Source organism: Cervus canadensis, chromosome 13 (assembly GCF_019320065.1).
Source record: "Cervus canadensis isolate Bull #8, Minnesota chromosome 13, ASM1932006v1, whole genome shotgun sequence".
NCBI lineage: Eukaryota > Metazoa > Chordata > Mammalia > Artiodactyla > Cervidae > Cervus > Cervus canadensis.
Window position 1 is genome coordinate 7,014,550 of NC_057398.1, and position 131,121 is coordinate 7,145,670.

At 45.7% G+C, this 131,121-nt stretch overlaps 4 protein-coding genes and 2 long non-coding RNA genes across 15 annotated transcripts; 3 read left to right on the plus strand and 3 right to left on the minus strand.

Moving 5' to 3' along the window:
• Window positions 1–9,989: 9,989 nt before the first annotated feature.
• Window positions 9,990–47,648, plus strand: LOC122452545 (corticosteroid 11-beta-dehydrogenase isozyme 1). The gene is made up of 6 exons (XM_043486247.1): window positions 9,990–10,171; window positions 10,934–11,064; window positions 11,765–11,876; window positions 12,007–12,192; window positions 45,318–45,461; window positions 47,029–47,648. The coding sequence occupies exons 1-6, from the start codon at window positions 10,084–10,086 to the stop codon at window positions 47,244–47,246; spliced, it is 879 nt and encodes a 292-aa protein (XP_043342182.1). The 5' UTR covers window positions 9,990–10,083; the 3' UTR covers window positions 47,247–47,648.
• LOC122452548 lies at window positions 36,719–55,802 on the minus strand. The gene is made up of 3 exons (XR_006272742.1): window positions 54,878–55,802; window positions 53,044–53,167; window positions 36,719–38,527 (listed from the first exon to the last, which is right to left on the minus strand). It is a non-coding gene; the product is annotated as an uncharacterized LOC122452548 (long non-coding RNA).
• An 8,090-nt stretch (window positions 55,803–63,892) lies between these two features.
• TRAF3IP3 (TRAF3 interacting protein 3) lies at window positions 63,893–87,149 on the plus strand. 5 transcript variants are annotated; one of them, XM_043486240.1, is made up of 16 exons: window positions 63,893–64,057; window positions 67,771–68,175; window positions 70,103–70,250; window positions 70,395–70,458; window positions 70,717–70,741; window positions 70,997–71,026; window positions 71,114–71,209; window positions 77,688–77,759; window positions 80,002–80,142; window positions 80,264–80,401; window positions 81,556–81,691; window positions 82,507–82,569; window positions 84,083–84,142; window positions 85,249–85,385; window positions 86,152–86,265; window positions 86,870–87,149. In XM_043486240.1, the coding sequence occupies exons 2-16, from the start codon at window positions 67,831–67,833 to the stop codon at window positions 86,960–86,962; spliced, it is 1,662 nt and encodes a 553-aa protein (XP_043342175.1). In that variant the 5' UTR covers window positions 63,893–64,057; window positions 67,771–67,830; the 3' UTR covers window positions 86,963–87,149. The 5 variants fall into 5 exon arrangements, with proteins under 5 accessions (XP_043342175.1, XP_043342174.1, XP_043342176.1 ...); XM_043486241.1 differs by having other exon boundaries at window positions 63,909–64,057; window positions 67,505–68,175; XM_043486239.1 differs by lacking the exon at window positions 84,083–84,142 and having other exon boundaries at window positions 63,899–64,057.
• Window positions 87,138–89,332, minus strand: C13H1orf74 (chromosome 13 C1orf74 homolog). 4 transcript variants are annotated; one of them, XM_043486252.1, is made up of 3 exons: window positions 89,117–89,332; window positions 88,508–88,652; window positions 87,138–88,232 (listed from the first exon to the last, which is right to left on the minus strand). In XM_043486252.1, exon 3 carries the CDS (start codon window positions 88,135–88,137, stop codon window positions 87,346–87,348), a length of 792 nt encoding a protein of 263 aa, XP_043342187.1. In that variant the 5' UTR covers window positions 88,138–88,232; window positions 88,508–88,652; window positions 89,117–89,332; the 3' UTR covers window positions 87,138–87,345. The 4 variants fall into 4 exon arrangements, with proteins under 4 accessions (XP_043342187.1, XP_043342185.1, XP_043342184.1 ...); XM_043486250.1 differs by lacking the exon at window positions 88,508–88,652 and having other exon boundaries at window positions 89,033–89,332; XM_043486249.1 differs by having other exon boundaries at window positions 87,138–88,652; window positions 89,033–89,332.
• A 3,746-nt stretch (window positions 89,333–93,078) lies between these two features.
• On the minus strand, window positions 93,079–109,437 carry IRF6 (interferon regulatory factor 6). 3 transcript variants are annotated; one of them, XM_043486246.1, is made up of 9 exons: window positions 109,415–109,437; window positions 105,050–105,132; window positions 104,350–104,526; window positions 100,444–100,648; window positions 99,299–99,427; window positions 96,794–96,952; window positions 95,312–95,704; window positions 94,479–94,597; window positions 93,079–93,816 (listed from the first exon to the last, which is right to left on the minus strand). In XM_043486246.1, the coding sequence occupies exons 3-9, from the start codon at window positions 104,521–104,523 to the stop codon at window positions 93,592–93,594; spliced, it is 1,404 nt and encodes a 467-aa protein (XP_043342181.1). In that variant the 5' UTR covers window positions 104,524–104,526; window positions 105,050–105,132; window positions 109,415–109,437; the 3' UTR covers window positions 93,079–93,591. The 3 variants fall into 3 exon arrangements, with proteins under 3 accessions (XP_043342181.1, XP_043342179.1, XP_043342180.1); XM_043486244.1 differs by lacking the exon at window positions 109,415–109,437 and adding an exon at window positions 109,253–109,391; XM_043486245.1 differs by lacking the exon at window positions 109,415–109,437 and adding an exon at window positions 108,854–108,930.
• LOC122452549 lies at window positions 104,533–109,303 on the plus strand. Its single transcript, XR_006272743.1, has 4 exons — window positions 104,533–104,763; window positions 105,593–105,668; window positions 107,381–107,447; window positions 109,178–109,303. It is a non-coding gene; the product is annotated as an uncharacterized LOC122452549 (long non-coding RNA).
• Window positions 109,438–131,121: the final 21,684 nt, after the last annotated feature.

Below are 131,121 nucleotides of genomic sequence, written 5' to 3' on the forward strand. Positions count from 1 at the left end.
AACCAAGAGAAAACACGGGGTCCGAAACCGTGTGGCAGCTTTGCTGGTCGGTCCTCTCCACTGTGTGGGCCTCTCCCCCCGAGCCTTAGTGCTACCCATGTCTCACCAAACTTTCTGGGGAGTGATTTTTACAGTTACTCTGTGAGGCAACTGAGAGCTCCAGTGCGAGTTCGCATGCCGTGGGCCAGGGGAAAACTTGAAAAACTGCAAGTAAGACTTGTTTAGAATTGTCTCTGCCCTGCCCTCCCCGCCCCCCGCCCCCCAGCCAAGGGGAGGGAATCAAGCCAAACTCTGGGCCTCATCAGGGTTCCTGCTCTTTCCCAAGAGGCTCTCAGCTCTCCTAGGCAAACAGACATCAGTTACTCTGCCTCGCCAGTCCCCCTGCCACCCGATGACGTGTGACCAGCAGGGTCAAGACAGCACATGCAGGGCAGGTTATCCCATCTCTAGTTCATTTTCCTGCATCTGAGCTTCCATTAGTTGGAAAATATGAGTAAACCTGTCTGTTAGGAATAGTGTCCTGCAGAAGGGCTGACAAACAGAACTCTCCCTCTTGTTAGGTAGACTGGAGAGGGAGAAGAAGGGGATTGGGGGTGGGGAGGGCAGGAAGTCCATGTTATTAGACAAAATAATGTAAAATGATAGTTGTGCCGACAAAAAAATAATCAGCTGGCCTAAGAAAGAAAAGGAAAATTTTATTTGAGCCAAATTTGAGGATTATAAGCTGGGAAGAGCATCTCGAAAAGCTCTGAGAATTGTTCCACCTGTTAGAATTCAAGGCACAGTTATGTAAGTTTTCTGAGAGAGAGGCATTATATTGATGTACAGTGAATGATGCATTATTGATAGTTTACGTAAACCACATCTAAGCGCCATGAAAAAATGTTATCTTTAAGGAATTGTCCTCCTGACGCTGGGAGACTATGGCTCTTTGTGGCTAAGCAGGTATGTCTGTCGATGGGGGCGTTTTGGTCGATGCACAATGCAGATACACAATGCCTAGTGGGAGGAAAGAGGAAGCCAGAGGATGGAGAAGATTTTTTTTGTTTAAATTTTTCTCATCTTGCCATAAAAGATTAATTTCATTTCTCAGCTGCTTCCCTGGCTAGGAACAGATTTTGGCGGCCATGGCACGGACTTGCTGGGCTAAGTCGCTCCAGTCGTGTCCGGCTCTTGCGACCCCACGGACTGGAGCCTGCCAGGCTCCTCAGTCCATGGGATTTCTCCGGCAAGCATACTGGAGTGGGGTTGCCATTTCCTGATGGCACAGACCTAGCAGTTCTTAACAACAACAACAACAAAATGAGACCTGAGGAACCAGATCGGGGTGGGGAGCAGCGTGGGAGGACCGAGGGAAGGGGAGAAGTTTATGCGTCCTACAAGATTATGCTAAGATCCTTTCCTGTCTCAACCTGTTGGTGCTATTTTCCCAGGGAAGGCAGAACCTCCAAACAGAGAGGGTTCACCCACCTTTTACTCCAAGGTCTGCCCACTCACAGTTCCACTGGCAGGATGAGTTTTCAGAGGGAAGAGACTTCTTCCTTGACAAAGCTACCAAACAGTTCCAAAGGGTACTCCGTCCACGGCTGCCTCAGAAATGACAGGTGCTCCATTTGTGATCTTCATGTTATACCAGATGCTCAGGAATTGCCCTGTGGCTGCTCCTGACCTCTTTTCCCCTCCGTGTTTTTCTTGACCTCATTCATTTAGATGGGGGTAAGCAAGTCAGAGAGAATTCCTGGCTGGGCTCAGCCATGCACCTTCAGCTGAAAGCGACTCATTCTACGTGGGTTTTTGACCATGCGCGGGTCATGCCGAGGGCATTTCACTGAAAGCCTGCTCTGAAATGTAGGTGGTCAATGCCTTACAAAGGAGGAGCAGCGTGAAGGAATGAACAGTTCAGGTTTGTTGCTATGGCAGTGAAAGAAACTTTACTTGATTTGTGAAAATCTAGTCCAAACAAGTGCTAGGTGAAACATTCGTATTTCCTTTTATCTTTTTTATTATTATTATCTGTTAGTTTTCAAATTGTTGAGCACCACAAAAGAGGATTATGGGGCAGGGGGTTGATCAGTTCTGGACAAAATGCTAAATCTCAGTGACTTTCCTAGATTAAATCAGGCTCCAGAAAGAGAGCAATGTTCTCTTTGCTGCAGTGCCTTGCAAACACTAAAACAGCAAAATTTTGCTGAATGCCTATTTTGGAGCAAAGTTAGAAGGAGATGAAGAGAGACAAAGATGAAAAAGACATAGTCCATGGCCTCCAGGAGTTAACAAGCTAATGAGAGAACCAGCCATGTAACTATAAACATACAGTGGATCCAAGTAATGGGATCATGTAATGGGATCCAAGTGTGGTCCCCATGGGTCCCTGAGACCCTCTTGGAAGTTTGAAAGGCCAAAACTGTTTTCATAATCATATTAAAACCTTATTCCTCCTCTTTCCTTCTTTTTCTCAGTTGAGTTTCCCTAGCCTACAAGATGTGTAATAATACAAAGCTTAACATATGGATGCTTCTGTATTCTTGAGTTAAAACAAGAAATTCTCAGTTTTAATTTCTAATACATCTATATCAATAGATAAACCCACATATGTAAAAATTCTTTGAGAGCCTTGATGATTTTTAAGATTGTTAAGAGGATCCTTAGAAGATGGAGTCAAGATGGCGGAACAGAAGGAAGCGGAGTCCGTGTCTCCTCACAACGGGGACACCTACTAGGCACTGGGACCACGGATACCTAAGGGGATGGGAGGGACCCCCATGTGAACTAGTGGGACGAGAGGGGTTGGGAAGAAAAGAAGTAGAGGTGGGGTGGGACCGGGGCCTCTGAGGAGTGGCGGAGGGAGATGAGAAGTCCCCACAATCGGAGTGGCCCCCTGACAACAAGGGGCTCGGTGTTGGTAGGGAAAGGACCTTCAGGGGGTGGGAGGAGCAGAAGGCAACTTGACCAGCACGTTCCCTGCCTCCTTGGGCCCCAAGGAGCCCACTGGGGTCCCAGCCTGAACCGCTCTTCTCCAAGGCCCTCTCCAGCGGTGCTGAGCCTAAAGCCCATCCCCCCGCCCCAGGAGCTTTCCTAACAGTGCTGGCCCCGAGCCCAGCCCTCACCCCACCTAAGACCCGCCCCCACCTAAGACCCGCCCCCCCAACCCCCACAGCCAAGGCCTTCTCCTTTGGGGTATTTTTAAATTTATAGCTGTCGTGGTGGTGGTCGTGGTGTTTCACCTTATTGTTGTTTCATTTATATTTTTATTTTTCTCTAAAGAATGTATTTTTTTTATTTTTCTAATTTTATTTTTTCTTCTTTGTTATTGTTTTGTGTCTGTGTGTGTGTGTGTGTTTCTGCAATGCTGAGCAGCTTGCAGAATCTTGGTTCCCAGGCCAGGGACCAGGCCTGATCTCCTATGGTGGGAGTGTCAAGTCCAAATTGTTAGACTAACAGGGAACCTCAGATCCCAGGAAATATTCATCAGTGTGAGGTATCCCAGAAGTCCTCATCTCAACACCAAGACCTGGCTCTGTCCAACTGCATGCAACTCCAGGGCTGGATGCCTCAGACCAGACCACCAGTACAAGAGGAACACCCTGTCCCCCCCATCAAAAAAAATGAGATGACAAAAATCTGTGTTACAGACAAAGGAACAAGGTAAAAACCTATAAAACCAAGTAAATGAAAAGGAAATAGGCAACATACCTGAAAAAGAATTTAGAGTAATGATAGTAAAGATGATTCAAAATCTCAGAATGGAGGCACTGAGAAAATACGAGAAGTATTTAACAAGGACCTAGAAGATCTAAAGAACAAACAATGATGAATAACACAGTAACTGAAATTTAAAAATACACTAAAAGTAATCAATAGCAAAATAACTGAAGCAGAAGAACAGATAAGTGAGCTGGAAATGAGAGGATGGAAAGATACTCCATGCAAATAGAAATCAAAAGAAAGCTGGAGTAGCAATACTCATATCAAATAAAATAGACTTCAAAAGAAAGACTGCTACAAGAGGTATGGAAAGACACTACATAATGATCAAGGCGTTCATCTGTTGACTTTTTTAACAAATGCACAATTTGAGAGTTGGGAGTCAAGTTTTATTTGGGGCAAAATGAGGACCATAACCCAGGAGACAGCACCTCAGATAGCTCTGAGAAACTGCTCCAAAAAATTAGGGTGAAAGGTGAGTACATATGTGATTTTGAGGAAGGGGGAGTGCATGCAATCTCATGAAGGTCACTGCTAGTCACAAGCAGCAGATATCACCATGAAGAATTTCCATGCTTTTCTAGATAATGAGGAGATATGAGAATTGGAGTACCTGTTTCTGCTCCCCAACCTGAACTCTTTTCAGGAGGTGTTGAAAATCAGGTGTTCAGCTGAAGCATCTTGTATAGAGGTAGATGGCAAGTGCCAATTTGTAGTTGACACATCCAAGAAGAAATTAACAATTATAAATATTTAAGCACTCACATAGGAGCACCTCAATACATAAGGTGAATATTAACAGCTATAAAAGGGGAGATCAACACTAACACAGTAATAGTGGGCTAAAAGTGCATTTTAACACTGCACTTACACTAATGGACAGATCATCCAGACAGAAATAAATAAGGAAACCCAAGCTTTAAAGGACACAGTAGACCAGCCAGACTTAATTGATATTTATAAGACATTTCACCCGAAAGCAGAAGAATACACTTTCTTCTGAAGTGCACACAGAAAATTTTCCAGGATAGATCACATCTTGGATCACAAATCAAACTTTGGAAAATTTTTAAAAATTGAAATAATAACAAGCATCTTTTCCAACCACAATGCTATTAGATTAGAAAGCAATCACGGGGTGGGGTGGGGGGTGGGAAGTGTGAAAAAACACAAACATGTGGAAACTAAGCAGTGCACTGATGAATAATCAAGAGATTATTGAAGAAATCAAAAGGAGTTTTTAAAAATACACAGAAATAAATGACAACAAAAACACAATGATCCAAAACCTATGAGACAGCAAAAGCAGTTATAGCAGGGAAGTATATAGCAATTCAATCTCACCTCAAGAAACAAACAAAAAAAACTCTCAAATACACAATCTAACCTTACACATAAAGCAACTAGAAAAAGAAGAAAAACCAAAACCCAAAGTCAGTAGAAGAATTCATAAAGATCAGAGAGGAAATAAATGAGATAGAAATAAATAAAACAATAGCAAAGATCAATAAAACTAAAAGTTGGTTCTCTTAAGAAGATAAACAAAATTGATAAGCCTTAACCAGAAGTATCAAGGAAAAAAGAGAGAGGACTCAAATCAGTAAAATTAGAAATGAAAAAGGAGAAATTACAACTGACACTAGAGAAATACAAGGGATCATAAGAGACTACAATAAGTACCCATATGACAATGAAATGGACAATCTGGAAAAAAATGGGCAAATTCTTGGAAAGCTACAACTTTCAAAGACTGAACCAGGAAAAATTAGAAAATATAAATGAATCAAAAGTAATGAAATTAAAACTGTAATTTAAAATCTTTCAACAAACAAAAGTCCAGGACCCAGTGGTTTCTCAGGTGAATTCTATCAAACATTTAGAGAAGAGTAAATACTTCTCAAACGCTTCCAAAAAATTGCAGAGGGAGGAACACTCCCAAACTGGTTCTACAAGGCCACTATCACTCTGATATTAAAACCAGACAAAGATATCACTCAAAAAAAGTATAGATCAATATCACTGATGAATACAGATGCAAAATTCCTCAACAAAATATTAGCAATCCTAATCCAATAATACAGTAGAAGAATCATACATCATGATCAAATGGAATTTATCCCATGGATTCAAGAATTTTTCAATATATTCAGATCAATCAGTGTGATACACCATATTAACAAATTGAAGAATAAAAACCTATGATCATCTCAATAGATGCAGAAAAAGCTTTTGACAAAACTCAACACCCATTTATAATTTAAAAAAGAAAAAAAGAAAAAGCTCTCCAGAAAGTAGGCATAGAGGGAAATTATTTCAACATAATAAAGATCATACATAACAAACCCACAGCAAACATCATTCTCAATGGTGAAAAACTGAAAGCATTTTCTCTAAGATCAGGAACAAGAAAACAATGACCACTCTCATCACTATTTTTCAACATAGTTTTAGAAGTCCTAGCCATGGTGATCAGAGAAGAAAAAGAATAAAAGAAATCCAAATTGGAAAAGAAGTAAAACTGTCACTGTTTGCAGATGACATGATTCCGTACATAGAAAAATCTTAAAGATGCCACCAGAAAACTACTAAAGCTAGTTAATGAATTTAGTAAAGTTTCAGGATACAAATTAATGCACAGAAATCTCTTGCATTCTTATACACTAAAATAATGAAAGATCAGAAAGAGAAATTAAGGAAACAATCCCATTTACCATCTCAACAAAAAGAATAAAATACCTAGGAATTAACCTACCTAAAGAGGCAAAAGACCTGTACTCATAAAACTATAAAACACTGATGAAAGAAATCAAAGATAACACAAACAGATGGGGAGATACACCAAGTTCTTAGATGGGAAGAACCAGTATTGTCAAAATGACTATACTACCCAAAGCAATCTACAGACTCAATGCAATCTCTATCAAATTACCAATGGCATTTTTCACAGAATCACAGCAAAAAATTTTACAATTTATATGGAAACACAAAAGACCCCAAATTGCCCAAGCAACCTTGAGAAATAAAAATGAAGCTGGAGGCATCAGTATCCCCAACTTCAGACTATACTACAAAGCTACAGTAATCAAGACAGTGTGGTATTGGCACAAAAACAGAAATATAGATCCATGGGACAGGATAGAAATCCCAGAGATAAACCCAAACACCTCTGGTCACCTAATCTAGGACAAAGGAACCAAGAATATACAGTGGAGAAAAGACACTCTCTTCATAAGTGGTGCTGGGAAAAGTGGACAACTAAATGTAAAAGAGTGAAATTAGAATGCTCCTTAACACCATACACAAAAATAAACTCAAAACGGATTAAAGACCCACATATAAGGCTGGACACTATAAAACTCTTAGAGGAAACATGGGCAGAACACTGTTTGACACAAACCACAGCAAGATCTTTTTTAATCCACCTCCTAGAGTAATGAAAATAAAAACAAAAATAAACAAATAGGACCTAATTATATTGAAAAGCCTTTTCACAGCAAAGGAAACCATAAACAAGATGAAAAGACAACCCTCAGAATGGGAGAAAACATTTGCAAATGAATCAACAGATAAAGGATTAATCTCCAAAATACACAAACAACTCAAGCAGTTCAATATCAAAAAAATGAACAATCCAATCAAAAAATGGGGGGGAGATCTAAATAGATATTTCTCCAAAGAAGACATACAGATGGCCAAGAGGCACATGAAAAGATGCTCAGTGTTACTAATTATTAGAGAAATACAAATCAAAACTACAATGAGCTACCACCTCACACCAGTCAGAATGACCACCATCAAAATTATGTACAAACAATAAATGCTGGAGAGGGTGTGAAGAAAAGGAACCCTCTTATACTGTCGGTAGGAATGTAAACTGATATCGCCACTATGGGGAACAGTATGGAGGTTCCTTAAAAAACTAAAAATGCAGCTACCATATTACCCAGCAATACCATTACTGGGCATATACCCTGAGAAAACCATAATTCAAAAAGACACATATACCCCAGTGTTCATAGAAGCACTATTTACAATAGCCAGGACATGGAAACGATGTTAAGTGTCCATCCACAGAGGAATGGATAGAGAAGATGCATTACGTATATATTGTGGAATATTACTCTATCATAAAAAGGAACAAAACTGGTAGAGATGTGGATGGACATAGAGTCTGTCATACAGAGTGAAGTAAATCAGAGAAAAAAGAATAAATGTATATTAATACATGTATGTGGAATCTAGAAAAATAGTACAGATGAACCTCATTCCAGGGAAGGAATAGAGTTGCAAGCACAGAGAATGTATATGTGCACGCAGAGGGAGAAGGGGAGGATGAGATGTGTTGGGAGATTAGGTGTGACATAAATACACCAGCATGTGTAAAAGAGATGGCTGGTGGGAACCGGCGGTATAGACAGGGAGCTCAGCTCAGGGCTCTGTGATGACCTGAAAGGGTGCAGAGGAGGTGGTGGGAGGCAGGTCCAAGAGGGAGGGGATGTATGTATACATAGAGTCGATTCACTTCATTGTACAGCATCAACTAACAAAATATTGTAAAGCAACTGTACTACGATAAAAAAAAAAAAGATCCTTAGACCAAAACTTTTAAAAACTGCTAAGACTTAAAGTCATCAACCATTATGTAGTGTCCTCATTTTCATCAATGCATTTTACTGATGAGAAATTATTTCATCAGGGACTTTCCTGGCAGTCCAGAGGTTAAGATTCCACACTTCATTGGTTCCATCTTTGGTCGGGGAACTAAGATTCCACATGCCACGGGCTGTGACCAAGAAAAGAAATATGTATATGTATACATATGTGTGTGTATATATATACATATATATATATACACACACATATATGTGTGTGTGTATCTTATAGTTCTGACACTATGTAATGTAATTTTCCAGTTGAATTTTTAAAATATTTTTTCTATTTTGTTCTCCATGAACTATCTGACCCTCAACTGTTCTCAGATCTGTACTGTTTCCTGGAAAGCAGGTGTGGGCCTTTGTTGACAAATTATTTCATCTCCTCTGGGTCTTAAATTATTTTTCCTTGCTCTGAAGTGAAAATTCAGTGAGTGTTTCCAGATACTATACTTGGGGGTCATAATTCTATTTCTCTTAATCTTATGTGAATCCTTCACCCTCAACCTACATTCCTCCTTCAAAGCACTGGTACCCATCCTTACTGCCATATTAAATTTGTTTCCTTGGCTCCACTGGCAACTTGCAAAATTCTGGATTTTCTCTGTGATAGGGTAATGGGTAAGGTTTCAATAGTGGGTTTTAAATCGAAAAACTTAACAATTACAATATCCTAAATTCTTTGAGGATTGATCCTCGTGACAGACACACCAACATGGCTATTTCTATATTTCTGTGATAAATTCTAAATTACTAGGGGTTTCTCCCCCTAGTCCTTTGATTGTTAACTAGATCAATTTTTAACAGATCCATTTTTAACTGGATGTGGGCTTTTCAAGCTAGCTTTGTGTCAACGATGCTCATTCTTTTTTCTTCTACATCAGGTTCCCCTCTTCCTATTGTCCTCCCCACACTTTTTTTGGAACTCTATAGTGTTTAAAAGACCTACTTTAATAGCTTAGTGCCTTTTTTTCCTTGACACTCATCATTTCTTCTTGATTCGCTGTTAAAGTAATAAGTGCACATTCCGTTGCACTTGCCTGAGAGTCTTGACGGGTCATGGGTTTCCCGCCATCTGGGTTCTAGCTGGCGTGCATTCTCCTTTGATGTTGTAATAATTGTTCATTGAATTTGAATGTGGGGTTTATAAGGCTTGTTTGCTTTTTTTTCCCCCCTCCAAGATGTGCACCTTTTTTTCCCTTAAGCTTATTTTTCTGTTTTGTGCTGTTATTTTTAATTGCTTCCGACTGGGAGGTGGGGCTGAGAGTGAGATTTGCTTGACTCTGGCTCTCTTTGCTATTAGTCACACTTCCCTCAGAAAGCCCCGCTTTCTCTCTAGCCTTTGATATACCACTTTTGAAAGGCCGTTGATTCCTGGCGTAAATGGCGTTACGAGGAAGACGGGCTCGGGGTAGGGATGCTCAGGAATCCAGTTCTGTACAGTCATGAGCCTGGCCATCTGGAAGTCTCTTCTTGCTCAATGAAATGGAGTAAACATTGTCCATTATGAAATCGACCACGCAGGCTGCCAGGGACGAATGGGATCCCACCCAAAGCCAATCGCGGCTCTGACAGGGAAATTGGCTAGCACTGCCTGAGACTACTCCAGCCTCCCCCGTCCCTGATGTCACAATTCAGAGGCTGCTGCCTGCCTAGGAGGTTGTAGAAAGCTCTGTAGGTTCTCTCTGTGTGTCCCACAGGGCTCCTCGGGCCAGATCCCTGTCTGATGGCTTTTATGAAAAAATACCTCCTCCCCATTCTGGGGATCTTCTTGGCCTACTACTACTATTCTGCGAATGAGGAATTCAGACCAGGTAAGTACCAATGTGTTTAATTTTGGAGGAAAAGATTTTAAAACCCAGGGATGGCTGGAGGAATAGATTTTAACACCCAGGGATGGCTGGAGTGTTTCTGAGGCTCAGAAGGAGTTCTTGATCCCCAGAGTTGCTGGACAAGAGGGGACTCTGAGGTAAGACTGTTCTTCTGTTTATGGGGTGTGAGGAAGTTAAAAGATTGCTAAATAATCCATGTTTTATTTGGCACATTAAATTGAAAGCAATTTCAGATCTCCTGCAAAAAAAAAAAAAGGGGGGGCGGGAAATGAGGGTAATTCCAAAATTCACAACTTCGCCAGATAATTGAGCTCTGTGAAGGAGTGGAGAAGTGGGAAATAAGAAAGAATTCTGGAGTTGATGACTAAATAGAAGTGAGAGAAAATCCCTGGAATCTCTATGAGCACATGTGTTTTGATGACTTTTTGAATTTTATTTCAATTGAGCAATCGGATGAGTCCAGAAATGTCTGGAACGCCAGTGTTTTAGCTAAACTCTCTGTCCATAGGGGTTTTCAAAAAGGGCAGCTAGGAGACTTGCTTTTGAGCCACCAAAGCAAACTCCCATTTCAGAAAATGTTTACGAAAGACGGGTCTGTCCCTTCACTGATTTATGTAGCTTGACATGAGCTGATACGGGCTCATAACCTTCAGACACTGAGATAAGGCTCTCCACCTAAGCAGAGAATGGGAAGAGGAATGTTGCTGCCATGTATGGTCCTCACTTCCTTTTGGGGTTTCCCAGAGATGCTTCGAGGAAAGAGAGTGATTGTCACGGGGGCCAGCAAGGGAATCGGAAGAGAAATGGCCTATCATCTGGCGAGGATGGGAGCCCATGTGGTAGTGACAGCGAGGTCAGAAGAAAGTCTCAAGAAGGTGAGGGTCCTGTGCCCACACCCATATGCACCTCATGTGCCCAGATGCATTCCTATATATGCTCACATGTACATGTCAACGCACAGAACTGGCACACTCAGACACAGATACACACACACACACGGATTCAAACACCCGCAGGAATACCAAAGTATGCTTTAAGGTTCCTTCTCATGCATATATACCTAGACACAAAGTGCTTGGGCTCCGTATGGTCACAGACATGCCCATTCACACACACTGACACATGGAGTTACAGATATATAGCCATGTACTCAGACACCACTGTTCCAGTACCTACTCAAGAATTCACAACTTGTCACCATGCAGACACACGCCCTCTTATATACTCAGACGCACAAACCCAAGGACACACAAATATGCACAAACCTAAGGCTACCCACATGGAAACGAGCATCCATATCAATCATGTGTTCAGAAACATCTGTTCAAAGAGACTCATGAGCACAAATCATGGACTAAAACTCCAGCAACACGATTTATCCATCTATAACCCGACCTTGTTCCAGACAGTATTTTAAACAGGACAAATGCTGTGTCAGTTGCCTCTAATGACACACACGTACACACACTTTTCAGGGCTGTGAGCAACCTCTCATTTAAGCCCCCATTATGCCAGAGACTGTCCCCCCAAAGGTCTGCAGCCAAGACCGACGCCAGTTGCCACTGTGCCCTGCAGGTGGTATCCCGCTGCCTGGAGCTGGGGGCGGCCTCAGCGCACTACGTGGCGGGCACCATGGAGAACATGACCTTCGCAGAACAATTTGTTGCCAAAGCTGGAAAGCTCGTGGGTGAGACGGCATCTCCTCTCCCCCCTTCTGGACTTTGCCCTAGGGGTCACCAGGGAGCTTTTGAGATGGGGGAGGGAGAGGGGAGGTATCAACCTCAGATGGTTTCTCTCACCACAGCCGTCTCTTGCAGGGGGACTTGACATGCTCATTCTCAACCACATCAACTACACACCTATGGGTGTGTTTAGCAATGACATCCACCTCTTGCGCAGAAGCCTGGAAGTCAACCTCCTGAGTTATGTGGTCCTGAGCACAGCCGCCTTGCCCATGCTGAAGCAGACCAACGGGAGCATTGTGGTCGTCTCCTCCATAGCTGGTGAGTGGGCCAGGGGCTGGTGCGCAGGGCAGGAGCGGCCCGAGTGCCAGGGATGGTGGCGTTGAGGGTTCTGTAGTGAACATGCATTTTGCCCGTTTCCATGCCAAGAAGTAACACAATAGAAACCAGAAGTTGAAATGCTTAGGCTGATACTAAACAAAAGCTGATTAACAGCTCGCCCATATGTGTGGACCGGCAGATATATGAATAAGAGCCTTGGGTCAGGAAACTCACTGAGGAGTGTGCATGCTGAGAAAAAGAGACAGTGTTTGGAACAAGGGAGATGAGAGAGATGAGGACTTGTTCAGAGTGGGTAGACTACAGAGATCCTGGAAGTAAGAGAGAGGGAGCAGCAGTTCAGAGAGCTTCCCTGAACTCGCCAGGTGGTTTGTAATCAACAAGCCAGAGTCCAAAGGGTCATCGAAAGGCTGCCGCCTGTCCTGAGTCTCAGAGAGAGACTTGCTCATCACAAAGAAGATTTTGCTTCTTCCATGACCCAGAGCTGTAGGTTAGTGAAGTTAGTTGATGCAAAGGGAGGACTGAGAGGTGAAATATTTTAACAACACACAGTTGACTGGTAAGTGGGTTAAGCCAAGGCAAAATGAACAACAAAAACAAATAAACCATATTATAACAGACCTGCCTATATCGGGGGTGTCCTCCAAAATCTGAACTTGCTATATCAAAAGTTCATTTTAATCCACCAATAGGGTAGGGAGCAAGTGTGTCCAGAGAAATATTCAGAAAGAGAACGCTGCAAAATCAAGAGAGGCCCCCTGTGCTTTTGATGGTGACCGCATTTGAAGGGATCACCAGGGAAAAGCCAGAGAGTTTCCAACTTTGGGGATTCCTAGGCCCATTTCATTATGGGTCCAGTAGAGAATTGCCACATATATTTGTTGATTAATCAGTTAGAGGCCCATTTCATTATGGGTCCAGTAGAGAATTGCCACACATATTTGTTGCATTAGTCAGTTAGAGGGACGCAAACACCGGGATTGAAATTAGCCATCTGCATGTGGCTCCCAGCAATGTGAAAACAAATCACCTAGAAGCTTTGTAATTTCTTGAGTAGTTCACAAACATGCGTTATTACTGTAACTCAGAACAGCATCTATATTGTAAAGAGTCCTACTTCCCGGACGGACGGGAAAGGAAGGCCTGCACAGTGATCGGATAAAAGGGCAGTGTGTCTGTACCACCCGCCAAACAGAGTGATTGATATGCATCCCTGTGCTTCCTGGACAACACAGACTCCCCCACCCCTCCCCAGACACAGCCTCTCTCTGCGCTGAAAGGAAGGGAGAGCATCTGGATGCATACTGAGTGAGAGGGTGCTGGGCGCATCCCCAACCCCTCCTCGGGCATCGGCCAAAACCCACGGGTCGGTCATGGTGTAGGTGGCTTTTATGATCTCGGTTGATTGATACAGCCACTCTGGACGAAGGGTGTGCTCTATCTGGTGAGTTTAACTCTCTGTAAGATGCACGCGGCCGAAATATTCTCGGAAGGAACAGAATTAGTACAGAAGACTGGGGACATGATGAAATTCTGATAACCTCTCTTTCTACACGTCTTCTCTGATGACTAATGTCACCTCGTGGTTTCTGTGGACTCTGGGAGGTAGAAACCTAGCTGGACTGCTGTTCTTCGTGTCTGTTGTTTGTGTAGCCAAGAATCCAGCCTGTTTGTTTTGAAAAATGTCTGAATCTGCAAAGTACAAGCACTTTCCTTTCGCACCCTAATTGAAGAATTTCTCTGCTCTAGACTATAGTCTTTTTTTTTAAATTGAAGTATTGTTGATTTACATAGGCTATGTTCTTTCAGACAGTCAGCAAATGCGTTCCTTAATCCTTCCTCCTTAAAATCTGAATCCCACAAACAGGGGGATGCTAAACCTCAGATTAAACCTAAGGTCAGCCAAAGAGCATTGGGATGGCTTTTTAATAATTCTTTCCAGGGACTGCAGTAAGTGGTTTATTGAATTGCAGTAATCAGCAATTGTTTTTATCCCCAATGCATTTCCATGTATTGCATTACATAGAAATCCTACACTTTTAATATGTTCTCTAAAACCTTGGCTACTTCTTTAGCATCATCAGAGACACAACAATTGTCTCTGGGAAAGTCCTTACTGTCCACATCCATCTACCACTCAACACCGTTTCTAGCACCTACTGCTCAAGTTTCTATGTAAGTGTAACGTCTAGTTACATTGCATAGTCTCCCTCTTTTCACCACGTGCTAGTTTGGGTATATGTTGAGCTAGTATCACAAAAACCCAAATTTACAATGGCTTAAACATATCTAAATTTATTTTTCTAACATGGAACGGCCTGAGGAAGAGTTCAGAGCTGAAATAGAAGTTCTGTCCATGGAATCGTCTGGGCACTTTCTATCCCAAAACCAGCATCCCTGGGCATTATTATCCTCACCTGTGTGTCCAAAATGGCCCATTATCATGTCAGAATTCTAGCTAGAGAAAATGGAGAAAGAAGAACACTTTCAAGGAAGAAGAACTTGAATGTCAAACACTTCTGCTACAGCTAATTGCAGTTATGGTCTTTATTCAGGATGGACTTTGTGTCCAGCTGAAAATCAGGGGCAACCCACTCCAGTATTATTGCCTGGAGAATCCCATGGACAGAGGAGCCTGGTGGTCTACAGTCCACGGGGTTGCAAAGAGTCGGACACGACTGAGTGACTTAACTAACTATTTGTATAAAAGACACTGGTGTCGGCAAACAACAGTCTCCCCTACATCACCCATGCATATAAGTCTAGAGGCAGTGTTCCCTCTAGGACACCCCACACGTGTACTTCACACTATACACACACATTCTGGACCCAATCTCTGTCACATCCAAGGTCCATCATGAAGTCAGAAACATCAGGCAGTGAAGCAGGGGACAGTGGGGTAGGATAAAGAATGGAAAGAAAATACCTGGATAGTATTTGTGAAACAAACTGAGACAGGGAGATTAATACTCCAATATGACAGGAAAAACAAAAATCACTGAATTAGGCAGAGAACATTTGAAAACATCTGGAGAAAGCTTATCGGCCATGAGTCAAAAAGGTTATCTTAGGTTCCATTTTAGAAAAGTAAGTCATTCCACTTCCGAATTCCCTGATTCTGTGGACCTCATAACTATGTCACCTACACACACAACAGCTGAAACCCAGCATCTGATACTGCTTCTCTGCCCTTCCTTTATGCCCCATCAAGGGAATCATGGACAAACCACACACCCCCTCCCCCCCAGCCCTGGCTTTCCTCTATGAGGATCCATTTAACATCACCTCCTGTAAAGGCTTTTCAGTCTTCACCAGATTCCTTTCAATGTTTCCTCTTTATTCTTACCTACTTCATTTTGCTAAGTTACCTTTAGAAACCCTACTTCTTCTCTATTTTTTGGCTTCATTGGTGATACAAATATTAGCAATAATTAGAGTACAAATGTTAACTGCACTGGGTCAGTATAAGGGTAGGGATCGTGATTCTTCTGTAGCAAGAAAAATCTAAGGCCCATTCTGAAATGAAACTGGACAAAATAAAACACTGGGCTTCTTCAAATATTCAAAATGAAAAACACATCAAAAGGCGTAAAATAACCTTGTCAATAACCTCTGAGTGCTCAGATCTCTCTTCGGAAGCTCCATGAAATGTCTCCAGTTACCTATTCATTATTCTCCAAGTAAATCTTTTAAAAAGATCAGCTTCCTATATATTTTCTAAGTATTATTCAAGTGTATTCCTTTCCCTGTTTACTCATTCCCAGCATTGTTTCCTACTATTTTTTATACATATGTGTAGTATTTCAATGACATTATAGCTGACTAGCCAGAGGCAAATAGCCTGTAAGACAATGTTTTCCTGGGAAAACTCAAACCAGTGCATGAAGTCATTTGTTGGACTTTAACCCATTTGTTGGTTGTGGCCTGGCTGTGTGGTCTAAACCTATTTCAAGAACTCTACATTACAAAGAAGAAAAAGAAACAGGTTTCTCAACTGATCAGCTAACAGGATTTGGATTCGCAAAATTCTGCTTTGCATAAAGACAAGAATGTACAGCTGTTAATCTCAGAGCCTTCAGCTCTGACATCCATTTTTTCCTGAAATATAGGCTCATTCTTAATGTAAGGATATGACTTAAGGGGAAGCAGGGAGGGTGGCAACCAAGATCTAGGATGCAAAGGAGCCTAGCAAATACAGTAAAATGAGGTAATTTATCCCTCATCCACGTGTCCTAATTTTTCTAAGAAAGATGAATCTTTAACCCTTAAATCTGATTATCTCAGAAATAATTTTCAGGGCACACAATTGCCAAGGTGAGTGGAAGTATTTCTGCATACAGATGTAGGTATTTACGTGATGAGGGGAGTGCTGCAGGTTTGGACAGTGTCGAGGGGCGTGGGGAGAAACACCAGAAGGTGAGGTGCGTGTGTGTGTAGACTTGTCCTCTATCGGGCCTGGGAGAAGACCGAAAGGAGTTCAGAGTAAGAACCAACAACCTGCACTTAAAAATTGCAGGGGTCATTATTGCCTAAGTTCAGAGACTATGCTCAGACAGAATCCAGAGGATTGAAGCAACCTGACACAGTGGACATTAGAGTTCTGTGTTTTATCCTATCTGCTGCCCGAGAGGGGTGCGGGGAGATTTTAACGTGGGGGAGAGGGCTCCCTGCTGATGACCGTGACAATTTAGTGCAGGTTGAAAACACTACCATGCTATTCATGTGACCATTACTCCTTGGTTACTCCCTGGAAAGGGGTGGGTTGGAAAAACTTACGTAGTCATGGCTCCTTAACCCTGCTAGACCATTATTTTCATTCAAGTACTGTTCCTGACGAAAATAGCAGAGTTCTACCATCATCCATGCTTTTATGTCCACTCACCAAAGAGTTTGAAAAGGCTTATAACAAATACACTTTATTTGGAAATACCCAAGTAAAAAATGAGGTTTTAAGAGAAGAATATAAAAATGCCAAAATTAGACTCAACATAGATGCTGTGCTTAAGTTTCTAAATTGACTCTTGAGTTTCTTGACAAAAAAGGAATAAAACAGAATCAATGATAGACAAGATTATATTCAAAAGAAGGAAGCATCATAGGAAGCAAATTCTGAAATAAACCTCTCATAAAAGATCATAAGTTGAAGACACAAAATAATGGAACAAATAATGGCCCTAACACTTTTTAAAAATGTTTCTGTGATTATAAAAGCTACACATACACACACAGAGAGTATGAAAATTGGAAAAAATGAAGAGAAGCACAAAGCTGAGAATAAAACTCCTCCATAATGATGCCAATATTTTGAAGAATTTACTTCTAGGTACATATAAATATAGAACAATTATTCTTATGGAATCAAACTCAGGTAGGAGATCAAACCAGTCAATCCAAAAGGAAATCAACTCTGAATATTCATTGGAAGGACTGATGCTGAAGCTGACGCTCCAATACTTTGGCCACCTGATTCAAAGAGCTGACTCATTGGAAAAGACCCTGATGCTGGGAAGGATTGAAGGCAGGAGAAGAAGGAGATGACAGAGGATGAGATGGTTGGATGGCAACATCAATTCAATGGACATGAATCTGAGCAAGTTCCAGGAGACGGTGAAGGAAGGGAAGCCTGGCATGCTGCAGTCCATGGGGTCGCAAAGAGTCAGACATGATTGAGCGACTGAACAAGAACAGCAAACTCAGGTCTGCTCACTGTCTCGCAGCAAAACCAATCTACCGACACCAGGTTATGGAGAAGGAACGTACAGCGTTTATTGCTGGGCACCAAGCAAGGAGAACTAGCAGCCCATGCTCAAAAGACTCAAACTCTTCATTGACTTTTAGACAAGGGTTTTTTAAGACAGTGTTGGGGAAACTGTCATAAGATTAGCTTGAGGACCTTCTTCTGACTGGTTGATGGTGAGGTAACAGGGTGATGTTTCTGGGATCTCAATCATCAACCTTCTAGCTTTAACAGTCTGGGTCTATATGCTTGTGATCAGCATGTAGTCATCATCCTCTACCTGAGTCGGGGATGGGGGGAGGATCATAGTTTCTGCAGAACAAATCAAAGATAAGCATCAGATTATAACTTATATCCCTTTAGGAGGATATAGGAGTCCTGTGACTCTTGTCCTAAGCATTAGCTACTTGAGTTTGTTCTTTGAAACTTGGAGAAGGCCTAAGAGACAAAAGCCTTTTTTTCTACAGATAAGAAATAGAGGACATGGAAGGCCCATAGTGCCCAGGAATGCCCCACAGGGTCCTACTTGGTTTCAATCTCCCCTTTTCTTTGATACTCCTCAATCCTGAGGGCAACTAAGGTGGGACAAGAAAGGGAATAAAGGTTTGAATAGAAAGATTAATCATAAGCTCAGCAGGGGAACTCCGTTTTAGGAGGACTTGGATGTGGTTACTCTCAATGTATTTTTAAAACCCTAAAACAAGAATCTTGCACATAAATCTGTGACTTGGTTGATGAGTATTTCCTTGATAAATTCTTAGTACTAGATTTACTGCGTGAAATGATGGAACTGATTCTAAGGCTATTGGTATGTATTTCCAAATTGCTTTATATAAAAGTGAAAAATAAAAGATCTGACTTTTTAAATACACAAAAATAAAAACCCATTTAAATGAATATGAACATCATGCTCCATTCCCACCTTGAGTATATATATGAGTGTTCATCTCACACCTGCTTTGGAGAGTTAACCAAGTTTTCATTAATTGACAGTTCTGTAAGTAAAGGAACAAGGCATTCAGTGGTTACAATTTGAATTTCTGTGTTTACTCATGGAATGGAATGTGAGGTCCCTGTCCCCTTGAAAGCAGTAGCATTCTATTTTTGGTTATACTTATTTCCTTATTTCCTACAACAGCACCTGGCCTGTGGTGGATATTTCATAAAAGTCAGGTAATTAATGAGTGAATTTCATGTTCATGTGTTTACAGGTCATCTATATTTTCTATTCTGTGAACTGTTCTTCTATGTCATTGCCTATTAAGATATTTTAAAAAACTCTTCTAAAAGTAAATACAGTGAATCAATGTCGCATGCAGCTTCATACTGCAAAGTCTGACAAAGGTATATCACTGAAACAGCTGAATTTAAAGTTATACAGTGAAAAGTGAATTTGACCTGGTGACATTAGATAGCTTTAGATGGTTGAGCTTGACCCAGGGAGGTTTCTTCTTGAAAAAAGCTTTAATTTTAAAAAGAAGAAATCTACTCAAAGGTATTTCAAAATGAGGAATGGCTGGGGAGAGAAATATTAATGCTACACCTGACAAATTTATGCTACAGGTAAACTTGCATAAGTACTTCCCAAGTGTGTCAATTCAGTTATCAAAAAATATGAATGGTGGGTCCACACTAAGCCAGGCATAGCTGCAGATGCTGGGACTGCAGCCATGAGCAGGAGAGGAAGGCAAGGCACCTACGCTCTGAAGCCCACATCCCGGTTGCAAGCGATCCTCACTGCATTCTTCATGGTCATAAAGACGCCAAAAGAAATCCGAATACTTACCACTAGGGGCAGGTTCCTAAATGGAAGTGAAATACCATGTACATTTTTATGAGTATTGACTATAAGAGTCATATGTTCACGGAACAGTATATGTAGTGTGAGTTGACCTATATTTAAAGAAAGGGGCTTTTACCTTTCATTTTATTCACTTTGGAGCTGCTTATTGTACAACAAGCTGGGTATGAATTTTGTTAGAATAATTTTTTTTAAAGAAAAGTAAGGGAGAGGATTCTGTACAGCAAGCAAAAGCAAAATGTTTCACCTCTCAGGATGGCGAACTTCAGGAGGACAGAGATTGTACTCAATCTCACAAGTTAACAAATAAATTCAAATGACTGAAACACCAAATACCATGGAGAGGTGAAGGTGTCTTTCTTGTTTAGTTGGTTTTTTGTTTGCCTACAACACTGTCAACTCTTACGGACTATATGTAACTCTACAAAGTGGGTGTGAGATGGGCACTCTTACCCTCCTGGTGGGAAAGGATATAGTTCTTCTATTTATTTTAACTGGTTTTCACTATTGATCTTTAAAAGTCTTGTCCTTCAGTTTTCATTGTACCTAAAGCAATTTGGCAATGTGTATTCCACATGAGGAATATGAACATTCTATAGTCAGTATATAGCCTTGAATTTTCCCATCATTTTGTTAATGAGCTCGGGTTCGGCTAGCTTGCCACTCAAAAGCCAATAATTTAAGAGACAAGTGTCAGTAGAAAGGAAAGTTACTTCCATGAGAAAAGCCAACAATCTTGGGAGAAAGTGGACCCGTGTCCTGAGACCAACTCCAGAGATTCTGCTCAGCCATGACAGTTTCTGAAGGGAAAAGGAGGGAAAGAATCTGAGTGAATCATCAAGGCAGGAGGCTGAGTTCTGCATCCTTCTCCATTGTATGCAGACTGGTTGACTCTCTCTCCCTTCAGAGGTTATCTCGCCCCCATAATCTGCCTGCAGGATAGCTAAGGGGACTACTGGGGGTACAGAGCTAGTTATCCTTCAAATACATAATTCTTCATTCTTACTTCTTTTAATCTAGGAAAAAATCAACAAGTTAGGCGGGCATGGTATGCATTCAGGATAGCATAACTCAGAAGTTAGTTTAAATTGCCAAGTGACCTCATCCCTATAGTTAGGTTCTTTTGAGGCCAGAGGGGAACAGAAATGGGCAAACAGGAAAGGAGCAAAAGAGCTGTTTCAATTACTCACTGTCAAACATCATTCCATTTCTATGGGTTTAGGAGTGAAGGTCTGTCTTCTCTAATTTCTTTATGCTGACAAAGGACTCCATATTTTCTGAGTTCAAGATGCCATCATGGATCTGTAGCATCTCTCTGCTGACAGTTTTAAATGTCTGCTTATGTGAATGCGGGCAGAGCAAGCTATAATTATTTTGATGCCCAAAAAGATGTAGATCATGATGAGTAATAATGTTAATCTCATTCTCTTGAGACCAGTTCTTAGAATTGTATTAGTCATAGATTCAGTGCTGCTCAAGATGGAACAGCTTTATGTCATGTCCTCTTGTGGCAGTTAGAGTATCTGAGACACAGCCCAGGAATATGCGTCAGACACTGAGACTATTAGGACTCTACTGTCCTAATCATTAACTGCTCGAGCCTACTCTTTCGTAACTCTGGGAGTCCTGGGAGACTTCAACTTTTCTAAAATCAAGAAGTGGGGTACATTGAGGGGCTTTTGTATCTGGGGTAGGGGGAGCCTTCAGGGTTCTGGTGGGTCCCAAATTCACCCAACAAATAAAATGCTAAGAGTCTATCAAGGAATAATCATCAATCCAATCATAGATATATAAACAAGAACATTTTTTGTAGAATTTTTTTCAACCTGTCTATACACCTATAAGCAAAACTACCAACACCTACCTGAAAACAGCCAATGGACATGTGCCTGAAGTCAGATTCCAATTAACATGTGACTGAGCTGAGTGTATTCTATGGGTTTTAAATCATCTAACATTTTTCCCATGAACTTGTCTTGTTCAGGAACTTCCATATAATAAGTGCATATCATAAATTCTTTATTTCTAGCATTAGAAAACTAGTCTTTTCTAGTACTCACTAAATAATTAAATGTAATGAATGATATTTAAAGAATATTATTTTGAAGAGGCGCCAAATCACTGGCCCACATTGGGCACACATCTGTCTCAATCCTTCCCTTGGGAGACAGCTGGCCTCAAGGGAATTGCAGCTAGGATCTCCCAGAGCTAGCATGGTTAAGTCATACCTGCTTCCCTCAATGCATCTGCTCCTAACTCCTGCTCTCCCCATTAAGCTCCGCTTCACTTGGGACAGAGTCAATCTGGCCATCACAGCCCCTTCTCAGCCCGCAGTGTACCCGTGACTTCAGCCCCATTGCCTATTCTCTTGGTCTCTCCATTTTCCAACTCTAAATTCCCTCCAAAGAAGAGGTATCTAACTGGCTCAGCTGAATTTTATAAGTCAAGCCCCCAAATCACTTATGATGACCAGCCTAGAGAGGTACAGTCATTGACTCAGGTCAAATCAGTGAGGCCATGCTAAGGGCAGACAGAGCTAGACTAGAAGCAAGGTAGGCAATGGTATAGACATGTCTGAGTTCCTCGAACAGCCTTTGATGTGCGCAGTGTGTGTGCTCAGCAATGTCCAACTCTTTGCAACCCCATAAACTGCAGTCCATCAGGCTCCTCTGTCCATGGAATTTTCCAGGCAAGAATACTGGAGCAGGTTGCCATTTCCTACTTCAAAGGACCTTCCCAACCCAGGAATCAAGTTCATGTCTCTTGGGTCTCCTGCATTGGCAGGCGGATTTTTTATAACTGTGCAACCTAAGAAGTTAGCCTTTGCATGATTTTCCTTAAATACTGCTTCTGTCGAGAAGTAGTGGTTGTCTAACTTGAGATACTGAGGCTGAGATAAGGAGGGTGTCCACACAGGGGCAGCAGAGGTGGTCTGGTGTAAAGTTTCAGAGCTCAAGCGGGCAGCAGAGGATGTCCACACGGAACCTGGCATGGGGCTTCAGAACTAAGAGAGACAGAGAAGGTATGTGCAAGGGGGCTGCGATGGGGCAGCCCAGTGCAGACTGAGGAGGGCATCCTTGTGGCCTGGCATGGGGTGTCAGAGCCCAGGTACACTGGAAAGACATCCACGTAAAGGGCACAGAAGCAACTGCAGATTAATCACCTTAATCAAATAAGTGGTATATGTTGAGGATAACAAAAGCTACGTTCTCATTTCTGGAGTTATAAATATGAAAGGGAAGAAAATTAGAATGAATCATGTGATGTTGATTGGAATTGGAGGTGTTGGTATGAATCAATAACTTTTAATCTACATAGATAGATATAGAAATATAGATACATGTGTCTATATGTGTGTGCATATATTCTCTAGTTCTGTCATCTGAGAGGCCTTGGGAGCACATTTAGCACCCAGATCTTAGTTTCTAAATATCATCCTGTACTAAAAGAAACCAAGACTTCTCAGAGAAATGGTGTTGTGCCTATAAGGAAAAAACTGCTCAAAGAATAATGACATGTTATTAACACACAGAAACTTTTCAAGGGCTCCCACGAGACAAATCTAGGACCATCTAGGACCATTGGGACTTTCAAATAAATAGTAATGATAAAAACAGATTATAAGCTATTACAGACAATAAGAATTCATAATGACATAAATAAATACATGAGTAAATAAGCAGGGAGAGAATAAGGTTTTCCCATACAATAAAAAGCCAAATGATAAATACAGAAGGAATAAAGAAGTTAGGCAACCATTTGGCAACCATCACAGTAGTCATTAGGTGGCAAGAATACACAGAAGAACTGTACAAAAAAGATCTTCTTGACCCAGATAATCATGATGGTGTGTACACTCACCTAGAGCCAGAATGTGTACACTCACCTAGAGCCTGACTTCACATCCTGGAATGTGAAGTCAGGTGGGCCTTAGAAAGCATCACTATGAACAAAGCTAGCGGAAGTGATGGAATTCCAACTGAGCTATTTCAAATCCTAAAAGATGATGCTGCAAAAGTACTGCACTCAATATGCCAGCAAATTTGGAAAACTCAGCAGTGGCCACGGGACTAGAAAAGGTCAGTTTTCATTCCAATCCCTAAGAAAGGCAATCCCAAAGAATGCTCAAACTACCACACAATTGCACTCATCTCACACGCTAGTAAAGTAATGCTAAAAATTCTCCAAGCCAGGCTTCAGCAATACGTGAACCGAGAACTTCCAGATGTTCAAGCTGGTTTTAGAAAAGGCATAGGAACCAGACATCAAATTGCCAACATCCGTTGGATCATTGAAAAAGCAAGAGAGTTCCAGAAAAATATCTATTTCTGCTTTACTGACTATGCCAAAGCCTTTGACTGTGTGGATCAAAATAAACTGTGGAAAATTCTGAAAGATATGGGAATACCAGATCACCTGACCCGCCTCTTGAGAAATCTCTACGCAGGTCAGGAAGCAACAATTAGAACTGGACATGGAACAATAGACTGGTTCCAAATAGAAAAAGGAGTACATCAAGGTTGTATATTGTCACCCTGCTTATTTAACTTATATGCAGAGTACATCATGAGAAATGCTGGGCTGGAAGAAGCACAAGCTGGAATCAAGATTGCCGGGAGAAATAACAATAACCACAGATATGCAGATGACACCACCCTTTTGGCAGAAAGTGAAGAAGAACTAAAGAGCCTCTTGATGAAAGTGAAAGAGGAGAGTGAAAAAGTTGTCTTAAAGCTCAACATTCAGAAAACTAAGATCAAGGCATCTGGTCCCATCAGTTCATGGGAAATAGATGGGGAAGACAGTGGAAACAGTGTCAGACTTTATTTTAGGGGGCTCCAAAATCACTGCAGATGGTGATTGCAGCCATGAAATTAAGAGACACTTACTCCTTGGGAGGAAAGTTATGACCAACCTGGATAGCATATTAAAAAGCAGAGACATTACTTTGCCAACAAAGGTCCGTCTGGTCAAGGCTATGGTTTTTCAAGTGGTCATGTATGGATGTGAAAGTTGGACTGTGAAGAAAGCTGAGCGCTGAAGAATTGATGCTTTTGAACTGTGGTATTAGAGAAGACTCTTGAGAGTCCCTTGGACTGCAAGGAGATCCAACCAGTCCATCCTAAAGGAGATCAATCCTGGGTGTTCACTGGAAGGACTGATGCTGAAGCTGAGACTCCAGTACTTTGGCCACCTCATGCGAAGAGTTGACTCATTGGGAAAGACCCTGATGCTGGGAGGGATTGGGGGCAGGAGGAGAAGGGGTCAACAGAGGATGAGATGGCTGGATGGCATCATCGACTCGATGGACATGAGTTTGAGTAAACTCTGGGAGTTGGGGATGGACAGGGAGGCCTGGCATGCTGCAGTCTATGGGGTCACAAAGAGTTGGATATGACTGAGTGACTGAACTAACTAACTGACTGACAGTAGTCTTTTTCCAAGAAGCACCAATCAATGCTAAACCTAGTGGGTAAAATTTAATAAGAAATACAGTATTTATATAGTCTCAAAATACGACCCTACTCAACAACAACAACAACAACAAAACAGCCTGATTCAAAGATGGGCAAGGACTTTAATAGACACTTCCCCAGAGAAGACATACAAATAGCCAAGAGTTACATAATAAATGCTCAACATCACTAATTACCAGAGAAAGGCAAATTGAAACCATAAGATGTCACCTCATAACTGTTAGGATGGCCAAAATCAAAAACAGAAATAAAAAATAACAACTGTTGACAAGGATGTGAAGAAATCAGAACTCTTGTGCACTGTTGGTGAGAATGTAGAATGGTACAGCTACTGTGGGAAACAGATGGAGGTTCCTTCAAAAATTAAAAACAGCATTACCGCATGATGCAGAAATTCCACTTCTGGTTATATACTCAAAAGAACTGAAAGTAGTGTCTTTCTTTTCTTTCCTTCCTTTTTTAAATTGAAGTATAGTTGACTTACAATGTTATATTAGTTTCAGGTGTACAACACAGTGATTCCGTATTTTCAGAAAGCAGAGTCTTGAAGGGATATCTGTACGCTCAGGGAAGCATTATTCACAACAGCTAAAACCCTGAAGCCACCCAAATGTCCGTGGACAGATAACAGATAAGCAAACTGAATTACGGAGCTGTGACATACATACAATTTCATCTTAAAAAGAAAGGAAATTTTGATACATGCTACAACAAGAATAAACCTTGAGAACATTGTTCTAAGTGAAGTAAGTCAGTCACAAAAGACAAATACTGCATAATCAAATTTATATGAGGTACGGAGAGTAGTCAAGATCGCAGAGAAAAGTAAAATGGTGGCTGCCAGAGACCCAGAGGAGGCAGAAGAGGGAGTTAGTGTTTAATAGGTACAGAGATTCAGGTTTGCAAGATGCAAAGCGTTCTGCAGACAAAAGATGGTGATAGTTGCACAACACCATGAATGTATTAGTACTTAGTACCACTGAACTGTAGGCTTTAAAATGCTTGAGATCATTTGAAAAAGTGGGAAAGTGAAAAAATGAAACAAAAAGTGTGATCCTACAAAATATTTATTGATTACAGTCATGGGTGTGTGTGTGAAATGAGTAATTTTACAGTGGAGAGACCTGACAGACACCACCTGAACCAAATGAACAAAGTTACTTAATATCCCTAGTACTGGGAAAAACTGAAATCATGCATCATCTGATGGGATACAGTGTGAAGGGGAGAAATTTATTTGTAATGATCCTGTCAAAAATACATGCCTGAATCAAATCATAAGGAAACAAAAATCCGAACTAAGGAACATTCATCAGTAGTGTGCTGGTAAATGGTTACCAACTAGCTCTCTATAAGGGGAACATTCAGAACCCTGATTTATAGCATTTCCATGGTATAAATAATCTCTTGATAGCCAAATCAACAGGAGATCAACCTGCTTGCAAAATTCATGAACACTGCACAACCAGCACTCATCATCCAGGATAAGCCAGCTCTGGTACAAAATGACTGGCAATACTCTTTGATAATGTCAAAGTCATGAAAGTCAAGGAAAAATTAGAGAATTTTGCAGCCTAAAGAAAGCTAAAGAGTTATAACAACTAAAATGCAAAATATGACCCCTGATTGAATCCTTTGCTGTAAAAAATATCACTGGGACAAACTTGAATGGCACCAGTGGATTAGATGAAAGGGATAAATCAATGTTGATGGAGGAGGTTGAATAGTGGCCCTCAGAACACACATCTACATCCAAACTCCTTGAACCTGTGTAGGTGACCTTATTTGGAGAAAAAAAAAAAGAGGTCTTTTCAGTTGTGATTAAGTTAAGCATCTTTCAGTATATCATCCAAGATTACCTGGGTGGGACCTAAACCCAATGACAGTTTTCAGTTTCAGTTCAGTCACTCAGTCGTGTCCGACTCTTTGTGACCCCATGGACTGCAGCACACCAGGCTTCCCTGACCATCACCAACTCCTGGAGTTTACTCAAACTCATATCCATTGAGTCGGTGGTGCCATCCAACCATCTCATCCTCTGTCATCCCCCTCTCCTCCTACCTTCAATCTTTCCCAGCATCAGGATCTTTTCCAATGAGTCAGTTCTTCACATCAGGTGGCAAAGTATTGGAGTTTCAGCTTCAGCATCAGTCATTCCAATGAATATTCAGGACTGATTTCCTTTAGGATGGACTGGTTGGATCTCCTTGCATTCCAAGGGACTCTCACGAGTCTTCTCCAACACCACAGTTCAAAAGCATCAGTTCTTTGGTGCTCAGCTTTGTTTATAGTCCAACTCTCACATCCATACATGACTACTGGGAAAACCATAGATTTGACTAGACGGACCTTTGTTGGCAAAGTAATGTCTCTGCTTTTTAATATGCTGTCTAGGTTTTCTTCCAAGGAGATGGCAAGAAAATCAGAGTTTGCTGATTTTAGGAATCAGCGAACTAAAATGGACTGGAAGGGGTGAATTTAACTCAGATGACCATTATATCTACTACTCTGGGCAAGAATTCCTTAAAAGAAATGGAGTAGCCATGAAATTAAAATATGCTTGGTCCTTGGAAGAAAAGCTATGACCAACCTAGACAGCACATTAAAAAGCAGAGACATTACTTTGCCAACAAAGGTCCATCTAGTCAAAGATGTGGTTTTTCCAGTAGTCATGTATGGATGTGAGAGTTGGACCATAAGAAAGCTGAGCACCAAAGAATTGATGCTTTTGAACTGTGGTGTTGGAGAAGACTCATGAGAGTCCCTTGGAATGCAAGGAGGTCCAACCAGTCCATCCTAAAGGAAATCAGTCCTGAATATTCATTGGAGTGACTAGCTGAAACCAATAAGAGAGAACTGACACGGGCAGTCAAAGTTGCGGAGGACACTCAGGGGAGGGTTTTGGCTGAAGAGGAGGCAGCGCATGGTGTTGAATCAGCCCAAAATTCTTTGAAGATAAGATAAAGCCTGTTGCTTAATTTCACGAGGTGACTTTGGCAAGAGCACTTCTGTGCAGGTACAGGAGGGCCTGGGAAATGTAGCTCCTCCGATTGCCTTAGAGCCTCAGCACTTCTCCCACGACAAGAATAAAAAAAGAGATTTTAAGAATCCCCACAGTTGAAGGGTGGGCCCAAACCAATTCCACCGACATCACCAAATCTCCCACATGCAGCCTAAATAGTTGTGCTTAGAGAGACTTGTCAGTGTCCTGTGTGTTCATCCGGGCTTCCCTAGTAACTCAGCTGGTAAAGAATCTGCCTGCAATGCAGGAGACCCAGTTTGGTTCCTGGGTAGGGAAGATCCCCCAGTAAAAGGGATAGGCTACCCACTGTAGTATTCATAGGCTTCCAAGGTGGCTCAGACCGTAAAGAGTCTGCCTGCGATGAGGGAGACCCAGGTTTGATCCCTGGGTCAGAAAGATCTGCTGCAGAAGAGAATGACTACCCACTCCAGTATTCTGGCCTGGAGAATCCCCATGGACAGAGGAGCCTGGCAGGCTATACAGTCCATGGGGTCGGGCAGAGTCAGACACGACTGAGTGACTAAGCAGACACATGTGTTTATCCAGCAGGGGTCAGGTTCATCCACGAAGGTTTCAGGGTAGGCATTTGCGTCACCTTCACTTTATGTCACATGAGAGGGGCTTCAAGAGGATTATTTGGAGACTTTTACAAGTGTCCCTGGAGTTTGGGGATTGGTATTTGACTCACACTTGCAAGTCTACAGGCAAGAGGCAGGGCTGAAACTGTTTTCACTTGAGAGTGAAGCTGCGTGCATCATTGGATCAAACACATCCACACATAGCAGGCTTCCCAGAGACCTGGGAGGGGTGAAGAGGAACTGGCCTGGGGTCACCTGCTCAGGGATGGTGGATGGACTGGGTCAGGAAGACTGGACTGACTGGAGCCCTGGAATGAGGAGGGTGCTTAGTGAAGTGAGCTAGAGGAACCATTGCTCATGCCAAGGAAGTCTCTGGGGACCTCTGAGGAACCCATAAAAAGCCCCACAAAATCCACTATCACTTCTTCCAAGTCACTAGAACCCTAAGATAGGGATTTATTTGTCTTTTGAAATAATTTCAGACCTATGGAGGAGTTGCAAGAATAGGACAAATGACTTCCCCATCGCCCTGTAACTGAACTATTTGAAAGTAATTGCTATTTTAATTGAGGCAGTTGCTGACCTGATATCCCATCATTCCTGAATATGTCAGCATGCATTTCCTACAAGCAAGGACATTCTCCTACATAACCGTACAAGTGAGGAATGCAGTTTATTGGTTCCTTACACCTGCTGTAATACATTACCATAAGCCGGGTCTGAGGTCAACAGAAATGTATTTTCTCACAGTTCTGAAGACCAAGAGTCTGAAATCAAGCACGGAGGCCTGCTTTTGACCTCTTCCGCTCAGCTAACAAGCTCCAGCACACAGCTAGTCTGCCAGGTCCCTGGCTCTTGCTGTTTCTACAGTGGCTAAGTCCTTGCGTTTCTGGGACAGAGCTAATTGCAAACAGTCTGGCCCATTTATCACCAAGTCTGCACCCTTACTTGTCAGACACCATGTCCTATATTTTGCTTTAGAAAATATGGTCACCACAGTTCTGTTTCTTTGTGGTCTAAAACTTCCCAGAAGATAAATCTAATTGCCGGCTCCGTTCTCCCCACATAAACCAAAACTGAACCCTGAGCAAAAGCACTCAGACTTCTAATCCCTTCACTTTCTGACTGCTCAGTGCATATTAAAACAGTGGTGGTTTAGGCACTCAGCCCTGTCCGACTTTTTGTGACCCCGTGGACTGTGGCCCGCCAGGCTCCTCTGTCCGTGGGCTTCTCCAGGCAAGAACACTGGAGTGGGTTGCCGTTTCCTTCTCCAGGGGATCTGCCCCACCCAGGGATCAAACCCATGTCTCCAGCTTGGCAGGCAGGTTCTTTACCACTGAACCACCTGGGAAGCCCATGTTAGAACAGTAATTTATTTATTTATCCATTTGATATAATTAGTTTCATATTCCAGCCTATTGTTTATGAACAATAGTTGAGCAAGTGGATCCCATAGGGTGCAATCAGAAAACAAATTTATTCCTTCCTTGAGACCTGTTCTTTGGGTGAGTTCTTCTCTGAACCTGGACACGATCAAGGGCAGATGGCACACTCTAGAATAATAAAGGATCTTTTGGCTGCTTCCAGTTTCAGGAAAGGTCTCACTTCAGTAATTAAAACATCCACCCGTTTGTAACTTACCTCTAAGCAAATCTTCTCCCAGGACTTCCCTGGTGGTCCAGGGGTTAAGACTCTGCATTCCCAATGCAGGGGGCCCCCGGTTAGGGAACTAGATCCCACATGCTGCAACTAAGAGTTTGCAAGCTGCAACTAAAAATCTCGAGTGCCTCAACTAAGACATGGCACAGACTAAATAAATAAATAATATTTTTTTAAAAGGGGAAAAAAAAAGCTTCCCCCCTCATCAAGCTTGAACCTGTTGTCTTAGGAAATCTGGGATAGAAAAGAGATATGTTCAGCCTGTCCTCCTGCCCCGGTCTCCTCCTCCTCACCAGGCTCCCTCTGGTCGCCCCTAAAGAATCAAAGGGACGATGCAGGGTGGAGAAGGTCTTCCTTGGCTGGTGCCCGGATATTACAGCCTCGGTGTCCTCTGGGCACTTTGGTCCAGGTCGAAATCTCATGTTCTCTGGACTGGGAGGGGGACCACACCTACCTCGGGCACTGGGTGCTTTCGTGGGTTTTTGGAGGTTCGTGCACATTCCCCGGAGGACCCTGCTGGGATATTGAATTCTTCCAGTGAGCTGGACAGCAGTAGCTTGTGTCATTTCCGTCAGACTCTGAAAATACAGTGGGAGTGCAAGGGGATACACTCACCACGTACTGCTGGGCTTTCGGGCAGGAACTGGAAATGACTCCAGGGGAGAAGGGATGAGCCCTGGGCCAAGGCCCATAGGGAGGTGAGCAGAGTGTGGGCAGGATTTCGGGCCCCCTACAGGGAGAGTGCCCTTTCGTATGACAGTTTGTCCTAGCTCTGCAGGGGCCTTGCCCGTAACCAGCGCCTCCCAGCCTGGGTCAAACCCCAGCCCTGAGTGCCCCCCAAACTGCTGGGGACAAGGTCTCCATGAGGTGCCCTTGAAGCTCCTCTCATAAGGATCAACCCCTTCTTCTAGGAAGCTCAGCGAGACACTGTTCATTTCTTTGCCCTAATACCTGTCCTCTCTGACCTCTTCACCTTCGGCCCTTCTCATTCCCTCAGCATAGTTGAGGGTCTACATGTTGCAAACTTGATTTTGTTTTTTAGGGTTTGCAGGGGGTGGGGTTTGTTTATGTTACCACATCCTAAATAAGTTGCCCAGGTAGTCTGGAACCTTCTTCAGAAGATGGAGGCCTTTGAAGTTTACTACAATCTCAATCTTTGAACCTCAGCTGAAACTAGAGCAGGAAAAGTCAAATTTTAACATCCTCTTACGTATTATTTATTCCACCTTGACCAGTTCCCCTTAGCTCAAAGATCCTTTCTGAAAAATAGAAGCCTGTGTTTTTTAAAAGGGACTCTGCCCTTTTCAGCTCTCTGAAACTTCGAATGCAAGGGCCTCCTCACACAGCTAAGTGGCATTGTGTGGGGAAGTGAGTGAGAACAGTGCTTTGAAGAGAAAACAGACTTTAGTGACATGCACCCAGATTGTTTTAGAATACTGAGAACCTAGGAGGCTTTTTCCTCTTTATTCTATTTTTTGATACATTTCTGCTTTCCTTTAGTGAGCCTACACTGTTTTACAATCCTTTATCTGCAATTTCAAAATGCAAAAACTGGTGGCAGGGCGGGGAGGGGTAAAGAAAAAGGCTCTGAAAAACAAGAATTTTTTAAAAAATAAGTAATTATATAAAATTAATTTAACTTGAACTGAAGTGAGGCTATTTAAAGCCTTTATCTCAGCGTGAACTTTTAAATATCTCAGTGCAGAAATTATGTATTTCCTTACAGGCTACCTCCCGAGGTCCTACTAGAAGTGTTGTATACAGTGTATACAATACTGCATATTGTATATGGGATTCCCTGGTAACTCAGCTGGTAAAGAATCCACCTGCAATGCAGGAGACCCTGGTTTAATTTGGGATAAGGGATAGGCTTATCCTGAAGGGATAAGAAGGGATAGGCTACCCACTCCAGTATTCTTGGGCTTCCCTTGTGGCTCAGATGGTAAAGAATCTGCCAGCAATGTGGAAGACCTGGGTTCGATCCCTGGGTTGGGAAGGTCCTCTGGAGAACGGCTACCCACTCCAGTATTCTGGCCTGGAGAATTCCATGGGCTGTGTAGTCCATGGGGTTGCAGAGTCAGAAATGACTGAATGACTTTCACTTTCATATTGTATACAACAATAAACATTATTGGAGAAGAAATGGCAACCGACTCCAGTATTCTTGCCTGGGAAATGCCATGGACAGAGGACCCTGGTGGGCTGAGTCCATGGGGTTTCAAAAGAGTCCAACACGACTTAGTGACTAAACCACCACCACTACCAACACCACCATATACAGTATAAGCTTTGCACCATCTTCTAAATTTCAAAAATAATTCTATAACACATCAGGCCCTAAGGGTTTTGGGTAAGTGCTTATAAGCCTATACTTTACAGAGGAGAAAATATAACAAACTTTGTTATTATTTTTCCTGCTCTATTGGCTTTTCATTGTAACTAACCCAATTCTCATCTCTAGTTTTTGTACAAGCCTTTTCCCCACCACCCTGGCTCTTCCTGAATTTTTTTTCATCAAGTCTTTTACCACCTGCAGCTGAAGTTTCCTAATTAGCTCAACATCTTTCTTCACCTGAATATTCACTTTAAATTTTGGACACATGTTTTCCCTGATCACACTAGTTTGAGCCTTAAAGAGATACAACAACTGATAGTTTACTGACAGCCCGTCCAACTGTCATTGTGAGAGACTGCTCCTCCTTCCAAAGACCTTCCGCCTCCATTTCTCCTGCGAGGTCTTAGATCAGGTTCAGTAAGCTTATGTCACCATGCCTCTCCTTCTGCCATAACCACCCTTAAAACCATCCTAGATATGGTTTATGGATAAAGACCCTCTTTCCCATTGAACCCTTCAGCACAGCCCTCCAACCCAGACCACCAACTAGAAGAATCTGAGGAGGAGGTGGGCTCCAGTTTGCAGGTTCTTACCACATAGTCCTTGTGGGAATTAAATCTGAGAACTACTGGCTTAAAGGTTGGCAGGTCAATGGCAGGCCACGGAATTTGACAGATGAAATATGGTTATAATGAACGTTAGTGACAGCTGCAGCCTTCTGAAAAACTGACAGCCCCCATAAGTAATTAGGTTGCAGTGTACCTCGTGCATAATTTTTCATGATAAAGATGAATATCTTTCAGTAGTCAGTTCAATCTTGACTCTTATCTAATAATTCAGTATTCTTCATGTATGTGTGTGTGTTAGTTTCAGGAGTACACCAAAGTGATTCAGTTATACATACATATCTATTCTTTTTCAGATTCTTTTCCATTACAGGTTACTACAAAATATCCAGTATAGTTCCTGATGCTAATACAGTAGGTCCTTGTTGGTTATCTATTTTATACATAGTAGTGTATCTGTTAATCCCAAATTCCTAATTTATCCCTCCCTCTCTTTCCCTTTTGGTAACCATAAGTTTGTTTTCTTTGTCTGTGGGTCTATTCCTTTTTCTCGGGCAATATATGCTCAGAAGTGGGGTTGTAGGATCGTATGGTAACTCTGTTCTCAGTTTTTAGGGGAACTTCATAATGGTTGTACCAACTTACATTCCTACCAGGAGCATAGAAGGGCTCCCTTTTCTCCACACCCTCTCCAGAATTTATTGTTTCTAAATTTTTTGGTGATGGCCATTCTGACCAGCGTGCAATGATACCTCATTGTAGTTTTGATGTGCATGTCTCTAAAAATTAGCAATGTTGGGCATTTTTCATGTGCCTATTGGTCATCTGTATGTCAGTTCAGTATTTTGCTTCACCTCTTATATTGTATTTTGAAACCATACATCTATTTGATGAATTTTTCAAAACTCTTCTGCCAGGTCTGGCTCCTTTCCTATCCCTCTCCTTTTTTCTTCTTTCCCTTTAGGAACAACAACAATAAAAAAAAAAAAAATCTGTCTCCCTTTCTCCTGCAAAACAGTTTAGAATCCTTTTCTGTACTTTGAGCATTACCTAAGTCATAATCAAGAATAGAAAGTGGGGACTTCCCTGGTGGTCAAGTGGTTAAGAATCCCCCTGCCAGTACAGGAGACACAGGTTCAATCCTTGGTCCGGGAAGGTCCCACACGCCACGGAGCAACTAAGCCTGTGCATCGCAACTACTGAGTCGAACTCTCCGGCCCATGCTCTGCCCACAGGCACTGCAAGAGTAGTTCCCGCGGGCTGCCACCTAAAGAAAGCCCGTGCAGAGCAATGAACATCCAACACAGCCAAAAACTAATTTATTAACTAATTTTGTAGAAAAAGACTAGAAAATGGGATACACTAAGCTCCATTAGTGGGACAAATATCACTGCTACAAGAATGCAGACTATAGGTTCACATGGTCCCTTGCTTCTGCATTTCTGTTGCTACCCAGACAGATACATTAAGAAATGCCAGAGGCAATATCTTTATCATCAACTAGAAGAGGATAAGGACCAAATGGTAACCACCAACCCCCCTCCGCAAACATTGTCCACCTGAGACCTGTGAATGTGAGCTTATATGAAAAAAAGATCTTTGCAGATGTAATTTAGGATCTCAAGATGAGATCATCCCAAATTATCCAGATGAATCTAAATCCAATGAAAAGTGCCTTAATAAAATGAGCAAAAGACATACCCAAATTTGTGAAGATGGAGGCAGAGACTGGAGTGATGTATCTACAAGCCAAGGAACACCAAAGATGAGGAGCAGACATTAGAAGTTTGATGAGATAAGAAAGGATTCTTCACGAAAGCCTTTGGAGGCAATGTGGCCCTGCTGACACCTTGGTTTTAGACAGCTAACCTCCAGAGCTGTGAGAGAATAAATTGTTGTCTCAGCCTCCAAGTTTCTGTAAATTTGTTATGGCAGCACCGGGAAACTAATACAAAAGGACCAGGGGTAACTAGCCCTATCTATTTATGGGTACCCTCACCTGTCAGCTTTGCTGGTGTTGTTCGGTTGCTCAGTCCTGTCCAACTCTTTGCAACCCCGTGACTGCAGCACACCAGGCTTCCCTGTCCTTCACCATCTCCCAGAGCTTGCTCAAACTCATGTCCATTGAGTCAGTGATGGCATCCAACCATCTCATCCTCTGTTGTCCCCTTCTCCTCCTGCCTTCTTTCCCAGCATCAGGGTCTTTCCCAATGAGTCAGTTCTTCCCATCAGGTGGCCAAAGTATTGGGGTTTCAGCTTCAGCATCAGTCCTTCCAGTGAATATTCAGGACTGATTTCCTTTAGGATTGACTGCTTTGATCTCCTTGCAATCCAAGGGACTCTCAAGAGTCTTCTCCAACACCACACTTCAAAAGCATCAATTTTTCAGTGCTCAGCCTTCTTTATGGTCCAACTCTCACATCCATACATGACTACTGGAAAAACCAAAGCTTTGACAATATGGACTTTTGTCAGCAAAGTAATGTCTCTGCTTTTTAATATGTTGTCTAGGTTTGTCATAATTTTTCTTCCAAGAAGCAAGTGTCTTTTAATTTCATGGCTGCAGTCACCATCTGCAGTGATTTTAGAGCCCAAGAAAATAACGTCTGTCACTGTTTCCATTGTTTCCCCATCTATTTGCATGAAGTGATGGAACTAGATGCCATGATCATCATTTTTTGAATGTTGAGTTTTAAGCCAGCTTTTTCACTCTCCTCTTTTACCTTCATCAAGAGGATCTTTAATCCCTCTTCACTTTCTGCCAGAAGGCTGGTGTCATCTGTATATCTGAGGTTATTGCTATTTCTCCCAGCAGTCTTAATTCCAGTTGTGCTTCATCCAGCCTGGCATTTTGCATGATGTACTCCGCATAGGAGTTAAATAAGCAGGGTGATGATATATATCCTTGAGGTACTCCTTTCCCAATTTGGGACCAGTCTGTTGTTCCATGTCCAGTTCTAACTGTTGCTTCCTGACCTGCATACAGGTTTCTCAGGAGGCAGGTCAGGTGGTCTGGTATTCCCATCTCTTTCAGAATTTTCCACATTATGTTGTGATCCACACAGTCAAAGTCTTTAGTGTAGTCAACGAAGCAGAAGTAGATGTTTTTCTGGAATTCTCTTGCTTTTTCTGTGACCCAGCGGATGTTGGCAATTTGATCTCTGGTTCCTCTGCCTTTTCTAAATCCAGCTTGAACATCTGGGAGTTCTCTGTTCATGTACTGTTGAAGCCTGGCTTGGAGAATTTTGAGCATTACTTTGCTAGCATGTGAAATGAGTGCAATTGTGTGGTAATATGAACATTCTTTGGCACTGTCTTTCTTTGGGATTGGAATGAAAACTGACCTTTTCCAGTCCAGGGGCCACTGCTGAGTTTTCCAAATTTGCTGGCCTATTAAGTGCAGCACTTTCACAGCAGCTGTCAGCTTAAAAGTGTAAATATTTCTGCTTTTCATAAATTTTGCCTATTTGGGGCTTAACTGTCAAGTAGAGAGAATCTTCACCCACTCCAGGAAAGGTTGGATTTGACGCATGGCTCCTAAGAAACACTCATATAAAGAACAATGACTTCTATAGAGCAAACATCACCATATGTGTGAGCCACTAGAATCAAATTTTGAATTCTAGTTCTCCAACTCTGCAACTGTAGGCAATGACTTAGCCTTGAGACTTTAAATTATATAAAAGAGCTAAATAAACTTTAGCTCTTATTTAGCTCCAATTTTAATGCTTATTTTTTTTGTCTCCTCCATGTGGCTGCCTATTTTTTTTGTCTGTTTACTTAGCCCTTTCCATGACTGTAAATGGTTACTCAAGTCCCAGTCTTATATAAAGTTTTAGTTCAAAGTTCACAGCAGCTAATTAGAATCCTAGAGTTGCTTATTTCAGTTTCTTGAGAGAGACCTGATGAGTGTTCAAGCCATTGTGCACATTAACCACCACTGACCTGATCTTCTGTGGATGGAAATGCAAAACCTTTTTGAAGGGGATCTGTGTAGGGAGGCAGTGGTGAGCATTTTGAGTACACTGACGCTGTTTAAATCTCATATATTCAGATCTCTTTATCTCTTCCTTTAGAGCATATGCCTTTGAGTTCATGCTTTAAAAGTATCTCTTACCTTGAGATTATATATTCATCCATACTGTATTCTTTTAGTTTTCACAAAGTACTGCCTAATATAATTTGAATCTGTTTATTAGAATGGCATTTTTCTTTTCTTTAAGTGGCTAGCTGTTCATTCTCACATGATTTTTTGAACAGCTTACACTTTTCTCACCAGTTTGAAATACTAATAATAATGGCATTTCTAAGTGCTTTCTATGTCAGCTTGTGCTAAATCTAATACATGGATTACTTCAGCTTAGTAATATTATTATCCACATATTATAGCTAAGAAATGGTATGCTTGGGATTTCACACCCTGGTCATCTCACTCTAGAGCTCATACTTTTAGCCATTTTGCTATTCTTGTAAGCAATTTGGATCTATTTTTGACTTAAACGATAAGGAAAATTATTGACATGACTGAAGTCCAGATGCAGGGCTGGCTTCACAGTTGACTTGGCTCAAGTTCAGTGTCCCCATGACTCTCTTGGCTCTGCTCTCTTCCACGTGCAGCTTCATCCTCAGGCTGGTCATGAGATAGCTGCAACAATTTCAGCCATACACAAAAACATCCAGCAGAAGAGAAACAGGATTTCTACTTTAAGAAACTCTCCTAAAAGGACAGAGAACTTTCCCAGACACTCCAACAAAATTCCCCTCGAGCCTCACTGGTCCAAAATGGGGCCCACGCCCATCCCTGTATCAACTGTGGGCAGGGATGATGGTATTAAATAAATCATACGAGCCACCCCTAGATTTAGAGATAGTATCGGCTTCCCTTTGGCACATGGACTATGTCAAAGCGACAGGGACTCTCAACAGCGAAGTGCGGCTCTCTGACACAAAAAACCTAAAATAATAGTGGATGTAACAAGTTATAAAGGTAAATAAAGTCTGGAAGTAACCAGTATAGGGCTAGGAGGGCAGCTCACGGTCAGCCAGGTTCCTTCCTTTTCTCTAGATGCTCTGCCATTCTCAACACGAAGCTTCTACTCCATGATCCATGATAGTTCTGGAGTCACAGCCAACAGTCACAACCTAAGAAGGAGGAAGGATTGAGAAGGGAGAGACTGATTTCTTCCTTTAAGGATGTATCCCAGAAATCACATGACATGCTTCTGTGTACAAATTATTGGACAGCACCGAGTCATCTGGCAACATCTGGCTGAGAGAAGCTGAGGAATGTGGACTTTATTCCAGATAACTGTGAGCCCAGCTATAAATTTTGGATTCTGCCACTAAGGAAGAGGGGCAGAAGACAAATGGAGACAATACTGCAGTTCCTGCGACAGGTGGAAACATGAATTCACTTGGGGTTCTAATACAGAGGAAGAAAAGGAAACTAATCTCTGGTTTGGCTACAACACATCTGGAAGCCCTGCTTGGGTCTTGCTTTGGTTCAGCCTTAGACTAGTCAGTAACCCAGTGGTATCAGAAACCGCACGTCCCGTGTCACACACCCATTCCTAGAACTTGACTACAGAGTTATCTTAACCCAAAACTCGTGGCTGAGGATTGAGGATGGAGTGGTTCCCTACAGAGATTTGCTTGTATTTTTGCATTTCTAAGAGCTCTTTATACATTAGAGGTTGAGGATATTAAGCTTTTGTCTGCCTAATATGTTGAAAATGATTTTCTAGTTTATCATTTTACCCTTTATCTTTATAGTGAAATTATTATAGTTGCCATTTTGACATCCAGAAATTTTACATTTTCTATAATCAAATATTCCTGGCCTTAACATGTTTTTAACTTTTATGCTAGAATGATTTTTCATAAATAAGAACCTGATCATGATTTGCCTCTATTATCCTCTTTCTATGATTAAATTTTTAATCAGTCAGGAGGTGCATTCTGCTGCACATGTAACAAAACTCCACTTACAATGGCTTAACACTAAATAAGGTTTCCTTTTTCTCAGGCAATAAGTAGTCCAGAACTGGTTTTTTGGAGGTACCAGATCTTCAAAAATCTAAGCTCATTGCACATTTTTGTACTATAATCCTTAATTACATAATTAATATAGAGCATTTCCTCAAGTTCATAAATGACTAATGCAATTCTAGGCATTGTATCTGTAGTCTACTTAGAAAGAAGGAGAAAGGGCAAAACATAAAAGCTACAAGCCACCTGAATTCATCTATTTTATCAGGTAATCGATATCTTTCCTGGAGACCCATCTGCTAGATTTCTCACTGGCCGGGTCTAGAGCACACAACTACCCAAAAGAGTAAGGGAATCTTGAGGAAGTAAATATTTTTATCTCAACACATTGCTATCCTGAATAAAATTAGGTTCTTTTATTAAAGAAAGGGAAATGGACATGGCAACATCACCTGCCACAATTTTCCATGTATCATTTTTTATATATGATATGAAACAAGGAGTTAACAATCTTTTTTCCAATTAGTTAACCAACTTTCCCAACATCTTTATTGAATAAGTCATTTTCCCTTTATTGATTTGGAATGCAACTTTATTATTTTTAATAACACACAGAGGTTCCAATTCCAATAATAACAGTAGTGGTAGTTTAGTCCCTAAGTCGTGTCCGACTCTTGCGACCCCGTGGTCTGTAGACTGCCAGGTTCCTCTGTCCATAGGATTTTCCAGGCAAATCCTAAAGTGGGTTGCAATTTCCTTCTCCAGCAAAAATACTGGAGTGGGTTGCCATTTCCTTCTCCAAGGCATCTTCCTGATCCAGGGATCAAACCCAGGTCTCCTGCACTGCAGGCAAATTCTCTAACATAATAGCAGGGCAATACCTAATAGACCAACCTTCCCCAGATAACAAACTTGGAAAAAATATACAAAACAACCATTGAAAGCACTGAAGAGAAGAAGAAAAAGAAGACATAAACTGGAGAGCTTTTGGCACTTGAAAGAGGGGAATGACACTGGGTGATTTTCCCAATTTTGTAGCTTATGCTCAAGAGCAGGTCCCTATCAGTGCCATTTTCAGGCCGGAAATCTGCCACCTTAGTACCTTGTAGAAGCAAAAGGAAGAGCCTGGGGTTTCTGTAGCAGGTGGAAAGTGAAGGAAGACATCCCAGAAAGAAAAGAGCCACAGTAGAAGAGCACCAAACTCTATGTATAAACTTTTCTCAAATCTCTGTTCATCCCCTGAAATACTCACAGAGCAGTCTAGCCATCAAGAAGCTCAGTTAATATTCAAATAATTAAACAGAGATTTCACTTGGCACCTACTGCAAGAGACCCAGAGTTTCAGCCAAGTGAATGTCTTTGATTCAGTCGTATCCAACTCTTTGCGACCCCATGGACTGTAGCCCACCAGCTCCTCTGTTCATGGGATTCTCTAGACAAGAATACTGAAGTGGGTAGCCATTCCCTTCTCCAGGGGATCTTCCCAACCCAGGGATCAAGCCCACGTTGCAGACAGATTCTTTACCATCTGTGCAACCAGGGAAGCCAAATTAACTGCCCACCAAAAAATAAAAATCAATACTCTTTGGAAGAATATGACAGAATCCAAAGACTAACAATATCAAGCATACAATGAAAAGTCACTGCACATACAAGAATATGATATGTGACCCATATTCAAGAGGAAAGGCAATCAATGGAGATCAGTACTAAAATGACCCAGATTTTAGAATTAGCAGACAAGGATTTTAAAGTAACTATTACAACAATGGGCTTCCTTAATAGCTCAGTTGGTAAAGAATCCACCTGTAATGCAGGAGACCCCGGGTTGAATCCTGGGTCAGGAAGATCCACTGGGGAAGGGATGGGCTACCCACTCCAGTATTCTTGGGCTTCCCTTGTGGTTCAACTGGTAAAGAATCTGCCTGTAATGCAGGAGACCTGGGTTTGATCCCTGGGTTGGGAAGATCCCCTGGAGAAGGGAAAGGCTACCCACTCCAGTATTCTGGCCTAGACATTCCATGGATTGCATAGTCCATGGGGTCGCAAAGAGTCAGACATGATTGAACAACTTTCACTTTCATTTTTCATTATAACAATGTTCTACGGTCTCAGGACACCTCCACTCTCTCCTCTTACAAAGGGTATAAGGAATAAGTTATGCTATAGGGCATACAGACTGAAAACCACAATCACAGGAAACTAACCAATCTGATCACATGGACCACAGCCTTGTCTAACTCAGTGAAACTATGAGCCATGCTGTGTAGGGCCACCCAAGATGGACGGGTCATGGTGGAGAGTTCTGACAAAATGCAGTCCACTGGAGAAGGGAATGGCATACCACTTCAGTATCCTGGCCTTGAGAACCCCACGAAAAGTATGAAAAGGCAAAAAGATAGGACACTGAAAGATGAACTCCCCAGGTCGGTAGGTGCCCAATATGCTACTGGAGATCAGTGGAGAAATAACTCCAGAAAGAATGAGGAGATGGAGCCAAAGCAAAAACAACACAAAGTTGTGGATGTGACTTGTGATGGAAGCAAGGTCTGATGCTGTAAAGAGCAATATTGCATAGGAACCTGGAATGTTAGGTCCATGAATCAAGGCAAATTGGAAGTGGTCAAACAGGAGTGGCAAGAGTGAACATTGACATTTTTAGGAATCAGTGAACTAAAATGGACTGGAATGGGTGAATTTAACTCAGATGACCATTATATCTACTACTGTGGGCAGGAATCCCTTAGAAGAAATGGAGTAGGAATCATAGTAAACAAAGGAGTCCAAAATGCAGTACTTGGATGCAATCTCAAAAATGACAGAATGATCTCTGTTCATTCCCAAGGCAAACCATTCAATATCACAGTAATCCAAGTCTAAGCCCTGACCAGTAATGCTGAAGAAGCTGAAGTTGAATGGTTCTATGAAGACCTAAAAGACCTTCAAGAACTAACACACAAAAAAGATGTCCTTTTCATTATAGGGGACTGGAATGCAAAAGTAGGAAGTCAAGAAACATGTGGAATAACAGGCAAATTTGGCCTTGGAGTACAGAATGAAGCAGGACAAAGGCTAATAGAGTTTTGCCAAGAGAACACACTGGTCAAAGCAAACACCCTCTTCCAACAACTCAAGAGAAGACTCTACATATGGATATCACCAGATGGTCAACACCAAAATCAGACTGATTATATTCTTTGCAGCCAAAGGTGGAGAAACTCTATACAGTCAGCAAAAACAAGACCGGGAGCTGACTATGGCTCAGATCATGAACTCCTTATTGCCAAATTCAGACTTAAATTGAAGAAAACCAATTAGAAAACCACTAGACCATTCAGGTATGACCTAAATCAAATCCCTTACGATTATACAGTGGAAGTGATAAATAGATTTAAGGGACTAGATCTGATAGACAGAGTGCCTGATGAACTATGGATGGCGGTTCGTGACATTGTACAGGAGACAGGAATCAAGACCATCCCCAAGAAAAAGAAATGCAAAAAAGCAAAATGGCTGTCTGAGGAGGGCTTACAAATAGCTGTGAAAAGAAGAGAAATGAAAGGCAAAGGAGAAAAGGAAAGATATACTCACCTGAATGCAGAGTTCCAAGAATAGCAAGGAGAAATAGGAAAGCCTTCCTCAGTGATCAATGAAAAGAAATAGAGGAAAACAATAGAATGGAAAAGACTAGAGATCTCTTCAAGAAAATTAGAGATACCAAGGGAATATTTCAAGCAAATATGGGCTCAATAAATGACAGAAATGGTATGGACCTAACAGAAGGAGAAGATATTAAGAAGAGGTGGCAAGAATACACAGAAGAACTATACAAAAAAGATCTTCATGACCCAGATAATCACGATGGTGTGATCACTCACCTAGAGCCAGACATCCTGGAATGTGAAGTCAAGTGGGCCTTAGGAAGCTCACTATGAACAAAGCTAGTGGAGGTGATGGAATTCCAGTTGAGCTATTTCAAATCCTGAAAGATGATGCTGTGAAAGTGCTGCACTCAATATGCCAGCAAATTTGGAAAACTCAGCAGTGGCCACAGGACTGGAAAAGGTCAGTTTTCATTCCAATCCCCAAGAAAGGCAATGCCAAAGAATGCTCAAACTACCACACAATTGCACTCATCTCACACGCTAGTAAAGTAATGCTCAAAATTCTCCAAGCCAGGCTTCAGTAATATGTGAACCATGAACTTCCAGATGTTCAAGTTGCTTTTAGAAAAGGCAGAGGAACCAGAGATCAAATTGCCAACATCTGTTGGCTCACCAAAAAAGTGAGAGAGTTCCAGAAAAACATCTATTTCTGCTTTATTGACTATGCCAAGCCTTTGACTGTGTGGATCACAACAAACTGTGGAAAATTCTGAAAGAGATGGGAATACCAGACCACCTTACCTGTCTCTCTAGAAACCTGTATGCAGGTCAGGAAGCAACAGTTAGAACTGGACATGGAACAACAGACTGATTCCAAATAGGGAAAGGAGTATGACAAGGCTGTATATTGTCACCCTGCTTATTTAACTTATATGCAGAGTACATCATGAGAAACGCTGGGCTGGATGAAGCACAAGCTGGAATCAAGAGTGCCAGGAGAAATAGCAATAACCTCAGATATGCAGATCACACCACCCTTATGCAGAAAGTGAAGAAGAACTACAGAGCCTCTTGGTGAAAGTGAAGGACAAGAGTGAAAAAGTTGACTTAAAGCTCAACATTCAGAAAACTAAGATTATGGCGTCCAGTCCCATCACTTCATGGCAAATAGATGGAGAAACAGTGGAAACAGTGTCAGACCTTATTTTGGGGGGATCCCAAATCACTGCAGATGGTGACTGCAGCCATGAAATTAAAAGACACTTTCCTCTTGGAAGAAAAGTTATGACCAAGCTAGACAGCATATTAAAAAGCAGAGACATTACTTTGCCAACAAAGGTGCATCTAGTCAAGGCTATGGTTTTTTCAGTAGTCACATATGGATGTGAGAGTTGGGCTATAAAGAAAGCTGAGTGCCAAAGAATTGATGTTTTTGAACTGTGGTGTTGGAGAAGACTCTTGAGAGTCCCTTGGACTGAAAGGAGATCCAACCAGTCCATCCTAAAGGAAATCAGTCCTGAATATTCATTGGAAGGACTGATGCTGAAGCTGACACTCCAATGCTTTGGGCACCTGATGGGAAGAACTGACTCCTTGGAAAAAACCCTGATGCTGGGAAAGACTGAAGGCAGGAGGAGAGGGGATGACAGAGGATGAGATGGTTGGATGGCATCACTGACTCAATGGACATGAGTTTCAGTAAACTCCAGGAGTTGGGGATGGACAGGGAGGCCTGGCATGCTGCAGTCTATGGGGTCACAAAGAGTTGGACATGGCTGAGCAACTGAACTGAACTGAACTGATTGGACATATGCCCACGTATCCTCCAAAATACTGAGAACTAACTAATAATTAACCAGGCTGATGAAAGTAAGAAAGGTGATTTGGAGTAGAAAATAAAGACAGGAGTTTTCATTCCCCTTGCGTAGAAAGACCAGTGACAGGTCTCTGTGCTGGTAGAGAACTCTTGCCAAACACTTGCTTTCCAGCGCTCTCGGGTCAAAGGTGGAAGAGTTACCAGGTGTGAAATTGCATGGCTCTTTTGTAATCCTACTTGTTTATCACCCTTACTAAAAATTGAACTAATCCCTTTTCAATGAAAGTTTTCCTGCAGCCCACTCTACACCATATCCCAGTCCATCAAGGGGAGTTTCTTTGATGCCATCATGTTTCTTTCTTTTTGAAATTCAGCACAGCAGGATAATCTCCTTGGGGAGTAGAGAGAAACTAAGGGTAGAAGTACTTCATGGAGGTTACAAAGCCTGCTACAGATAAAGCACAGATCAGCTCTGTCAGAGCTGCAATGGATGACCATGTTAACCCACTTCTGTATCATTTAGGGAAAATAGCTTGTCCACTTATTGCTGGCTATTCTGCAAGCAAGTTTGCTCTGGATGGGTTCTTCTCCTCTCTCAGGATGGAATATGAGGCGACCAAGGTCAATGTGTCAATCACCCTCTGTATTCTTGGCCTCATCGACACAGGTAAGGTCAAGAAATTGGAATAAATGGCCTGCAGATGGACTGTCTGTCTTACTATGGTGGGTAAGAGGGTGCTGAACTCCCTGACGTCATCGTGTGTCAAGCATTGAAAACCAGTGACAGCACTAGACCCCTTTTAATGATGTGTTCTGTCACCTGTGGAGCTTCTGACTGCTCTTTGACCCTTCTCTCCATTCTGACCACCAACTGGGTTGCGTAACAGCACATTCCTCACCTGACCCTATTCTGAACACCATATGTCCCTCATGGAAACTCGATGGCCATTACTTTCCTATGTGGGATTACTAAATATGAGTTTGTTTTCCTTAATAACATATCAGTAATAAGTCACAGATGTCACAACTTTGATACGTTGCGCTGAGAGGGACACAGCATCATTTGGAGGGTATTCTTGTCGAAAACACATAATCTCATTCTAATCATGAGAACAACAGGGGAAAAAAACCAAATTGGGGGGCTTTATACAGATCCATTGAACAGAACACTTCCAAAGTGTTAAGGCGATGAGAGACAAGGAAAGAGTAAGGAACTGTCAGAGATTGGAGGGAAAACAAGAAAAAATTACTGCTAAGTGTACTCCTGGATAAGATCCTGGAACATACAAAGGACATTAGTGAAAAAATTAAGTCTGCAGTTTAGTTAGTAATATTGTTCCAATTCTATCATATATATTGTTGATAGTTGTATAATGGTTATGTATGATGTTTTGATTGAAAGATGTAAGGAAAGACCTTGCACAATTTTTAAAACTTTTCTGTAAGTCCAAATGCAAGTTTATCTAAAATATGTGATAGAACTTTAATCATACTTTATTGAAGGGATTTCCCTGGCAGTCCAGTGGTTAAGACTCCACACTTTCACTGCATGGGGCATGGGTTCGATCCCTGATCAGAGAACTAAGATCCTGTACTCTGCACAGCCAAATAAAAAATTTTTTTAAGTTTGAATACATTGAGTAGTAGTTACAGAACAAAAGAGAGAGAAAGACAAAGACACACAGTGAAACAAGAAGGGGTGGAGAAACAGAGAGAAGCTGGGCAAGAAGGACACAAATCCTAGGAGGAGAGAGCAGGTAACAATAGTTTCCCTCCAAGTGAAAGTGGTTGGTGTTGCCAAGGGAGCAAAGGCCTGGATTCCTGTCTGTCTCTTCCTTTTACAAGTCAGTCCTCATTATCACACCTCACTCTGATTTTGCTCATTGACTCTTCCCATCATATGACTTCTATCCTCACTCTGCTCCCCAATATTACTCCCTCACTCCAACCAAAACACCCAAGAGAGGAGTCTGATTCATTCAAATCGCTCAACTAGTAACCTCCAGTTGCCCCCACAAATTTCCATCCAGGAAGACAGGGTCCATATGAACACTAAGATTCTCTTTGCCCAATAGGCCCTCAACAAACCCAGTCTTCTCCATGTATTCCCGACAGGGCCCAAACAAGCACTGGCCAACAGCCCCTAAAAGCTAAGCTGCTGGTGTCTGCAGGCCTCCCATCATGTAGACACTACTTGTCTTGGATAACCACACTCTTCCCTTCTTGCTCCACAGACACAGCCATGAAGGCAACTGCTGGGATATACACTGCACAAGCATCTCCAAAGGAAGAATGTGCCCTGGAGATTATCAAAGGGGGAGCTCTGCGCCAAGATGAAGTATATTATGACAGTTCCATCTTGACTTCTCTCCTGCTGAGAAATCCAGGGAGGAAGATCATGGAATTTCTCTCCTTGAAGAGATATAATATGGAAAGATTTATAAACAACTAGGCACTTCCTGAGAGCTGGGCATCATAAAGGGAGCTTGGAACAATCCAGCCTGGAATTTATCCGAGCTCCATCATGAAGGTATCTCCCCAGAGAGATAAATGAGTGCCCCCAGGGGACTGCAAATCACACGGCACATCTCACAATTTAAAGGAGACCCTCTAACACTTGTGGAAAGGTGATTATAATGAATGCCATGAGCCAGCAATTGTGAAAATTGACAGTAACAATAGATACAATTACAAGATAGTTACATCAAGTTTACCTCAAAGGTAATAAGGCTATAATGTTTAATCAATATTAATTCTGATAAAGGTCACATAAACTTTGTAAATTCATACCTCATGGCTTTAACTTCAGTTCATTCAGTATGATTCCATTAAAAACCATAACCTATACATGTGAGATTTTTAGTGTACATTTCTTATTTTGTGATATGAGCCTCTTATCTGCTTTTGAGTTGAAGAAATCATCCTACTTCATTCAGTGAGCATAGCATCTTCACCATTTTGTATATTTCAGATGCTCTTTATATTATTTCACACTGTTCCTCTGGAAAGGAGAACATCTGAGCATGAATAAACAGAGCAAACCCAGAGAAGTGGAGGCCCCTGTGGTTCTATGAAACCACAGAACTTACATCTATTCAATGTACTCACAGTGCATCAAGCATCTATAATTTACGTGTGAACACTCAATATTAGAAGTTTGTCGAGGAGAGGTTGGAGTTCAAATCATTCACTCGCACATTTAGTCACTCATTCATTCAACAAATATCTATCCAACACTTGCCAGGTATCACTTGACTACAACCAAAGAGGACACTAACAACTCCACAAAGCCCCATATTGGCCAGGTCCTCCAACAGGTGAGAGTGGAAAACTGGATAATTCTAGTAGAGTCAAATGAAAAGGAGATTCTTTACAAAAGTGTGGGCAAGGTTATAGGGAAGTCACAGAGGTAATGTAGCATCTCAGGTTAGTTTTGGCTATTTCCAACCCCAGGCCCGTCATCAGGACAAGAGGAAAGAACTGTTACCAAAGCCCAGAGGGTAAGAAATGCTTGCAGAGTGCCATAGCTATGATACTCAGTTAAAGGATGCCACCAGCCCACCAAGGACCACAAAGGAGGGATCTGGAGAAATAAATACACCTTCCCTCTGATTCCCTGCAGGTATTTTCAATTAAGTGAACAGAGGGGCAAGGTGCAGATTGATATAAACCATACAAGTCAGCATACCCAGGCACACAGCAGGATGGGGAAGGATGGAGAGTGTTTTGGAGGGATAGATGGAACACATCCAGCACAAACTCCATACTCCCAAATGTAGGGTTTCCATGGGAAGTGATGCTGGGACACAACACATGGGCCTGGAGGTGTAGGGTAAGTTTCCTTTTCTGACCTCTTAATCTAAACTGCTGGGCAGCAGGACAAATTGCAGTCCAGTGAGCTGCCAGCCACATGGACAAGGAGCTGGATCTGGAGGGTGAAGATGACTGGACTTTTCTGAGAGAGAAGACCTCCTTAAGTTATGCCCAGGGAAAGGAAGCAGGAGAAATCTGACCGAGACTTAGAATTTTCTTGAGTAGAGGTTAAACGTCTTACTATGCGAGGCTTTCCCCAGAATTCAAAAAGGATGATATCAGAAATTAGGTGTGGACTTCCCCAGTACTCCAGTGGTGAAGAATCCATCTGCCAGTGCAGGGGACACAAGTTCAATCCCTGGTCTGGGAAGAGTCCACATGCTCTGGGGCAACTGAGCCCAAGCACTGCAACTACATTTACTACATCTACTGAAGTCTGTGTGCCGAGAGCCTGCGCTTCACAAGAGAAGCCACCACAGTGAGAAGCCCGAGCACCACAACTAGACAGTGGTCCCCACTCGCTGAAACTAGAAACATCAAAGATCCAGCACAGCCAAAAATAAATGAATAAACTTAAAAAAAAGAGAGAGACAGAGAAAGAGATGAGGTCTGAGATCTGAAGCCATTGGCACGCTCATCATTTGCTGTCTTCACTAGCCTGGACATTACAATTCCTTCATCTTCAGCGGCATGACTTTACTACTCCAAGCAACTTCTGTCCAGGAAGATAAACGGTACAGGCCAATTTAAAAATGCTCAGTTTTTCAATAGACAGCATCAAAAGCCTATTACTCTTCAAGACTCTTTGGAATCCTCATGTCAGAACTCTGTCTTCATGATCGGAAATGCTTGCATCATGACCCTTCTCCAGTAATAATCAAACCACCTCACTGAGAGCCCACATTAAACCAGACTCCAACACTTCATAAACACCCCGTTTTGCCCTCACATTCTGAAAGGCTGCAAGTCTCCATCAAGGTAGTACCTCTCTTCACCTGAGTAAGCAATAAACTCAGTTCTTTGTCTCACCAAACAGTGGCTGTATTGTTTCAGAGAGCCCTTCCCAAGGGACCCTCTCAAGAGCCCTCCCCCTGCTCCTCACCTGGGTCTCCTGCCCCTCAAATATCTGCCCACTCTCTCCAGAGCCAAGGGCCATGCAGATGACACCACTCTTACAGCAGAAAGCAAAAAGGAATTAAAGAGCTTCTTGATGAAGGTGAAAGAGGAGAGTGAAAAAGTTGACTTAAAACTCAACATTCAAAAAACAAAGATCATGCCATCCAGTCCCATTACTTCATGCAAATAGATGGGGAAACAATGGAAACAGTGATAGAAAATACTTCATTTTCTTGGAGTCCAAAATCACTGTGAATGGTGACTGCAGCCATGAAATTCAAGACGCTGCTCTTTGGGGAAAAAAGCAATGACAAACCTAGACAGCATATTAAAAGGCAGAGACATTATCTGGCCAACAAAGGATCGTATAGTCAAAGCTATGGTTTTTCCAGTAGTCATGTATAGATGTGAGAGCTGGACAATAAAAAAAGCTAAGCACTGAAGAATTGATGCCTTCGAACTATGGTGCTAGAAAAGACTCTTGAGAGTCCTTGGACAGAAAGGAAATCAAACTAGTTGATCCTAAAGGAAATTAACCCTGAATATTCATTAGAAGGACTGATGCTGAAGCTGAAACTCCAATTCTTTGGCCACCTGATGCAAAGAGCCAACTCACTGGAAAAGACCCTGATGCTGGGAAAGATTGAAGGCAGGAGGAGAATGGGATGACAAAGGATGAGATGGTTGGGTGGCACCACCAACTCAATGGACATGGGTTTGAGCAAACTCCGGGAGATGGTGATGGACAGGGAAGCCTGATGTGCTGCAGTCCATGGGGCAACAAAGAGTCGGACACAGATGAGCGACTGTACAATAATAGCAACCAGCAGCAAAACGGCTTTTATCATTAGACGAGATCCACATAAAAGGACCTGGCCTGCTTAGCTCAGTTCATAATAAGCTTAAAAATATACCTGCAAGGATGACTGTTTTCACACTGTATGTGGAACCCAGAGGTTCATCGCTCACTTTTCAACCACAATGACATGAAAATTCAGCATTCTTTTGTGGATTCCAAAAGCAATTCCACTGTCACTGAACGTATTAGTGAACACGGTCATCTTTTCCCAATGTTTCAGAGGAGGGAAGGAAGGCTGGGTTCACATTCAATGGGAGGGCATCATTTAACTCGAAAGGCCCCTCCAGGCCAGGTCTCTTTCAAAGTGCTTCCTCCTGGCTCTACCTCTTCCCTAACTCTGACCCCAGAGTGCTCAGCTCCCACCCTCCTTCTGCCCTGCCATCTATCATGCAAAGTGGATTCTGACTCTAACTGGAGACCACCCAGCAATATATTTTTAGCAAAAATATTCTTTTACCACAAGGAATTACTGTACTAACTGTTAGTAAAATTTTAAGTCACCAAAAATTACATATGTGGTTAGGGCTAACCCAAACCAAAACACCAAAAACAATTTTAATATCTACCCATAGACTGTCAATGGGCTTCCCAGATGGTTTAGTGGTAAAGAATCCCCCTGCCAATGCAGGAGACTCAGGAGATGGGGGTTCAACCCCTGGGTCAGGAAGGTCCCCTGGAGGAGAGCATGGAAACCCACTCCAGTATTCTTGCTTGGGTAATCCCATGGATAGGGGAGCCTGGTGAGCTACAGTTCATGGGGCCGCAAAGAGTTGGACACAACTGAAGCAAATGAGCATGCAGGCTGTCAATACTATGAAATCACTGCATCAGCGATAACAAAAATGAGGTAGATTTATATGTACTCACATGGAAGGACCTTCCAGACATAGTTAAGTGTATAAAATGGGTTGCTTACAAATACATATAACATAATTGCACTTATGTTAAAATTATATATATATAACTATAAATATATATATATAACTATAAATATATATATATATATATATATAATGGGGAGGTCTGTGCACATGTATGTGTGAGTATGAGTGTATAGAATGAGGAGGCTAACTTGCATGAAGCACTCTTCTCAGACCTGACAAAATTAGGAATGGCTTCTCTCTGAGGAGCAGACCACGATTCTTGTAATGGCAGTGTTATGGGTTGAGGAGTGCCCCCCAAAAAAATATAGGTTGAAGCCTTCATCTCCGGTTCCTCACAGAAGCATTTTCACTCATGAGTCTTCAGTCTGGGCAGGGTTCCCAGAGGACGGCTCACTTCTGCTTCACTCAGAACAGCTGGGCTGGCTCAAGGGCCAGGAGCTAGAACCATCTGGAGGCTCCATCACACACGAGGCTTATGCCTGAACTGGAAAGACTGACTAGCTGGAGCCTGGAACAGCCGAGGGCTCCTTTGGTGTCCCCAGCTTTCCGTGGCCTCTTCACATGGTCTCTGAGAACAGCAGCTTCAGGGCTGCCCGGACTTCTTACAAGGTGCCTCTGGGCTCCTAAAGCATGTGTCCTGAGAGACAGAGCCGGTGGAAGCTGTATTACCCATGACGACCAACCATAAGCTGGTAGTGAACAGTTACGAAGATCCACCCCACCTCAAGGAGACCAGGCAGGCCCCCAGCTAGACAGACGAGTGTCATGTCACATCGTAAGAAGAGTATGTGGTATGGGACCCATATGGGTGCAGCCACCTTTGTCAGCTCCAAGAGACAAGGAAGGTCATAAGATCTGCTGTTACAGACCCAGAATTGGGGGCTTCAATGGGCAGCACAAATGGGGCAAGAAGCCAGGCTCACAAGAGCTAAGGCTCTGTAGATTGTCAATAAGATGGGGGCAGGAGGTTGATGAGGAAGAAAGGAGGTGAACACCAAGCTAAGGCGTGATCAGATGACAAATTTACAGCCAAAGTTGGAATAAAAGTAGTTTTGCCTTCAGCCTGAACTTTCAGGGTTCACCTTGGGCCCAAAGACATGAAGACTTCAGCCTGTGTTCAGTAGAAACCAGCTGCTTCTTGATTCTGCTCAACTTACCACATATCAGACGGCATGGGGAAAGCAAGAGAAGCTATGAGACAATATTAAGGTAGTTAATAAACTAAACTTTTGGTCTTTCCAAAGGAGTGTTGGTAAAGGCTTAACAACTGACTCTCCAGAAAAGAAAAAAGAAAGAAAGAAAGAACGCCTGATACGTAACATTTGCCTACTTCAGCGATGCAGACACTCTCACCATGGCCAACCCGAAGCCACCAGCTGACACTCCTGCATGTGTATTAGAAGAGCTGTGCACAGCAGGCTTCAGCACCCACCCTGACCTTCACTTTCCACATTCCTGACAGAATTAATTATTCTTAAAGGCCCAGCTCAGTGCCTCCCTCCTCTTTCCAGGACTTGAAAGAAACAGAGCAGCTTGTTTCTGTCATTACTGGAGAAGAAGAAGGAACAAGAGTTCACCGAGACAGGGGACACCCACATTCTTCACGTCTCCGGGTGTCAGCATCTTGCGTGAAGTCGTGGCCTGAACCCAAGTGTCCGAGCTCTTCTGAGTCCACTTTCATGTTCCCTAGCACTGCATTCCCTGGAGAGCAATAGAAAAAAAGCCCCAGATGGTGGATACATCAAGGAGAAACAACGAAAAGTCTGGGAAGGGCAGACCAGCCCCTCCAGGAGCCAGACTGCTTCTGCATTTCCAACTATCTATCCTCCTCCCAAGACAGTTGCTCCACCTTCAGCATCACTCTGTGATTCAGGCCAAAAAAAAAAGAAAGAGAGAGATGTGAGAGGCTAAAAGCACGCACCAGCCGAACCTGACCCTAATAAAGAGCCAACGGGAAGGCTGCAGCCAGGGCTCCCGCTCGCATCTCATGGGCTAGAGTTATGTCTCGGGACCACCCCTTCCTTCAAGCGAGGCTGAGAAATGGAATTTTCAGCTAAGCACAGGTCCACCTCAAACAAAAACGGGGTTGTGTTAGGCAAGCACAAGTGTAGATCACAAACGTAAATCACCTCAGAAGCAAGTCTGAGATACAGAGCAGAAGGACACAGCCCCTCAGACGCCAGGCTCCCCACCGCGGTGACAGGCCAGGCCGTCTGCAGGGCCCTAACTATGACTCCTTGACCTTGGTCAAGAATGTAAGGAAAGGCCCTACACAACAGGGAGCAGGGAGCCCTGGGCTGGCTCACAGGCAGCGACTCACATCCACGGAGGACAGGCATCTAGCTACTGTTTCTGGAGAGTTCCCTCTCAAGGGCAGGTAAGTCCTTCCTCGCCACCAAGCCTGTCCACGCGGGCTGGACTGTGTGGTCCTTTCTTCTTGGCCGAGTGGCTCTCGGCCAGCATCTCAGACCTCCCCTAGAGTCCACAGCAAGCTCCAGAGATTCTCCAGAGCGGTGGTCTCTGAAAGTTCGTGTCTCACACTTCATCATTAAAACATGATTAGGCATAGATATGTCTGATAGATATATAGCTACTATTTATATAATGTATGCAAGGCTATATGTGTGCTAAGTCGCTTCGGTCATGTCCAACTCTTTGCGACCCTAAGGACTGTAGCCCACCAGACTCCTCTCCTCTGTCCATGGGACTCTCCAGGTAAGAATACTGGAGTGGGTTGTCATGCCCTCCTCCAGGGGATCTTCCTGACCCAGGGAAACCCATGTGTCCTATGTCTCCTGCACTGGCAGACGGGTTCCTGACCACAGGCACCACCTGGGAAGCCCATTTATATAATGCATGTATGTTATATTTACTAACACAAAACATATGCAAACATAGAAATCTTAAAAAGACAAGATTAAAAAAAAAAAATAAAGAGAAATTCTAATATTTTTCTCCCAACATCCCAGTAGTCCCTGCAACACTCCCCTCGGGAGACTGCGGTTCTACAGTTGTGTGAGAGGGCTTCCCCGGTGGCTCGGCAGTAAACAGCCCACCTGCCGATGCAGGAGACACAAGCGGTTGGATCTCTGCTTCGGGAAGATTCCACACGCCACAGAGCAACTAAGCCCATGCGCCACAACTACTGAGCGTGTGCCCTAGAGCCCGAGAACCACAACCTCCGAGCCCACGTGCCGAACTACGGAAGGACGCGCACCCGACAGCCTGTGCTCCAGCGGCCACAGAGGCCAAGCAGTGAGACCCCGCGGACTACAGCTAGAGAAGGGCTCCCGCGAGCTGCAGCCAAGGACAGCCTGCCCAGCAGCGAGGCCTCAGCACAGCCAAGAATAAATTTTTAAAAAAAATAAAGTTGTGTGAGAGGAAGAAGTCAGCATACGTTAGGCTACTTACCAGCCCTTTGGGACCTGCGTTACAACCTTCCCTAGGCTCAGAGTGCGCTCCCGTTCCTCTCTGAGGATGTTACAGGTCGGGGAGAACCCGTACCCCTCCTTCTGGCCCTACCGGCTGTCCAGGGACCGTGCCAAGAGCCCACATTCTGCTTCATCAGTGCCCAGCCCAGAGGACGCGGACACATGTGCTAATCAAGTCCCAGGAGCTTCCCTTCATTTCTCAAGGGAGGTATGTGAACCAAACTAACTTGCAACATTAAGGGAAAAGAAAAACAGCCGTGCTCATCACGCGATGTCTCCAGCACGTGCCTGTGTCAGCCTCTCAGCACCTCTGGGTCTCCATCCCACCCAGAGGGTGGCCAGTTCACAAATGATGCCGGGGGAAGTCAGGACACCCCTTCCCTGCTGTATCCTCCCCTTCTAGTTGTTAGACTTCAACTTCATTAACTTCTCCAGTTGGCAGACTCACAAGTTTCCTAGTTAGAATATGTCTAAATTCTCTAGTTTTTAGATGGGGGTGGGAGGTAGGGATGAGGACAGGGCAAATGTGAAAAGAAGGGGCAGATGAGAAAAAAGAGAAAGAAATGTTAAATAAAAGGTGAAATAGGACTTAGAACTACAATGCCCACAGGCAAAAAAAAAAAAAAAGAGCCAGGAGAAGCAGACCTTGGTCTGCACAGATCCCAGGACACACAGGGTGCGGATACACTCAGCCAAGAAAGGAGAAGGGAAAACAGATTCCTAAAAAAAATGAAAGGTACTAAATGAGCACCTGCTGAGTGGGGAGGCTTGGGAGATGGGCGTTTCTGGGAAGGAAGCAAAGGAAACAGAAGTCAAAGGGGAGCACATATTGGCTCATGGCACTACCTGGAACCAAAGGGTGGAAACGGGACAAGTCAAAAGACACGCCAGCCAGGACGGAAGCCTGAAGGACCCAAGACATGGCATTGTTGACGGACCTGGGACTGTTGCGGAGGGGGGGTGGGGGTGCTTTGGGACCTCTCTCACACTGTTCTTGACCAGCCTGTGGCCCCTGAACTCCAGGTAACAACGTGGATGCAAAGGCTACCCCCATCCCAAAGCAGCAAAGCAGTCCAATCCAGACTTACCCTTTCCACCCGCCTCTCTTTTTGCAGCCAGGGGCGGCAGCGCCACCCAGTGGCTGAGTGAGGGGCGCGGTGGACCACGCGTCACCAGGATTCCTTCCCCCCAGCTTGGGCCCAGGTTCGGCTCAAGGGCAACCCCACTCCTCACCTCATGCCTTACTTGTGCGTCAGCTCTCAGGGCGATTGAACAGACCCAGAGGAGGCGGAGAGGCAGTCAGCCTCCGGTGGGGCCACCGGGAACCCCGCAGCCTAGGACACCATTGGCCTTCAGCTGTGGGCAGCCGGATCTGTTCAATAGCGACAGCTAGCGGTCATCTTCAAAAGCAAGGTGCTCTGAGCCTCCAGGGGAAAGAAACGTCAAGGTATATACGGGGAATCAAGACAAGATTCTTGGCTGCGAGCGGAGGCTGGCATATATCCAAAGCCACCCTTGGTTAAAATGGAACTGTAGCACACCAGGCTCCTCTGTCCATGGGGATTCTCCAGGCAGGAATACTGGAGTGGGTTGCCATCTCCTCTTCCAGGGGATCTTCCCAACCCAAGGATCGAACCCAGGTCTCCCCACACTGCAGACAGATTCTTTACCGTCTGAGCCACCAGGGAAACCTAAACTCTTTAAAGGAAGGACCCTGGCCACCTGCCCAGACGCATCTTGGGTCGCCTGCTGGACTTTTGATTCCCCAAGGGCACAGAACTGTTGGTTCTCTGAAGGCACCCTGCTAACCCACTGTGCCTATGCCCAGGCCATCTCTTCTGCCCAGAACGAACTTCAGTCTCCCCATAGTCTGCTTAACTCCTGCTCACCCTTTAAGACTCAGCTCAACCATTACCTCCTCTAGGAAAACTTTCCCAACTTCCTCCAGGGCCCACCCCTCAAGGCTGGGATGGGTGCTTTCCCACCCATTTTCCATGCTTCCAAAAGCTTCTGTATTTGTTTATCACTTGAGTTTATCAACTCTAAATTTACCTTTTTACATGCCTCATGTAACCCCACCAAGGGACTTACTGTGTTTAAGGTGCTGCTGCGTCCCTAGTGCGGAACACAGACCTTGGCATGTTGTTGTGCTACGTTGTGTGTTTAATCACTCAGTTGTGTCCAGCTGTTTTGCAACCCTATGGTAGCCGGCCAGGCTCCTCTGTCCATAGCATTTTCCAGGAAAGGATACTGGAGTGGGTTGCCATCTCCTCCTCCAGGGAATCTTCCCAACCCGGGGATGGAACCTGCATCTCCTGTGTATCCTGCATTGCAAGTGGACTCTTTACCTGCTCAACACAGATCTTGGCATGTAAAAGGTATCTAATTAACATTTAAGAACTAAAGGACTCTCAGAACCTAATACTGGGAAAGATTTTAGAGGAAACGAGACCCAAAAAGACAAAGCAACTTTGCATTTCAGGAGGAAGGTATAGATGGATCTAAAAGTCACTTCTTCAGGTTCCAGAGCATTGCTCTTTTCACCACGCCCCTCTGGTTTTTCCTCCTCGGTAACACCCAGCACTGAGCCGGCACGCTGTAGGAAGGTCGCCGCCTCTCAGCAGCCCTCCTGACTTTGCCATCTCCAGCAGTGCCTGGACCCTAGCTCTGCTCCCTCCTGCCCCCTTCCTGCAAACCTTTCTCAGAATGAAGCCACTTCTTCGTGAGCAAACCCACTCCTAGATTGTTATCCTCAAGGAAGTATTTTAAAAGAAGAAAACACATAGATTCATGCATGAAGATGCTCACTGGCAACACTGTAGTAAAAGCTGTAAGTTAGAAATTACCAAAATCTCCATATAGGTAAAATTAAGTTCATCCATATAAATCATATAAATCAACTTATCAATCCCATCAAGCAAAACTAAGAGTATCAACACTTTGGGGTACATTTTCTTCCTTCCTGTGTTAGCAAACACTTCCATATACTTACTACGTTCAGGCATTATTCTACTGTATGAATATTAACACATTTGATTGGGTTCAATAGAGTATAGACGTCAAATGGCCTACCAGACACTTCTCTGAAGGAGCTCTGTGAGATGCCTCAAATATTTTTCTTCCACACAGATTGAAAAACGAAAGTGTTAGTCACTCAGTCCCGTTCGACTCTCTGCGACCTCATGGACGGTAGCCCACCAGTCTCCTCCGTCCATGGGATCCTCCAGGCAAGAATACTGGAGTGGGTTGCCATGTCCCTCTCCACCACGTAGATTAGGCTAACACATATTCTTAAAAGAGCCCGGTCAGTTGACGTGAATGAGTCTGCGTGGTTTTACACGGCCACGTGTAAAACAGCCAGTGGGAAGCAGCTGTGTGACACTGGGGGACTCAGTCTGATGTTCTGTGATGATCTGGAGGGGTGGGATGGGGGTTGGGAGGGAGGCTCAAGAGGGAAGGGGTACAGGTGAACATATGACTGATCCGTGGCGTTGCAAGGCAGAAATCAATACAACACTGTAAAGCAGTTATCCTCCAGTTAAAAATAAATTTTTTTAAAAAGCTGCATATTTTAATTTTTGCCATCGTTTCATGGATGGACAGGTGTCACGTGTTTATTAACCTTTTAAAGTTTGACAGTTAACCTTTTGAAAGTTTAAACATTAACTTTTTAGTGTTTAATTAGCCTGATTAACCTTTTGATAGCCTTAAACATTTTTCCCGGTAGATATAATTGGAAATTATATCAGATGAAAATTCACTAAAACACTCCTTCATATTCATACAACTGCAGGTACAAGTGAGGAGTCATCGCATCCGTCAATAGGTCACAAGGGCTAAAACAGTAGTGACAGCTAACATTTATGGAGTGCTATGTAAGTGTTGGAGTGTTTGGAGAAGGAAATGGCAGCCCACGCCAGTGTTCTTGCCTGGAGAATCCCAGGGACGGGGGAGCCTGGTGGGCTGCCGTCTATGGGGTCGCACAGAGTCGGACACGACTGAAGTGACTTAGCAGCAGCAGCATGTAAGTGTTAGATCATGTAATCCCTGGATAATCCCATCATTATAGGCATTTTACAGAGGAGGAAGCTGAGACGTAAAGAGGTTGAGTGACTGACTCCACGGAAACAGGCAGTAAAGGGGAAGCCGGGCCGACACCTCAGGCAGCCCTACCCGGGAGCACGTCTGCTGCTCTCTGACCCCAGGCTGCCGTTCAGGGAAAATGCTTCCGCGTGAGCAACAGCCCTGGAGGGGCGGTGTCAGCTGTGATGCATGAAGTAATCTTGTTCCCAAGTTGAACGTTATCCCAGTTCTGAATTTATCATCGCAATTACAGAAAATTATTATAACTCATGTTTTTCTTCCCTTATGTCTATTAAATTGTATTAACCAGTGGTTAATCATTACCCTGAGCAATGCTAGGGAGGCATGGCTACCATTCAATAGTAAGGAAATTATTAAACAGATCGTAGAGCACAAATAACATCATGAAAGATCGCGACAACGCGAAAAGGGAAAAGTATGAAAAAAAGGTAAAAACATGAAAACTAATTTTAATACAGTATCAAGTGGAAAACAAACACATAATTGTAGATTCACGACACAAAATATGTGTTTAAAAAAAAAAAAAAAAAGATGGGTGCATACAGGCCAAAACTAGAAGGGAATGTGAACAATACAAAATGAATTTGTGTTTGGGTGGTAAGATGAGATCTTTCTTTTAAGGGTTATCAGATTACCACTTTTATAAAACTGAAAAAAAAAAAAGAAAATGAAAGGAAATCGGAATGCTTTCTGACCCTTTTCTCCACCAAGTTGCCTTCATTACTAGTCTTCAGGTTCTTGGAATGCTCTCTGCAGAACAGCTGACAGCAACCTAACATGTCAGCACTCTGGTGAGACCAGTCTGGGGTGGTTTTATAGCATCAGCTCAAATATTGTTATGGATGATAGATTGTGCTGAGTATAAAACAGATCAGAAAGGCAAGGGTAGAAATGTGTAAGGTTTATAGAAAAGGCTTTGGAGCATATTATAGCTGGGAATGTGAGAACACCTGTAAAATAATTGGGATCGTTTGACTGAAGCTGTAGCCAAAAAGTAATGACAGTTTAAACCAGGAAGGAAAATTGCTGGTTTTAGAAAGAGAATAACACTATTAAATAACCTAGTTTTACCAGAGAGCAAACATCTCTGGAATTACAGCACTGGGGAGCGCGGTTACTCTTGCTGAGGCTCTCAGAATTCTTGGCTTAAGACAAAGGTACTGGTGCTGATGACCTAGACTATCGCAAAAAAACAATATGGAAATGAAGTAAAGTAAGTGAAAGCATGTTTTAAGGAATAGGAGCTTCATATTTCTGTTTTATCTTAAATGACTTTAGGTAGCTCAGTAGTTTACGTTAAGTAGATTGTTTTTAAACAAGTAACGTGACTTTCCAGTGATAAACTAGGAGTTCTCAGAGTCTTGTTACTGGACAACTCCCCCTGGAGAGAGGAGGGCAGTGCTTTTTAATTGAGAAAAAGCAGTGCATTTTAAAGTTCAGAACGGGGAATGACAGCCTAGAGGGCAAGTCATGGTGATATTTGACTCAGGTATAAGCCTTATTTTGTAATCTGGCAGGCCCAAGGGGATACAATCTGAAATGGAGTCTAAAGGGAGAAACGAAATTGCTTTAAAGATTAACACAATTTTTCCTTTTAGTCCAGAGGTTAGTGTCTGGGAGGTCCTTCTTTTCTGGCCAACCTTCCTCTTTGCTTTTCTATCTGTCCATTCTAACACACGCGCGCGCACACACACACACACACACACACACACACACACAATATCCTACCCCAGGCTTGAAGCTGCATCCTGTCTGGGCCCTTCTAGGTCAAAGCCAGTGAGATGGTCCTTCTCTGGAGCCTTGGATGAAAAGTAACTTGTTCCCTGCTCAGCGCTGGGACCCACAAGAATGAATCTGCAGTTTGTTGGGTCTTAGGGTTACGCCTTTCAGATTCTCTATACAATAGACGAATCTCATGCCAGTACTGATCATTTCTTACAGCATAACTTGGAGGTTTTATTGCAGAAAAAGGTCCTCTATCAACAATAACAGAAAGCAACCAAAGAGGACTGAGAATTCTGTCCTGCGTGAACATGAAGCTGTAACTACCGAAGAGAGGAAAGCTTGCAAATGGAGGAGTTAAGAAAATATTTATTTTCTCCTGATGAGTTTAGACTGTATCATCTCTGAGAATGAATGTTTGTCCTTGGGATGTCCATATGGACATCTAATTAAACAGTTACCAGCTATACACTTGGAAGACTAAAGAGGAAAGTCTGCACTGTGGAGAATTTGAATGCGAGCAGACAAGTATGTCCACAGGACTGATCTCGGGACGTGCAGTTCCAAACTCCCCTCACCACACACCCCAGACACCTTCTGCAAAATGTGGACCGCCAAGCCCACCAGGTACTATCCTGTTGAATGTCCATGACCTTATTCTAAAATGAATAACTTAGACTTAAGGAATGCATTGCTAAGAAAATGTCGGAGGGTGCATAGGGTGCAATTCTGAGGCAAGAACAACTTCTTATGGGCAAGGTTGCCATTTCCCAAAAGATGAATAGGAGATCTTCCAGAAGGGTGGAAGTGGGGAACAAGATTAGAACTAGTAGCTCCGATGGGGGGACCCTGTAGAGGGCTAACTTCTCAGTGCTGTTTCTTGGAGTACGGGAAAAGTCATATTAGCATACAGTTTAAATTTTTCTCTTTCAAAATTGGGATTCCCTTTTGTTACCCCAACCCTATTATACAATCTGATAGTCCTATACATTCTCATGTGATGTTGTGAAGGGTAAAGCAAAGTGTTTTCCTATCCTGTGTTTACCCCTTCAAGGGAGCCCATAGAAGGCTTAGCATCCATCAAGGAGATCATGTTCCAAAGTTCAGGATTTGACCATCAACAAAGGGACCTGGAAACAGTGAGGAAAAGCACAGAATGCTGGCCAGTAAATGCTAGGTGATAAAATCAACAGGGGCCTGACCTAAATCCTCCTCCTTACTAACCCACACCAGAGGAAGGGAACCCTCGGGCAGAGGCAGGCTAATGATTAGACTGTCTACATATCAGACTGTTAAACCATCTGCCTCTGTGCTGTGCTTTGCTTAGTCGCATCTGACTCTTTGCGACCCCACGGACAGTAGCCTGCCAGGTTCCTCTGTCCATGGGAGTTCCCAGGCAAGAATACTGGAATCGGTAGCCACTCCCTTCTCCAGGGGATCTTCCCGACCCAGGGATCGAACCCAGGGCTCCTGCATTGCAGGCAGATTCTTTATCATCTGAGCCACTAGGGAAGCCCATCCCATTGCATGCATAGCCCTAAGAGATTTCAATCTTCATACTCATTTCTTTCTGACTTCCAGTGGAACCCAAATAGCTGGCCCACAGGAACTCCCATTGCCATCGTCTGTCCTCTCTTATGTTCGTTCTTATGCCCTAAAATCCCAGAACCCTCTCACATTTCTACACCCACAACACTCTCTTATCCTGCCGCCTTGGGCTCCTCAACCCCTCTGTCCTCACTCCCATCTCCATGGGTCAGTCTTCAGGCACAGGATCTCAGGCTGTTGTCTCTCATCCGGAGGAAATGTCGTTTGCCTTCAGTCTTGTTGCTTGAGAATCCATCCTCGGCACATTTCCCTTCTACTCCTTGTTCTTTTTCCCCTCAGAGAATGGAGGCAGTAGTAGGGAACCAAGGAGACTGTGACACAGTCCCAACGTGTTAATGATTGTTATCTTATCACAGCTGTTTAAAAGGCTCATTACGTGCCTTGCATGTGAAGTCTTGGACTTCATGGGAGCCACATAAATCATCCATTCAGACACTGAATGGACCATTCAGACAAGGTGAATTGCACAAGGCTACAAAGCTACTCAGTTAACTTGTCCCAAGCCGGTCCCCTCTCCATCATCTTACCCTGAACTTCTTGGGAATTTCCTGATTATTGCATTTGTAATAGTTCCTTTTTAAGGCACAGACAAATTCCTTTTAGTTTTCCCCCAAATTTCCTAGTTCAGGGGACTAGGAAATTCTCATTGATTCTGCCTGCTATTTCTCCCTTTATCCCCCAATCAATCAACCACCATCTTTTCACCTTCCCCCATCCCCTGGCCCCGATCCCATTGCTTCAGAAAGGAGCAAATTCAGAGCTGGCCTCATTTCAGAGTTCTGCAGAAATACCAGTACTTTAGAGGAGCAGAACCTCTTTATGATACCAAGATGGAGAAGAGATAACTAAAAGGAAGAGAAAATCCTTACACAGAAAACTACCTGATACAGATAAAAACCTACACTGGGAACCTCTCTTATGGATGAAAAAGGCCTTTTTTCCCCCTTTGTAGAAGCTACAAGGTTTGAATCCTTTTATTAATTTGCTTTAATTGGAGTATAATTGCTTTAGTGTTGTGCTAGTTTCTGCTGTACTAACCAACGTGAACCAGCTCTATGTATACATACATTCTCTCCGCCTTGAGGCTCCCTCCCCACCCCAGGCCTCCATCCCACCCCTCTAAGTCATCACAGAGCACCAAGCTGAGCTTCCTGTGCTTTATAGCAGGTTCCCACTAGCTACCTATTTTACATTTGGTAGTGTGAATATATATATATCTCCCACTTTGTCAATTCGTCCCACCCTCTCCTTTCCGCACTGTGTCCACAAGTTGTTCTTTATGTCTGTATCTCTATTCCAGCCCTGCAAGTTGCAAGGTTTGAATCGGACCCAGAGACTCATCTTTGTCTAATCCTGGAAAGGGAATTTTGATGTGAAACTGTCCGAGAGTTCAGACCAACCTAATAGGAAGAGAAAGGGCGGTTGGGGTGCCCACCGGTGGGAGGAGCTCCTGAGCTCGGCCCTGGAGGCCTCAAGGGTTTAGGGGCCCCTCCGATCGTGCCAGAGAGCAAGAGAGAGGAACTGGGGAGAGCAAGTATTGTGGCTTTGTCTGTTTCCTGTTTCAGCAAGGCTGCTGTGCAAAAAGAAAGACAGTACCAGGAAGGGAAATGCTCGGGGGGCCCCGAGCCCTGGACTGAGATCTTGCCCCTTTGGAGAACACAGCCGAGACCTGCCCAGGAGCTGGGATGCTTTCCTGAGCTGCTGGGGTTGGAGCCTGGAACCTCAGGTAACTGAGAAGGAGGAGGCTTCTGCATCCAGGTTGGGGACCTCCGACTCTGGGGTGGGGCAGAAGACGCTGTGTCTGCCAGTTTCCCCGGGCTGAAGGGGGAGACACCGTCCTATCCGGTGGTTTGAGTGCTGGGGGTGGGGAACCAGGGAAGTGGCCCGTGTTGGTCTCCAGAGGCCCAGCTCCCAGTGTCCTCTGCTCCATCCGTTAGATGAGACGAGCCGAGAGTCAGACGACTAGGGATACAGGCTCCCGGGGATGGGCCATTCATTTCACAGCTCCCTGCCCCACAGGGACCCCATAGCACCCAGCTGCCTTCCCAGCGGCATGGGTGCAGGCCCTTTGCTCCTAGCTCGTGCTGAGAGCTCTGGACTAGGAAGGTCTGACCATTCATTCATGCAAGAGGCCACTCATCACACATGCAGCCGGGAAGTAGGAGCCAAGACCGGGAAAGGCAGCGACAAAGCCCTGTTCAGTGAGGGCAGCATCCTGACATCCCCAGTGGCACTGAGGACAGCCCCCCTGAGCTAGTACCACGTCTTCCCAGAGCTCCAGCTGAGGGCTGTCAAGCTGCCAAGGGCTGCCCGGGCAATGGCCCAGTGACCTTGCTTTGAACCACACGGGGACCAGTTCCTTTTATCTCCCACAGCCCATCTCTGTCAGTCAGCCGTCCACATGGCTTCTTATGTTTAGAGCAAATTAGTTGAGACCTCCCAGAAAGCTGGGATGATTCTACTCAGCTGTGCCACACCAAATCCCCCCGCTGTGAGAGACTGGGGTCTGGGAGGGTCTCCTTCTTCCCTGAGCAGCCTCTTCTACTGCCACCCCCAGCTTGGGCGACAGGTGCCGACGTCTGCCCCCCAGGAAGTAGAGCGAGGCAGCCACGTGTTTCAACGGACCAGTGCAGACAAAGCCCGCACACTTATCTGCCCCCCACAGCCCTCTGCTCTTCACGGCCGGAGGCGGCAGGAATGTTCTCCACAGTCTCCTCTATGAAGCCTGAGGGATAACCTGGAACCATGCAGGGAGGGGATCTAGCGCCCCACCTTTTAGAGGTGGGAGGCAGGCAGGCCGCACACCGGTTCCTTACTCACTCTCCTTTGCCTTTCTGCCGGGCCTGAGATGGTGGCTGTTTCCAGACCACAAGGCAGCCCTTTCTCCCTGTAGCCCACACCCAGAAGTCAGATGAACAGAGCAACAGTTAAATATGGTCTCAACCCGGGACCAGCATCCCTTCTGGGGGGTAAACAGTACCCCTCAAAGAGGAAGGGGGCGGGGGGATTAGAGGACTGGGCATTCTGGGTCCTGGAGTGCTAGCTTAGCTTGGAACCTCTGTCTTATAGCACTGAGTCTTCAATATCCAAGATCAGGAGGATGGGAGTAATAATAATGTCATTATAAAAAGCTAACATTTATTGTGTGTTACATCCCTGATGCTTACATGCATTTTCTCTTTAAGCCTCATAACCTTAGGAGGCAGGTTCCCACTTTACAGAGACAATCAGTAGCTTTTCAAAAGCACATGGGTGGTCGGCGGCAGGGCCAGGACAGGAGTCCACACAGTCTGAGTCCATGGCCAGGGGTCCTCGCCTCCCCCATCTATGGCAGAATAACCACAGCCTATGGCCTGGGACACCACAAGCATAGCTTCTGAACATGGAGTTTAGCTGCATATCCATTCATTCATAATTTAATAGGAATGGGCCTCTCAGATCCTTTCCTAAGTTTAAAATGGGAAAGTGCCAGGTGAGAAGTGAAGGGGACCCTGCAGAATAGGAGCGAGGAGACAGGGGAGAGGCCCCCAGGGACGGGACGAGCGGACGGGCACTGACAGCCTCACCATTCTGCCTGGGGTCAGCACTGCCCGAGACCAGAGGATGCCCACTCCACTGGAGAGTCAGGCACCGGAAAGCGGGCAGGGCCTGACCATGAAAGACCTACTCAGGGTGTGAGCCTGCCCCACCCATGACCCCCAAGAAGGAATGGCATGATCCCAGAGAGAGAGCAAGAATCCTGCAGAAAGTTCCAGACTGAGCCAGGAGGCGCAGGGAAGCGCCAATGATAAGGGCAGAGAGGCTGCTACCTGTTGAGTCTGTTTGACCTATAAAAAGACCCAAGGGGCCAGAGCAGGCAAATGCCTGCGGGCTGAGGCTGAGGAACCCTTCTCTGACCTACGACGCAGGAACTAGGCTCCCAGGACGGTGGGGAGTGAGGCTGTGGATGGATAGAAGCAGCAGCTGTAAGGGGAAGTCCCTCTCCCTTCATGAGTCTCTGGACTGCCTCCGGGGACCAGTGGAGACAGGGACCAGAATTTCCAGGGCTCAGAATTCAGCTCAGCCAAAGTGAAAGTCACTCAGTCGTGTCCAACCCTTTGCAACCCCACAGACTATACAGTCCATGAAATTAATTCTTCAGGCCAGAATACTGGAGTGGGTAGACATTTCCTTCTCCAGGGGGATCTTCCCAACCCAGGGATCGAACCCAGGTCTCCCACGTTGGAGGTGGATTCTTTACCAGCTGAGCCACCAGGGAAGCCCTCAGTCCAGCTCCAATTTAGCCAAGCTACCAGAGGGTTCTAGGAGAACAGACAAAGTTGCACAAGGTAGACGAGGGAGAGTAGGAAAGAGACAGCAGGGCACAGAGAAGGAAGAAGGGGCGAGGGCTGGGGGTGATGTGAGTCAGCAGGTAAGGTCATGTAAAGGCACAACTAGTGTGGCCTCTACACCAAGCCTGCTTCCCTGGGGACTTCTGGTTACTGAGTTTGTTTCTTTACTTTTGTTTCATTTTTGAAACACAGCCTCATCTAGGAATAGCCCATCTGGTTGCTGGTTTTGATGACACAATCTGGCTCTGGGCTAAGGAAAGCAGACATGCCACCACATTTAGCCCTAACAGGGAGGTGATCCTAAAAAGCAAAGGAACCCTCTGCTCAGAGAGATACTGAGCTGAAAGCTCTGAGATGGCTTTTGGCCAGTAACGCACAGGTGCTCAGCCAATACGGATTTGGGTTGATCTGAACCTGAGGGTCAGAGCTCAGTTTATTGGGCCAGGAGTGGATTGTCAAGGGACTGATGTCAGGACCCCATGACTGGAGGCAATAGTGCGAGGTTTCCCTCCTAAACCACACCCAGAACCAGGCTCACGAGCCAGCTGCTAAAGGCTAAGCAGAGGGCAGTGGGTGCTGCTTATGGACTGGCTGCACCTTGCAGGGTCTGGCTGTCCGTCCAGGCCTCGAGAAAAGTCACTCGCCTATTAGTACTTTAGTAACTAGGCCAAGAGAGCATAAAGATGCTGGCCTTCCTTTTAGACTGGGGAAGAGGGAGCCAATTTAACTGCTTCTCTAGACGTTCCTGGAAAAGGCACACGTCCGCATCTGCCATCCAAAGGGCTATAGGCTTTTAGTGATTTTTATCCATTATTTCTCACGTTCCCCTAACTTGGAGGCAGGCTGAGATGTTCGGTCAAGGAAGAACTGGCAGCCAGAGGAATCTCGCCACTTTACAGAAGGGGAGGCACAGGCCGGAGAAGAGCAGAGATTAGTCGAGAGACTGGACCCAGAAGTCCTGAATCCCCGCGTGACACCATCCCCGCCTCAGTTTTCAACCCACATGTATGGGACACAGTGCTATTTCTGCCCCCTCATCTAGAGAGGTGGTCATTTTTCTGCCCATCTCCTGACCCCTCCCCTTTGCCTCCCTCTTGGCACTGGGCAGACCCGGGCAGCTATTCCAGGAACTGGAAGCCAAGCAACAACAGGTGCTCGGGAGGTCATCATGATCGGCCCAGACCCCAGGCCTGCCCCTGGCTTGGCCCGGTGGGCTGAGAGCTACGAGGCTAAGAGCGAGCGCCGGCAGGAGACCCGTGAGAGCCGCCGCTGCCGCCCCAACGTGACCACTTGCCGCCTTGTGGGGAAGGCCCCGAGGACCCAGCAGAGGGAACAGCTCCGGAGAGCACGCCAGCAGCAGTTTTTCAGACGGAGGAACCTGGAGGTGGAGGAGAAAGGCGAGGCACAGAGCCCGCTGGCCAGGGAGCCAGGCCCCTCCAGGAGGACAGACCAGGCCGCTGACCTCAAGGAGCCCTTGTCTTGGGCCAACAGGATCTCTTCCCCGAGACAGCAGGTGGGCCATGTCGAGGGACACACTGCCCTGGAGCAGGTGGGCTGTGAGCCCTGGGTGGGCTCGAGGTCACTGAAAAGTGATTCAAATGAAGTCCCTCCTTCCTCAGTCATCATAGAGTCTCCCTTAGCCAGTTACTTGTTCAGATATTTTTCTTCTTGTGTTTTTTTTTGGGGGGGGGGGCGGGGGGGGCTTGTTTACCTACTTTTTATTGTTGTTTTGCACTTGCCTTTTAGGAAAGAGAAAAATAATTTTAAAACAATTCCACAGCTAATTCCTAGTATTCGTTCCGATTCAGTCTATCTAGATATATCTTCTACAGCATTCATTCATCATCGTTCAACAAACATTCACTGAATGCTTATTGTGGGCCAGGGACACAAGCCAGATCTTCTTAATGTCCCCCTTGAATCACACACACACACACACACACACACACACACACACATTTCTTGTCTCCACTCTTCTATAAGGCAGCTGCATCACCCACCTTCTCTCGGGCCATCCCAATTCAACTAACTTTGCTCACCGAAGGCCGTGTCTGGTCCAGGAAACCTTAGCTGCCCTAGCTTCTTCAGACCACCTCTGCTCTCCGTGGTCCTTATGAGGCTATAAGTCCTCGAAGATTGTGTAACTCTTAGAGGGCCCATCAGTCTGGCCTGGGAAGGAGCAGTGTTGACAAAAAAAAACAAGGGTATGTTGAAATGAGCTCAGCCAGCAAACCATCTGTGTCTTCCTATCCATGCTGTGAGCATGTGGACAGTGGGGACGGGTCCTCTAACGTCCCTGGAAGTGCCTGATATTGTCCTGTCCCCAGAATAGGTGTTCTATCAGGCTTTCTTAGCCGATGCATCTGTTATCCACCACAGGAGGTGCTGTTCAGAAAAACAATCCTTGAGCCCAACTGTAAAAGAAAACCAACGGTGTACTTTCTAAGGCAAGAAGCTTTATGAATGATTTGGTGGAAAAAAAATAATTTTAAGGAGAAAAAATAAATAAATAAACACACAGTTGCCTAAAGAACTCCTCCTGAACCTGTCAGTTATGTAAGGCTTATTGAGATTTAATCTGCATGACTAGCTGCCATAGGCATTTCTTAGCCTTTTCGTGTTAATTACAAACATAGAATTTTTTTCGTTTTTAGTTTGTAAGACGAAAATATTTACAAAGCAGACTAATTGTGACGACTGCTACACATTCCTCCCTGTTGCTGCCTACTTTATCTTCTCTTCACGCGACCGTCAGCCATCTTCCAGCTGGCACTGAGAGGAAGGCAGTCTTCTTCCCTGAGAGGAAGGCAGTCTCCTTAGAATATGGAAGGCACCCTGGCGACCATCTGCTCCAAACTCATCACTACACAGACAGGAGACGGAGACCAAGGAAAGGCAGGACCTGACCCTGGTCCCCCTCATTCCCTCCTCAGACCAGTTCTCTTTCCACGGTGTCATGTTGGCTGTGTAAGGGGCTGGGATCATGGACTTGAGAGAGAGGGACCTGGTAGCTCAGATGGTAAAGAATCTACCTGCAATGCGGGAGACCCGGGTTCAATCCCTGGGTCGAGAAGAACCCCTGGAGAAGGACATGGCTACCCACTCCAGTATTCTTGCCTGGAGAATCCCATGGACTGAGGAGTCCATGGAGTCGCAAAGAGTCAGACACGACCGAGTGACTAAGACTTTACACTTTTAACTGGACACCAGTCCCGCTCCCCATCTGCCTGGCCTGAGGAGGACCTGATCCCACCAGCCAGGACCAGGGAGGGCAGGAGCAGGGGGAAGCTTGGGGCTGTGAAGTCTAGAATTAGTTCCTTTGGTGTTCTGGACCCGAAACTTCATCGCTGGCTCATCTTTCTGCAGTCAGCCGGAGAACCCTGTTCGAAGACGCTCTGTCTAGGCTCTCAGCAACACGCCCTTCCCCACTTGCTTTCCAGGAGTCAGGGACCAGTTCCAAGGTCTTTGCAACCCAAAACCATCCTCCTTCAGGCACCTGGAGGGATCCAGCTGACCACCTCACCACCCAGGCTGGTGACCTTCCACCACAGGCCTCTCCCATCAAGAAGGCATCCAAACACCACCGTGGTAAGATTCCCTTCCTCACTGGGGCCTGCAGAGAATCCTGCCATGACTGTCTCAGCTCGCTGGCCGTGGAGAGTCCCTACCCCTCCCCACTTCCCTCACTGCCTCTCCTGTGCCTCCTGAATCACCTTATCCCCTCCCTCTCAGGCACTCAGACAAAGGCAGGAGAAACACAGGCAACAATCAAGAATGATGCCAGTCAGCAAACCAAGTGAGTACCTTTCATGTTCCTGGCCCCAGCTCCCCCACAGCCCATCCATTCCTCTCTTCTGAGCTTTCACTTGAATACCCTCCCCCAGAATGTGGAGTGGAACCCAAGGAACTTCCACATCCATCTTAATTAAGAAAAAGGAGGGCCTTTCCCACCATATTGGCTCTCCAGAAGAGATGAGAGAAGGAATCAATACCCTGCCTCCAGACATGCCTGTTTCTTTGATCCACTGCCATTTTTGTTTTTCTTCTCTTCCAGTTATGGAGTTGCAGTTCTAGATAAGGTAAGAAAATCCTCATGGTGGAAGTGTAGAATCACATAGCATCTAATCTCCTCCAAGCTCTGGAATTCATTGGTAAACTCAGCTGGGATGGATGGGGCGTCCTCTCCCTGGATGAGCATAAACAAGGAAGCCTGGAGGGACCCTGAGTCCAGGAAGAAAATTCACTTAGCACAAGCCAATCCTGGCTCGGGTTCCATGTTCTAGGACTTCGGGGAAGCCACAATCTTCTTAAACACCCTTTTTCTTTCTCTCTAGGAAATCATCCAGCTTTCTGAGTACCTCAAAGTAAGTAGCATGAACTCTCCCCTTAGCTCCTCCATCTGTCTGCTCTCCTCCAGGTTAATTTTAACCCACTTGCATTTTGCCCCTCAGGAGGCCCTACAAAGGGAGCTGGTTCTAAAACAGAAAATGGTGATTCTCCAAGACCTACTGTCTACCTTGATTCAGGCCTCTGACAGCACTTGGAAGGTAAGGGAAACCTTTGTTTGAACAGAGCTCAGTGGCTTCTACATGTGCCCCATCTTGTTCATCTTTCCATACCATTGCAGCAAGAGAAGGAGCTTTCTCACTACGGAAGAGGCACAAGGTAGGGTTAAATATCCAACATGTCACAGTAGATATATGGGAGAGCTTGGCTGAATCCAGGGTCATCAGCTGAGGACCATGTTGCCACTCACCCAGGGAAGACCCAGAATCAAAAAGGGCAAGAATTTCCTTTTTTTAATTTGTTGGAAGAAAAATAATGTCTCAATTACAGTTCCTGTTACTGACTGTGGTAAATATCAACTATTTTTGTATGGAATTCATATCAATATTAACTTTCAGCCACCATGCACCTAACTTTTCGCCCCAGACATGAATGTGAAAGCAGGAAGGGACTTAGAGATTATCTAGTCTAATTTTCTCATTTTGCCCCTGAGGAAACTGTCAGGGAAGTCAGGTGACTTGCTAAAGTCACAGTGCTGGTCAGAGGCAGAACTGGAACTACATTCAGACCTCCTGATTTTAGTTCATTCGTTCAACAAATATTCACAGATCATGTTCCCTGCACTGAGCACTGGAAATAATGAGATTAATCAGACAGGGTTCCTGCTTTTAGAAAGCTTGTGGTTTTCTCAGGGAGACAGATGCCTAAACAGTGAAGCGATATGAGAAATAAAAGAAGAGTTTTCAGGATATAGTAGAATACAGGGGAGAACCAGGTAATTATTTATATTTCAAGGCATTGACTATCCATATAGTATTTTCCAGGCAAATGTGACAACAACTATATTCTGGGCAGGGGATACAGCACAGGCAAAGAACCAGAGGCATGATATAGTCTCCAGCTTTTTATCATCATGACCCCTTTAAATTCTTTAAAAAATTATTAACATCCAGGGGCTTCCCTGGTGGTCCACTGGACTCTGCTTTTCCAGTGAAAAAGGGTACAGTTTCAAAACCTGGTTGGGGAGCTAAGACCCCACATGTAGCGCTATTATTGAAAAATAATATTATAATCCAAAGAAATTTTATATTTACCATTTAGAAGTAAAAACAGGAATTTTAAAATGTGCAGTAAGTTTAAAATAACAGTAGACAGATTACATGGGAACTTAAATTATATATTGTTTGAAAAATATTTTTAAGCAGTGAGAGAAGTGGCACTGCTTTATGCTTTTGCAAATCTTTTTAATGTCTGAAGACAGCGAGATCCTCATGTTTGCCTCTGCATTCGATCTGTTGTTAATACATTGTTTTGCTGAACTATGTGAGGAAAATCTAACCTTACACAGAAATACAGCTGGAAAAGGGAAGACCTTGCAGATCCTGGATTCCCGGGGGTCCTTGGACCCCACACTGAAATTCCTAGACTGCAGTGTTCAAGCAGCTTGATGCCACCAGAGCAGAAAGCCACAGGCGCACAGACAGAACACACAGCCGCACAGGCCTCTGTGAACGTCTGAGCGTCCGCGTATACGGCTGTGCTTAGAAAGCCATCCCACCGGGGACAGGAAGGCGTGGGACAAAAGCACGAAGCCTGCAGTGATGTCAGAGAGATTTCCAAGGCTCAGCCCGCCCTGTTCCCATTGATCATTGTACCTGGATTTGGGTATCTACATTCAGGGATCCCGCTGCTTGAGGAAGTGGTTTTCATAGCATAGTTCCCTGAGACAGACAGCTGTGCACGCCAGGTGCTTTCCGGGGCTGACCTAAACGAGACTGTCTCATTCATTTATTCCACAGACGTCTGATAAGTCCCGACTATGTGCTGAGGCGGGTGCGGCAGGCACAGAAGGCAGTAGACTTCCCACAGCAGCCAGGAAGAGACAGACAAGTCATCAGTAAACCTAACTCCAGCGTGCTGAAGCTGTAACAGCACTTTCTACAAAGGGACCCAGGCAGAAGAGAAGGGGGGGATTCTTCCGCCTGTGGCAGAACAGGGTAGGCACCAGAGGCAAGGGACCACTTATCTGTGTCTAGAAGGGCTGAGGAGGAGTTTACCGGGACAGAGTGAAAGTCGCTCAGCCGTGTCCAACTCTTTCCAACCCCATGGACTACACAGTCCCTGGAATTCTCCAGGCTAGAATACTGGAGTGGGGAGCCGTTCCCCTCTCCAGGGGATCTTCCCAGCCCAGAGAATCAAACCCGGGTCTCCTGCATTGCAGGCCAATTCTTTACCAGCTGCGCCACCAGGGAAGCCCAACCAGACAGAAGCAGGAATGATGAAGGGGGAGAGAAAGCAGAAAGGACAAGGGTGCTTACCACAAAGCAATCTAAATGACTACTGGCCTGGGAGTAACAGAGGGTGGGGCAGGGCCAGTGTGACGGAAATGAAGGGATCCTGTCAGAGGAGCTTCAAAGACAGGACCTCAGAGAGGTCTCTAATACTATGGCTCTTAAATATTTTCTGCTGAGTAGGCTATGTCGAACTTAAATAGTCATGGATTCCCTTTTAAAGCACAAGTGTGTGTGTGCGTATCATGAGAATGCACAGCACCCCAGTCTAACACTGCTGCAGGCAGTAAGCAGGGTAGCAATGGGACGTGCTTGCCTCAGGTCTGAAGTCCTACACTTAGCAACGTCCAGCCCGTCCTGAGAAGGAGCTTGTCCAGTAGCTGTGGAGCTGTGCTCGCTTAGCAGCGTATGTACTAGGGATTTCCCCTGCAGGTCCGGTGGTTAAGACTTTGTGCTGCTAAGGCAGGGGGGCAAGGGTTCGATCCCTGGTCAGGGAAGCAAGACCCCACATGGCCAATAAATAAATAAGTAACACAGCCGCGGAACTGAGTTGAAAGCAATGGATCAGCTCTGCATTTTAAAAGGTTCTCTGACAACAGTGAGCACTCGGGCTCCCAGTGGGTGCAGGGGTGGGGAAAGCTCTCCTAATATCCTAGGTAGGACACAACCAGAGCTTGGAGGTGGGGAGGATTTATTGCGAGACATCTCCAGGCAGACAGGAGAGCAGTTTCTGCTCCACTCCACTCCAGCAGCAGGGGAGGGTGCAGGGGTTCCTCCGGGGCTGTGGTTTACTCCCTCCTTCCTCCCCAACTAATACTCACTCTTCTTGTCTTCCTCCTCCCCACCAACCCTCAGCTTCCTGTTTTTAAGAAAAATCATCTCAGATTTTTCAGTTAACTGTTCTTGCTTCCCCCCAAACAATTCACCCCACTTCTTCAGCAGGACAGTCTCAGACTGCAGTACTGGGGAAAAGTAATGGGAAGAGTGTGGCCAGAACAGGGACTCCGACTTTGGGCTTTGTTCGGGCCTTCGTTTCCATTTGGCCTCCCTAATTTAAATGCCCAGCTTCACAGGCAGCTCCCTCTAGTGCCTCCAGCCTCCAAACTGATGCTGGGCCTTTTGGATGCGACAGGCCCTGGGGCACTGCAGAGACTCCTGAGCTGGGCCCAAGCTTCAAAGCAGAAATGATTCAGGCGGTAGAGAAAGCGAGCCCTCAGTATTGGGCAATACAGACCCGAAGCAGGACACGCTTGGGCTTTAAGTTCTGCAAAGTGAAACTGAGATCTTCAGATGACAGTGCAGCAGGGGATTGGCCCTAAGCAACCTCTGCTAGAACACAGAGACGAGAAGTGGGCTGGTGCTTCTGCGGTGAGGTGGTGGTATTTCTGGAGAGCAGGGCAGAGGCAGGGGAAGCCAAGCAGAAGCAGCAGGACCTGAAGCCCTCAGACCGACACCAGGTGTGTATGGCCTCCGCCTCGTTCCCTTTTACAACAGAGGCTATTCTGCTCTCTGAAACTCGGGTTCCTGGGGTGCAAGGCCCACAAGTGGCCCGTGAAAAGTGCTTTTTCCCCTGTACTGTTACCACTGGGCTTCGTACAGGGAGACTTAGGGCTTGGACCAGGAAACTGCACGGCCCATTTGCAACAACTTGGCTGTAACTTTCCTGCCTGACTTGGGGAGTCTAGGAAGGCGGAGCTGCGGGTCAGAGATGTGTTCAAACCTCAGACTTGGGTGGCCCTTCATCCCCACCGAAGGGGCTAGCCTGAATTGTCTTCTATTGCAACATGAATGGAAAAGTAATCTGGGGTGCGGCTAACATAAAAAAACAACTGGAAGAGGCAAAAAGATTGGATTAAAACCATACTAAGGAAGGAGAAAGGAGCTACCCAGAAAGAGTAGGAGCCTGGGGGAAATGTGAGAATACTGCCACGGACTTGTTTTCTTCCCAAACTACTGCGAGATAAACCTTCAAGCTCAGTGGGTTTGATTGCATTCTGCATAGTAAGAGTTTGTTGTTGCTCAGTCCCTCAGCTGTGTCTGACTCTTTGCGATCCCATGGACTGCAGCACGCCAGGCTTCCCCGTCCTTCACTGTCTCTCAGAGTTTGCACAAACTCATGTCCACTGGGTAGAGGAAAACAGTCTGATGACCTGAAGTGCGGAGGAGGAGCTGGGGTGCTGGGCAGAGGGAGTCGATTTCAGGACCCTGGGATTAACAGGGCCTGTTAATCAACAGGCCACTAAGGGGAGTAACTCTTCCCAGTCCCTCCAAAGCCAGGAACAGTGGAAGTCTTTGTCCATCTCTTTTATTGGTCCCAAAGCCCTGTGGTTTATTGTAGATGCCAAATCCCTGACTCTCAGCTCTCACACGAGACATTACGAAAAACATTAATAGCAGAAGGCAGTTTGAAAAATTATTTTTGGCAAAGCCTTTTTGCTTTTGCAAGACCCAGCTGAGGAATACAGGAAGCAAAAGAGGGGGGGCACCCCTTGGCTCCCTGGGTTAGAGGAATCAGCCAAAAGATCAAAACAGGAGCTGTGAGATACCACTTCCTGCCTCCCCCAGGTGCCCCGAAACTCACTGAGGAGAACAGACCACAAAACAGTCTCCTGTGGCCGTTACAGACCAAAAATGTTACAAGAGTTGGAAACGGCCAAGACCCACGACTGAGGGGCCTTGGCGACTCAGGCCTGAGGAGAAATGTAATTTCTAGACCTCACAAGTGTCCCACAGGGCCTGGCTGGAACAGCCCAGGGAAAGGCTATGAAAACCAGTTACCACTAACGAGACCCACAGCCTTTTCTCTGGGAAATTGGCATCTACGGCATGCCTCCTCTTCCATCTACACACACACACACACACACACACACACACACACACACACACACCCTTACACACACACACACACACACACAGACACACACAACCTTAAATCATACTCAGGGCTGGAAAACCAAAATCCCTACCTGGGGACAAGGGAGCCATCTACAGGTGGGAAAAAGAACAAAGCAACAAGGAAGTTGTTCACTGCTGGGCAGAAATACTGAAAAACAGAAACAGGTAACAGGCCTTCCCGCCTGCCTTTCTCCACGCTCGCCCTTGAGATTAGCATCCCTCTTGGTGTGTCCAAAACGCCACCAGACAGACCCAGCTCGTGAATAAATAAAATGTGGCTTTCTGGGAATTCCTCTTACCATCGCAACCACACACGCATACAAAACCTGCCCTAACACCCTTCCTCCCTTTCCTGCTTTCTTGAAAGAATTTCTCATCTTCAGTTGTGTGTGTGTGTGTGTGTGTGTGTGTGTGTGTGTGTGTATGTGTGTGTGGGTGTGGGTGTGTGTGTGTGTGGCCAGGAGGGGACAGTATTCATCTGCTAGGGCTGCTATAACAAAATATCACAGACTGGGTGGCTTTCCCAACAGGAATGTGTTTTTCCACAGTTCTGGAGGCTGCAAGTGTTAGAGTAAGCTGTCAGCAGGGCTGGTTTCTTCCGAGGCCTCTCTCCTTGGCCTGCAGATGGAGGCCGTGTCCTCACATGGCCTGCCCTCCGTGCATCCTGATGTTCGAATCTCCTCTTTTTATGAGGACACCAGTCATACTGGATGTGGGCCCACCCTAATGACCTCATTTTAACTGAATTACCTCTTTAAGGACCTTGTCTCCAAATACAGTCACCTTCTGAGGTACTGGGGGTTAGGATGTCAACATATGAATGCTGGGGGGTGGGGGTGGGGGATAGGAGCACACAATTCAGACCATGTCGGGGGTAAGGGAGGGAATGCATGTTCCCCCCCGGGAGGAGAGACCCCTTTAGTCTTCCTGGCCTTTAGAAGTAAAGGTCCGTGTACTAGACTGAGAGGAGGTGAGGAGCAGAGGTGCCTAGACAGACAAGGGAGAGAAGTGATGAGAGAAGATGAGGGGAGCTTGGAATCTACCCTTCAAATGGGCCCCTGCAATGACACCCTGAGCCCTGTGACAGGAAACTCTGAGGTACACAGGTGACTTTGGGGAACAGTCTGATCCTTCCTTCACCTATTCCAGAGAAAGAGGAAAAGATGCTCTTCTTTCCAAACATCCCTTGCCATCTTTCGCCCCCACCCCCCACCCCACCTTCTAAAGGAGCTGTCCCACTGTTTATTATAGGCAGTAGGCTGGGAATACGCAGCAAAAGTCTCTGCGTGCTATATTTTGGCCCAAACTCACTAACTCATCCCATTTGTTCCAGGGCCAGCTTAATGAAGAGAAACTGAAGGGCAAACTGAGATCCTTAGAAAACCAGCTGTACGCCTGTACCCAGGTAAGCATTCCAGAGGACACCTCTAGCCCAGGAGCCTGAAATTAAGGGAGACAATGCTTGAACCTCAGGCCTACTCTAGAAACGTCACCTGCTAGAGATTAATGCACGCATCCTATTCACCCAGTTCTGGCCTTTACCATTTTCACTTTGGTCTCCAATTCACTCTCTCTATCCTCCTCTCCCTTTCTCCCGGTGCCCTTCGCTTTGCACCCGGGAAAGGAAGCCCAGTACCAGCACTTTGCCAGCTCCAGGAAAACCTTGCAAATACCTGGAAAAGCAGTGAGAGGCCCTTGGTAAAGATTAGCTTATCTGGGTAGCACGTCACAGGCCCTAACTTTAGAAGAGATGAATTAGATATGACAGTGAAGTCTCACAAAATGATTTTCATCCCACGGGCAACTTCCATCTAGCACCAATCCCTGGGAGAGAAGTAAAAGACTGTGACTCCTGGCTTTCTGTGGCATTGTTATCCAGCCTCAGCAATCTCTTGATTGCCCTGCTCTTGGACTATATGAGACAGAAAAAAAAAATCAGTTTTCACACTCGAGAAATGATAGATTTCTGACAGGTAGGAAAATAAGAGAATGAGGTGGACTAGCTAGACTGCTCCCACTTGATGTTTGGAAAATAAGGTGGCCATGTAGTTAGAATTTTTCAGGGGAACACGGTTTATCTAGTCTGTAAGTTTGCTGATTCACAGCTTTCATTTTTTCCAGCATGACCTTCTTTGTCAGACTCTTAAGTAAATAATGCCAAACAAGCTCGTAAGAGACTGACATACAATCCAGGAAGCTCGTCTGCTCATTTTCAACGGGGAATAAAGCTGGCCAGTGACCAGCACGGTTACGTCCAATAACCTGGACATAGGATCTCAATCAATAACTCCTGTTTCTAGCTTCTAATGACAATTCCAAGAAAAGACCCACTCAATATTTAAATCCAAATTTTCAGATAATTCCAAAGCTAAATGGAAATGATTTCATGATGAACTCTAAATCTGCATTATCTAGACTATCTCTTACCCAGTTGGGTAACCCGGAGTCAACAGTAAAAGCTTCTGGCTTTCCCAAAATCACAGGGCATAAAAATGAAAGGCATGGGAAGGCAAGTGAATTTGCAAAGCTGCTCTGCTCTGCTTTTTTATCTTGAAGCCAGGAGAAATTTTTAAAATGCTAGGGTATTAATTTTTAAAACTTGAGATTACTGAAGATTGTTCAGATCGCTGAAGCTATATCAACAATTTTATTTTTTTTTAAATGCTCTCTGCCTCAAAGGAGTTTACAATCCCTTAAAGGAGGCAAATAAGTCAACAGATTAGAAATGTCGATACTATGTGAACACCAATAAAACTACCTAATCCATAAAGAGCTGGGGGATAGACATGGTAGGTCAAGTTTGTCAGAGTTTTTATGATTCTTGGGCTGAGTCTTGAGCATAAGCAGAAGTTAACCAGGTGGAAAGGGTGGGTCAGGATACTCTAAGCAGAAGCTTTATGGGCAAAAGCACAGACTGAGAAGCGCAGTGCTTAGGGGACCTACAAGCAGCTCAGCTTGGCTGGAGCAGCATGGAATGAAAAGTCAAGGCTTGTAAGTAAGAGCCAGGCCAGGGAGTTTGAACTTGAACCCTAGAACACTGGAAACCAATGAGAGATTGAAGCAGGCTGTGACATGATCAGATAGAAGGTGTCGAAAGAAACCTCTAGCTGCAGGACTGAAAAGAGTTTGAAGGGAGGCAAGACTTGAAGATGGGGAGACTATATAACCCAAACAATAGTATTACTAGAGTCTGAACTAAGGAGGTGGCAGTCGATAGAGGATACAGGCATGAGCTGTTAGAGAGGCTGACTTGACAAAGCCTGATAACCAACTGATTCCTTGGAGAAGGTGAGAGAGAAATCAAGGATGACTCCCTGCTTTCGGGTTTGGAGACTGGGTAGAGGATGCTGCTGCTCACCGACATAGGAGCAGGTTCAAAAAGATGATTTCCTCTGGGAAACGCTGGATGCCAAGTGCCTGTGGAAGGCCCCAGGGAGAATGCTCAGCGTTCCCGGAGCAGTTCATCATCCCCACTCACTTCTCACGTCACCTGAGGGACTCTCTTCCAGCCTGGAAGGCAGTCCACCAGATTACTGACATCTCTGCCTTGTGGGCAAGGACCTATTTCTTTTCACTTCTGTATCCCTGCTTAGGGTTTGGAACACATTAGCTCCATGTGTCTTTGTTGAATTGCATCCAATTTACAGAAATACTCCCCTTGGGGAATGAAAAAGGTGCTATTAGAGATGGAAGACCAGAAAAACAGCTATGAGCAGAAGGCCAAGGAATCACTGCAGAAGGTGCTGGAGGAGAAGATGAGCGCAGAACAGCAACTGCAGAACACACAGGTGTGGGGACGCTCCGTGATCCTTGAGGCTGGGAGCCCTGGGGTGGTCGGACCGCAAGGGAGCCGTCGGCATGAGTCCCTGGGACCCCCGACGCACCTCCCTCTCCTCTGGTCTCCCCCAGCGGTCCCTGGCTCTAGCCGAGCAGAAGTGTGAAGAGTGGAAGAGCCAGTATGAGGCTCTGAAGGAGGACTGGCGGACCCTGGGCACTCAGCACAGAGAGCTGGAGAGCCAGCTCCACGTGCTTCAGTCCAAACTGCAGGTACCAGGCCCTGGGAGTAGGGAGGTGGGAGGGAAGGCAGGATTTAGGGGAGGGAGGTACTGACAGCCGGGATGAGAGAAGATCCTGCTCAGCTGGGAGCCCCAAATCTGAGTTTAGCGAGGATGTCTACACTGCTCATGCAAATAACCTAAGTGTTCAGTGGAATGACAGCATCCAAATGCAAAGGGCTGGACTGGAACATTTGTCAGCCTACTGCCACACCCAACCCACTCTCTGTACCCCATCCCGGGAGGGCATCCAGTTCAGAAATGCCCACTATTGGCACAGAACAAAAGTCACCAGTTTACTTAAAGGTTGAGTATCAACTCACACATCTTGCCAATGTGTTTTTCAAATCATAATAGTGGATTCTTGGCCTCCTCAAGGGTTTCACCACTTCCAACCTATGTTACCTCGGAGAAGTTAACTAACCACCTAAGCCTCGGTTTCCACATCTGTAAAATAAAGATAATGATAGTACTCTATCATAAGACTATTATGAGGATTAAGTGAGGTAATCCATGCAAAGCACTTAGCACAATGCCTTGCACATACAAGCCCTCAATAAACATCAGCTGTTGTTTTTCGTCAATTTTACTTAGTTGGTTTGGAATTCTGAGGACCCACCTTTACTGAAGCAGGGATCTAGGCAACCTATTTGATAAGAGACAACAAGTGAATCGTCTTATCACAGGAGAGAACCTCGCTGGCCACTGCATTCACTGTTCTCTTCCTCAAATCACCTACAAGCAAACTCTCATGAACTCCCTTTCCTTTTCAACCTTAATTCTTTGTGAAAAATGAGCCTACCCCCTCTGCCTTGAAAAAATCGATAGCGTGAGAATGAAAAGTAAAGACTGAGTGAAGTCGTCTAGAAAAGCAATGATTTGGTATTCCTGAATTTACCCAAAGGAATTTACCCAAAGGAATCCCCTGTGAATATCAAAAATCTAATCCCTTATTGGTTGTTAAGCATGAGGAATAGAGCAAACTGAAGAATTTTAAAACTCTTCCCATTTTTCCACTTCCCTCAGGCTCCCTCTATCTCTGTTACTCTACAATTTCCTACAGTTTTCTTCTTCCTTGGGACCTGCCCGCACCTCCACCCTAGCTAGCGCTGACCCGCCCGTGTCTGCCCCTCCCCCTCCCACCAGGGAGCAGACAGCAGGGACTCACAGATGAAGCAGGCCCTACGGCTTCTGGAGAGTGAGCACCAAGAGCTGCAGGCCAGGATCGAATGCCTGCAGGAGGACAGAGACCTGTGCAGCTCGGGCACCCAGCACCTGCAAGGTACCCGTCCCCTTGGAGGCCTCTGGGAGCCCAGAGAGAGGGGGCTGGGTGGAAAGGGGTCAGTCTTTCATTTGTTTGTTTGGTTGACTTGGCGATTTCATTTTACTCTGAGAAAAAGGCAGGGCTGTTTTAATCATCCAAGACCAAGACAGAAAGGATCCAGCCTATCCCTCTAAGCCAGAGCACAGTTACTCCCATAGCAGTCACGTGCCAAGACGGCATTCCTAATTTAAAGGGAAAGGGCAGCAGAAACACCAAGCATAGAGGTGTCCCAGTCACGGCCCCCGTCAGCTGAGAGGGGACCAAATTACATACACACGCTGCTGTGTTGGCCTCAGTTACTCTTCTGCAGCCCCACAGACTGCAGCCCACCAGGCTCCTCCGTCCATGGGGTTCTCCAGGCAAGAACACTGGAGCAGGGGAGGCGGGGAACAAAAAGAATATTGGAGCAGGTTGCCATTTCCTACTCTGGTACTGTTCCAGACAATACTAGGAATGTTCTGACCCAGAGATCGAGTTGGCATCTCTTGTATCTCCTGCACTGGCAGGCGGATTCTCTACCACTGAGCCACTTGGAAAACCCTATATACACACACAACCCTTAACTCAGCCCACTGTTGATCCAGATGAAATGCAAGGTAGTAGGGTTCTGGTTTACCTCTTCAGAACTGGGACAAGCAGAAAAAGAGCAACTTCCACTTGACACTGGTCAGAGGCCGTGGGCTAGACAGCATCTGTTACTAATTTCTAGCCTCAGGGGTGAGCGCTTTAAGTCTTAGGTTCTTCTATTTTGGTTTGTTTTATTTCATTGTCAGATCAACTAAAGAGGTCAGAGGAGGAGAAACTCGCCCTGGTGACCAAAGTACAGCAGCTGCAGAGTAAGTCCCTTTCCAGATTCTGAAAGTAGCACAGGTGGCTTTTTGGCGTTCTCGGGGCTCCTGTCCCACAAAAGGCATCCAGAGGAGCGATGGGAAGCCCAGTCCTTGGCATATCCTCTACCTCTGCTTGTTCAGACCCTCTTCTTGGGCAGTGAGGTCACTGACAGCTCTTCACAAGTTCCACATTAGCCTCTGGCGTGTTTCATTTGTTTCTACTTTTCTCCTCCACGCCCACAGCCATCACCTGCATTTCCCCCAGAACTGCAGGCTTCAAGAAGTGTCTTCTAAGGTAGTTTTTATTTTATACATTCTAGTTTATCATGTACGTTTGTCACACAGACCTGTCACTAGGAATGGTTCAGAAAATAAGCTCATACTACATGTCTGCTTCACAGTTACATGTGAGGCCAAAGAGGAAAAGGGGTGTTTCCAAAGAAAAGCTGGCAAGTTTTGAAATGCTAGAGGACCCGATACAATGAACAGCTCTGCTGGCTGCCGCCCACCTTAACCTCTGACAGAGACATTTCATGCAGATAGCAATGAGTATAAAAAGAACCAGGCAGCCACAGGGGTACGGGAGAAAGAACACCAGCAGAAGCCCGGCTCCTACACAGCCAGGGCCGAATGGGCATGTCACTTCAAAACCATGCCTTTATTTATTCGGTACTTATTTACTGAGCCCCTACCAAGTGCAGGCACCAAGATACACACTGAGGATACGGCAGTGAACAGAACTGGCCTGGTTTCCTTCCTAGTGAAGCTGACATTCTAAACAGACACTATGCTGAAGTATGGAGTTTCTATGAACAAATACGCCTCAAGTATTAACAACTGTGACAGAGGAAAAAATACAGCAGGTTAAAGAGAAAACAGTTGCTATTTCACACAGGGTCAACTGGGAATGTCCTTCTTCTAGGGTGACATTTACGCAGACTTAAAGGTACACGGTAGGAAGAGATAGAAGGATGGTGTTTTCATAACAAAGCACCACAAGCTGGGTGACTTAAAGAACAGACATCGGTTTTCTCATAGCTCTAGAGGCTGGGAGCCTCAGATTAAGGTGGCAGGCAGGGTTGGTTCCTTCTGAGGGCTCTGGGGGAAGAATCCATTCTAGACTGCTTTCCTTGGCTTGAATAAGGGAAATGGCCTTCTTCTCTGTCCGAGAAGATGGAGATGGCTGTCTTCTCCATCTCTTCACGTGTCTTCCATCTGTCCACATCTGTGTCCAAATTTCCCCTTCCTGTAAGGACACTAGTCATGTTAAAATAAGACTCTAATGTCCTATTTTAACTTATTACCTCTACAAAGAACCTATCTCCAAACAGGGTCACATTCTGAAGTACTGGAACTCAAGGTTTCAACATAAGTATTTGGGGTGGGGGGGTGACACAATTCAACCAACCACAAATGGGAACATAGTAATTAAGGTTCTCAGCAAAGTTCTGAAAAGATACTCTGCAGGAAAGATACTCTTGACCGCTAGCACAGACAAGTTTCTTATGTTTTCCAACAGGTCTGCTTCAGAACCAATCCTTACAGCTTCAAGAACAGGAGAAACTCTTAACAAAGAAAGGTCAGCAAATTTATATCCACAAATTCTAAGATATTGCTCTTTCCTTGCCCTCCTAGAGGCAGAGGGATGGACTACATGACCCCATGTGAGGGACTCTTAGGTCAGGGAGCAAAAGGAGCACTTTAAGGACTCATCACTGGCTCTGAGAACACTTTAGCTAGCTAACCTCCTATCCTGAGAGGTATATAAACTATGGAAAAGATTTCTACTCCCTCTGAAAACATACGTCTGTATTGAACATTTCAATAAATTGATTTTGAACTCAGGATTTTATGTCAATTTTTACCCTTGACTTTCCAAACCACATCCAGCTCCCCAGGTAGAAACCATGTCACATCCAACAGTCACCTCACTCTCAGCCCTCAAGTCCGCTGCCTCAGCTTCCTGAGGACTCACCACACATCTGGAGGGGCGACAGCGCCTCCCGCACTCCCTGCATGTGGCCGTTTGTTTTCTCACCACAATCACTGGGTAAAACATAAAGCGAGAATGATGATGCCCACGTAGGACGGGTAAGAAAATGAAGGTAAATGAAGGTAGCTGGTCGTACAAATTAAGGCTACAGCTAGGACAACAATCCAGAATTTCTGACTCCCAGTCCAGGGCTCTCTCATCACCAAGATGCAGACTGCCAAGGGGCCGATCAACTAGCTTTAACTACATGAAGATGAATTCTAGGTTATGATTGCCATTCTCACCATTTTGAAACAAGGACAGAAATGGAAAATGGAAAATGGACAGGAAAATGGAGTTATACTGAAGCATCCAGCAAACCCACCAGACTAAAAGATGTGACATGCAACCAAAGAAACTAAATAAGCATTTTCTAAAAGTATCTGGCATTAAGCAGGACTAACAATACAGAGAAAAGATACCAACCTTGCCCTCAAGGGGCTCCAATTCCACTCTCTGTCCAGGCTGAGCAGGCTCCCAATGAGAGTTCTTTAGAAATCAGAGAACTGCCAGCCACGCAGTGTGGCCAGGGACAGGCTCTTCCTTGCTCCCCCCAGTCCTTTTCCCTCTCCCCCAAAGGGTGCTCTCAGTGTCAGGACCCTTCCTCAGAGGTGTGGGCCTCACTGTCACTGAGAATCTGGCTGCTTTTTTAGATGAGGCTTTGCCTGTGAGGAGCCCAAAGCCCTCCCATAACGAAGTGGAGCCTGAGGGTCCAGGGAAGGAGCAAGACTTGGATTTCAGAGATGAGCTCCAGAAGAAAACTCTGCAGCTCCTGGCCAAGGAAGAGGAGGTGAGGTGGTGACCTCAGACAGGAGGGACTCATCCTCCAGTGACAGGGAAACTGCTGGGAGTCAGACAGACAGAGCTGAAGTTGTGATCAGATGCCTGTAGGTATTCATTTGCCTGTATAAAAACGTCTTCACTCTCAACTTAGCTTGTCAATCTTTTCCTTCTTTATACCAATCTTTATTCAAGGTTTTATTAAAGAGTTACCTTTCAGAAAGTCAACCTAAACTCAAACTCATTTAATAAATCATTAACTCCTCAAACTCTGTTGTACAATGAGTATCTTAAAACTTTATACAGAGTCTTTTAAATAACAAAACTCTTCCTACCTACATACTCACAAAATACATATGTCCGGAAGTATTCACATGCAACTAGCTCCCCACAAAGAGGCTTGCACTAAGATCACTTCCAGGTCATCTGCGCTGTAGGAACTTCCCTTTTGTGTCCCCATTTACAAAGCACTTGCACATAACAACTGTCACACAAAAGCACTTACACATATAATACATAATATTATAATATGTATTATATATGACATATACAGTATGCATTACACTTCATGTAAAATATGCATTTAAACGAACACATGGATAAGCTAGGCGAGACTGTCGAAAGGCAAACTGAAAGTCTGAGAAAGGCTGGGAAGGGAGGCTGGCGGGAAAAATGACCGATGAATGGCAGGGTAGCTTACACAGGGCCCTCTGCCCTCCCGGGGCCCTGCCCCGCCAGAACCGTGGTGACGACCTCGGTGGTGTTCTCGCCCACAGTGCCGAGAGCTGCATTCGGAACTAGACAACCTCAGCGACGAGTACCTCTCCTGCCTGCGTAAGCTGCAGCACTGTCGGGAAGAGCTCAGCCAGAGCCGACAGCCGCCCCCCAGAGTAAGAGTCTAACCTCCCACAGAGCCCGGGATGATGGCGGGGTGCTTCCTCCCTCCGCCAAAACTTGCCCATAAAATTGCCCAGCCCGCGCCAACATCTGACCAGCCTGCTCCGTTCAGCTTGGTTTATACTGTACTGACAGCATAGCAACCATGAAAAGAAACACTGGCTCATGCCTCCAAACCTGATTTTCATGGAACTCTGGAGCCTCAAGGGAAAAACTTACTACTGGCTAAAGTATGAAATGGTGTACTTTCAGTCTATTTTGAGCGTAGTGGCAAGAACAGAGTGAAGAAAGCGAAAGGAATATTAACAGAGAATAATATGATTTTGCTCAAATATTTTCCACTTTTGATTCCTATCAGCTTTTAAGTACTTGGCCCCTGCTGGCTGTGGTTTGCTGGGCCAGTGACCTTTGGTAAAGTGATTTTATCCCAAGACAGGTGGCAAAGTGACAGAGATAGTGATATAAAAAGCTTTCTCTCCTCCACCAACCCAAGGTTTTCAACTGGGCTAGAAGGGGAAGGAGGAAGATTATTTTTGCCTGTATCTTCTCTGACCAACCCACGGCCTCTTTCTCTTTTCTCCCCCTCCCTCCTCACAGAGGCAATGTGGCCAGTGGCTCCTGATGCTGATGGCGCTGACTGCTATTGCAGTGGCAGTGATGCTGGCCAATAAGGACAGCCTGATGCTCTAACTGGTGACCGCTGCCCTGGGTGAAAATCAGAAACAAGAAACTCAGTTTAAAAGAAGAAATGAAAAAACTCAGGTTTGGGTACTTCAAGGTCTGGGTTTTCCCAACGCAACTAAGATTTTTGACTTACTATTTTTTTAACCTGCTGTAAAAATAAACAAATAAATTTCACCTGATGGTCTGTCCCGAAGAACTCTGTTTATTCCTGAAGCATCCTGGTCTATTCTCCCTAGTCCAGTTCAGCACAGAAATGACAAATGGATTACAGTATTCTTCCCTAGTGTCCTCGAGATACTCGCAATTGGCACTTGAAATGATTCCTATTTGCCATCCCTGACCTAGAGCTGATCATTTACCAAGCACCTTCCACACAGGAAAAGTTAAAGTCAGAGAGCCACTGCCGGCAGTGTGACTATCTCAGAGGAGATGCTGAGGTCAGCAAAGTCATTTTGAGTCCTACATCGAGTTCTAAGGTCCTTCTCCCAAGTATTTAGAATGTCCCTCAAGGACAGGAACAGGCTCTCCGGCACACTAAAGGAATACAGCAAGACTGGTGGCTGACAGCACAGCCATGAGATCCGGGCAGTGAACACTCGTAGTGGAGTCTGGGCTAAACAGTTGTCCTCTCCTTGGTTCACATCAAAAGTATAGGGGACAGGATAGCCCAGGAGGATCCCAAACACAGTACAGAGATTCCAGGCCGAGGAACACAGTCTGCCGCAGGAGATTGACAGGGATCGGTCCCTCTGCAGCCCCTGCAAATGTGTGATGATCTCCGCCACAAAGGCCTTCAAATCCTGCAGCTGGTCCAGGGAGCAGACGGAAGGGTAAGGTTGAGAGCCAGAAACATCCACAAACGCTATGCTCCCAAGCAGCACCTGCTCCAAGTGCCGACGCACATGCTCGGGATGGACAATCAGGCTGTTCTCTGCAATCTCGAGGACGTGCAGTCCCTGGGTCGGGAAGCCCAGGCCCCGCAGCTCCTCCAGGTAGCTCTGGAGCTCGGCTGCCCCTGCAGAGCCGCAATCATACAGCAGAGCTGGCTTCAGTCCCCTGGCCACAGCCAGCACCTCTCCAGCGAGATGAAGGCAGACGGCTCTGGGAGGGCCCCGTCTCTTTCCCATGCCCAGGGTCTGCTGAGCAGCTTCCACCAGGAGCTGAGGACTTGGTGTTGACATGCGATCTGGTAGCAACAGTAAGCAGGGCCTCTTTAACTAGTCACAGTTCCCTCCCCTGGGCTGCTTCCCTGACCTCCAGACACTTGAAGAAGGGCCTAAAAACAAACCAGGGGATTATTAACACCAGCCAGTGATACGGCAGGAAACCTGCCAACAGCTTTTCCTAAAGTCTTACAGCATCTTCCAGAGGTCATTTTCCCCTCTGCTTTGGAATGCTAACCCCACCCAGACAAGACAGGGTCACCAATGCCACTTGATTTACTCGTTGACTTAAGTCTCTATCAGTCCCAAATTCCTGTGTCTTTCTGGCCTATGGTTAGATTTATATTCTCCCTAGCGTCCATCCTAAGTTTGACTTGTTGTAACTTACTTTCTCTGCTTCAAACTTAAGGGAGCTTAGGGCAGAGAAGAGAGAGAACAGATCTGAGAAAAATTCTGCCTTCTGAGCAAAGTTCTGGGTTTCAAAGGCACTCTTTTTCATTTCCAACTCCTCCTTCTCTTCCAGCCAAGAAAAGCTGTAAGAAAAACAATCTAATTAAACTAATACACACTAGAATGTGGCCTACCAACCATCTCGCTGTGTGCCTGCTACATCCCGTCTACTCTTTTGACGCCATGGACTGTAGCCCGCCAGGTTCCTCTGTGCATGGGATTCTCCAGACAAGAATACTGGAGTGGGTTGCCCTGCCTTCCTCCAGGGAGTCTTCTCCCCCCAGGGATCAAACCCGCGTCTCCTGCATTGGCAGCCAACTGGGAAGCCACCAAACATCTCACAGAGACATAAAAGTAAACAAATGAAACCAGCTAGAATTGCAAGAAGGTTGTAATTTAACTTCTGACGGTCCTGCCTTCTCCTACTAAAGGATATCTTCGGGCTCCGGGACGATGGGCTCACCTCAACCCCCACGCCTTTTCGTGAACGTAGCATCCTGACTTGTTAAATGAGGCAGAGTTGTCTCTCACACATACTGATACCTACGTTCTTCTACTTCCGCTGCAGGCTCGCGGGCTCAGGAACTCCTTCCAGTTTCCTGCCCCTTGGCAGGAAGACCGTGAGGACCGAACCCTCAGCAGCAACAACAGTGGAAAATCCTCTCAGCATGGGTAAGTCCTTCACTGCCTAAGGGGCCGAGTCGGCGAAGTCAGCCTACTGCGCATGCCCAACACAACCCCAGTTCCGCCCCCTTCCGTGACGTCACCCAGTCGGCTCCCGCGCCTCGCGTTAGAACCAGCCGGCCGGAAGTGTGGGCGCCTGAGGCCCAGCCCTTTCCGGCCAGAGAGGCGTTGGCCCCACCCGTCAGCGTAGGAACGGAAAGGGGAGGAGTGGAAGAAAGCGGGCGGGTGAAGCTGGTCGTCCGTTGCGTGTCCCAGCGCTCCGCCGCTTCCCCACCTTGTGTATTATTAAGTCCAGTGTCCCACCTGACCCGGAGGACAGAAGCAGAGCACGCGACGCCGGAACACCGTTTGATTTGTTTCTGGAGAAGTTCACTTTCCTCTCCAAACGAAACCTCTCAAGATTAGCGACGTGCTTCACAGATCTTCACTTGTAGGTGGTGCTGCACGGCTGGTTTTCACTTTGACCTGCCTAAGCCCTGAATCTGAAAGGCTGAATTCCGAGAAGTGGGTGGACAAATGTCCTGGCCAAGGTTCGTCATCGCTAAATAGGGCGTGAAGGGCATGAGTGTTTTCACTCCGAACAGCTGTGTGCTATGTATGCTTCTAGGCGCTGGAGGTATTGGCAGCATACGAAACAGACCAAAAAACCCACCTTTGTGGAGCCCAGGCTGTAGGAATTCAGTTTGCTGACTTCACATGAAAAATGAGAGTCAGAGATGGAGAAGCTTTTCAATCAGCTCATTAAGAAGAAAAAGTTATTTCACTGAAAGTTTTACCAGCGATATGACGCATACCACGAAGGGGAAGAATTTCTTGGGAAAATTCATATCTAAAGAAATGGCCCAAACTTGTTGATACATGAGCAGAGCAGAGGCTAAAGGGAACTGCGGGCACCTACCCTGGAAGTTTCACTCCTGGCTGTACCACCTACTCTGGAAGTTTAACTCCTGGCTGTACCTTGGGTCTTCAGACTGTGAAGAGAGACCACTGTGGAGTGGAGGTGTGGCCAGCTTGGAAGGACGACCGGCTTGTAGGGCTCCCATTTTAATGTTCTTAGCTCAGAGGGAGTCAGAAGCAGAGTAGAAACTAATTTTAGAATTTTTTCCCTCCCTGCGTTTATTTTCCCATAGTAGTTAACAATCTGGAAAAGGAAAGACTTATTTAGTTCATTCATTCTAACAAATATTTGAGAATGTACTATGTACCAGGTACTGTGCTAGGGCTGGCAGTACAGTCCAAGACACACAGTCCTTACCTCCAGCAAGTTTGCAGTCATGCAGGACACAGGTACTGAGCAATTACAAGGGAATCGATTATTCTGAAAGACAAGTGTAGGGTGCTCTGGGGACATATAGCCAGGGACCTAATTATGTGACAAGGGACCAGCCCAGATCCAACATTTGCCCTCTCATTTATACCTACCACTGGTTTTGGGGTTTTGTTTTCTTTTCCCAGTGAGATGCCATGAGAAGTCTTCATGCACCATTTCACCTCAAGGTTGGGAGGGAAGAAATGTTCTTTTTTGTCTCACTTATCAATATGATGTGGTTCCTATCCCAGACCACATTCAGGCAGTTCCAGAGTCTGCTTTTGAACAGAACGTGCAGATCCAGACTGTGGCCAACAGTGAAGGGTGGACAGTGGAGAAGGGTGGACAGTGAAGAAAACAAAAGCTGGTGACACCGCCTGAAGGCACAGAAGTAGAAAACCAAGGGAGGGTATGGTGTAACAATCAAATGAGATAGCAGACTCAGTCTCCAAGAAAGGATACCTGGCATCAGGACCAGAGAAAGAACACTGAGGGAGATCAGTGGAGAGCCCTGCATGCCTTGTCCCAGCATTCTGAAAAGGATAAAAAACAAGGAAGAAACTATGCTGTTGGGTTAAGGCCTCATAAAACCACTCATTCATTCCTCTGACATATTCATAAGCTTTTCATTACAGTCACATACTAAAAGTTCAGTCTTTCTTGGCACCTAAACACTATGCTCTACACCCTTTGCCAGCTCACATTTTCTGGGCCCTCATCCAGATGGACAGCCTGTTAGCATCACATAGAAAAAGGGGACGGGCCCGGCCCAGATCCAACAGTTGTCCTCCCAATGTATTTGTTGTGGATTCTTTTTTTTTCTAACTTTGAACTATGCAGACACAGAGGCAGCCAGATGTCAATTCCAAATCCCTCACTTCACCCACTCAGATGCTCCCAGAGTATAAAGTTTCTAGACCTTGCATATTTCCTGGTCTCTAGAAGCCCAACTTCTGCTCGCAATTGAGCACTCAGATTTCTCTTGTCATACTTTAGTAACAGCAGATCTACTAGGTCCCTTAGAGACCCTAAAACCACAGCTTAAGCATTCTGAATAAACAAGTACCATTGCTACTTGTAATTAAGGGGAGCTTATGGTTTTTAAATAAAGCTAGCCCAACTTTTTAGCAAGCTCAACTTCAGTAGCAAGTAGGAGGTGGCTTTAAGGGTAGCAGAGCAGACATGGACTTTCTTAATACGATATGGCCCAAAATAGGTATCAGCATTTGGGAGGATTGCGGCCTGCAACCAGAGACTAGCATCTTGTTTTCCATTTCGGGCGTGGAGTTTAAATTATGTAGAATTTCACCGTAAAAAGAGTAAAAGGGTCAAGGACAAAGTAAAAGCTAATGCCAGTTTGTGGCAGCCAAGGCTGCAATGTTCTGCACCACTCTTCACCTTAATTGTTCAAACGCACCTACCTCCTTCACCTTAATTGTTCAAACGCACCTACCTCCACCGAGGGAAACATGCAGGGTTGTACTACATGAGTCTTTTCCAGAAAAGCACTGCCCAGCCCTTCTTCACACTGCCCTTAACATATTCAACACCCTGTTTTTCCCAACTGCAAAAAATCCAAATGAAAGGAAAACGTGTCCATGCACAGAGGAACTGTCCTTGTCTCTTCTGTAGTCAGAGGCATTCGTCCTGCATGCCCAGCTCAGTCTCAGGTCTTCCTCAAAGAAGGGAAAGAAGAACAAGGGAGCTTTATCCTCTCTGAAGGCTCTCACTGAGTCATAGACTCCCATCTATCTCTCACATACACACACACACACAGTGGTACAGACATACCTCATTTTATTATTGTGTTTTGCTTTATTGCACTTTGCAGATACTGTGTTTTACAAATCAAAGGTTTGTGGCAACCCTGCATCAAACAAGACTGGTGGCACCATTTTTCCAACAGTATTTGCTCACTTCATGTCTATGTGTGATGTTTTGGTAATTCTCACAATACTTTTTTTTTGTTATTGTGATCTGTGATAAGTGATCTTTGATGTAACGATTGCAAAAAGATTATGACTCACTGAAGACTCAGATGGTTACCATTTTTTAGCAATCAAGTATTTTTAATTAAGGTATGCACATTTGTATTTTTAGATATACTGCTATTGCACACTCAGACTATGGCATAATGTAAACATAACTTTTATATGCCTTGGAAAACCAAAAAATCTATATGACTTGCTTTATGGCAATATTCAGCTTATCATGGGGGTTTGGAACCAGCCTGGCGATACCGCCGAGGTATGCCTGTATTTGAGTGGTAGCAAGGTGAACACCTGACCACAGAATCCCTAACCTTTTTCTATGTCAACAGCTTCCTTTTAGAAGCTCAATTTGTGAGCTTTTACTCCACAGGCTGGGTGACTTTCAGACTTTGGCACCTATTTCTGTTTAGATATCAAGCTTGGTTCCTAAGCAACCAGCTGGCACCCCTCCCTCCCTCTCCCCCGTCAGGGAACCAGCCTACTATACTAGCATAACAGGTCAAACGGAGATCAATCCTGGACAAATCGGTGCTTCAGGGGACTTTAATGAAAGCAAAAAAAAAAAAAAAAACCATGGCACAAGAACAAGGCAGAAGGGTTCTGTTCCAGGCAGTTTTGCCTTGTACAAATAGAATGAAGTCATCAAGTCAGAGTCTTAAAGCTGGCATTATTTCAGGCATCATTCTAACTCCTTCACTTTACAGTAACGAATATAAAGCCCAGAGGTTAAATGACTTGGTTCAACACCACCCCACTGGAAGCAAAGCTGCAGTTAGAACCCTGTTGTCCAAACTCCCAGGCTAAATCTCCTTCTATTGATACTACATTATACTACCTTGGGAGGTTTAAAGAAGAGGAAAGTATGAAGGGTGATTTTTTTCATAAATTAAATCAACTTTAAAAGCTAGACATACTTGGAGAGTCAGAGACTACTAATATTGTTAGAAGAAAGGCTTTTGAAAGCTGGCTAAATCTGAAAAATAAAAAATATCCATATGTACAATATTATAAAAAAGAGGAGGAAGATGGCATTCATGATCACTGAGCTGGCAGGGCAGGCGGCAGTTGCATGCTGGGGGTGGGCTGCATGGGCTGCCAGCTTTCCTGGGTTTGCAGGATGCGGTACAGCTGCTTCAGCTGAGCAACGATGTTATCCTTGATGTCTGGAGTTGAGATCTGCAGGCGGACACTGCCACTGTCAAAGGATCGTGTGAAGTCACCAGAAAACATCTCATAGATCATCCGAGCCACCACTGGAATGACCTGTTCAGGACACAGAGCACACTGGTATCCTCTGAGAAAAGGTTCAGAGAAAGAAAAAAAAAAAAAACAGCAGGAGGGACCCAAGATTGAAGGAAGGACTAGTGAGGTTATGGGAAAGTCCCCAACTTTAATGTCTAGACACAGAATATGCTTTCATCTCTCTGGACTATCCTGCCAAGGTTCACTTTAGAATTTGGTTCAGATGAAGGGAAAGAACCGAGAGGCAGCATCTCATCACATACCTAAATAAATAACTGCTTACTGACAAAGACTTTTACCCAAATTTCATCTATTGCCTATCCTGTTTCACAAATCCACAGCCAAACCCAAGTGGTCTTGCTGCCACTTTACAGAATATGTCCTTTAAAGTAGCTCAAAAAGACTTCTAAAAGAGCTGCAAAGAGTCATATCCTATTAGGCTTCTGCAAGACTCTAAAGTCATTGAGAAAACAGAGTCTCCCGTGAATCAGTAATTTGCCTTGAGGACCTCCTATTCTCCAGCCTGGTTCTACTGTACAATATACAAAACTCTGTTGCTCCTCCATCTCATGGGATTGAAATCCACATAGGCTGATGGATACCTCAACTGAGGGCTCAACCCCAGACCTACGGGCTAAAGCATTGATAAAAAGACAAAGAGTTGTTGACATTTATCTCCTCACCTGAACCAAGATGAGTTTCCTTTCCTGGGGTTTCCCATCTGGCCATTCTTCCCCAAAGCATAAGTAGATCTCAAATGGTGGTTGCTTCTCTATCTGTCCTTTCTGGTGGGCAATGAGATCTGTAGAACATGGAAGAGCAGTTCGGTATACTGGGTCATTCCACATCCACTCAGTAAACACCAGCGTTTAGGTTATGTTGTCTAGTGTAGTAGCCACTTGCCACATGTGGCTACTGCATTTAAATTCATTAAAAGTAGATGGTTCCTTAGTCACATTACTCACATCTACATAGTCAACAGCCACATGTGGCTAGTGACTACCATACCAAACAACACAAATATAGAAGATTTTCATCATTTCAGAGGGTTTTATCGGACACCACTTAAACTAGACTTGGGGTTCAAACCACATCGGAAAATTTACATCTCATTCCCCTCCTTGAATATACCTGCTTGAATTTGCCACTCAAATGTGTCCCAGATGAGAAGACTATATTTTTAACCACTTATGATGAGTAGGGTCACCTTCTAAAGTGAAGGATAAATAAGTTGGTGGACTCTGGGGAGCAATGAAAAGCTGTCTCCCTCTTCTGCCAACAAAGGAACCACAGCAAATCTAAAACTGGCTTCAAATATATAGCTTTGGAGTGGAACATCCTTCTGCCCTGGTCACTTTTATTTTTCAGAATCAAGGTTTTCTTCTACCTTGACTTCTTGCCGAAGAAACTATTTCCTTAGGATCTTTGCAGAGCCAGGAAAGGCGGGGCAGGAAGGAGGAAGACATACTTGCAGGGAGCCGTTCCCACCCATCAATCCTCTGAAAAAAAGACTCACCACTCAGGAACGTTTCCAGACAAAACAGTTTGACCTTCTTTTGTCTCTCAATCAGGTTGGGGGCAACAAGTGATGGGGCACATGGCCCAGACCAGTACACCTTGCACTGGCACAGCCTGATGGCATAGATGGCGTGCCCGCTGACCTCCAGAATCAGTCCTCTATCCATGACGTCTAGCAGCTTGCTGGTGAACAGCTTCTGCTTCTCATTGGTGATGTGCTCCGGCCCCGGGAACTTGACCTGTTCCAGGCTGATAGGACCAAAGAGCTCCTCCTGGTCAGGCATGGGACCCAGGTCCCCATAGAAGAGCCGGCAGCCTTGGGGGTTGCTCACGGTCATGGTCTGCCCATACTCCTTCCCACGGTACTGAAACTTGATGTCCAGGTCAGTCACTGCAAGGAAAGAAGGGACAGTGAGAGTCTTGCCCCACTGCTCTGCCTGTCCATCCCTAAGACTCGTGCAAGTCCATTAGGATCAAGCCACCTTTCAGCCAGCATCCAGGAAGGCCACGGGCATAGTTATCCTTCCTGCAACACAAGGAGACATCAACATATCCTGGGAGTATTCCCTCGAAAGGCTGCCTTGAAGCAAACAGTTTAAAGTCCATCTATACTATCTTGGTTCAGTCACCACTCCCTAACAGCTAGAATTCCTCCAACCAAAGTTCTGGGTCCTAGTCTCCCCATTTTGTACTGAGTCTTTACATCAATTGGCGTTAGAAGGAGCTGCTGAAAAAACTAAGGCCGCATCTGGTTTGTGTTATCATTTTTGACTCACTGTTTAAAGAAACCAGAGAGACAATAAAAAATACCAAGCCATCTTTCTGAAAAGTACACAGAGGAGCACACACTGTGGATCTGTTCTAATAATATATCACAAAAGGACACAGTAAGTTTGGTTTACTTGGTTCACAGCAAAGTAAATTTTCACTCAGCAAATGTCTATTGCACGCTATAGGTCTTATCAAAGCTATCAGCCTCTTGGACAAAATGGTAGTTCTCCCCCCTCCCCCAGCCCACCACCCCTACCCTGTGTATTGTGAAAGGGAGAGGCAGGACGTTGATTCTTCACTGAGATGGATTTGTGCCCAATTCAGAAAGAAATATTCTCTGGGTTCTAAAGCACCTCAAAACCCAAGAGCCTCCTTGACCAAATCCACAGTCAATAACCTCCCTATCCCACTGCCAACCTGGTCCCCAAATACCCCAGATACCCTGATAAACCCAGGCCTTCCACCCACCTAAGAGGTGAGTAACTCAGAGCTGCACAGTGGCCAATCAGAGGATCTCCTTGGGCAAGCAGGTATGGGCTAATGTTTCTTTACTTCTTCCCTAGTTACTCATCAGCCAGCCAGGAACCAGACACAGAGGCTGCCTGGGGGACTATTCTATACATGGCAAAGAAATGGAGGCAGAAGGTGGGGCAGGAAATGGACTATAATAGGAGCTGAAGATCCAGTTAGGAAACCAAGGCTTGCTTACTTGGGAGTGAGCTGATCCACAGCTCTGGAGAGCCGTAGAAAGGCTGTACAGGTGCCTGGGGCACTTCCATCTCCAGAGGTTCCGTTTTGGGCCACACTGCTTCAGGGCTGCAGTTGCCCACACTGCAGTTGCCCACGCTGGCTGGTGCTATCGGAGAACCTAGAAGAAGAGAAGGATGTGGGTGGGCTGGTGGGGTACCACCCATGCACACCACCTGGGGCTGAGGCTCCAAAACCTACAAGGTCCAACACTGGACCACGACTCAGCATAGCAGCCCAATAATTCCCCCAACGAACACCAAAAGAAACAAGGTTCTCCTGCTTCTGCTTCCTAATCTTGTTAGTTCTTGCATCGACTCATGATTCTGACGACGTGCATTTGCTGATGACTAACAGACAAGTGAGTTTTCTCTGGGGTTAAATTAGAATGGGTATGAATGTGAGGTTCCCTGTTGCAAAATTTGGGCCCAGCAATTAAATAGAAGCTGGTTGTCTTCTGTAAAATGAACTCAACTAAACTGGTTGATTAACTTTGAGTGTTAATACATAGAAATTTGTTTAAAAACAAACACTTTATATGCATGCAACTTCTAAAAGAATACTCAAGAAACTGGTAAGATCTGTCTTCTCCAGGAAAGAAACTGTTTAGAGAAAGGATGGAAGGAAAATCTTTCAGCTGATTTCCTGTTTGTACCATTATGAATTTAAACCATGTAAGAGTATTATTTATTCCAAAGTATCCAATTAAAGAATCTGAGGCTCAAAAGGTCAAAGGACTTGATTCTAAGTCCCATAGTAGCGAAGTGAAAAGCACTGGAGAGAATGAAAAACCCATCCTATTTCCCTGCTATTGTCAAAGTTGGCTCACTCCAAAGTTTTCAGATTTTTCCTCCTAACCTCACCTTTTATGCATCTATTCTTCAACAATTCTTCTTTCTCTGCCCAACAGCTCTGAAATCACAGAGGTTAATGTTTCTTTGATCCTTTGTGTACAAGCCTGGTTAAATCTATGTACCCATTTTACTTTTGTTTTTAATATATGTTCACATGTTTCCATAAAGGATCCAAGGTGGCCCATAACACAAGGCCAAACAACAGAATCTTTAATAAGACATGAAAAGAAATAGGAAATCAGAAAAATAATCTTTTTTAAATAGTAAAATAATAATAATTAAGTATATATGTCCTGGAAATGAGTTGTATCCTTTTAAGGGGTGAGAAGAACAGAATGAGTCAGCCAAGGATTTGGGAAAGGATCTCACATTTCCGAATGTCCAAATCTTAAGATTTCACTAAATGGGAATGTAGCTGTGGCAATATTAGCCTGAGCAAGCTCGATGATGACTGTCTTTACTCATCACTTGGTTGCAAAGTTATAAATGACAGGGTAAGTGAAAGAAGACAAGTAGACAGATAACAGTCATTTCTTGACTCTCCGAGGAAGGGGCATCCTCTAGAATAGGATATTCCAAAATCCTAAAGGAATCATCTTGCTATACTGAATTTTCTAGGTGGCAAAATTATCTCATTTTACCCATAGCAGCCAGGTAGCACTAGTGGTAAAAAAAAAAAAAAAAAACTTGCCTGCCAATGCAGCAGACATAAGAGCCTCGGGTTCGATCCCTGGGTCGGGAAGATTCCCTGGAGGAGGCATAGCAACCCACTCTAGTATTCTTGCCTGGAGAATCCCATGGACAGAGGAGCCTGGTGGGCTACAGTCCATGGAGTTGCAGAGAGTCAGACACAACTGAAGCAACTTAGCATGCAGGCACAGCAGATGGAACTTAGAAAGGCAGGAAAAGCTGCTCAACAATGCAAATCACATGTCTAGGAGCATGTCAGTGGAAAGTTCAAGTGCAGATGCTGCAGAAGAGACATTCGCCCTGTGTTTGAGAATCCTGTGCAACAGAAAATGCAGTATCTGCTCTGTCATGGAGTGACCCTCAAACCTCTCAACTCGTTTTTCCTGGGATGCTGAATTCAAAAGGTTAAAAAAAAAAAAAAAAAGATAAAAGTCTCTAGTAGATAAATTTTATAAGAGCCTAGTATTAAGAGCTGTAGAAGCCACAAGGGTCCCATGATACAGTCTTACCAGAGTAGACCCTGTTAAGACAGTGACAGAAAATTCATACCAAGACAAACACCAGAAGAATTGGTCTCCAATTCATAAAAATGATCTCTGCACTTTGACCTGACGAAAATCAGCTAAATTTGTAACAGCTGGTGTATTTGTATATGCGATTGAGAATGAATTTCATTTTTTAATTTCTCTGTATTATCACATAAGTCTCAGAAGATGCTCTCTATGCCTAGAAGCCACCCCACTGGGATAACTGGGCCTAGGAATTCCTTTGCCTATGACCCTTACTTGCTAACATCCTGGCAGCCTGGCCACAGGGTCTAGTCATTGCTCCCAAGGCAGCGGTGGATATAATGTCAACAGTTGCAAAATGAAAGCCCCTTACCTCCTCTTCATCCCTCCACACCCACCCATCACCCCACTCACCATTGATGTTCAGGAAGGGGAAGGTGTCCTGAATGGGGACGTGGTGCTGTGACTGGTCCAGCTCATCCTCCTCATCTTCTTCATCCACATCATTGTCTTTCTCATCCCAAGGAGCAGACCCAGTGGATCCTACCCGAAAAACAGATGCACAGGCCCACAAACGAGCCGCTCACTTTTCACCGTCATCCTGGTAGCTGACCCACTATTCCAGCTAGCCACTGCCAGCACAGACGCTCCTGGGGTTCAGTGTGCACCCCCAATGCCCTAGCCAAAGTGTGAGGACCGAAGGTGTTCACCACCTCCTTCCAGCTCCTTCTCTAGAACCCTAATGTATGCTCTCACCCTATTCCCTTCTCCTAGAAAACTTTTAACTTCTACTCTAAACCTACTTTGATGCATTAACATCCCTTTTAAGGACCCAAGGACCACAACATCTCTCCTTTGTAAACTTAATGTGAGGACAGAAACTTCCCTCAAGGTGGGACATCCCTAGATTCACTGGGGGTCAAGTCTAAGTTACCTGGCTCTTAATTGGATCGTACCGTACAAATTCAATGACATTCACCCATCATTTATAAAGAGAACTTATCAGCTTTTAGAATGTCATGTTAACCGCCGCCCCCCCCAAAAAAAGAAAGCATAATAAAAGTTAGTTGGCTTAAAAAAAAAAAAAAGAATGTCATGTTAATTGATTCTTAGAATAGCCTTTGAAATAGGCAGGAAAGACGAGAGCCCAGGTTTTATAATGGAAGAAACTGAGGCTCAAAAGGTCAAAGAATTTGATTCAAAGTCCCATGGTAGCACAGTGAAAAGAACTAGGTTTAGAACTCAGACCTTCCAAGTTTTAATCCCTCCTTCTTCTAAACTCTCTGGCCTCTCTTCTCAGGGCTGAGCCCAGAGAGAAGCTATTTTTACAGAACTCTATGCGCCCTCCATTTTCTAATGCTTTAGTGTTCCACTAAGTGAGCAGGAACACCTTGCTGCATTTATATCTTTTGTTCTCTGAGCCTTTTTAGGAACAGGATTTCTTGTTCAGCAGTCATAAACGTTCTAAGAGAGGCAATTTTCAAGTCAGCTATCTCTTGAAGGATCTGGCCAGGAACCCAGCACACTGTCCACCTTCTTCCCAGCAGCTGGGGCCTCACCTGGGTTAATGATCGAGCCCTGGGGCTGGGGGATGTCACACACTTGATATATCTTCACTGGGTTCATGGGCACCTCCTTGGTGCCGTCATACATCAGATTGAATTCTCTGCTCTTGTTGAGAGCACAACGGAGCTGGGCCTTCCATTTAGCTGGGTCGGGGTCATCCACCCCTTCCTGGTATTTCCCTGTCTCCACAGCCCAGGCCTGAAAGGACAGGAAACTGCAGTGAATGCCTGCTGTTGCCCAGACATGCTGCAAAGCGTGCCCACCCTCCCGCATGCAGACAGACACACACAGCCCCGCCTGGCCGCCCCATCGTCCCAACCCCAGTGTACAGAGGCTGCAGCAGGAAACACCACCCTGGAGGACCAGGCAAGGGAGAGAGATTAAACCAGATGCAAATATAATCTTGGGAAAAGAGGAGCCTTATCTCAAGCTTTGGTGCCAGTTGGTGACTACAACGGCCATAATGAAGGACTGAAAATAAAGAAACATCTGAACCAAATGTACACTAAGATGCTAATGGTAACTTTGAAAGCAGGATTGCAGCCAATTTTTCTTGTTTTGTTTTACTTTTTTTTGACATGAGTTGCTTATGTAACAAGAAGAAAAAGGAAGATGGCATATGATATGAAGAGTGTGGTCTTGCTGTTCCCTCCCCCTTCCGTCTTCAATCTGATGCACAAATAACTGCAGGAGCCAAGTGCCGTTAGGACTAAAATAGCCTGCAGGAGGGCAGGGCATGCACTCTGAGAATTCACCTCGCCTCAGCGGGCGGCGGAGGGCCTCACATCCTGATAAACTCACACGGCCCGCCTTTCCCTACTTCCTCAAACTCCCACACTGGGAACATTTCTTTGGAAACACCAGTGGCTGGTGGCCTGGGCCAAAACCACGGTGGCCTCGCCACTCTGGCTCTTAGCTTGCAGGTCTAACAGGCATCCATGTGTCTGCTTCATGGGCTATCCGCCCTTCCCCGCCATGGACATATTCTCCATGTCTGCGCTTTCTTCAGGGCTGTGCAGTACGTCCTGGTGCAGAAAAGGGGGGTGTCGTCTGCCGAGGACCCAAGATCAGGAAGCACACGGCAGCTTATTCAAGCTGACGGGGCCCGCCGCTCGTCCAGTCACACCTCCCCGCCTCCGACCCTGACTGTGGACTCCTTCCTCAAGCCCAGATGGGAGTTTTTCTGCCCCGTCCTCTGAGCACTCTGGTCTCCCTCAATCACTCCCTGCAGTGCCTCACAGTCATGAGAAAGCTTCTTCCAATGGCCACCCTGAATCCTTCTCCTCCAGTTCACTCACGTCTTCCTACCCTCTTCTGGGCCGGGGGCTCCCCTCTTTGCGGTGTGGAGTGAAGAGCGCTGACAAGGCTTCTGCCCTCAGTGAGGCAGGCTCCATCGCATCCAGCCCCCAGTAGGAGATCTCCACCTCACGGGCCCCCAGTGTCCAGGGAGTCCTATCTCCAGTGGCGCCTGGCGGTACCTGGCGGCTGCCCCTCCCTGTTTTCCCCTCCGTTTGTTTGACCTCCAGGTCCACTCACCTTCTGGCCCCACTCGGCTGGCTTGGGCAGTGCTGACTTTGGCACAGGTCTGCAGATTTCTGTGGCTCCCTGAATCCCTGCCCCTCTATGGAGAGCAGCCAGACTAACCCAGAACCCTTTCTGCTCACAGCACAGCCACCCCCAGGGCCCATTCAGACACTGTGGAGGACCTGAGGCTGATGCAGCAGAGGGTGGTATCCACCACGTGACAGCCATTGTCTTCATAAACAACCTGTGTTCAAACCCATTCTGAGATTCTGGTCACCGGGCAGGTCCCTATTTCTCTTCCAAAAATGGACACAGTCGCTGCATTTTTATGGCAATTTATGAGTCCCTTTCTAGACGTTTATTTCACTCAATTCTCACAACAATCTCGTGAGGCAGGCAAGACTGGTTTTATCCCGGTTTTACCGAAGGGGAAGCTAAAGCCCAAAGAGATTATGTGACTTGTTCAAGACCACACATGCGAGTGAGTGACGATAGTCGGACCTGAAGCCAGGAGTCCCAGCTCCTGGTCAGAAGGGGCTGTCTGATAATGGAACGGGGACCAGATAGGCCTGGGTTCAAACCCTGGCCCCACCACTTATTGGCTATGTGATTTGGGCAAGTTACGTAGCCCCTCTGAGATTCAGCTTTTACATCTGCAACAGGAAGGTAACATCTTCCTTCCAGCGTCATCAAGAACTAAATGAGATAATGCGCCTAGAGTATGCAGCAGACACCCTCTTAATGCTGGTCGTCACCTCGACACCCTGATCCTGCCAAAGGCCTGCCAGAGCTTGGGATCTGTGAAGGCACCCTCACTTTCCTCCTGACACCCAGACCTCCCCTTAGCATTCCCCAGACAGATCCACAGATATAACTAGGACAGAGCAGCTGCCCACAGCCACCTTTTCCTCAAGCCCTAAGGATTCAGAGCATTTCTCGTGAGTGGAACCTTCAGGAACCAGCCTCTTTCCCCGTGGCCAACCACCACCAGGCACTTCAACCGCAAGTCCGGCTGCAGGCCAAGGCCACGGCAAGAGGCCAGCTGGGCCCATCGTCCTCTGATGCCAGCTCCAATAATTGGTGGTGGTTTCCAGATGGTTTCTTTACCACTTTCATATCATTATTAAATTTTTTAATTAAAAGCACTGATTTACTTTGTAAGTATTCACAGGCCAATTTTTTCTCTACCTCTCGTCTCTATATCCAATATAACTATATTGGGTGGTGAACAGTTCTAGGATGGGTTCTCCTGGCCCAATCTCAGATGCCCAGAACCTCGGGCATCAGTCTAGAGAGGTTCAGGATAGAGACTGGATTTCACTTGACTTCCAGCTGCTAGTCAGGGAAAAAAATGGAGAAACTCATTTCTCCGTGTTTTGGAGCTGCAGGAACTAAAGTTACTCAAGAGACAGAAGACTGACCAGCACAGAGAAGTTGGTCTGGAGCGGAGGCACAGTTTCCAGAGTTACAAACCACATAATAGCCCTTCCCACAACTACCTTCTCACTGACTTCCATCTTAGATTTTGGTTTCACTTACATTTTATAAAATGCCATGTGATTCAGTCTTGTTTTCAGTTAAGCAAAATAACTCTCACATTCAAGCTATTCTTTAGTGAAGAAAATATTTGTAGAATAAAAACCTGTAATTAAATCACCTTTTCTTTTTTAAGATGGCACAGTGATAAACAACCTGCCTGCCCCAATGAAGGAGATTCAGGTTCGATCTCTGGGTTGGGAAGATCCCCTGAAAGAGGAAATGGTGACCCACTCCAATACTCTTGCCTGGAAAAAATCCCATGGACAGAGGAGCCTGGAGGGCCATAGTCCATGGGGTCGCAAAGAGTCAGACACGACAGGGCACGCATGCATAGATGGATGGGGCGAAATGTTTTAAAACCAAAAGAAACTTGCAGTGGGCCCTCAACACCCATTCTACGGGCTGTTAGAAGCCTGCTATCACTCAGTAGTTCTGCCTGGGTCTGGATAGCCATTTCCAGACCAGAGAAAGAGCCTTGAGTGAATGAAAGATTGACTGCTGGCTGACCCTCCAGAGGTCTAGAACAGCCCCAGCCTACAGGCAATTAACAGGAGCATAGCCAGTCACATGTGGCATCCCTTGGGATGTGAGCTGAGTACCTTCGGCCGATGGGAAAGAATAAACGGCCTCAACTGTAATAACAGACATGCCCCAACAAGAGAAATCACTATGCCTGTTAAGTCTGTCCCCCCACCCACATCAACAACATTCTGCTGCATCAGCATTTTGGATCTAGGACCTTCTTCATGCCAAAATTGAAAACAAGACAACAAAAAACCAGAAGGGCCTAAGAACTGGGAAACGTCTCGAGTGAGACGGTAAAAGAAGACCTTTACCTTGAAAATGGTGTTTTCCTCCTCTTGCTGGGGGCTGTGCCGAGTGGCATGCTTCCAGGGGATCTGGAAGCGTTTGGAGTCCCTGTGTAGCCAGATGAGCCCCGGGTACAGGCCACTATCCACTTGGGCCACCAGCCAGGGCTTCAGCCGAACTCTGCGGGGGTGGAGGGCCATGATCTGGGTTGGGGGGAGGGGGGAGAAGTGGGGAGAGGAGAATTAGGCCAGCCCCTGGGAAAAGTTCCCAGCCACTGTTCCCGTATGATAGAGCTACAGTTTCATTAGATTACAGCAAAGAAACTAAATATGGGAATAAACTGTGCCAGGTGGGGAAGAAAAGAAGAGGTTAAAAGGTTCTTTTGATTCTTCTTCCAAAGCCATTTATTTTTCATGCTCCAGCCAAATCAGACTTATCATGTAAGTAGATCACATTTCTTCTATTTAAATCCTGAGGCAGAAAAATAAAAAGATGATGTCATCCCTGCTGGAACACAGTCCTTCCTGAAGTACCAAGGGAACAGAAGGCAAATTGCCCTTTTCAATCTCATCTCAGGAGAGGGAAGAAAAAAGTTATGGAAACAGCAAAGGATAGACAAGAACTTGAAGCGTGCGCTCTCTTTTTTAGACAACTATGGAATGACAGCATCGTGATGAGAGAGAAGCAGGCAAAGGGGTGGGTGCTGGTGGCAAAGTCCTCACTTACATCGATGAGCAGGCAGTGTCTCCACAGAAATTTGAGAGCTGGGCCTCAAGTCAGGTTTTCTTTCTCTGGGCCACCCAAAGGTTCTGTACAGGGGGGAAAAAAAGGGAAGGGGAGTCTGAGCTGGTTATTCCTAGAACAATCCAGTGCTCTGTAACTGAGTCTGGTAAAGCTCAGAAGCCCTGAAATAATCAAATATCACAGTACCTAACCCTAGAGTCCTAAAAACAGTCATGAGACACGCTCCCTACTGTTAGGACAGCCTCCTCACCTGGGTCTGTTTATCTCCCCCACAGAGGCTGAGTGGAACTGATTGGCTACAGGAGCCAGCCTGGGTAAAGTCTGCAATTGATTCTCATAAAAATAGAAGGGCTCAGCACAGCCTACCAGATAACGTTCGGTGCCAGCGGGGAAACAAAGGCCGGTCCCAACTGGGTGGCTAAAAGAAAGAGCAAACCCTTGGAGGATTGCTTGCCTGGGATGCTGCATTTAGAGTCTTTTTTTTTTTTTTTTGGTGTTCTTATCTCACTTTGTTTTTACTTTCAGGTGAGAAAGAGATGCCTGCAAAACAACGTTCATTCAACAAATATTTGTTCGTCAGCTACTGTGTGACAAGCGCGAGGTCAGTTACTAAACAGAATGTTTTCATCAGACTGCCTGAAGAAATACATGCTGGAATTGCTCAAACCCCACAAGAACCTGAGAAAAGGAAGATAAATAAGTCACCTTCCCACCAAGAAAGATTCCCACCAGGGTTGCGGTTCAGAAATCAAACCCGTTGAGTCAGCTTAAGTCTCCCCCTCGGAGGAGCTTAGCTGAGAGGGGGGCCCCTAACGCGTCACTTCTTTTCTGAGCCAGCCTGACAACCAACGGGAAAACTCAAACCCAGCTGGGTCACTGGCACTTTAAGAGCAAAGCAGGACCTGCCCCCACCTGAGCCTTCTGACCCAGTTACCAAGCCTTGAAACTGAAACCTGCCCCCCTAGGGAGCAGAGCTCCCCACGGGCAGGCAAGGTGGCAAGGGGTGTTCAAGTGCCCTCTACCCCCGAGTTCTTGGCCTTGGTGTAGGTTGCTCCGTAGGGCAGCAAATCAAGCTATCAAACCCGGGAGAACATTTACCTTATAAGGAGGAGAGAATGCATATCCTCCGCAGGGCAAGTTCTAGCCTTCCCTTCCTCAGTCCTGGCCTGTGATAATGGGGGGGATGGGGCGAAGGAAGAACCAAGAGAACCGGAAATGGGTGGCAAAGGGGTCCACCTAGTGAGGGGCTTTTGAGAAGATCTACTGCAATACGGTCAGCCATCCTATACTTTTCCCTGGTAGTTCAGGAGGTGAAGAATCTGCATGCAACATGGGAGACCGGGGTTCGATCCCTGGGTCAGGAAGATCCCCTGGAGAAGGGAATGGCAACCCACTCCAGTATTCTTGCCTGGGAGATCCCATGGGCAGAGGAGCCTGGCAGGCTAGAGTCCGTGGGATCGCAAAGAGTCAGACACGACTGAGCGACTAACACACTTGTTGCAATATGGTCAGTCCTGTGTCTAGGACTGGCAGACATGTGAAATCCACCTCTTATAGGATCGCAGGCTTTAAAGAAGAGGGTTCCTCCTAGTTGATCCATGGCACATCAAGAAAAAAATTAAGGCAACCAAGCCAACACAAGGAACTTCACACAGAGTGATGTGGAGGGAGAAGTATCCACCCATGGAGATCAGTGATTGAGATCTAGAGCCATGTTCTCAGCATTCTCTCAAGATGGCAGCACGCAGGGGCAACCCTACCCCGCCTCCTCCTCCCTGCCCCACCTCCATCACAGCTAACCCTCCCCATCTTCTCCAAGCCAACCAGCATCTCCACCTGCCACCCAGTAACTAAGACTACAAAAACAGGGAGAGAGGGAAAATTGGGAGGCAATCAAAATAACAGGGAAAAACAGCTAATCAGACATTCATAGGCTGCTGTATCAAGCAGCTATGAACATCGAGGCATCTGAAGAATTTTTATTGGATTTGGGAAAATGTTTATATATGTACTTAAGAGGGAAAAGGCATCGTACAATATTGACTGGATAGTATCTCCTCCATCTTGTAACATAACATGCACTTGTGTATATATGCGCATAGAATTTTTAAAAGGGGTAGAAATAAGATATAGATGCAACAAGAAGTTCGTAGTCGTTACCCAAGTAGTTACCTTAGTGATGGTAGGATTGTGGATGACTTTCACGCTTCCCTACATACTTTTATACGATTCACATTTTCCTACAATGGCATGTTTTAATTTATAGTTTAAAAACAGAACACTACAAGTAATATTTTTTTTTTTTAACCACAGGAAGCTAAGGCATTCTTGGCCACTGGGACGTAAAAAAGATGATGGCCTTCAGCTAACAGAAACCATGGTAACAACAATCCTCTATATCTACAAAGGCTTTATAGTTTTCACATACGTGTTTACTTAACGTGTCTGACTTCATCCTCATGATCTAGAAGTATTATTATCATCCCCATTTTACAGCTGGGTTAACTGAGGCACAGCAACGTGTTTTAACTGGGGCCTGGACCCAATACTTCCGAGTCAGTGGGCTCTACCATAACCTGCCACCGCACCCAGCCCTCCGAGTCTCTCCCTTCTTCTGTACACCAAGAGCAAAAACCAAACACATCGACAAAGATCCAAGCAGCACAGAGGGCCAACAAAATGCTTGGGGGGGGAGACTGCATGACACCCACCCTCAAACACATCTAAACCAAAGGTTTCTTTCAAAACTCTCTTGCCACCCAAATCCCAAGGCCCACAGAACAACCCTAGCCTAGTTGAATTCAGCTCTGGCTATCTCTAGCCACCATTATAGCAAAATTCAAGGCCTGAGTCTCCAACAGGTATTCAACCAGCCACAGAACAAAGATGCTAACCCAATCACTCCCCTCACACTGGGCACTGAGCACAGATGCTTTCAACCTCCCCAATGCATGAACTATCCTCTCTCACACCCCAATCCAGGGAACAGGTCCCCTAGAAACACCTGCACTGCCATCTCTGCAGCCCCTGCCCAAGAACACGGCCACCCCAAAGCCGAGATTCAACTGTCAGTGATTTTGCTCAGAGTAAAACACACACACCCTCATTTCTTGCAGACAGGCCTCAAGGGATGGTCCTGCTTTTTTTCTCCCTCCTCTTGGAGGGACCTGAAATGCCATCTTCCAAGTTCCCCGGTCTTTCCTCCATTTAGTTCAGCCCCGTTTAGGGGTAAATTCTGAGCCTCTAGCCATAATTCCTATGCCCTTCCCCCGCTGCTTGATTGAAGTTGGGGGCTGGAGAGAGCTAGCGACCCTGTATGGGGTGCTGGTGTCAAGCGTTATGCAAACATCTAAGCCTAAAGAACTGTCCTGGGTCGGCACCCCGCCTTCCCCAACCCCTGCTCAAACGCGCCTTCTTCCTCTCCCTTCCTGGCTTCCACTTTTGACAGCGACTAAGACAGCAGGGTGGCGTCGGGTGACCCCTTTACCACACAGCAGGCTCCCTGTGAACACGGGCACCCCGGGCCTGCTTTCCACCCCGGCCTGGAAGACTTTCCCCACTTCTCCACACCCGCCCTCCAGCCCCTTCAGGCGAAGAGCGCCTCACCCCCAGAGCAACCACGCCCGGTGCCACCCTCCCCGGCACCTCGTTTGGCTACTTGGAAATCCACGGGTGTCTCCCAGGCCCAGGGAGAGGGGTCTGACGGTGCGAAACAGATTCCACGGGAGAAAACAAACTGGCCGAAGCTACTGGTCGCCCCGACCCGCAATTTCTCAAAACACCCACCAAGATCAAGGGCCAGCCGTCCGTCCTGGGAAATCCCCTCTTTGGGCAGCTAGGGCCGGCGGAGTGGCGAGCCGGTAGGACCAGAGGGGTGGAGGCGCCTTAGCGCGCCCCGACGGTGGGTGGGTGGAGGCTGGGAGCCGCGCATTCCCGCTGGGCGGGGAGGGAAAGGAAGTGGACCGAAGCAAGTGGTCGGGAAGGGTCCGGCGATCCCAAGCTGGGGCTGACCATCCAGTAGCCACCTGGGTCACAGGGACGGGCACCCAGCCCTAGAGGACATCGCCCGACGTACAGATGTCCCTAAGCAAGCTCTCCTCACCCCTGCAGGCTCTGGAGGGGACCCTTCACCAGCGGGCGTGTCCTCCCTTCCCCAAGCCAGTCTCCGGACTTTGGCGTTCCCACCTGTCTTCAATCCGGCTGCCAGAAGCCAACGTCCCTCCGAACCAAGTCCCCAGGTACGATCACCCGCCGCCACCGCGCTCCTCGACCCGTAGGGAGAGAAACGCCTGGCTGTGAGCTGGTAGGGACTACGGGCTCCGCTCCCCGCCCCGCGCCGGCCCTCACCTGCCTGGCCCAGGTGCGCCAGGCTCACGTCAGCGCCTCGCCCGGGGACGCCGCGGCCCCCACCTCCGCCGCCCGGCCCCGCCTCCCAGGTGTGGCCCCGCCTCCCAGGTGTGGCCCCGCCTCCCAGGTGTGGCCACGCCCCCGCGTCCGGGATTGGCGGGTCACGAGAAATATGATACCCTGTGTTCCTGGGAGGCCCAGGCCCTCGCAGCGCCTTCCCCACCGCCCTGCCCTGCTCCTCATTCAGGCTGAGAAGGTAAACGCCAGGATTCAGGTCTAGACCTGACCCCTCGGGGCTCGTGGGCTTGTGCACTGGAAGCGACTGCGAGGAAATCTAAGTCGAGGAGATTTAGATCTAAGTCGAGAAGGGGCCTCCCTCCCTCCTGCCCAATAATTACCCCTTTGGTATGGAGGTGGTGCTAGTAGGAAGTAACCTGCTTGCCAAGGCAGGAGACATAAGAGACACGGCTTCGATCCCTAGGTCGGGAAGATCCCCTGGAGGAGGGCATGGCAATCCACTCCAGTGTCCTTACCTGGAGAGTCCCATGGACAGAGGAGCTTGGTGGGCTACAAGTCCACAGTGTCACAGAGTCGGACACAACTGAAGCGGCTTAGCCCACACGCCTGGAGACAGTTAACTACAAATAAGGGTTTAGAGATTCTCAGTTTAGTTCAGTTTAGTCGCTCAGTCCTGTCTGACTCTTGGTGACCACATGGACTACAGCACACCAGGCCTTCCCTGTCCATCACCAACTCCCGGAGTTTACTCAAACTCATGTCCATCGAGTCAGTGATGTCATCCGGCCATCTCATCCTCTGTCAGCCCCTTCTCCTGCCTTCAATCTTTCCCAGCACATCAGGGTCTTTTCCAGTGAGTCAGTTCTTCACATCAGGTGGCCGAAGTATTGGAGTTTGAGCTTCAGCATCAGTCCTTCCAATGAATATTCAGGACTGATTTCCTTTAGGATGGATCGCTTAGAAGTCTGAAAAAGATTGGCACGGAAACACACACACATGCACACACCCGTACACACACACACAAGAACACATATACCAAATGTCCCTAAGAGTCATTTTACTTTAAACCCATTAAAAGAAAATCTCCTCCCTGCCTGCCAACTTTGCCTCCACAGGGTCCCCCTCCCTGCCTGCCGACCTTGCCTGTTCTCAGCCATTGCCGGCTTGCTGTGATGTGTTTTTGTGGGCTAAGCAGCTTTGTTTATAGTCCAACTCTCACATCCATACATGACTCTGGAAAAACCATAGCTACATAGGGTCCATAGTCCATAGGGTCACAAAAAGTCGGACAACTGAAGCGCCTGAGCATGCATGCATGGAGACAGTTAACCACAAATAAGGGTTTAGAGATTCTGGGCTGGCCCTATTACCTGTGGGCCTGTGTAAGTGGAGCGGGGTGTGGGGAAGGGACCCAGGATACTTGGTCCCTTCTGAGGAAAGCCCTGTGGCTTCAGGGCAGGAATTCTGCTTTTACTCTGCCCTTCACCCCTGTGACCCTAAATGAGTTCCTTAGCTGCTTGGTTTTGATTTCCTCATCTATTCAATGAGAATAATACTCCTGCCTTTTCCAAATACTATCTGGTAATGATTAAAAGCATGGCCTTTGCAGCCAACTATTGGGATTCAAATCCAACTCCATCAGTTACTATAGACTTGGGCAAGTTTTCCTAAGCTGTCCCCGCTTCAGTGTCTTATCTGTGAAAAGTGAACATGAAAGTCACTGAGTTGTTTCCTACTCTTTGCAACCCAGGCCAGAAAACTGGAGTGGGTAGCCTTTCCCTTCTCCAGGGGATCTTCCCAACCCAGGGATCAAACCCCAGGTCTCCAACATTGCAGGCGGATTCTTTACCCGCTGAGCCACCAGGGAAGCCCATCTGTAGAAGGACGCAAATAATCATATCTACCTCCAAAGGGTATTGTGAGTATTCAAAAAATTACTTCATTAAAGTGCTTGGAATGATATTTGGCACTTCCCAACTGCAGTTGGGAATACCATTTTTATTGATGTGAAGATAAAAAGTACCATAAAGGGAGTGCCTCACAGAATAAACAGACCTCTCCTACTATTGATGTTTATTTATTCATTTTAAAATACCCATTTTCATTTATTTATTATGAATGATTATTATAAGCTACCATAAATGGTTCATTGATCATAAGTTGTTTCTTTTATCCAGGTGCAGCGCTAGGTCTTCTTCGCTGCACGTGGGCTTTCTCTAGTTGCGAGCAGGGGCTACTGGTCATTCAGCATGTGGGCTCCTCACTGTGGTGGCTTCTCATTGCAGAGCACAGGCCCTGGAGCGCGGGCTTCAGTAATTGCGGTGTATGGGCTCAGTAGTGTTGGCATCCAGGCTTAGTTACTCCAGGGCATGTGGGATCTCCCCAGACCAGGGATCAAAGCTGAGTCCCCTGCATGGGCAGGTGGATTCTTAACCACTGGACCACCAGCAGACATCTCATACTATTACCTGAAATTCAAGGCCTGTATGTCCCCTAATGGGTGCCTGGTGACCGTCCCCTCACCTTTCCCACTGCAGAGAACCTCAGTCCATATAGAGTGCGTGCGTACAGTGAGCTGAGTACCAGCGCGTGGGATGCTGCAGCACTGGGCTGTCCCCAGTAAGAAGGGGCACAAGCAGGGTGCTTAGGTTTTGGAGTTTAAAGCAGTGAGTGAGAGACCATGGTGAAGCAGTGTTATGGACTGAACTGTGTCCCCTAAATCCAGATGTTGAGATCCAACAACCCCTCGTGTCTCTGAATGTGCTCTGACTTGGAGATAGGGTCTTCACAGAGTTAAGCAAGTTAAAATGTAGTTATTAGAATGGGCCCTAATCAGGTATGACTGGTGTCCTTATACAAAAGGGAAATTTGGACGTAGAAATGAATAGACACTGAGGGAAGAGGATGTGAAGAGACACAGCAAGGAGACATCCATCTGCGAGCCAAGGAGAGAAACCTGGGACAGACCCTTCCCTCCCTCGAAGGCCTCAGAAGGAACCAACCTTGCTGAGACCCCGATTTTGAACTTCTGGCCTCCAAAATTGTGAGACAATACATTTCTGTGGTTTAAGCCTCCCAGTCTATGCTCCATTGTTCCAAATGCAAACTAATTTGGAAACTAGCAAGCTAATATGGCTAGGTTGGAGAGCTCCAGATTGGTAATAATGCCGACTGGATTCCTAGTCCCAGTTCAGCCTAGGGACATGGCCAGCAAAGGCCTGGAAAGGCAGCGAGGTCCAGAGCCTGAATCAGCCACTGCTTGTGGCCACTCTTGCCTTCATGCAGGAAAAGGGGAGGGCTATGTCTTCAGCACAGCCAGCCCATTACCGCTGATGAGCTCACTGGACAAGCTGTGTCTTCCATCTGGCCCAGCGCTGGGCTCATGAGAGCAAACAAACAGTCCCCTGCTGGTGTGTAAGCAGGCTGCGGGGGAAGACCACCAGAAGAGTGTCATTTGAGGGGAACCAAAAGCTGAAAGCATGAGCCCACACACAGACATTCACTTTTGCAGTAACTGAAATTACCATAACTAAGGTGATTTCTTAGTGATCTTCTCTGGAAGACACTTTCTTTTTTTTCTTTTTTCTGGTTCCTTTGCGTGGCCTGCAGGGTCTTGTTCCCTGACCAGGGATTGAACATCTGAGGACACAGCAGTGACAGTTTCGAGTCCTAACCACCAGGGAATTCCCTGGAAGACGTATATTCTAGAAGCAGAAAATTTGAGTTGGGAGGGCCCTTCAAATCCTCTAGTCGAGGGGGGAATTAAAAATGTTGTTTGATCCACAGAATTGTTTAAACATCAGGAGATTTCACAAAACATCCAGATCCTTAGCATCTCCTGAAGAGTTGAACGCCTGGGACAGCTTGGGTCGGCAGCTCCATCAGGCAACAGCTGCCCATTTAGAGGGAGTCTACATGTAACAGTCAGGACAACCCCGCCCTACTGGATTCACTCCTTCACTTTAATTGCCTGATCCTGTTGGCATATGACTTTGCAACCTGTAGTCCAGATATCCCTTTTTTAAAGGTGATAAAACTGAGGCCCCGAGAGGTCAAGTGGTTTGCTTGAGGTCACATAGTAAATTAGCCACAGAGCCAAGACTAGAACTCAAGCCCAGAGCTCTTTCCTCCTGGATCCTGTTGAGCACCCCAGCCAGAGGCCATTCTGACTGTGCTGCACTGGTTGCTAGATTTTGTTTTAAGTTACCCACGCATCGAGACACTGTCGGTGCTATGGTGAACAAAGCACAGTTCCAACTCTTGTGTCCCCCTACTGAAGAACCAACGAGAGGGGATGAAGCAGGAAGAATCAAGGTAGAGATCAGGAGGAACTTCCTGGCTCTTCAAATGAGAGCTGGCAAGAGGCCACCCTGAGGTCTGTTTTGCTTGAGACATACCTTATCTGCTCCGTCTGAGGAATCAGAACATCTTGTGAGTCCCTTTGACGGCACTTTGAAGCTGAAACGCCAATGCTTTGCTCACCTGATGTGAAGAGCTGACTCATTTGAAAAGACCCTGATGCTGGGAAAGATTGAAGGCAGGAGGAGAAGGGGACGACAGAGGGATGAGACGGTTGGATAGCATCACCGACTCAATGGACATGAGTTTGAGTAAACTCCAGGAGTTGGTGATGGACAGGGAAGCCTGGCGTGCTGCAATCCGTGGGGTTGCAAAGAGTCAGACACGACTGAGCGACTGAACTGAACTGTGAGGGCTCTAGAGGAATCTGCTCTATGATCTCAAAAGAGCACTCTCGGGATTCAAACATTCCCCACGTGGCTTGAACCTGCAGTGTTCCCAGCCTTTTGCCCTCTGTCCCCCCTCAGGTGAGGCACTGCTGAGTCACTCGTGAGTCTGAGTTTCAGGCAGTGGGATGTACGTTTCAGCATAGGCGCCCTGATTCACACCTATAGGAAACTGGGGAATTTCCCTCTCTGGCTCCCAGGCAGCTCTTAGCTAGTAGTGTTGTTTAGTGGCTAAGTCATGTCCAGTTCTTTTGCAACCCCATGGACTGTAGCCCACCAGCCTCCTCTGCCCATAGGATTTTCCAGGCAAGAATACTGGTGTGGGTTGCCATTTCCTCCTCCAGGGGATCTTCCTGACCCACGGATTGAATGCACAACTCCTGCACTACAGGCAGATTCTTTACTACTAAGCCATCAGGGAAGCCCTGAGCTGGTGAGGTGGGTTCTTTTTCACAACCCTGAAGCTTTAGCCTCTACAGTATGAAGTACATGACAGTAAAGCCATGTGACCCAAATCCTTCTCACTTATTGGCCGGGTAGAGGGTATGGCAACTGGCCTGGCACCTTTCCCAATGGCTCAGTACAGTGGGGAGTGTTCCTGGAAGCAGTGACAGCAAATAAGCTCTAAGACGAGCCTGAACATCAAGGGGGCTGCTAAAGAAGGGGTGGGGACTGCAAGCTAAACAGTCCGATTCTCTGCTCTGTCAGAGGAACTCAGACCCCAGCCAGCCTCTGGAAGGCAATTCTGGAGCCCATCAGGTCTATCCCAGGTCCTTTCTGTGGTCTGGTTTATCTCTGCCTCCATCAAGGGTTTCAAGGGACTAGGGCTCCGGGGAGCCTAACACACTGTCTGAACCACAGCCTAAATTGTAATGCATTTTGGTGTTGCCTCTTCCTCGTCCCCTTTCCCTCCATAGACTGCACCCCAGAATGCCATCCAAATCCTACAAGCACTGAGATTTCTGCAGCAGAAATAAATCCATAAATGAATCTCACGTTCCAGCCTAGACAACGACATAGGCTTTGGCTCAAGACTTGAGTAGAATTCCCAAGAAAGTGTTCACAGTTATTTGTTTCTGACTCTCTTTTATCCATGGACCAAGATGAGCCCTGGTAAGTGTTCTCAGAGAAGCAGCTTTCTTTATTCCAAACTTGGGTCTGTATGAGAGGAGGAGGAGGAGGAGGAAAAACAAGACTCAGTAACTCCCTTGGAAGTACAAGAGTCCACTTCCATCTCCCCTGGCAAAGGAAGCTTTAGACCTGCAGACAAAAGAACCAAATAACAAGTTACAAGCACCTTGAACATGAGGGTTCATAGTCCCCACTTCAGATACGCTGCTCTGCTGGGATAGAGCAGTGTTGTGATTCTAACTTCATGGTCAGCACCGAGCAACTGATCCTGTGCTTATCAGCAGCTGTGAAAGAGATCCTGGATATGAAAGCTCTCTGAAATTGACAAGTGGGTGGGAGGGCTTCTTACTGCCATTATCTACTTTTTGTTTCCTCCTGTAAATCATTCTCTGCACGCCTCAGTCAAGTCCTTGGGGGCAGCAAGGCACAGGCCAGACAGAAACTCTGGTAAGCCATGAGCTCCCAGCACAGGGCCAGGTGCAGGGCAAACTCCAGGAGCACAGAAGAGTGTGTTGACTTCAGAAAAATGAGTTGTCTGGGGATACAGGATCTTTGGGGGGCAGTGTGGTGAGAAACTGGATTTTTTTTGTTGTTCAACAAGACTGATTGACTGAATGTGTTTTATCTTGTCTCCCTCCCCAGGCCATTCCAGTAAAATGACAATGAAGAAATTAAAAAAACGGGGGGTATTAACTCACAAGGTTAAGAGAGGACAAAAGCACAAGCAGGGAGATAAGATGGGATGAAAGATTTCAACAGAAAATATTAGGAGATGAAATATTGTTTCAACAAAAACAAGGAGTGGGGAGGGATGATATTTTTATTATAAAGCTTTCAGTACTATTTGATTTTAAAGCAGATAGACATAAAATTTAAGAAAAGTTTTATTATGAGGACTTCTATGGAAAGACAGGAGAAGGGCCCCAGGGAGTCAGGAGACACCTGGGTGTCAAATCTTTCTTTGGTACTTCGTGAGAGCAGAGCTTATCACTGTTGCTGTCTGAGCCCAAGCCCCTTCCTCTGAAGGAGCTGAACAAATCCCACAGTTGCCTTCTAGTCCTAACAATTCCCACTTCTTCTTCTTCTTCTTTTTTTTTTTTTAACAATTCCCACTTCTACAGGTAAGTTCTATGGGCATAACTGTTGTCCCCAGAAAAACCTGAACTTTGGAGTTAGTCCAAACTTGTCTCTAATTTCCCTTCTTGCAGCTCCTAGCTGTGTGAACTGGCTGGGCTTCGGTTTACTCAGCTCACACACGAGGATACTGCCCATGTCTCGGAACTGGCAAGAGGATTCAATGACATAAGTCAAGCAGCAAGTGTTCTTTCTCCACTGCTGCACCTCCCACCTTTAGGCAGGGATTCTGGCACCAGGCATTGGCTTAGTTAAAACCCAGAGGGTTCAGAAATGAATTTGGTTTGGTTTTGGTTTAGTTGCTAAGTCGTGTCTGACTCTTTGCGACCCCGTGAACTGTAGCCTGCCAGGCTCCTCTGTCCATGGGATTCTCCAGGCAAGAACACTGGAGGGGGTTGCTATTTCCTTCTCCAGGGTATCTTCCTGACCCAGGAATTTAACCCGGGTCTCCTGCATTGCAGGCAGATTCTTCACCGACTGAGCTATGACAGAAATGAGTTACAGTGTGTTTATTCTTGGGGCAGAGAGAACAGTGAAGCACCTCATTTCTGTTGATTGGATTATAGGCAAGGTCCAAGTGTGGATGTCAGAGCCTAGTGAATAACTCCTTTGGGGAGATGTCCTTAACTAAAGGGCAGACAAGGGAGAGCATCAGTGACAGGTTCTTTGACCTGGCACCTGCCCCACCTCCACCCTCCATCCCTCCACCCCTCCTCTGTGGGAATCTCTTAGCAGAGTCCACATACCCAGCCTCAACCTAGAGTAGCCTCCTATTCAATTACTTGTGGTTCTGCTGAAAAGGTAAAGATGGTGTCCACAGGGATTTCCACTCTCTCGAGTGTCTCTGGACTTGTGCACTGATTTCCACACTATGGGCTCCCTTCCACACTAATTTTTTTTACATCACTTGAAACTTTAGCTGTATAGCATTCAAAAAGGTCATCCTTTTTGAATCTGGAGGCTGTCCCTGGGCGCTTACAGCCGGAACCATATCTCAGTTTTCACAGCCTGATTCCCAATTTGTCTGAGCTAAGCAGAGGCCTACGAGGTGACTAAACAAGACAGAGGGTTAACCCAATCCAGGAAGAAAGAGAAGATTCACACATGAACATAGGAGATCGGCATTGATCTTGACCTGAGAGTCAAGATCAAAAAAGGATCCAGATCTTTTCTAAGATGGACCCAAACCAGAGCCCTGGGTCCATCCCACGTGATCCACAAGCATCATTCCTTCATTCATCCTTCAGTAAATATTTTTCAGTGCCTCCTATTCGCCAGACAAAATCCCCACCGTCAGGAAACTTACTGCCTCCCACTGTCTTCCTCTACGCCTACTGAAGCCCTCTGTTTAAACTTTCACTTATATATCCTTCTACTATTGTGCCCCCACTCCTTTCCCCCCAGCCTCCACCCCCACCCTAATCTCTCCTAAGGCCCTTTGTGAGCTCCCGTAGGTTTACTTTCCTGGTCGAAAGCATTCTGTGAGACTTAGAGGAGGAACTTACCGTTGCCAGGGGGAAGGAATAGTTAGGAAGTTTGGGATGGACATGTACACGCTGCTATGTGTAACATAGATAATCAGCAAGGACCGACTGTACAGCACAAGAAACTCTGCTCAATGTTATGTGGCAGCCTGGATGGGAGGGGAGTTTGGGGGAGAATGGAAGCATGTACAAGTCCCTTCACTGTTCACCTGAAACTCTCCCGATATTGCTAATCGGCCATACTCCAATATAAAATTAAAAGTTTAAAAAAATTTCTGTGACTCCTCAATGTTTGTTGAGTCAAGAACCTTGATTCACTCATCGAACAAATGTTTACTGTGTATCTGCTGTGTGCCAAGCTCTGTTCTAGGTGCTAGGGATACATCAGTGAGCAAGAGAGATAAAATCTTCTGTTCTCCTAGTGCTTATATTCCAGAGAGAAGATGACAATCTGAGTAAAGGTCTAAGATCGTGATCCCTGGGGATAGCAGAGGGAAGGCGGTTCCAGAAAGAGGGACTGGCAAGTGCAGAGGCCCTGGGGTGAGAGAGCACTTGCCCAGTAAGGGATGAGCAGAGAGGTCAGAATGAAGCCCAGTGGCTGGCGGAGAGTGAGGAGAGAATAGGGTTTGTTGGGATGTAAGATTTGAGATCTGATCGCTGCAGCTTTCACTCTGGGCAGGGGGCCACTAGGGGCTTTTGAGCAGAAGAGTGACAAGGGGTGACTTGTTTTGCAGGATCACTCTGGCTGCTGTGTTTCAGGTGGAGAGAAAGGAGAAAGGGGCCAAGCAGAAGGACGAGTTAAAAGGCTCCTTGCTGGCCCTCATCCATCTGTCCAGTCACATCTCTTACTATTCCATGCCCTGCTGCCCTAATCGACACTTCTTCCCTGAACATACTTTGCAGCTGCTGACCTATCACCCTTGATGAAGCGGCCTCTCCTTGAAGTAATCGTCACAACCGGAATAACAGCTGCTGCTTATCCACAGCATCCGTAATTCCATTCGATTTAAGTGTTGTCTAATTTCACTTACAGGCATGGTTTCATTTAATGTTTCTATTTTGTCCCTATTTATTGGGAAAGGTAAGGCTTTTTACAAGTAGTTACCAATGGGAAGGTCCCTGGGCCCAATTATAACATACAGAACCATTGACGCCCCTTTGTTCTCAAGTGAACCATTTGATTTCTTTGTGGGTCTCCAGAACGTGTGACCCTCTGAGCAATTCCTCACAGGAATGACGCACAAAGGGAGAGGAGGATGTTTAAGATGACCCTTCAAGATCAACATCAATTATCTGCATAGAAAAACCAAAGCAAAAGACATTTTAGGCAAAGAGAATAGCACTGCAAAGTACCACATAGAATGTTCAGGAAGTTGCAGTTTGCTGACATGTAGCATTTATAGGGAGGCATTAGGCAGGAAGCCATGACCAACCTAGACAGCATATTAAAAAGCAGAGACATTACCTTACCAACAAAGGTCTGTCTAGTCAAAGCTATGGTTTTTCCAGCAGTCATGTATGGATGTGAGAGTTGAACTATAAAAGAAAGCTGAGCACTGAAGAATTGATGCTTTTGAAGTGTGGTGTTGGAGAAGACTCTTGAGAGTCCCTTGGACAGCATGGAGATCGAACCAGTCCATCCTAAAGGAAATCAGTCCTGAATATTCATTGAAAGGACTGATACTGAAGCTGAAATTCCAATGCTTTGGCTACCTGATGCGAAGAACCGACTCATTGGAAAAGACCCTGATGCTGGGAAAGATTGAAGGCGGGAGAAGGGGACAACAGAAGATGAGATGGTTGGATGACATCACCGACGCAATGGACATGAGTTTGAGCAAGCTCTGGGAGTTGGTGATGGACAGGGAGGCCTGGCATGCTGCAGTCCATGGGGTCGCAAAGAGTCAGACACGACTGAGCGATTGAACTGAACTGAACTGAACTGATTAGGCAGGAAACAGAACTGAAAGGCCTTGAAGGTTATAGCAAACAGCTGGACTTTCTCTTGTTTACAGTGAGGGAGCATCAAAAGGTTTCGATAAACAAAAATATCGTTTAATTTCTAGCAAGGTGGGAATGTTAAGGATGGTGGCGACCTGGAGAGCATGATTTCCTTTTAAAGGAAGCAGCCCAAGTCTGGCTGATGGTTGCTATACAGAAAGGCAGGCCCAGTTTTGCCCACTGGGAAATTCAGATGTGTACATAAAATCTTCCAACATTTTATATGTTTGCAACAAGGTTTTCAAAAATCTTAATTGCATATACACCGCCCCACGGGAGCTGCCCTTTGGGGACTACTGCCTGGAGTGTGAATACGCTCCGCTGTGTTCTCAGTGCTTGCCACACAGGGCCTGGCACACAGTCCGTGTTCAAACATTTGCCAAATGCGTGTGCATGGGTTACTTATTAGGATTCCCATTTTACACTTAGGAAACTGAGGCTCGTGGAGGGTAATAGATGACGTGGGAAAGGGCCACAGTCACGTTCAAGTTCAAATCTCTGAACTTGGAAATCGACAGAATGTCTTGTAAGAGAGAGGGCTTAAGAATAGAAGAGTAGAAACAGCTCTTCCTCAGACCCCTCCACCAGCCGCCAGCCCCTATCCAGGACGTGGGGACAGCCCATGTCCTACGCGCACCTCCGCCTGGTTTCAACCCCCCTGGGGAACTTCCCATCCCACTCTCTGGGGCTGTTTTCCCTCTTTTCTTGTTCAGACCTAGGAATCGGAGATGAGGCAGCCCACTCACCACCTGTGCCTCCTCAGCCCACTGACATCTGTAAAACATTGAGCTGCTAGCAGTAACAGCCTCTTTGGGGCCTTTCAGATCCAAACAAGGACCCATCAGATCTTCCTGGCCAGGGGTCTGGCTGACTAAATCTCTAGGGGTACCAGGTAGCCCCAAGGCTTTTCCTGCTCTCGTTCACTATTTATAAGCATTAACAGCAGAGCTGGGCATAGCTGCTGCATACATAGAAATGAAAGGAGGTGGGAAAACAGGAGAGCCAGGGGAAGGGGAATTTGGGGAAAGAGAATGTCGGTGTTGCAGGCTTCTAAAATCAGAGTCAGGATTTCTGCTAAGACACACTCAATTGACATAAAATCAATCCTTCCTTCCTTCCCTTCTTTCTTCCTCTCTTCCTCCCTCATCAGATCGGACCATAGGTTGGTTAGTCAGTCAAGGAACATTTATTGTTCAGTGTTCAACAAATTCCCGTAATTGGCAGATAATCATTTGAATGATGCCCATGACCTAAGTGTCACACTTTATTCACTTTTAATTTACTAAGAAAGGATAATGTGAGAAGGAAACACTAGCATGTTTTACCAACTATTTCAGTTGGCGGGGGAAAGCTGTTGTTGTTCCCCTATACCATTCTTAGAGTAACCCGCCCGTTTCTGGACTCCTTCCAGAATCTCCTCTCTGAAGGCAGGGTCACGGCTCAGTGCTCTGCTTTCCCTACCAGAACCCCCTTCTGCTGCCTTGTTCGCCAGTCACTTCATCTTGCACACGTGCATTTTCCTTAAATGGATTTATTTTCAAGTCAGTCGGGGGGATTTTTCTTAAATTTAATTTTTAAAAGAGTCTTTCTTCTCCGAGGTCATTCAGCTGGGGTACATGGTGAGTAGGAAGCTGGCCAGGCCTGACCTGTCTGACCCCGTGCCCTTTCCATTAGGTCATGGAGGGGAACCTGAGCTGCGGAATGTTAAATCTCGTCCACGGGGCCCGGAGTGATCTCCCGGACCATCTGTCTGTCCTGGGGGCGTGAAGAAGGCAGGAGAGGCTCTGCCCTTGACCCAGAATGACTTGAACCCGGGGGCTGGATCTGGGGCTTCTTAGGGGCCTGGGAACCTCTCTCTAAGGGCGTCGGTGTCTGCAGGCCCCGGGAGTTTCGGAGTTTCGGAGCAGGCCCGGCCGCCTCCCAGGTGCTCTCCTGCACTGTGGCAAGTGCCAGCTCGCCTTCGGCTCCCGCCCAGCCCAGGAAACCAGAGGTATTTCTAGCTCAGGCCCAGACCCGTCCCGGCGGCCTGGATTCCACTGCTGAGGCAGGGCGCTCAGCAGTGCCCAGGGACCATTTCTCTCTGGTTTTTGTCACAGAGGAATTTCCATTCCAGCATTTCAGGGCGATGCAGGCAGCTGGGTGGCCATGGGGCTTATCCCTCTAACTACGGAGGGCTGGGGTGGACAGCAGGGCGACGAGACGGCAAGGGGAGGGAAGGGGAGCGCTAGACATTCCATTCCGGAGGCTGTTTCATCCCCAAATCCAAGGCAAATAGAGGAGTTGGGAAGGCTGGACTGTCTGCCTGCCCCTCGGCCCAACCCTGAGTCTCGCCTCAGATCGCTGAAAGGAGGACCTTCCCACAGGAGGGTGGGAAAGAGGCTAGGTCTGGGCAGGTCCCGTGAGCCCCGATCCCATGGCCCGGGGGGAACACGCCCAAGCTCACTGAGCTCTCTGGTAGAAGTCTCTGGGGGCAGGAAGCCCAGCCTCTGATATCATAGTGGGGGCGGGGTGGGGGGGGCGGTGGTGGTGCGATGTTTGCATGTGCGCGTGCGTGCACCTGTGAGTGTGTGTACCTGTGAGTGTGTGTGTGTGTGTGTGTGTGTAAGCAACAGATAATCGGTTAGTGAACCCATGCACTTTTTGCTTGTCTGAAATTCAGATTTAATTGAGTGTCCTCTACTTATCTGGCAACCCCAGTAGAGAGGGCAGGGTTCCGGAGAACTAGACAGGCTGACACTCCATCCCCCTGGGTCTCCAATTTCAGGGAGGCAAAGGCCAGCGTCTGGACACATATCCCTGCCTTGACCTGCTCCCCACCCTGAAGCAAGAGAATTCCTTGGGCCCTGCCTTTCCCACAGGGCTGGGGCCCCTCGGACTTCAGACTGCAGCTCTGCATCTACAGGGCCTTTCATGTCAGCTGGTGTGCAGCATCCTGGAGTCCCTTTGAAGATGAAAAGCTCTTCTGAGAAATGCACGGTTGTTGTAATTAACGTAATTAAAAGCAATTTTGCTCACAGCCCTGTAGGAAATTGGGGGACTTTGCTTCCCATAAGAAATACCTACCTCACTCTCCCAGGAGATGGCCAACCTCTTCTAATTCAGTGTTAGGGTAGATTTCCCCAGCCCCAGTCTCTGCTCGCACCTAACTTAATTTCATTGTTGTTTTATTGCTCAGTCGTGTCAGCCTCTCTGTGACCGTATGGATTGTAGCCCACCAGGCTACTCTGCCCTTGGGATTCTCCGGGCAAAAATGCTGGAGTGGGTTGCCATTTCCTCTGCCAGGGGATCTTCCCGACCAAAAGATTGAAACTGCATCTCCTACATTGGCAGGTGGGTGCTTTACCACTGAGCCACCGGGGAAGCCCCGACCTTTCTTAGACTGGTCCTTTACCTGTTCAGATGATTTTTCACTATAAGACACCCGACTGTCCGCGCACAGTAGCCAGCCTCTCTGTGGAGATGTCTGTGCCTTTTTGATGATTGGCAAAGCCTGGAGCTAGCTACCCTAACCCTGGACCAGAGAGAAGGGGTGCTAGCTGCTGCCATCTCTTCTCAACCCAAAAGCCCTGACCACTAGGAGCAAACTCTTCTTTGATTTCAGGAATTAGGTTCTTTCTGTGCCGCGTGACCATGCAGGAGGTGTGTAAGCGTTTCCTTCTGAAGGTAACTAGTCATACAATGGTAACCAGAGCAGCTAGAGGTCATGCCCAGAGTCTGTTGTCTTAATTATTTATTTCTAGAAGTGCATCCTTCCGCTTTCCCCAAGGAGGTGATCAACTCTTGCACAGGAAGAACCAGAGTTTCATTCCCTAAAGGTGTAGCATGGAGGAAAGACTCAGCATTACAAATTGGGTTGTGCCAAATGAAGGTTTGTGATAAACCAAAGAAGGGTGTCTGCCTCGCTCTGAATTTCCAGGTCTCTTAGCAGCTAGCTTTGGGTTTCCTGGCATACCTACCATATGATTTTTACCTGGCCTGTTGTATGATTGTAAAGACTTACAGAAATGTTTCCTGCTGTTACTGTTGACAGTGCAACCCTCTGCCCAAATTGGCTGAAGCTTCAAGAATTTAGACAGTCGACTCTGATGATGGCAAATTAGTGACAGGTTATAAAATTCCCCTATCACCTCAAATCTGACTTCAACAGCTTTGTATTTGTCCTACGCCAGACTCTCTTAGGAGATCACAAGAAAGAAAACTTGAGTCCTAGACCTCAGAAGAATATGGTGTCAAAGCCTGGTCTTTATTGCCTATTCCTCTCCCATATATGTACATACAGACAGACACACATGTACACACACAGACACGTGTACACACACAGAGACTCACATGTACACGCACACACACTCACCTGGGAGCAGCAGAGTCAACTCCTCCCTACCCTTCCTGATTCACTCAGTTTAACAGAGTGCTCGACAACAGTGATGGCTCACTCTGAGCTTTGCAGATCTAGTCTGTGAGATTCAGAGTCACAGGAGCATGTCGGGTGAGTAAAGGGGAGCCTGAAGAGGCTCAATGACAGATAGCTGTGACAAGGCCACTGAAATGACCTTCACCATAAGGCAGTAGTGACCTAGGGCCTGGAGCCCATCAGAGGCAAGAGCTGGCTCTGGAAATAGCTTGAGGCTGATGCTGAAGCCTCCTTACAACCCACCCACCTTGACTTATGGGCATGCCGAGGGAAATGACTATGCTCTTGTCAAGTGAAGAAATTGGACCCTAAAGAGCTCCACTGGGAGCTAGTTGCATGCCTGAGAATGAGTATAAAAAATTGAGGGGAGCCGTGGGGAGGGCACAGGGAAGGCCAAGGAGAATGTCTGTTCTTGTCCCCTGGAGCACAGCCAGGCTTTAGCAGTGACCGCTAATGAATGTAACCAGGAGTGTCTCTTCGGGCTGGGTCAGCATCATTGAGAGACTTAGTCCTAACCAGGGGGAAGACTGGACTTCTTGTTAATCTACTCATGGAGAAACTTGGTCTCTTAGTCCTTCTGGGCTGCTGTAACAATACTACAGACTGGCTGGCTTATAAAAAACAGACATTTATTTCTCATGGTTATGAGACCTGGGAAGTCCAGGAAGATTTGGTGTCCTGAAGACTCTCTTCTAAGTTCTTAGAAGGCCATCTTCTTGCTGTGTCCTCCCATGGTGGAAGAGGTGAGGTCGCTCTCTGAGGCTCCTTTTAAAATGGCACCAATCCCATTCATGAAGTCTCCACCATAAGGATCAAATCATTTCCCAGAGGCCCCAGTGCCTGCTAACATCATATTGGTGGCTAGGGTTTCAATGTATGGATTTGGTGGTGGTACTTCCCTTGTGGCTCAGCTGGTAAAGAATCTGCTTGTAATGTGGGAGACCTGGGTTTGATCCCTGGGTTGGGAAGATCCCCTGGAAGAGGGACTGGCTACCCACTCCAGTATTCTGGCCTGGAGAATTCCATGGACTGTAACAGTCCATGGGGTCACAAAGAGTCAGACATGACTGAGTGACATTCACTTTCACTTTGGGGGGGGTGCGGTACGGTGTGGGGGCGGGGACACAAACATTCAGTTCATTGTACTCAATGACTACGCTAAAGCCTTTGACTGTGTGGATCACAACAAACGGAAAATTCTTAAAGAGATGGGACTACCAGACCACCTTACCTGCCTCCTGAGAAACCTGCATGCAGGTCAAGAAACAACAGTTACAACTGGACTTGGAACAACAGAGTGGTTCCAAATTAGGAAAGGAGTACATCAAGGCTGTATATTGGCACCTTGTTTATTTAACTTATATGCAGAGTACATCATGCAAAATGCTGGACTGGATGAAGCACAAGCTGGAATCAAGATTGCCAGGAGAAATATCAGTAACCTCAGATATGCAGATGACACCACCCTTATGGCAGAAGGCAAAGAGGAACTAAAGAGCCTCTTGACGAAAGTTAAAAAGGAGAGTGAAAAATCTGGCTTAAAACTCAATGTTCAAAAAAACTAAGATCATGGCAACTGTTCCCATCACTTCATGGCAAATAAATGGGAAAACAATGGAAACAGTGAGAGACTTTATTTTCTTGGGCTCCAAAATCACTGCAGATGGTGACTGCAGCCATGAAATTAAAAGACACTTGCTCCGTGGAAGAAAGCTATGCCCAACCTAGACAGCATATTAAAAAGCAAAGACATTACTTTGCCGACAAAGGTCCATCTAGTCAAAGCTATGGTTTTTCCACTAGTCATGTATGGATGTGAGAGTTGGACTATAAAGAAAGCTGAGCACTGAAGAATTGATGCTTTTGAAGTGTGGTGTTGGAGGAGACTCTTGAGAGTCCCTTGGACAGCAAGGAGATCAAACTAGTCAATCCAAAAGGAAATCAGTCTTGAATATCCATTGAAAGGACAAATGCTGAAGCTGAAGCTCCAATACTTTGGCCACCTGATGAGAAGAACAGACTCATTTGGAAAAGGCCCTGATGCTGGGAAAGATTGAAGGCGGAAGAAGAAGTGGATGAAAGATGAGATGAAGATGAGATGGTTGGATGGCATTACTGACTCAAAGGACGTGAGTTTGAGTAAGCTCTGGGAGTTGGTGATGGACAGGGAAGCCTGGGGTACTGCAGTCTATGGGGTCACAAAGAGTCAGACATGACTGAGCGACTGAACTGAAATGACTCAGTGTCATCGGGAAACCTACTTTATAAGAGACTCAGTCCCTTTAGTTAAAGACAGAATCACAGGGACAACTTTGAAAAACAATTATTCTTCAGGTTAACATGTACCCTTTGTAGAAAATAAACCTTAACTATCTTTTCTAAAAGAAAAGGCCAGTATTTTCTTCATCTTTGAACAGGGCTACAAAATTCTCTAACTTTCATTTCTTTTAATGATTTTTCATGGTCTTTTTGCTTTCAGAAGAACAAACACCGATTCCTGGGTGTATCCCTGGGAGAATGTCTTCTGTGGATCCTATCTGACAAGGCTCAACACTTGCCCATGTTGTCCTCATCTCCTTTCCTGCCTTATCCCAAATACAGTCATGTCATCCACCCCAGTCATCAAAGGGACTGAAGTTACAGTCACTTTAGGCTTAGAGGACACAATGATCCAAAAGCATTCATCTGGCTCAAAACAATCCCCTGTCCAGGCAGGGCTGGAGGAGCTCGAAGTTTGCAGAATGGGGATAGTCCCCCACTGTACTCGGTATTGGCTTACAAGCAGCTTTGCAATCTGCCTTTGTGGAATTTTCAGCACAAGAATTTATGGTAAACTCATGAAGGACATCTTTACTGCAAACCTTACTTCTTAAATTTTTTAGTTTAGCCAGAATAAACACACAGAGAGGAAAACAAGGACAAATAGAAAGCACAAGAAGATGCTAGAAAATCTTCTTCATGAGAAATGTATGGTGGTTAAATATGGGAAAGGCTAACATTCATGGGGCTTCACCTTGTGAAGAGGAAACACTGCCCGTCAAATGAAAGGCAAATCCTTGCCCAAGGAAAAAGATTAAGATCAATGAAGCCTCCCACACCAGATGTAACAGACTCCGCCGTGAAGCCTGTGACGGGAGGACCACACTGGGGAATGATTTGCTAACAGTCAAAGGGGGGACAACATAGCAGCTGCTGTTGGTTTGGGCTAATAGGCAATTATAAATTCAATTTAATTCAAGATGTTTTTTAAAATTTTTTTTAAGTAGGACCATAGTATATATCCCGAGGATTTTCCCCACTTCTTTCCTTCTAAAGAAAAACATACTCAAATTGTCATGTAGGTTAATTACCAGTGCTCACAAGAGTTGTGAATTTCATGGGCAAAATCGCACGTAAAAGATGAGCGAGAAAAAAAATGCATCACATTTAAGTCAGGCCATTGCCGGCTGGATTAATCACTCCTCTCTTCTCTCAGTGCATGGCTCATACTTTCATTTAAGAATTTATCATGTTGTGATGTCACGGAGAATCACTGGCTTCTAGACTTCGCCTTCCCTCTGGACTCCGAGCTCCCTGAGGCCAGGGCCTTTGTTTCATTCTTTCTCATCAACTCCCTTGGCACTCAATTCATGCCCAGTGTGCAGGAGAGCGCAATCAATGATTACTCAACAAATAAATACCCTCCAGGTCCTACACTAGCCCTAGTGGCATATATGAAGCATAACCTTATTTTGTACTTACTATGTTACTGAGCTCCAAATCCAGATCCAGCTGAGTCCAATATCCTCGAGCTTAACCCCTTTGCAAACCTACCTTTCCTGAGAGGAATGGATCAGTAAGGGGGAGACAATATCAGCTTTCCTGTTCCCCCAATGGTTGCCCCGTCTCCATCACTTGCTGGATCCTCCTTATCTCCCCACCACCCCGAAATTTACAAGGCCCCAGGGCTCAGTTCTCAGGCTGTATTTACACAACGTGATCTCACTCGGTCTCATTCCCTTGCTGACCACTCCCATTTGGGTATCCTGGCATCCTGGACTCCCCCTCCCCCCCTGCCCGGCACCCTGAGTCCCAGATATGCACATATCCACCTCCTGGACTCTCCAATTGGACGTCTAATAGAAACCTCAAGCTTAATGTGTGACTTGAATGATCTTGACATTTTTTTTTTTTTGTCTACCGAGGTCATAGACGCTGTTTAATGACTTTAAGTTTGCATACTGCTCCAGGATGTTAACACCCTACGAGCTTCAAAAAACCAAGTAGGTTTACAGTAGGGTTATTGGCCACTAAAATGATGGGAAAGGAAACTACAGTTGTGAGAATGCAAAAAAAAAAACATGTTCTCATCAAGGCAATATTGACCCAGACGGTCATTCAGTATCTGTCAGCATGGATACAGGGATCTCTGAGCCGCAGGAGCAAGCAGAGGGAGAACAGAAACAGCTAAACAGTGATGAGGAGCAGGGCCCATTAGCTTGCACCCTAAGATCCCCTTATGGGGTATCCACACCCTGCAAGGAACTAGCATGGATGGCGTGGATTTCATAGACTGAATTCACTTCAGTCTCAACTTAGGAGAGATGATCAGGAGAGACTAGAAATACTAGCTTCGAGAAACGTTGCCAAGTGGGAGGAAGCATTTTGGAGGTGGGCAGCATCAACAGTGAACTAACTGCGACTTCCCCAGGAGTCCGGTGGTTAAGATTCCATCTGCCAGCGCAGGGGACACGGGTTCAATCCCTGGTCCAGGAAGATCCCACATGTTGCAGAGAGACTAAGCCCGTGAGCCACAACGACTGAAGCCCCCACACCTAGAGCCCGCCTGTGCAACGAGGAGCCGCCGCGGTGAGAAGCCTGCGCACACAGCAAAGCGCAGCCCCTGCTCGCCACAACTAGAGAAAGCCTGCACGCAGCAACAACGACCCAGCGCAGCCAAAAAGAAACTAACAAAATGTTGAGAAAAGACAGTGGACTAACTGCTCCAGGAAGGCGTCGGAAAGGAAGATTTAACATTCTCGCCACCCGTACAGACATCATTGTGATTTCTCTAAAGTCCGCATCTGATCACAGAGCCCCCTGGCTTGAAATCCTTTAACAGTCCCTCACCTCTGCATAGAATTGGGCCTCAACTCCCCAGCAAGGGGTTTAGAAGGCTGACTTCTCCCCTGCCCATCTCTCCAACCCCTCCCCTCCCACGCACCCACCTCAGCAACATGAACCACGAGCAGTTCTCCAAACACATTTTCCCCACCTTGTTCATGCTGTTCCCTCTCCCTGGAACGTCCTTTCTCAGAATACTCTGACTCACTGCATCCTCTGTGCAACTCCCCATGACCTTTCCTCTCTCCTCCACGGCAAGATGAGCTTCCTTGTCTTCCGGGTTCCTAAAACCCTTTGCACAAGGGCATGGCAACCCACTCCAGTACTCTTGCTTGGAGAATCCCATGCACAGAGGAGCCTGGCAAGCTACAGTCCATGGGGTCACAAAGAGTCGGACACCACTGAGCGACTAACAGATCCCTTTTACATCCTTCTCATCCAGCTTTTAGTCCATGACAATATAATTATTTGCTAACTGCTTTGTCTCCCACAACTAGACTATGAAAGTCCGAGGTCTGAGTTTTATAAATCCTCAATGCCTAATGTTGTAATAGGAACATGGTAACTGCTTAGAAAATGTTTGATTAATGAATGAATGTTTGCCTGCCAAGCCTTTGCCAGAAAATGTGAAAAACAAAAGTGTAGTTATACCATCGTTCCACTAGAGGGAGGGATAAAACTTTTATCCCCTCGAAGGGTGCAAACTGAGTCTGTCCAACTCTTTGCAACCCCCTGGACTATCGCCCTCCAGGTTCCTCTGTCCATGGAATTTTCAAGGCAGGAATACTGGAGTGGGTTGCCATTTTCTACTCAAGGCATCTTTTTGACCCAGGAATTGAACCCATGTCTCTTGCATCTTCTGCATTGGCAGGCAGATTCTTTACCGCTGAGCCACCTAGGAAGTCCCTCCATCCCCTCTAGAGGAGCATTTTACCTTGTTCTCAATAAATGAATGTAATCTGATTAAACATTTCAGTTTTAGGCTAGGTCTTCTACTATAAACCAACCTCCGATAAGCTTGAGGAAGCATATTTAAAGGTCATTCTGTGCCAGGCTCTGGGTTTGACAATGGGTAGTTATGGGAACAGATGAATAGAAAGGGTAGACACTATATACAGTAGTATTTTACATTTTCGAGTTATGTAGAGTGCACTGAAATGTGCTACAAAGCTTTCTCTTTTTTCAGACATAATCTTGTTTTCTAAAATATGCTCCACCTAGAGAGCTCATTGCTCTTACACAATAAATGCTGAGGAATCCGATGACTACATAGCTTTCTAATTTCCTGTTGCCCTATATCCCTCATATCCTGTCTTAAACACACACACACACACACACATGCTGTTCATGAAGTCAGCAGAAGCAACTCCTACAGCCTAAGATTTAGAATCTAGAGTCATCTCAAGTTCAATACTGATGTTCAGTGAACGTGACAGACGGACAAATGTTCAACAGCCGCAGGTGACCCACCACCCCCGGCCCCTGACCCCCATGGGCCCCAAAACACTGACCTACCTGCTTCCTTAGCATCCAGCCTCTATCACTTCAGCATTTATCACGGTGTATTGCAATGGTCTGCATACTTATCCATGCCTGGCTGAGGCTGAGAACTCCTTGAAGAGGCTGGCATGCACCCTCTTCTTTCTCCCAGCCTCAGCTGCTAGCCCAGCACCTGGCCCA

Coding starts and splice junctions, on each gene's coding strand:
- LOC122452545 (XM_043486247.1), top strand. CDS start 10,084: ATGGCTTTTATGAAAAAATACCTCCTCCCCATTCTGGGGATCTTCTTG. Junction 11,065..11,764: donor CAGAAGAAAGTCTCAAGAAG/GTGAGGGTCCTG, acceptor TGTGCCCTGCAG/GTGGTATCCCGCTGCCTGGA. Junction 11,877..12,006: donor CAAAGCTGGAAAGCTCGTGG/GTGAGACGGCAT, acceptor CGTCTCTTGCAG/GGGGACTTGACATGCTCATT.
- TRAF3IP3 (XM_043486240.1), top strand. CDS start 67,831: ATGATCGGCCCAGACCCCAGGCCTGCCCCTGGCTTGGCCCGGTGGGCT. Junction 70,742..70,996: donor GAGTTGCAGTTCTAGATAAG/GTAAGAAAATCC, acceptor CTTTCTCTCTAG/GAAATCATCCAGCTTTCTGA. Junction 82,570..84,082: donor CAAAGTACAGCAGCTGCAGA/GTAAGTCCCTTT, acceptor GTTTTCCAACAG/GTCTGCTTCAGAACCAATCC.
- C13H1orf74 (XM_043486252.1), bottom strand. CDS start 88,137: ATGTCAACACCAAGTCCTCAGCTCCTGGTGGAAGCTGCTCAGCAGACC.
- IRF6 (XM_043486246.1), bottom strand. CDS start 104,523: ATGGCCCTCCACCCCCGCAGAGTTCGGCTGAAGCCCTGGCTGGTGGCC. Junction 96,953..99,298: donor CCCCTTCCTGAACATCAATG/GTGAGTGGGGTG, acceptor CTCTTCTTCTAG/GTTCTCCGATAGCACCAGCC. Junction 94,598..95,311: donor TCTGGAAACGTTCCTGAGTG/GTGAGTCTTTTT, acceptor CATGTTCTACAG/ATCTCATTGCCCACCAGAAA.